The 144,179-nt window shown below is 43.0% G+C and overlaps 5 protein-coding genes across 9 annotated transcripts; 3 read left to right on the plus strand and 2 right to left on the minus strand.

Annotated features, from left to right (window-relative positions):
• Positions 1–295: 295 nt before the first annotated feature.
• vps52 (VPS52 subunit of GARP complex) lies at positions 296–26,847 on the minus strand. Its single transcript, XM_041226539.1, has 20 exons — positions 26,549–26,847; positions 20,724–20,811; positions 19,015–19,067; positions 15,882–15,957; positions 15,627–15,694; positions 15,358–15,533; positions 13,790–13,940; positions 13,526–13,626; positions 12,779–12,911; positions 12,557–12,614; positions 12,252–12,385; positions 11,551–11,706; positions 10,406–10,524; positions 9,965–10,088; positions 6,887–6,982; positions 2,425–2,532; positions 2,216–2,281; positions 1,997–2,108; positions 1,786–1,904; positions 296–694 (listed from the first exon to the last, which is right to left on the minus strand). Exons 1-20 carry the CDS (start codon positions 26,657–26,659, stop codon positions 548–550), a joined length of 2,196 nt encoding a protein of 731 aa, XP_041082473.1. The 5' UTR covers positions 26,660–26,847; the 3' UTR covers positions 296–547.
• A 1,190-nt stretch (positions 26,848–28,037) lies between these two features.
• Positions 28,038–34,283, plus strand: rps18 (ribosomal protein S18). The gene is made up of 6 exons (XM_041226565.1): positions 28,038–28,104; positions 29,346–29,444; positions 29,953–30,039; positions 30,807–30,908; positions 33,410–33,501; positions 34,146–34,283. Exons 1-6 carry the CDS (start codon positions 28,102–28,104, stop codon positions 34,219–34,221), a joined length of 459 nt encoding a protein of 152 aa, XP_041082499.1. The 5' UTR covers positions 28,038–28,101; the 3' UTR covers positions 34,222–34,283.
• Positions 34,284–36,505: 2,222 nt separating this feature from the next.
• On the minus strand, positions 36,506–51,380 carry LOC121299055 (E3 ubiquitin-protein ligase RING2-A-like). Of its 3 annotated transcripts, none has more exons than XM_041226550.1 (7): positions 51,110–51,380; positions 49,364–49,496; positions 45,576–45,736; positions 44,272–44,487; positions 42,044–42,334; positions 39,759–39,942; positions 36,506–38,952 (listed from the first exon to the last, which is right to left on the minus strand). In XM_041226550.1, the coding sequence occupies exons 2-7, from the start codon at positions 49,472–49,474 to the stop codon at positions 38,851–38,853; spliced, it is 1,065 nt and encodes a 354-aa protein (XP_041082484.1). In that variant the 5' UTR covers positions 49,475–49,496; positions 51,110–51,380; the 3' UTR covers positions 36,506–38,850. The 3 variants fall into 3 exon arrangements, with proteins under 3 accessions (XP_041082484.1, XP_041082486.1, XP_041082485.1); XM_041226552.1 differs by having other exon boundaries at positions 49,397–49,496; positions 51,110–51,379; XM_041226551.1 differs by lacking the exon at positions 51,110–51,380 and adding an exon at positions 49,832–50,137.
• Positions 51,381–60,982: 9,602 nt separating this feature from the next.
• On the plus strand, positions 60,983–101,861 carry LOC121299053 (zinc transporter Slc39a7-like). Of its 2 annotated transcripts, XM_041226547.1 has the most exons (10): positions 60,983–61,162; positions 61,269–61,372; positions 74,041–74,124; positions 83,722–84,163; positions 84,844–85,012; positions 88,627–88,710; positions 98,979–99,113; positions 100,458–100,580; positions 100,689–100,885; positions 101,113–101,861. In XM_041226547.1, the coding sequence occupies exons 4-10, from the start codon at positions 83,726–83,728 to the stop codon at positions 101,362–101,364; spliced, it is 1,398 nt and encodes a 465-aa protein (XP_041082481.1). In that variant the 5' UTR covers positions 60,983–61,162; positions 61,269–61,372; positions 74,041–74,124; positions 83,722–83,725; the 3' UTR covers positions 101,365–101,861. The 2 variants fall into 2 exon arrangements, with proteins under 2 accessions (XP_041082481.1, XP_041082479.1); XM_041226545.1 differs by lacking the exons at positions 60,983–61,162; positions 61,269–61,372; positions 74,041–74,124 and adding an exon at positions 78,166–78,295.
• Positions 101,862–108,543: 6,682 nt separating this feature from the next.
• Positions 108,544–139,313, plus strand: LOC121299054 (retinoic acid receptor RXR-beta-A-like). 2 transcript variants are annotated; one of them, XM_041226548.1, is made up of 11 exons: positions 108,545–109,020; positions 117,427–117,629; positions 118,335–118,488; positions 128,288–128,467; positions 129,419–129,442; positions 130,285–130,448; positions 131,324–131,453; positions 134,147–134,279; positions 135,005–135,096; positions 135,838–135,943; positions 136,418–139,313. In XM_041226548.1, the coding sequence occupies exons 1-11, from the start codon at positions 109,005–109,007 to the stop codon at positions 136,563–136,565; spliced, it is 1,350 nt and encodes a 449-aa protein (XP_041082482.1). In that variant the 5' UTR covers positions 108,545–109,004; the 3' UTR covers positions 136,566–139,313. The 2 variants fall into 2 exon arrangements, with proteins under 2 accessions (XP_041082483.1, XP_041082482.1); XM_041226549.1 differs by lacking the exon at positions 129,419–129,442 and having other exon boundaries at positions 108,544–109,020.
• Positions 139,314–144,179: the final 4,866 nt, after the last annotated feature.

Raw genomic sequence — 144,179 nt, forward strand, 5'->3', positions numbered from 1 at the left:
TGATCTCTGCAACCTGTGCTAAAGAATGTCTAAGCAAGTTCCATCACAATCGATTCTCAGTTTCACCCATTCCAGATTTTAATAAGAGCTTGATTACCCACAGTGTATAGGTAAGAAGCTCAGGAGTGTCTTATTAAACTCATAGCAAAACCAGGACGTGCTGAAGAAGGTCCTTTTCAAGTTTCATCACAAATCGGACAACCGGTCCTCCAGACAAGTAAAAATGTGAGCGAGACACAAAGCGACATACAATTCCAACTTGAACTCAATGTTAAGTAAAAAAGCGAGACAGAAATTCCAACACACAAGGTAGGTTTTAATAAAGCAGATGCATTACAGCACTATGAGGACTGTGTGCTAACAGTGGGGTGATGGGAGCTGTAGTCTCTTGTCTATGTAGTGGGCCTGGTCAGGACTGTGTGGTAACAGTGGGGTGATGGGAGTTGTAGTTTCATCTGTACAGTGGGTCTGGTCTGAGAAATGTGTGGTAACAGTGGGGTGATGGAAGCTGTAGTCTCTCGTCTGTACAGTGGGTCTTGTCCAGTTCTCAGAAGTTGGGCTTGTGCTTCTTCACCTCGACCATAAGATGGTGAATGTTGATGAGCTCAGAGCGCACTGACAGGCTCTTGAAGGCAGGCTGGGACAGGACTTTGTGGAAGCGATGGTAGTACTGGATCAACTGGGTGAGAGCCCCCTGTATAGAGAGAGAGGGAGAGGTTCTGTGAAAATAATGGTAGTGTAGGATTAATAGGACTCAGCATCTGTATAGACAGCTGACCTAGTCTCTATGATAACCAGAGTTATCCAACAGCTGCAATATTGCTAGAAAAGACCCAATAATTCATAAATGTGCATATAGGGAGCTGTGCTAGTCCAGGAGAGCTGCCCAGTACAGGCTCACAGGTAGAAAGCTGGCTCAGTACAGGCTCACAGGTGGAAAGCTGGCTCAGTACAGGCTCAGAGGAGAGCTGGCTCAGTACAGGCTCACCAGAGAGCACACACAACCTACCCAAACAGGTGACTACCAAAACAGTTTTTCTCTACCATCTCTGTAATCAGGGTCTCCTGAAGGACTGGGGCATCATACGAAGGAGTGGACAAATATTCTCACGGAGCAGCTCATGCTGTGCCTGGCTCCAGTAAAACACCTGCACCTGGTCTGGGGCGTGCCTCCTCCTCACTCACCTGAAGTATTCATTGTTATATTAAACACCTGCACCTGGTCTGGGGTGTGCCTCCTCCTCGCTCACCTGAAGTATTCATTGTTATATTAAACACCTGCACCTGGTCTGGGGTGTGCCTCCTCCTCGCTCACCTGAAGTATTCATTGTTATATTAAACACCTGCATCTGGTCTGGGGTGTGCCTCCTCCTCGCTCACCTGAAGTATTCATTGTTATATTAAACACCTGCACCTGGTCTGGGGTGTGCCTCCTCCTCGCTCACCTGAAGTATTCATTGTTATATTAAACACCTGCACCTGGTCTGGGGTGTGCCTCCTCCTCACTCACCTGAAGTATTCATTGTTATATTAAACACCTGCACCTGGTCTGGGGAGAGCCTCCTTGCTTGCCTGAAGCCTTAATATTTGTAAATAACCACTTTCCTGGCATTTTACCTCAACTGTTGAACTCACAGACATTTTTATTTTGAGTACCTGAGTGTTCCCTACCACCACGCCGGTCACAAGTGCTAACTGAATGAAACCATTACACACGTGAATTAATTAATCGATTGGGGAGGAAAGAGTGGAGCCGGGATAGTTTGGGAGAGGAGGTTAGCTGACCTGTATGATTCCCGTCCCGTTCTTGAAGTTGGTGAAGGATCTCATCACATCCTGACTCAGGTTCTCTACAGACTGCTTCCAGGAGCCAGCAAAGCCACGGACTAACTGATTCACTCGAGCTGAAAGAGAGAGAGAGAGAGAGAGAAACATATTGATTACACGTTTGTTGGCTGGGCATTTATATGTTGTGCCTGGCTGGGTATTTATTTACCCTCGTCATTCCGGAGGCGCTCCAGCTGTCCCTTCTCGATCAGCGCCTCGCTCTCCTTCACAAACCCGATCATCCCTCCGAACGGAGCGCTCAAGATCTCCTCGATGAACTCCTGAGAGAGAGAGAGAGACTGAGACACACAGAGACCTACGCAACCTGTAACACACACAGACACAATCCAAACAGGCGCCATTATTTTAACATGTAAGCCCCACCCACCTGAGTCCTGGCCAATAGGAGCTGCTGGAATCCTTCTACCTCTTTACTGCCATCAGCAGCACGTTCCTGAGTGAAGGAGGGAGTGAGGGACAGAGGGGTTAACTGGCGTTTCCTCTAGTTATAGCTACTAGCTAACAAGTGTTCTTTTAAGGACCTGGATTTGAAGGATTGTAACAGTAATAATAATTGCAGGTCTGTCCTGGTCTCACCATGAGCACACTCAGCATCATGTCATAGTTGTTGATCAGGAAAACAAGCTGTTCTTTGCGGGAGGGAAACTCTGCAGCCATCCGCAGAACAAAGTTCTCCACCTCTACCTAAACAAAGAGACAGAGAGAGAGCATAAGTCAGTGCACACACACACACAGCACGATATACACTATACCAACACAGCACTATATACACGGTACCAAAACACACACAGCACTATATACACGGTACCAAAACACACACAGCACTATATACACGGTACCAAAACACACACAGCACTATATACATTGTACCAAAACACACACAGCACTATATACACCCCACCCACACACAGCACTATATACACCCACTGCACCACCACACACACAGCGCTATATACACCCACTGCACAACCACAGCACTATATACACCCACTGCACCACCACACACACAGCACTATATACACCCACTGCACCACCACACATACACACACACAGCACTATATACACCCACTGCACCACCACACACACAGCACTATATACACCCACTGCACCACCACACACACAGCACTATATACACCCACCGCACCACCACACACACACAGCACTATATACACCCACAGCACTACCATACACACACACGCACCACCACACACACAGCACTATATACACCCACTGCACCACCCACACACACAGCACTATATACACCCACTGCACCACCACACACACAGCACTATATACACCCACTGCACCTCCACACACACAGCACTATATACACCCACTGCACCACCACACACACACAGCACTATATACACCCACCGCACCACCACACACACACAGCACTATATACACCCACCGCACCACCACACACACACAGCACTATATACACCCACTGCACCACCACACACACACAGCACTATATACACCCACTGCACCACACACACACACACAGCACTATATACACCCACTGCACCACACACACACACACAGCACTATATACACCCACTGCACCACCACACACACACACAGCACTATATACACCCACTGCACCACCACACACACAGCACTATATACACCCACAGCACTATATACACCCACTGCACCACCACACACACAGCACTATATACACCCACCGCACCACCACCACACACACAGCACTATATACACCCACTGCACCACCACACACACACAGCACTATATACACCCACTGCACCACCACACACACAGCACTATATACACCCACTGCACCACCACACACACAGCACTATATACACCCACTGCACCACCACACACACAGCACTATATACACCCACTGCACCACTACACACACACAGCACTATATACACCCACTGCACCACCACACACACACAGCACTATATACACCCACTGCACCACCACACACACAGCACTATATACACCCACTGCACCACCACACACACACAGCACTATATACACCCACTGCACCACCACACACACACAGCACTATATACACCCACTGCACCACCACACACACAGCACTATATACACCCACTGCACCACCACACACACAGCACTATATACACCCACTGCACCACCACACACACAGCACTATATACACCCACTGCACCACCCACACACACAGCACTATATACACCCACTGCACCACCACACACACACAGCACTATATACACCCACTGCACCACCACACACACAGCGCTATATACACCCACTGCACCACCACACACACACAGCACTATATACACCCACTGCACCACCACACACACAGCACTATATACACCCACTGCACCACCACACACACACAGCACTATATACACCCACTGCACCACCACACACACAGCACTATATACACCCACTGCACCACCACACACACAGCACTATATACACCCACTGCACCACCACACACACACAGCACTATATACACCCACTGCACCACCACACACACAGCACTATATACACCCACTGCACCACCACACACACACAGCACTATATACACCCACTGCACCACCACACACACACAGCACTATATACACCCACTGCACCACCACACACACACAGCACTATATACACCCACTGCACCCACCACACACACAGCACTATATACACCCACTGCACCACCACACATACACAGCACTATATACACCCACTGCACCTCCACACACACAGCGCTATATACACCCACTGCACCCACACACACACAGCACTATATACACCCACTGCACCACCACACACACAGCACTATATACACCCACTGCACCACCACACACACACAGCACTATATACACCCACTGCACCACTACACACACACACAGCACTATATACACCCACTGCACCACACACACACACACAGCACTATATACACCCACCGCACCACACACACACACAGCACTATATACACCCACTGCACCACCACACACACACAGCACTATATACACCCACTGCACCACACACACACACAGCACTATATACACCCACTGCACCACCACACATACACAGCACTATATACACCCACTGCACCTCCACACACACAGCACTATATACACCCACTGCACCACCACACACACACAGCACTATATACACCCACTGCACCACCACACACACAGCACTATATACACCCACTGCACCACCACACACACAGCACTATATACACCCACTGCACCACCCACACACACAGCACTATATACACCCACTGCACCACCACACACACACAGCACTATATACACCCACTGCACCACCACACACACAGCACTATATACACCCACTGCACCACCACACACACACAGCACTATATACACCCACTGCACCACCACACACACAGCACTATATACACCCACTGCACCACCACACACACAGCACTATATACACCCACTGCACCACACACACACACAGCACTATATACACCCACTGCACCACCACACACACACACAGCACTATATACACCCACTGCACCACCACACACACAGCACTATATACACCCACTGCACCACCCACACACACAGCACTATATACACCCACTGCACCACCACCACACACACAGCACTATATACACCCACTGCACCACCACACACACAGCACTATATACACCCACTGCACCACCACACACACACAGCACTATATACACCCACTGCACCACCACACACACAGCACTATATACACCCACTGCACCACCACACACACACAGCACTATATACACCCACTGCACCACCACACACACACACAGCACTATATACACCCACTGCACCACCACACACACACAGCACTATATACACCCACTGCACCACCACACACACAGCACTATATACACCCACTGCACCACCACCACACACACAGCACTATATACACCCACTGCACCACCACACACACACAGCACTATATACACCCACTGCACCACCACACACACAGCACTATATACACCCACTGCACCACCACACACACACAGCACTATATACACCCACTGCACCACCACACACACAGCACTATACACACCCACCGCACCACACACACACACACACAGCACTATATACACCCACTGCAAGATCCACCACCACACACACACACACAGCACTATATACACCCACCGCACCACCACACACACACAGCACTATATACACCCACTGCACCACACACCACACACACAGCACTATATACACCCACTGCACCACCACACACACACAGCACTATATACACCCACTGCACCACCACACACACAGCACTATATACACCCACTGCACCACCACACACACACAGCACTATATACACCCACTGCACCACCACACACACAGCACTATATACACCCACTGCACCACCACACACACACAGCACTATATACACCCACTGCACCACCACACACACAGCACTATATACACCCACTGCACCACCACACACACAGCACTATATACACCCACTGCACCACCACACACACAGCACTATATACACCCACTGCACCACCACACACACAGCACTATATACACCCACTGCACCACCACACACACAGCACTATATACACCCACTGCACCACCACACACACACACAGCACTATATACACCCACTGCACCACCACACACACAGCACTATACACACCCACTGCACCACCACACACACAGCACTACACACACCCACTGCACCACTACACACACACAGCACTATATACACCCACTGCACCACCACACACACAGCACTATATACACCCACTGCACCACCACACACACAGCACTATATACACCCACTGCACCACCACACACACAGCACTATATACACACACACCACTACACATATACTGTTCACAACACCTACACACACAGACACACACAGAAAACAAGTCAATTCACACTGCACTGCAAAACAGACACTGTACCAAACACTACCGTCACTGCATTGCAAATATACCAACACAGTCACTGCATAAAAACAGAGCCTCTGTTTCAGACAATCTGCGTATATAAGTGTGTGTGTGTATACATGTGAGTGTGTGTGTATACGTGTGTACCTGTAGTTGCCCCAGCAGGGTGTGTGTTTTCTCGCTCGGGAAGGTCTGGTTGATGCTCACGATAGCCGATGAAAACTCTGCATACCTCCTGGTGATCTGAGGAGGGAAACAGACTTTATCAGTCACAGGTCAAAGTGCAGGATGCTGTTATTGTACCTGCAGAGTTTCCAGAACACTGAAAACATGAACCTGCAGCTGGAATGGTGTACAAGACATTAGCAGCAGAAGAGGCAGGTTAGCAGATCAGGGCCTACATTTAACAATCGTGTGATCGCAAGTATTCCCTTTACTGCAACAGGAGCTATGGGATTTATCAACACAGAGGCTTGTGCGAGAATGTTCACAGACTCACACTCTGGACCATGCATACGATCATTTCCTTGTGGTGGAATGATGGTACTGCAAGGTAAGATCAAACTTCTATTAAAATTAGCTAAAGAACCGGAATCAGAGCATTAGGGTTATGCTGTTGATGCAAGTATTGCTAACATTTCAAGTTTGTCACATATAATTCTTTCATAAATTATTGCCGTTTTATACCAAATACGCTATTACTAATCAATGTTATTAATATGTAGGCAGTAGTGTGATATAAATGCTGCTTACCACCACAATTATTACTTAATAAGCAGGTGGTCATGTTTTTGTGCCTCTCTTGTTTCAGCTGTGCACTGGTAATTACAGCAGACATTGTTATGATGATAAGTTGGAGCAGGTGTGTAGGCTATTAATAAATAATCTTTATTTTTGTATAATTCACATACGGCAATACGTCAAAACATAAAATGGATGGAAGACCTTGCTAATATTGCTTTTCGAGGAGATAGAGTGTTTCAGGATCAATATGACTTCTTTGCGCGAACAGAAGAACGAACGTTTTGCGAGACAACTCTTTCCAAAGACAGTCCTAATGGAATTGTGTGAGATGGTGGGTCCTTTCCAAAGACAGTCCTAATGGAATTGTGTGAGATGGTGGGTCCTTTCCAAACACAGTCCTAATGGAATTGTGTGAGATGGTGGGTCCTTTCCAAACACAGTCCTAATGGAATTGTGTGAGATGGTGGGTCCTTTCCAAAGAGTCCTAATGGAATTGTGTGAGATGTTGGATCCTTTCCAAAGGGTCCTTTTCAAAGACAGTCCTAATGGAATTGTGTGAGATGTTGGGTCCTTTTCAAAGATAGTCCTAATGGAATTGTGCGAGATGTTGGATCCTTTCCAAAGGGTCCTTTCCAAATGCAGTCCTAATGGAATTGTGCGAGATGTTGGGTCCTTTTCAAAGATAGTCCTAATGGAATTGTGTGAGATGTTGGGTCCTACTCGGTTGCACAGGCTGTTGGAACTATTACTATTCCTGCAGCCTGACTTTGAGCCTTTGAGCGCAGCTGTCACACCATTGTAAAAACTGCTTGCTGCACATACTCAACAGCTTAACCACAAGAGACTCTCAGAATAGCATGGGCCTGCCATGCTTTAACCACATCTGGGCATGCGGACTACACAGAGACCGGCTAGAATATACTGCTACTGTGTAAGAATGGGATACGGTCACAACAAAAGATAAACCAGATTTGAAACAGACTTATCTGTCATGAGCAAAAGAAGCTTCTCCAACCTAGAACATCGGCATCTATGGTAAAGGTACCACTGGTTCCATCTGGGGAAAATCTGACGAAGTCACAAGCTAACCCAGCTGCAGTCTACTACAGTGGGGAAGTGTGACTGTCAGCCTGAGCAAGCAGGGAATGAAAGAGAGTCTGCATCCGTGTTTCAGAAATACACAAGCAAGGCACCGCAGGGAAGGAGAGACTGTGTCAGTGTATCAGAAATACACAAGCAAGACACCACAGGGAAGGAGAGAGATTTTCTATTTGACTTTTATCATTTGTTTTACCTGCCCAAATATTCCTTTCATTCTGATGATGACCCGATTACATCTCCGGTCGCTCTCAGTCTATAAACCGATGCTGCCCCTTCGAGGTTTCGAAACTGTCCATCCCTACCTATTACGGAAGAATCTTCAGCGTTATTCGAGCTGTATCCCATTGTCACTGCAGGGGTCATCAACGGTCTACAATAGTAGCATTTCATCTATCTACCGTGGCAATAATTAACAAAAGGCAGATCCTCATCCTCTGCAATAATGCAGCTTATGCAAAAACTCACTTGGGTTTCAGTGCTGGGTAATTTCAAAATGAAAGCATTCTATGCCCCAGGCTGACTCATTATCTCAATTTCATTTTCAGAAATGCGCTGTTTCCAGAAAGGCCTCGTCATATACTGAACCAACCACCTACTTCAGAGACACACGGTTATGATTCAGCATTCAACCTAATGCCCAATTATTTATTTATTTATTGCATTTATAAGCACTTTTTATACAAAAGTATCGCAAAGCACTGTACTGTAACCAGAGCTCGCTCTCTCTCTCTCGTTTTTTCAAGGATGGCACAGACATACATTTATATTACATGTAACATATACAAATGCCACACTTTGGTTTCCCGAAGCACCCAAGCATCCTAGAATATAGGGTGGCAATTGTTTATCAGATTCTGTAGTCAATCATACTTTCATTTTAGTTGCCTACTGAAAGTTATTATAGAATGTATTATTTTTTGCTTTCCTCAACACAGTTTCTCTCTCCACAATACGCCGTTCTTACTCGCAGTTCATTTTCCCCCTTTTAACCTCACTACCTCAGATACAAATGTTGCTGCAGGGTATTCAAAGATCTGCTCCCAACCTTTCATCTTCCAAACTGCCTGTCATGAAGGAAAGTTCCCGAGTCCCTCGTCAACACTCTGCAATCCGGACGCTTCTCCCATACAAGGAAAGTTCCGGAATCCCTTGTTCAATATGCGAACAACTTTAATGACATTCAGATTTATTAACACTGATTACTTACGAGTATGAATGTTTTACGCAAGATTAAGAAATATAAATTTAATCAATTTTTTTTTGTGTATGAATAAATCTAGCCGTTTAAATCATACACAAACTATAAATATAGGCCAAGGTCTGTACAGGGGTACTCAGTGCTGTGTTGTGCTCTGTACTGGTCTATACTGGTTTACTCACGTAGTGTGGTCGTGTGTCCAGTGTTCCCAGTCTCTGTGGGTCAGTGTTTTGTATGCTCTGGATGTTCAGCTCCAGAATCAGTTCGAATCGTGGCCACAGGATTTCTAGTACAGTCTCCCAGTACCTGCAGTGGAGATGAGACCATCACACCAGTTCACACTCTAATACACACACACACACACACACACACACACAGACAGACAGACGTGACACAGTGACACTAGCTCAGCTTTTATAGGTTTTCCTACCTTGTGGGGATTTTCTTGACACTAAGACTAAAAATGAACCCACACACAGACTCATACAGACACACACACACACACATGTAGACAGACGCATACAGACAGATACAGACGCTCGCACTCACAGACGCATACAGACAGATACAGATGCTCACAAACACAGGTGCACACAGACACAGACACACACACACAGACTCACTTGTCTATTGCAGGTATATTTCTCTTAGCAGTGATTGCTTTGAACCTCAGTATAATGTGAATGCACAAGAACACAGCGATGCTGTCATAGCAATCTGACACGTAGGTAGAGATGTGCTTCTGTAATACAGAGTGAGACAGAGAGAAACTGAGAACGACGAGACACCACCAATGCCTTCATCAGTGAAACTAGAAGAGAAGCATATAATCCTTTGGCTAGTGTCTTCATCAGTGTTACTGCACGATTATCAAGCACGATGACTGCTATGTACTGTGTCTCTCTTGCCGTTTACACTAGCCACTTTTAGCCAGCTTAGCTCTAAGGACAGATTTTTTTTGGTAATGAAAACACAGCCATCCTAATTCCATCTGTCCCAGAAGTGACCTGCTCCAGAGGGGGGCTCTGAGACAGAAGTGAACGCAGCGGTCCCCAAGCTGGCTCACAGAGTCTCATTGGTAAGCACACTCCTCTGAAGCTGCGGACATGAGAGTCTATTAGGGGCAGTTTCACTCATGCACAGGACTGTGGACATTTATCTTGAGTCTGTCTGATAATATGACATGACAGAACCAACGAAATCAAACACTTGAGTTCATTTTTGCTATGCTATGTATTAGTTCCATACTGTATTACACCCAATGTTAATTTAAATGTGTCCTGCATAATTCAATAATCATACATGACAAACATGTTAAGGTAAAAAAAATAAAAATCTTAAATTACAATATTAAAGAAATGCGTCCTTCTATCATTTCCGAACCGCGGTTTCACCTCCAACACTGCCTGAGCCTATCATATCCAAACATACAGGAATGCAGGAATGCTCACACATATATTGTCACAGTTTACATTTGGGTGAATTCTTATTTACCGACTACACCTTTAAACAAACAAACAAAAAAACCTGAGCTTTAGAAGCAAAACAGTACTCTTTCCAAATTTGCATCAAATAGAAATAAAACTGCTGGTTGTTTAGAGGTAAATGCACATATTCTTCATTTAATTCTCTTAACTAAAATACTATTTATACAGATATGAGGTCTGAAGTCACGCACTTTCATTCAGGGGCTATGCATGCACGCATACAGGCTCACAGTCAGCTTCGAGTGCTGCTCTAGTGTGAAGGGGGTGCTCCGGTTTCTTACCAGGAACATGGTGAGTGTTTTGCCCATGATGATGTTGAATAGGTCCTGTGCTGAGTTTCCCGTCACCATGAAGAAATCGCAGAGGAACAGGAACTCCCGGCAGCTGTTATCCAGCAGGGCATAGTGCTGACTGCGAAACAGGGTCTCGAACGGGTACTGAGAGAGAGAGAAAGGGAGAGGAGGGTGTGAGATGGAGAGAGGCTAGTGCTGACTGGGGAACAGGGTCTCGAACAGGTACTGAGAGAGAGAGAAAGGGAGAGGAGGGTGTGAGATGGAGAGAGGCTAGTGCTGACTGCGGAACAGGGTCTCGAACGGGTACTGAGAGAGAGAGAAAGGGAGAGGAGGGTGTGAGATGGAGAGAGGCTAGTGCTGACTGCGAAACAGGGTCTCGAACGGGTACTGAGAGAGAGAGAAAGGGAGAGGAGGGTGTGAGATGGAGAGAGGCTAGTGCTGACTGCGGAACAGGGTCTCGAACGGGTACTGAGTGAGGGGGATCGGGGGGAGAGAGAGGGAGAGCGAAAGGTATAAGATGGACAGGCTAGTACCGACTGTGAAACAGGGCCTCAAATGGGTAATGAGAGAAAGACAGAGAGAGGAGAGACAGACAGATGGGAAGTGTGAGAGGGAGAGAGGCTAGTGCAGACTGCAAAACAGATCAAGGTGAAAAGGGGTAAGGAAGAGAGACACAGTCTCTGTCTCACCCTGGCATCACTCTTCTGCGCTGCGTGTGGTACCAGTATGGGTGCCTCAAGCTCTACAGAGCCAATGACAGCTCCCCTGTTCCCGAGGGTGAAGATTGTGTTCCTGTTCTTCAGAGACGGTTTCGAGAAGAAGCGTGAGGCACACTCACCGTTAAGGAAAACACACATACACTCACCGTCAAGAAAAACACATTCACACTCATGCTCATATGCACAATCACCATCAACTGGAAACAATCAAACACATGCACAGTCACATACACACACAGGAAAACACTGGTTCCGTTTGATGTATTAAAGGATATCTTTCTTGGCGGTGTCCTCCACTCCCATCAGGTCATCTTTATCAGCCACCTCCTCGTACTGCAAACAGACACAGTGACAGACAGGCAGGTGAGAGAGAGACAGTTACCATCTTTACAGTCAATGTCTGGTTTCTTGCTGAAGCCACATCTGCTGAAATAGGACAGGGGAGAGGGGTTGCAGAGGGATGCAGGGGTATGTGTGTGTATTGGGTGTGGGCTCACCTGCACCTTCATCAGTCTGCCAGTGTATGATTTGAAGTAGGAGAAGTAGATCTTACTCATGCTGTCCACATACTCGTCCCGGACCTCTTTCGCTACGTGGCGTTCATTAGCTAACAGGAACTGGTAGAAAAACCTAGAGAGAGAGCGAGAATAAGAGACTCATGGCTCAAATAACTTAAATACCAACTAGCTATCTCCTGTATTTGAGCAGTGCGCTCTCTCCCCTGTATTTCAGCAGTACGCTCTGTACTTGTATTTGAGCAGTATGTTCTCTCTCCTGTATTTGAGCAGTGTGTTCTCTCCCCTGTATTTGAGCAGTGTGTTCTCTCCCCTGGATTTGAGCAGTGTGTTCTCTCCCCTGGATTTGAGCAGTGTGTTCTCACCCCTGGATTTGAGCAGTGTGTTCTCACCCCTGGATTTGAGCAGTGTGTTCTCTCCCCTGGATTTGAGCAGTGTGTTCTCTCCCCTGGATTTGAGCAGTGTGTTCTCTCCCCTGGATTTGAGCAGTGTGTTCTCTCCCTTGTATTTGAGCAGTGTGTTCTCTCCCCTGGATTTGAGCAGTGTGTTCTCTCCCCTGGATTTGAGCAGTGTGTTCTCTCCCCTGGATTTGAGCAGTGTGTTCTCTCCCCTGGATTTGAGCAGTGTGTTCTCTCCCCTGTTCTCTCCCCTGGATTTGAGCAGTGTGTTCTCTCCCCTGTATTTGAGTAGTGTGTTCTCTCCCCTGTATTTGAGCAGTGTGTTCTGTACCTGTATTTGAGCAGTGCGTTCTGAGGTATCTGGTAGTTAGTCATGGGTTTCCTAAAGGAGTAGATCTTCTGCAGGATGAACTCGCGGATCTTGGACACCGCCTGGAGACAGAGACAACAACAACAACAACAAAAACGATAAGCATCAACCACAGAAGAGAGACTGGAAGACAAGGTGAGTGCAGGGAGGAAGGAAAAGTCTCACTTTCTCAGTCTCAGAGTATGTCTCTGTCTCAGGGTGTGTTTCTGTCTCTCAGTGTCTCACCTTGATCTTGAGCCTGTCCAGGATGTCCTGCACGTCCTGACAGGCGAGTGTCTCTCTAAAGGACTGCTCCTTCACATAGTTGATCTTGTTGTTGAGCTCATGCAGCTGCTCCACAAAATCCTGCTCCACCACCGGTGTGTCCATAATTACACTGAAAAACAAAGACACCGCAGTGAGGAGAGAGGATGATACTGAAACACAGAGACACTGCACAGTGAGGAGAGAGCAGGATACTGAAACACAGAGAACCGCACAGTGAGGACAGAACACGACACTGAAACAGAGACACCGCACAGTGAGGAGAGAGGATGATACTGAAACAGAGACACCACACAGTGAGGAGAGAGGACGACACTGAAACACAGAGACACCGCACAGTGAGGAGAGAGAACGACACAAACACAGAGACACCGCACAGTGAGGAGAGAGGATTATATGAAACACAAAGACATTGCACAGTGAGGAGAGAGGATGATACTGAAACACAGAGACACCGCACAGTGAGGACAGAGCACGACACTGAAACAGAGACACCGCACAGTAAGGAGAGAGGATGATACTGAAACTCAGAGACACCGCACAGTTAGAAGAGAGGATGACACTGAAACACAGAGACACTGCACAGCGAGGAGAGAGGATTATATGAAACACAAAGACATCGCACAGTGAGGAGAGAGGATGACACTGAAACACAGAGACACCGCACAGCGAGGAGAGAGGATGACACTGAAACACAGAGACACCGCACAGCGAGGAGAGAGGATTACATGAAACACAAAGACATCGCACAGTGAGGAGAGAGGATGACACTGAAACACAGAGACACCGCACAGCGAGGAGAGAGGACGACACTGAAACACAGAGACACCGCACAGAGAGGAGAGAGGACGACACTGAAACACAGAGACACCGCACAGTGAGGAGAGAGGACGACACTGAAACACAGAGACACCGCACAGTGAGGAGAGAGGACGACACTGAAACACAGAGACACCGCACAGTGAGGAGAGAGGATGATACTGAAACACAGAGACACCGCACAGTGAGGAGAGAGGATGATACTGAAACACAGAGACACCACACAGTGAGGAGAGAGGACGACACTGAAACACAGACACCACACAGCGAGGATAGAGAATTATATGAAACACAGAGACATCGCACAGTGAGGAGAGAGGACGACACTGAAACACAGAGACACCACACAGTCAGGAGAGGATGATACTGAAACTCAAGAGACACCGCACAGTGAGGAGAGAGGACGACACTGAAACACAGTGACACCGCACAGTGAGGTCGAGAGGATGATACTGAAACACAGACACACCGCACACTGAGGAGAGAGGATTATATGAAACATAGAGACACCGCACAGTGGAGAGAGGATGATACTGAAACACAGAGACACCGCACAGCGAGGAGAGAGGATGACACTGAAACACAGTGTCTCAGTGTGTGTTTGCCTCATTGAGTATGTCTATGTCTCAGTGTGCCTGTGTCTCTCTCTCCCTCTCTCAGTGTGGCTCACTGGTTAGTGTCCCAGATAAGGAGGCGGTCATGGCTCTCACCCGATCATAGTGCTGGGCACCACCAGCTCATCCACCAGCTGGCTGAGCTCGCTGCGCACGGACTGCCGGTTCTTCAGCTTGATGTTCATGGCGACAGACTGCTCCTGCAGGGTCTGGATCTCACAGGAGATCGATGAGAGGTCCGTCTGGAAGGAGCTCAGCATCTGCTCCATGCGCTGAGAGAGGAGAGAGGGAAAGGAGGTGAGAGATACAGGAGAGAGGGAGGAGTAGGGAGGGTGTGGGGGAGAGAGTAATAGTGTGATTCTTACCTCCAGTATAGAGTCGCAGGCAGTTATCTGGTTATGTAGGGATGCAATATTTTGGCTCTCCTTGATGTCTGGCACACACAGATTTAAGGACAAGGTGTTAATTCAAAAGGGTGATGAAGGTACTAAAACACTTGTCTGCTTTACCCAGTTTCTTCTAGTTTCAACACTGATGAAACCACTAGCCCAAAATTTGCCTACTTTGCCTCAATAACAGAATGATGAAGGCGCTAACGTTTCACTGGTTTGAAAAGATACAGTCTTTGATGGAAGCCTGCTCAATGTGCTGCAGTTCTGTTTCAACCTGCTTCGAGTACTGCCTCAGGTCAACACCCTAAAACAGACAATGAGGGGGCGACAGAGAGTACAGAGAGAAAGGGTTAAACTCAAGGGTCCCTGACTGGTTCACCTGGTAGAAGTACAGCAGCATGGTGTGCAGGGTGAGTTATACGCGCATGTTTGCGTCCTGGCTGTGCAAAGTGGCCGGTCTTCGCTGGGGACTCCGAAGGGAACGTTGCATTGGCTTCGTCGCTCCCATGGGTTAGGGAGGCAAAACGGGCATGGACTGCTTCTCCTCATCGCGCTACAGCGGACCCTACTGGCCAGGCGCCCACTGAGTTCAAAGGCAGACACCTGTAAGGCTGGCCTTTGTCTTCCAGAGGTCGGTAACTTGCTGACATTCGCCTCTGAACCTGAATGGTCTCCTGAGCTGTGTGGGGAATTGCTGCGGTGAGGGGGAGAGCAACTGGGCATTCCAAATTGGGAGAAAACTGGTGGAAAATAATAATTGGGCACACTAAATTTATATAAAAAAAAAAATGTAAAAAAACACACTAAAAAAAAAACACACACACATTCAGTCCTGTTCCATTTGACACTACAGTATTATTCCTTCTTGGTGTTCATTTACTACATCCTTTAGAGTGTTTAGTTTCATTACAGCTTTAGAGTTCAGACAGACAGTGCCCCACAATCCTCTTTAGTTTGACAATACAACAAAACAATTTTCTTGATGTCTTGTCATTGTTAACTAAGTTCTGCTTTTTGCTTATTTAAAAGCCGCCTTTATATTATTAAAATGTTCCTAATATTTCAACCTGTTTAACAGCCTATTTTGTGTGTGCTTAGATTGTTTAATAACTATTCAAGCAAATAACTGCTTCTGAACAGAACTGAAGCCTCTGCAGCACTGATAGTTTATCCAAACTGATCACAGGGTTTGGAACCCTATGCCAATGAATGACTGAGGGACTCCGCTTGTCAATGAAGATCATACTGGTGCTGCACGAACCAATTATTCGTATTCAGCTCTCCTCAGAAATCAGCATTGCTGTCAATTGGGCTGATTTACCATTCCAAGAGAAACAAGCGAAGAAACAGCTGCTTGGATGTGTGAGGATTGCTGCTTGTCTTGAAGTCTTTCCACACCAATCGCATCTGGAGTATTTTGACGCCGTCAAGTTGCTTTCACACCAAAGGCGTCAACACATGATTTCCTTAAAGTACAGAATTACATTTTCATATCTTTCAGCACCAAGTACTGTAACAGCAGCACCATTTCATGATAACTGAATACAGTAAACTGTCGCGTATCCACCCTATCCGTTTACTTCATCATGATCAGTCTCTTCAGCAATGTTAGTTCATTATTGATCAGAGAAGATTGTAGATCCTACCAACGTTTTCATACAGTGTGTTGTATGTGCTCTGCGCGCTGCCATTGCTGGTAGTGTCAAGCGAGCTGTTCAGTGTGCAACAGCATAGTGCAGGGGCAGCTGATTTGCAAGACACTGTGGGAATGGACCTGGGAGTACTCCATAAATAATGTGTGTTTGTAAACTGTGTTATTCTCCGCGTGTTTTGGAGCTTGCGTGACAGAGCTGAGAGACATGTGCGAGTGCACGTCTGAGAGAGTGCATGTTGGACCAATGAGTGAAGGGCTTGGGTGCGTGTGGACATAACAGTGTGGGAGAATTGAGAGAGAGAGTTAAGAGAGGAGGATGAGTTTGCGAGTGAGGAGAGGAATGAAAGCCATTGTTCACTAAAAGCTACCCCCCTCCCAAAAAAAAAAAAAAAAAAAAAAAAACAGTGGCTTCCTACTGCTTTGAACCTTAGCTGTTGTCTGTCTCATTATATCCTGTAACCCCGCAGCTCAGTCCTACAATATGTAAATAAATCATGTTCGCCTGCGGGGGGCGTATCAACTTCAACCTCCATCTTGATCTCCTGCCTGTCACTCAGCAGCGAATGCACGCTCCCAGACGGCTACTCGGGCACAAGCACTAGTACCCTGTAAACAAGGGACTTAGGGGAGCTCCCTAATAAAAGCTGAATCTCAAAACATTAATAATACAGTAATTGTTACAGCTGTGTACAATGGTATTTAAAAACAGGATTAATTTATCCTCCTTTTTGCCCTTACTCTGGTCCCATCGCAGTCGGAAGCACGAAGGATTACTGTAATAAAGTTCTATGTATTATGTAAAAAATATAAAAAACTGGAATGTGTTATAAATACTTAGTATACAGCATTTCATTAGTATTTGAGTGGCGCACTGTAGAGCAGTCTTTCTTTACCGTACTCCTTTGCTGTTGAAGGGCAAGGTCTTTCCTATTTTACACTCAATAATTAATACTTACATTTTATTATTTTTATCTTTTTTGGCACAACGCAGGGTACCTAGGTGTAACTTTCTAACATGTATTCCCTTGGTCCCACCCCAAGTCGTCTCTTGAAAATAAGTGCACATTTTCTCCAAAACTAAACATTGCTCAACAAAATAAATGTGGTCGGGTGAACATCTTTTGGAAAACTGTAGACAAACAAGAGGTTTATCTGCTTTCTATTCTTTTTGCCTGTCTTTCTACCTTTCTGCTCTCTGGTTTGTTTATTTTTTTAATGGGGCAGTTCCGTAGCCCACTCAGAAACAACCATCTTGTTCTTTTTATTGAGAAAATACACACAATTTAATTTTGCCATAATGGTGTATATTTTTCATAAATATATTGGTTAAATATGTACAATGTACAACGGATGCCCACAGAGAAATAGGAACAGTTTATTTCCGACGCCGTCTGTTTTATGCTACGCGGCCGGTATGAAAGCCTCCACAAGATGTTACGCAGGACGTGACGCTTTGACGCAACGAGCTTGGTGTGAAATGACTGCTCGTCTCTGTGGAGAATAGCACTCCACACACATCCAAGCACTTGCTTCTTCACTGCTTTCACTTGGAATGGTACAGATCAACACCAATGACCCTCATCTGACTGTCAGCACCTAGTTTCTGTGGACAGCTCCATCACAATGATCCAATAACCAGTTTGTTCAGGTCTAGTTTACACACAGCGCAGCACAGTAGGAAAGCAGAGAGCAGAGTTCCTCACTTACTGTCTTCAAAGCTTCCTTGACCAGTTCATCTTCCAGATTTGCTTGGATGTGAACTACAAAACACAAACACACACAATGTTTACTGTTTTTGCAGACCGGTATATCATATGACACACATGCTCCCAGAGGCTAAAGACCGCAGATTTTTTTTAATACAAGCCCTGCATTACAGCACACACACACACACACACAAAGGTTTGTTTATAGAGTTCTTTGTATTGACTCCCATACAGTGTAGATTTCTTATTCTAAACTCCAGAACGCACTGGGGATCAATGCAATAATGAAAGTTACAGTGTCTATGGTACTTATAAGTAGACTTACTACTTTTCGATTTTAAAATCGGTAAAGCTCGTTAAATAACGAATTCCCCCCCAAAAAAAGTTTTTGACTGAAATAAATTTATATCAGCTAAACGTCAGTAAAACCACTTGCTATTTTTTTTCTTTTCTTACCAAAAATAATAATTTAGAAATCATCTCTAGTTTGTGTAGTTCTTATACTTGCTGTCTGTCCCGTCTCCGTTCCACTGGCTAGATGTCACTGTCAGTCAACTCAGTGGTCCCTTAATAGGCTACTGCAGTTTCACTGTCAAGTCATTTCATCCTGTTCTAACAGATCTCGTTGACTGAAGCAGAGCTAGAATGCTCTCACTCGTTTAAATGACTGTCAATCATCAAGACCTGCACCCTGTGCACTTTCGTTTGCCAACTACAGCGCCTACTTTGAAATGAGTGGGCTATGGTGTAGGTAAGCTTATGCTATAGGTATACAGTGACATTTACTAGTTTGATTTGAAAATGCGGTGCAAGAGAAAAAACACTTAATGAACGTTGTGCACAATATCCTGACCGACGGCTGAAGAGTCGGTCGAAACGGGCTCGTCTTCCTTGCCTTCTAGTGACTCTGAGTCCAGCTGTGCTGAAGCAGGAGAGGGGCGAAACACAGACTGTGAATAATAAGTTAGTTCAGCTATCTAATGTTTTGTCCCGTGCACATTACTTTTACTTATAAATTCATACTATAAAAGTACGTGTAATACGCTATATATATATATATATGCTGCATTTTCAACGGTTTATTTGAGACAATTTTTAAAATATGTAGGATGTTTAACTATACAAGATATAGCTCAGCTGTGACCAAAAGTTATTTCAATTACAATGTTCGTAACCATGGTTTTGTTGCATGTGAAATATCATAAGGCGTTTCGCTTTTTTTAAAGCATAAAAGGTCTATTTCACCCATTCTCTGCTTGAACTGAAAAATAAAAAAGGTAAATTCTTTAAAAAATAAATGGTACTCAGGTAGGTTTTGTTACAGGGGCCATGGCACTCAGAAGGTAGGTTTTGTCATGTTTTCCTACCTTTCCTGACCCCTATAAGCACAATAAATAACACATACTGACAATTTACGAAATCTTTTTTTCACTCTAATGAAACTGCATCATTCCTTGGTGTCTGTATATTATTAGCTTACTATAACTGTGCGCTATACTTCAGTTACCAGGTCTTGTTGTTTGTCCAGTTTGTTCATGTTCCCTAAAGATTTCTCCCTCTGAGAGCTTGAGAAAAGTGCATAGCAGATATTTTTTTCAATACTTCAAATCTGATATTGAACTTTATATACAGTACATAACAAATATATGATCAGCATAATTAATAATAACTTTATTAAATAAATTATATAAAAGAAATCCCATCTCTTACTGTCAACCTCGTCCAAAATAAACTCATCTGAGGTAAGATCCAAGTCCCTCAAATTCAGGCCGGGGACCCCCTCCGCTTCCAGCTTACCCTAAAAAAGAAAATAAAAACCTGCCTCGATATGCAGCAATGACATCACACTGTCTCAAGTTCAGCACCTGACAGCACGGGGAGTGCTGCCGGTTTTCCAGCCAAATCTGGTTTGTTTTGACAGAATCTAGTGGGTAAATATCGTCTTTGCAGTTTGGCTACTTTTATTGTGCATGTTTTTTACTATTTCTTTTGATTTACGAGGTCATCACCAGCGCTGAACTTCAAAAACATGTGGAATGTGGCTGGAGCCAGGAACTGAATAAACAATTAAATGATTAAGGCTCCAGTGATAACAGATTGATTAGGATTGATGTCAGTGTTCTGTGTTCTTTATGAGTGTTTTGTATAGACCTTTTGTTTTGGCCCTTGTGCCTTTTGTTTTGTTAAGGTGTTTTTGTTTGTGTCCGTTTAGCATTTTTGTTATATTTTTTTTTTATTAAAAGTATGCATTAGTGTTTAAACCTGAATCTTCTTTGTGTCTGAGTCTCCTTCCTCGTGGTAACAAGTTGCCAGTGACACTGTCCTGTCACAGTATTGGATAGGTTAGAAGGGTTTTTACCAAACCTAAATTTGACCTTTTGCATAAAATATATTTTGTACTGGGGTGGGTTGCCATCTCTTCCTAAACAAAAAAGACCCCACTGTGATCCTAGAAACTCCCAGCTGGGAGCACAAGCTAGCGTTATTGTTTTAAAAAAACAAAACTGTTCTGGTTTAGACAATAAGTCTGGATGGTTCTTCAAAGGGATTATCCCACTTGTGGATTAAAGATATATGTTGACATTAACATATCTAGTGGTATTTTTGAACCTAACAGACAATGACCCAATCACTGATATGTGTTCTGAAGCCTTTGGTTATCGGGTGTAGCTACGCAATTGGAGAATTTGTAAAAGCGACCTGTTTTTTGAATGTTTGAAAAAGGACTGTTTGTGATACAGACATGAGTGCTATCTCCATTCTCCATACATTTGCGCTTAACATCAGCTTTGCACAAACTGAGCTCTGCTGGCTATTCTGCACACCAACAAGCCACAAGGATGACAGACCTTTGACAGCTCCAGCCTGCCATCTGACATGTTGAGAGCAGCAAATGCTTGTGTCCAATTTCCAACTAAAAGGATGCTTCATGCTTGTACCATGCTGGACATTTCTAGCAACTATCAAAAAAGATCAACTCCAGGAATTCATTTATTTGAGGAAATCACCAAGAATAGGAAAACTACACCTCATTCTTTAGACTTTGCAAAATCTTTGGAACCACGAGGAGGGAATAACTTTGTTACAAGCCAGTTTTAAACCTATTTCTAAATGCAAATTTGGTAACTATATGACGATTTATTGAATTTCTTGGTGCACAGAACTTTTGTAACATTGAAATACACAAAAGTAATTTTACTTTTAAGCTGATTTGTATGATTTTTATTTCTGGTTGTAAAGCACGGTTAAGATATGACACCTATTAAGTTAATAGGGAATATTGTTTAAAATATTATACAATGAACAAAAAAAGGATATATTAATTTAGTATTTTGATTGAATTTATATTGATTGATAAAAAAAAGTTACATAATATTTTCTTTTGAGATACTATAATTAATTTACATACTAACCCATGCAGTTAATATCTGCTACAATTTCTTCAATGCAGGTGCTGGTCTTTGGCTGTTTAAAATCACATATTGGCTGCTTTTTTGCTGGTTGCTTCCACAATGTGGTGGGGTGTTACAAAACAAAAAAAAAACCTGGTAGCGCTGAGCATAATGCAGTTTTATTAAAGAGGCTGTGTCTGTGTGTCTAGCAGCCTGGAGTAAAAATGTCAGTGCTGTGTTACTATATTATCCTCCATAGCTGTATTAAAGAAAAGTGCAGAATGTACAAGGCTCACAATGCGGCAATGCACCTCAAAATAAATGTAGATATACTAACACAGGGCTCACAATGCGGCAATGCACCTCAAAATGAATGTAGATATACTAACACAGGGCTCACAATGCGGCAATGCACCTCAAAATGAATGTAGATATACTAACACAGGGCTCACAATGCGGCAATGCACCTCAAAATGAATGTAGATATACTAACACAGGGCTCACAATGCGGCAATGCACCTCAAAATGAATGTAGATATACTAACACAGGGCTCACAATGCGGCAATGCACCTCAAAATGAATGTAGATATACTAACACAGGGTTCACAATGCGGCAATGCACCTCAAAATGAATGTAGATATACTAACACAGAGCTCACAATGCGACAATGCACCTCAAAATGAATGTCTATTCATGGCCATTATGGCTGCAGTGCCCTTTCCGCTACAGCAACTAGAGAGGCGCCTGTATTAGGAAATGTTTGGTTCCAAACAATAACATGATTGTGTGGTTAGGTGACCAAACACGTGCGAGTAGTGTTGTTTACAAAATGTGCTTAAAATTAAACATTACATTCATGAAATTTAGAACAAGAACAACGAAAATGTAAAATACGCTTACGTTTTCTTTGTGAACTCCAATAAACCAATGATGTCTTTCGCCACTCAGATCTTAGAGTACGTAAATAAAGTTTGGAGTTAACACGAACAGATTTGTATCGTTTGTTACATCATCTTTAACAGATATATTTGATTACACTGTTGATCTTCAGGAGGGTGATTTAATTGCAAAGCAGCTTACCCAGTTACATGACAAGCTGGTAATATCGCTAGACTTCAGCCAAAGAAGCAGGCATGGTAATTTAAGATGTTACCATATTGAAAACAGCGCGGGTTTGTACTAAAGTAGGGTCAGCTGCTGCAGGCAAAACTGAGTATTTCTCAAACTGCCCATTTCAAGAACGGGGACAGCAGAATGCATATATTTTGGACTGTAATTAGGAAGTGTACTCCTGAGGAAAAAAAAAACTTAAGGTATTAAAAATGAAATGTACTAGAGCTTATTTGATTGCAGAAAAAAAAAAAAAAAAAACTGACATTCACCATTAGCTTAGATTGTGGTAACGAAAAAATAGTTGGGAAATATCGCAAACATATGACATTGTGTTTAAGCGGTATATTTAATATCGTAGATTAACAGAGCAAAATCACTGAAACATATTTTTTTTAGTGAAACAATAAATGGTTAACAAAAAAAAAAACAAAAAAACAAAAAAAAAAAAAAAAAAAAAAAAAAAAAAAAAAAAAAAACCAAAACAAAAAAAAAAAAAAAAAAAAAAAAAAAAAAAACAAAAAAAAAAAAAAAAAAAAACAAAAAAAAAAAAAAAAAAAAAAAAAAAAACAAAAAAAAAAAAAAAAAAAAAAAAAAAAAAAAAAAAAAAAAAAAAAAAAAAAAAAAAAAAAAAAAAAAAAAAAAAAAAAAACACAAAAAAAAAAAAAAAAACAAAAAAAAAAAAAAAACATGAAAAAAAAAAAAAAAAAAAAAAAAAAAAAAAAAAAAAAAAAAAAAAACACAAAAAAAAAAAAAACAAAAAAAAAAAAAAAAAAAAAAAAAAAAAAAAAAAAAAAAAAAAACAAAAATAAAAAAATAAGAGCTGTCTGTGTCACATGCTCTCAGACCAGGACCCCACTAACTAACACTGAGCATGCGAGCTGCAGCACTGTCTTCCCATATCACAGCTCTACACAATTAGAGGTGCCGTCACCAATTCTATAGACAAGACTTGCAAAATATCTGAGATACACAATGCTGAGTTCATTGCAGTCATCTACATAGATTACCTGTTCAACAGAATGAGGCAACAAACAATGAGTACAGTAGTCTTCGCTTACAGAAACACCTCCTAAGAGAACACATCAACTAAGAGAACACTCTTGTGCTGAAACAGATTTTTCCCATTGTAAACATTCTGCCTAAAGGAACAGGAACTTCGCTTAAAAGAACATCATCTTGGCACCGATAGCGATTTGGTCTCAACGGATACAGTTCTGGTTTGTAACCTATTAACTCATCATCAAACTTAAATTCAAATGGATTCAGTCTTTTCAAATGTCGACTTGTCAAAGAGAGTGTCCTGAGGCATGCTGATTGGTTTATTAAATCTTTCTAGAATAGCCTTCATATCATTTCCTTGTTTTGTATTCTGATTTCCTTGAGTGCACCTCATCGCTACAAACATGTAAACAAAGGGCTAAACACACCACTGTATCTATTGCTACAAAAAGTTGGAAATTGTTCAAGCTCCTGAAAAAAACCTGAATCCAACAAGTCGCCGAGCAATTTGGGTTTCCCGTTCTGGCGAGTTGCTATACCATTCTGTTAAATATTGTGCATGTCTTGAATATTGCTCCTGTACATGCATTCGTAATTAATCTACAGCTGCTGCTGCATTTTTTAACGTGTGTAGGGGTGCTGTGTTAATTTAGTTTGACAGTTAGTTTATTAACGTTAGTTTGGCTCTTACTTTATTATTATACTTTATTAACAGGAGCATGTCTATTGCTTTTCTCTTACTTTTTCTGTTCATTTCATATGTTGATGCACATGCATCATAACAATCCATATTTATTTACTGACTGATTCATATTGTGTCTGGTGGTCAACCCCGAGTCTTGGAACTCTCTCCCAGCTTTAGTACGTGTAGCTCCCACAGTCGCTCGCTTTAAATCCACTCTCTTTTGTTCTCTCTTGCTTTCAATGCCTGATATCTGCTGTTAGCTGTTGTCTACATTGCTATTTCAGGTTATGACACACTCATCTAAAATATCTAGAATTCACATCCTAGCCTTGTATTTAATGCATCATGCCTGTATTTAATGTACTTGCACTATTTTTTGCTGTTTGTATTTAATGTATTATGCATTGTTCCTCACTATCTAATCTACTGATTAGCTTGCTTCCCAAGGGGTGTTCTCTTAGTCGGAGTCTACTGTACTAACATAAGTTACTGTTTTAGTATCACTTTAGTGTCTTAACAAGTAGTTGTATTTTAAGCAGTTCAATATGGTAGCAACCAACCTGCTCCTATGGTGGCACCAGTCATTTGATTTGGCCTAGTAGCCATTGACCCCTTGGCTGCTGTTTGACAAATAAAACAAATTTAAAACAGCATTTTCTAAATCAATAAACAGTTGTTGTTCAGTTAAATTGTGTTTCATTCTGTGGTCAATAATTACCATTATATGTGAATCCTAAGCAAAATTACACAGCAGCCTACACTTTGGCCTTGAGAGGTTTAGTGGCCTGGTGCCTATACAAATGCATTTGGCCCTTTTTGTTGCCAGTCTAGAGCCCAGCTACAATTGAAATGGGAAACGTTTTGCTTGCTTTGTAGATGTGGACCTTTCAAATGGGCAATATTTATATTATCATGTCTATATTATTATCGTTTTGATTACGAATGTTTTTATTTTAAAGAACTGTTTTACGTGAACTCTATGAGGTAGCGGCGTAACCCTGCCAAGACTTTGAAAAAAATAAAAATAAAATAAAAAATGATATATATATAAGTAAACAACTTTGTACAATCACTTAATTAACCATTCCTAACACAGACATTAACCGCACACACCCTATCCTACCCGTCAAAGCATTCATTTACATTTCTGACAGACATGAATGGCATTACAGTTTCAGAACTATTATTCCCGAAACCCAATACACGCACCGACAGGGCTGTTGCAATGTTATTAAAATCTTGTTTTAACGTATATTGAAAAGGAGGAATGCTAGGTGCTTGCACAGTTGTACTGAATACATGTCTAGCTAGCAGATAAAGATATCATGTACCAGGCAGACGTACCTCTTCGTGTAAAGATGCCATGGGGCCTGTGACTCCTGCGACAGTGTTTTCATTATTAGTATCATTTGGACAAGAAGCAAGACCCACTGCCGCCGCCATTGTTGTCAACATCCGGGTACCACCTGAGGCTGCCAGAGCAGAGATGACGATTCTCACCTTCACCCCTCCCTCGCCTCGGCTTGTTCGCTCTTTCTATCGTTTTATCTTACAGCTTATTTTTCGTGACAACATGCAAGATACATAAAATTGAATTGTTTTTAACAATTCTCGAGGCGGTGGCGAACTGTTCCCTAATGCTAATCTGGAAAAGACAGCCGAGAAGACTACTATTCCCAGTGGGCTTTGCGGCACCACGTGCCTCCAGTAATCACGCGTGTGCACGTTATTCATATTGAAACATGTTAACCTTGTGAACATCGTGTGTGTGTGTGTGTGTGTGTGTGTGTTCATGTAAAAACAAAACTTTTGGCCAAGGTGCAGTTTTACAATAAAATATATCAAACCCAGCACAGCTCAGCTCAGTACTGTGCTAGTACAATATATCAAACCCAGCACAGTTCAGTACTGTGCCAGTACAATATATCAAACCCAGCACAGTTCAGTACTGTGCCAGTACAATATATCAAACCCAGCACATCATATCAGTGTGTGCCAGTACAATATATCAAACCCAGCACAGTTCAGTACTGTGCCAGTACAATATATCAAACCCAGCACAGTTCAGAGTACTGTGCCAGTACAATATATCAAAAGCACAGTTCATTTGTATTGTTCATCTGTGCCAGTACAATATCAAACCCAGCACACAGTTCAACCCACAAAAGTTCAGTACTGTGCCAGTACAATATATGGCCAAGGTGCAGTTTTACAATAAAATATATCAAACCCAGCACAGCTCAGCTCAGTACTGTGCTAGTACAATATATCAAACCCAGCACAGTTCAGTTCAGTGTGTGCCAGTACAATATATCAAACCCAGCACAGTTCAGTACTGTGCCAGTACAATATATCAAACCCAGCACAGTTCAGTACTGTGCCAGTACAATATATCAAACCCAGCACAGTTCAGTTCAGTGTGTGCCAGTACAATATATCAAACCCAGCACAGTTCAGTACTGTGCCAGTACAATATATCAAACCCAGCACAGTTCAGTTCAGTGTGTGCCAGTACAATATATCATTCAGTTGATACTGTACTCTATTTTCTGTTGAGCATGTTCTTAAAGCATTTCACAATTTCTCGATTAACTGTTTTTTGAAAGAAGGAAAATACATGTTTTATTAAGATTGTCCAGCCCAACATAGGTGGTATAACTATCCAGCTAATTCTACTAACTACTCGTCAATGCTAGAATGAATAACACAAAGAACAGTTAACCGTTTAATGCATATAATATCTTATGTTGTTTTTAAAAAAAGGGGAATATAATGGATTATTCTTTTTTTTCTTCCCCAGTCGGACAAGTTTTGAACGGAAGTCGTCCCCTCTCGTAGGTGATATAGTCTCGCGAGAACGTCCTCACTTCCTCTTTCGGACGGGACAGGCAGGAAAGATGGTGAGGATTTGATCGCCGGTGAAAAAAGCTACTGAAATGAATCTGAAAACATCTCTGTTAAAACTGGCCGGGGCGCCACAGAAAACTGCAAACGGGCCCCCGAAGGGATACACGTAATGGACTGGCCTGTTATTGAGAGAACAAGATGATGTGCGGGGAGCTGTTTGGCTTTCCTGTTTAAGTGCACCCGCGCTGTGCGTTTCAAGTGAAATGAACGTCATTTGTATCTCTGCAAATTAACGAACTTCTTTTAATTACACGTAGTGATTAGCGCTGTGTTGGACGCTAATGGCTTGTTTAATAAAGACAGTGTCACATTTCGGCACTTTAAAAGGCCGCAAAGTTCTTACGCCATGAGTCTGTACAGAGCACTATCTGCACCTCAATCGCGAGTGATGTGTTTCACTTTTAAATCTGGTGTTGTGTTGCATTTATAGCTAAGTGTTTATTTTTGGTAACTGTGTCTGTACTACTGTGTTATCGCTTCCTCAATGTGTATAATGTAGCTTTTCGTTTATCCCTCATGAGATGTCCTGTTCCCTTAGTTATGTTAGTATAATGCGTGTACAGACTGCGGCATTTCGATATCTTGTGTTTAAAACGAGATGCATGTGACTATTTTTTGATTTAATGTGGCCACCAATTTACGAGGGAAGATGCGAGGCCACGACTCTTGAGGTGATTCTGAGCTCCTGTATTTGTACCGGTCAATTCGCATTTGATAGTCGTGTTGCACGACTCGTTAATGTTCGACGTTGTAAACTGAGTGCCTAGTGTGTTTATTTAATGTATGGCGTGTGAAGTTTAAATATCCAAGTATAACAACGTGGAACAGATTCGGAATTGTGTGCTGTGAAGCTGTCCTGTACCCGGAATGCGTGTGTTTAGTTCTGCAGTGTACATGGCCGGAAAGATTAACTTTTAACTTTCCCTAGGCTAATCATTCAGCGTCTTCATCTTGGAACAAATGGAATCAAATTGAGAGGTTCTTTAGGGTTATTAGAGTTTTAATTCTGAAGTGTGTCAGTAGATTGAGTCAGATTTCAGTGATTGGTTCAGGTCTCCCATTGGGAGCTCCAGCTCCACACACTGAAGACTCACTGGAACATCAAGGAGGGCTCTGACTGCCCTGTTATGAGTTTAAAAGGATGACCAGGACTGAGATGCTCAAACTAGTTTCATATTGTACTGTGTTGCTCTGTTTGCAGTTCTCTGTCAGTAACCCTCCTTTCTCTCTGCAGTCTCTTGTAATCCCAGAGAAGTTCCAGCACATTCTCCGTGTTCTCAACACCAACATCGATGGGCGACGCAAAATCGCCTTCGCCATCACTGCCATCAAGGTAGTGAAACACAGTGCTGTGCGGTTTGGCACCTCTGTAAAATGCCCTCATGGTGTCTGTGTGCTGAGTGCATTCTTCCAGAGTTTATTTTCATTAGTTACAGAGTAACAGTGTCCTGTTAAGATGTACAGATTGTTTGATGCCATCATTGTTACTGTTGTATTTATCTATGCGTTGCTATGTGTGGTTGCTGCTAATGCATTCTAAGGACCTGTCACTGTTGTAGTTAAAGGTTGAGTATTTGGGTATTCAGAACTTTTATTCTTGGTATATTGGAATATCTTATTATTTGAAATTCCAATATATAAATAAATTTTGCATATTGCACTTGCACTGAGGTTATTTGTTAATTTAATCACTTTATTTTTGCAGTAATCTGGGGTCAGAAAGCAATTTGCATTGGAGTAGAAAAATATATACAATGACTACATTGGGGTTGAAGGGCAGTTGTCGATGAAGTTGTGTGGTTTCAGTATTTAACTCTGAGTTTTTCTCCTCTCTCATTCAGGGTGTTGGAAGGCGTTACGCTCATGTGGTGCTGAGGAAGGCCGATATTGACCTGAGCAAGCGAGCTGGAGAACTGAGTGAAGATGAGGTGAGACAGGGAGGGGAGATGACAGCTGAGGGAGGATGAAGATAGACAGGGAGGGAGGGAGGGCAAATTCTAGTCTAGGCATTGTAATTCTGAAGTGTCAGTAAATTGGATTTCAGAGATTAGTGCAAGACTCCCATTGGGAGCTGTTCCTGCTGTTCCTGTGAGCGTGGAGTGCCCATTGTTTGTAGAATTAGCTGGACAATTGTAGTATGTTTTGGGGTCATGGAATGCAGGGCTCTAGATTAATGGCAGCCATGCAGCAATTGTTGCAATGCCCCTCCAAATGTACTGTGTTCCTTCAAATTTAAAACAGCCTCGAATTTAAGACACAGCCCAAATTTCCCACCCTCAATTTGAGGGAAAAATAAAAACAGATAAAGATACAGCCTCAGTTCAAACAGAAAATGGCTGCCTGTATGTCATGGATAATTTGAGATTGGGCAGTAAGGTTTTTTTTAGCCTTTTTTTTTTGGCAGGTAGTCACGTTGCTATTTGTGTACTTGGGTAGTCACATTTTTTGTTGCCTATTTTAATACCCGCATCACTATACTCTTAAAATACAGAACATTTGAGAAGAAAATGGTTTAAAAAGTACATCTTAAATTCTAAGAGATATGGAGTGTGTGGATAGATTTAGATAGATAGAAAGAAAACAGCACCACTAAAAGATTGTTTGCCGACATAATCTTCATCGGAGCACTGTGCTAAATGTGTTTTATCAGGTTTACCGGCAGTACAGCCTCTCACTCCCTCTTTCATGTGTGCAGGTTGAGCGTGTGATCACGATCATGCAGAACCCCAGGCAGTACAAGATCCCAGACTGGTTCCTCAACAGACAGAAGGACGTGAAGGATGGCAAATACAGCCAGGTAAACCAACCCTGCCAAATGTCAATAGATGCAAAAGTCCATTTTCTTTAATTTACCTGCCCTCAGTCCAAATGGAGAGTACAGGGTGTGTAATTCATCTCGCACGACACCCGGGATAAGATTTCTCTGAGGGATGAGAAGTTTTCCTGTTATGCTATATATATATATATATATATATATATATATATATATATATATATATATATATATATATATATATATATATATATATAATCTATCTATCTATCTCTAGAAAGAATCTATCTATCATCAAGCTGTTTGGTTATGCTGATAGTTATTACGTTTTGAGGAAGTCTGGTGAGGTGTACAATGAAAACACCGTACCTACTGTCAAGCATGGAGGTGGTAATCCTTCTATGGGGCTGTTTTTCCTCTAATGGCACAGGAAATTTAGTTCCAATACTTGGTAAAATGGATTCCATAGCATACCAAAGGTACTGGCCAATCATCTGAAACCCTTGATTTAAAGCGCAACTAGGCGGAAAGTCTGCACCTTTACTGAAACTAAACTGCTGGAAAGCAGTAAACTGAACAGGATGGTAGGACACTGTCTTTCTGACATGAGAGTCTACTTCAGAATGGTTAAAGAGTAAAGTCAAGGTTCTGGAATGGCCCAGTCAAAGTCCCGATCTAAATCCGATTGAGTGTCTTTGGTATGAGTTGAAGAAGGCTGTGCACAAGAGAAGTCCTCAGAATTTGAATGAAGTGGAACAATTTTGCATTGGTCAGAAATCACTAAAGAATCATGCCAAACGTTCATTGACTAATATCATAATTGTATAAAAGGTTGTTATTGCTAAAGGTGCCTCAACTAGCTATTCCATTTTAATTTTCCTTGGCAAGGTATGAATACTTTTGAATTGGCATTTTTGGAGTTTTGCAAAAAAAATTGCTGATTTGTTTCTTGTAACCTTTTTTCCTCATACACAAAAGCAAAACTTTTGCTATTTTATTTTTCCTATAACTTCGGTTCGTGAAATTTCTAGAAATTCTTTTAAGTTTAGATTGGTTTAGTCAAAAGTTTACATACAAGTGTGTGTATATATGTATACATACGTTAACGTCATTACAATGAACTCCCATGGCGCCTGGGGAAATGCAGGGTGTTCATTATAATAGGGCTTGGCAATTTGCCACATCAGAATAATGAACCACCATCCAATTTGAATTCAGTGTCAATATGTAGTACGTTTTGTGGTCATTCCACGTTTTTCAACTATAAACTATGTTTAAAAGAAAGCAGGAAAGGAAAGAATGTACACGTGCATGCTGATACAGTAATTACACGTCCTTTCTATTGAAATGTATCCAGCGTAGATTTATATATTTCATTCTTTTCTCAATGCACTGGTTTGCAATTGCCTCCTGATGCCTGTTGCACAGTTACAGTTTGTGTGAAGGTGGTGGACAGGCAATGATAGTGTACGTCATGCATGACATGCACTACAGTGGGGTATCTTTGAATTAGCCAGCCATAGGGTTTGTTTTCACTGGGAGAATAACACTTTCACACTGGAGGAAGTGCAGTGTCAGTCCACATGGGGGTGGTTGTACCTGGGTGGATCCTGCAAGTGATCACTTTGGTTCTTGCTGTGGGGATCATTAAACGTGGGATCGTTATAGTGAAGTTTATATATAGAAGCTTTTTGTAACTCTGTTCCATGTTCAGCCAAACTTTACTAGGCTCCTACTGTAGACTAAAGCAATGTGAGTTAGTCATAGTCATTTTAATTTAAGTGTGTTTGTTACTGTGTTTGAGAATTAAAGGGATATATGTGTTGAAGTATGTAGTTTTGGTTTGGTTTTATAGTTTAGTTTAGAGTTGTGTATTTAAGTATTTGTGTAAGTGCTAGACTTTTCAGAAACTTGCATGGCTCTCTAGAAATCTACCTGGAGTGTTGTTTTAGCAACAGAACCCCTATGTGTCCAACAGGCAAACTGTAATAGGAAGCTGCTTGCACCTCAGACAAATCTTATTGTCCCGGGCGTTGGCCGACATGAATTCAACACTCCTGATGTTTTGTAAACTTCAACAAGTATTGCAATAGTACATGTCCAGAGACTCTTATTTTTAATTTCAGTGAAAGAGAACACTGCCCGCAATCAGGAGTTATACTGACAGCAGATCAAAATAGATGCTGAATGTTTTACTGGAAAAGAGGACCCCTATTCTCAGTATTATGCTGAATGAAATGGTCACTGGATTTTTTTTAAAGCAAGAACATTTGTACTAATGTTGAAGTGTAAACCATAAAAGATTTGTTTTTTATATTGCATTGGAATATGCACACACTGAAGCCGGGTAAGACCATAGCACTAACCCTCACCCATTGTATGCAATGCTGTTACATAAAGTCTGAGCCTGTACTCTGGGTTCTGGACTTGAAGTTCAATGACTGACTAGAAATATCTTCAATAAATGTATAAAGTTTATAGTTGTGGATGATGGGTTGAGTTTGATCTCTCTCTTTCTCTCTCAGGTACTGGCCAACGGTCTGGATAACAAGCTGCGTGAGGATCTGGAGAGACTGAAGAAGATCAGGGCTCACAGGGGCCTGCGCCACTTCTGGGGGTAAGAGACCAATATGCCCCATTGCACACAATGTCTTTCATACAGTAGCTGTTTGGAGTCATATGTACTATGAGCTACCAAGCTGAGTAGTGCTGCTGCTGCTCCTTGGTATAGCAGCTTAACTAAGGATTACACTTCATGAAGCGTACAGACCTTCGTCTTGAATTGTATCCTGTTTAGATCATAAATATTTGTCAAGTGCAACATCTGATATTCTTTTATTTGTGTTTCCAAGTAGTTTCCTTTTATTAAAGGGCAGGGTACGGTTTGGGTAAACGTCACAAAGACTCCCATTGACAGTGACTACAGTCGGTCCTCAAGCAGAATGACTGATTTCGGTGTGATGTCAGACACAGAAGCTGCACATAACTTACTATGACAAATAGGACCCTTTTAATTCTCATAGCTCTAGCTAGTGGAGTTACCTATAAGTAAATCACACAAGGATCTCACAAAACTCTCACACTGTGGTATTAGATTAGAAAATGAAGATGTGTGAAGATTATTATTATTATTATTGTTTTAAAATAAGCAATTCCAGGTTATTCAGTTAAGAATACAATCAGTCAGTGCTTCAAAGAAATTGACTTCCCTTCGCATTACCCTCTCTCTCCCTCACTTTCTCACTCCCTCTCTCTCCACAGCCTGCGTGTGCGTGGTCAGCACACCAAGACCACTGGCAGGAGAGGCCGCACTGTCGGTGTGTCCAAGAAGAAGTAATCCTCTCTCCCTCCTGCCCACGATACCTTTTCAATAAAGTCTAGGAAAAAAAAGAACTTAGTTTTTTTTTTCTTTAATGCACAAACATGCCTGTCACACTCAGTCTGCATGGTAAACACGGTAACTGCCTGGATCCTCAATCTTTTTAATCAGTCTCTCTCCTATAAACTTGCCAGTCCCTTGGCTTTCATTGGAGAAAACAAGAAACTGACACAGAATCTGGATCTGTACATGGAAATGCCTTTTCATTTTTTATTGTATTTTCTGAAAGGCACAAAATCCTGCGTAATACAAAAACACAATTCTGGTGCACTTCTAGTTGTGTGCTTCCAGTTTTTCAAAGTAACCGTGTGCTTTTGACCCGATCAGGCTGAGCACTGAGCTTTGTGTAATTTGGAGGAGTCGGGTGTTGAAGCCAATATTTTGGGTGATTCGTCATGGTTTTTTTTTTGGTTGGGGTTCCCCCCCCCCCCCATTCATCAGTAATGCAGAGAATACCGGTGGTGTCAGGGTGCAGCAGTCAAAACATTGGTTTGGTTTTTTTGTTTCCTATACCTTGGTTTTAGAAGTTTCAAGTTAAAGTTGAGGTGTGTACTAGACTTTCCACAAAAAATATCAAAACCATCATGTATAAGTTGAAAAATAAACACTGCAGGGTATTCAGTAACCCTTTTAAATGTATTATAATTCTATACTTCATAATTAGTTTTCTTTTTTTGCATCATGATTATTCACAGCTCCGTAAACAAAGGAATGCAGTCACTTTGACATTTCATTTCAGGGCGATCTGGAACGGGAGGTTCTCGTGGTAAAATCGAACACTAACCCCTCTGATTTAGTTTAAAAAAATGCAATTGTTTAATTGATTTAAAAAATAATGTGTTTCTTGTAAAGGATGTAAGTTTCACTTATGAAGTATACGCTTGTCAGGGTGTAAGTGGTGTAGAATGTCCAAGCGGAGGGTGTATTTGCAAAACTGGACTCTTAAGCATTCCAATGCTATTATAAAAGACACATTGAAAGTCTAAAGTTACATTGTTAAAAGCTGTTTTTTTTTTTTTTTTTACTGTAAAGGGATTTAATGAAACAAAATGCTTTTAAACTCAGGTGCTGTAAAAAATGAATGGAGCCACTTTTTATTGAGTCAGTTTTGTATTGGGTGATAAGCAGTGTTGTAGTGGTAAATAATGAAGTGCAAGCCTGTTTGGAGTTGAACAGATACATTGTTATTGTCTCTCAGCCCCCCATACAGTCCTTTCCCTCTCAGGTACTGTTCATGTGAACAGTTCTGTGAGCATCCTTTCATGGGCTAGGATGAAGGCTACTAGCACCGCCTTGCAGGTCCAGTCAAGGCATTCATATCAAGTGATGCACATTTTCCAGACACATTCATATTAAGTGATGCATATCCTCTAGACACAGGCATTCATATCAACAGTGATGCACATCCTCCAGAGAGGCATTCATATCAACAGTGATGCACATCCTCCAGAGAGCATTCATATCAACAGTGATGCACATCCTCCAGAGAGACATTCATATCAACAGTGATGCACATCCTCCATATCCAGATGCACATCCTCCAGGCATTCATATCAACAGTGATGCACATCCTCCAGAGGCATGCATATCAACAGTGATGCACATCCTCCAGAGAGACATTCATATCAACAGTGATGCACATCCTCCAGAAACAGGCATGCATATCAACAGTGATGCACATCCTCCAGAGAGGCATTCATATCAACAGTGATGCACATCCTCCAGAAAGAGGCATTCATATCAACAGTGATGCACATCCTCCAGAAACAGGCATTCATATCAACAGTGATGCACATCCTCCAGAGGCATGCATATCAACAGTGATGCACATCCTCCAGACAGGCATTCATATCAACAGTGATGCACATCCTCCAGAAACAGGCATGCATATCAACAGTGATGCACATCCTCCAGAGGCATGCATATCAACAGTGATGCACATCCTCCAGAGGCATTCATATCAACAGTGATGCACATCCTCCAGCATTCATATCAACAGGCATTCATATCAACAGTGATGCACATCCTCCAGAAACAGGCCATATCAACAGTGATGCACATCCTCCAGCATTCATATCAACAGGCATTCATATCAACAGTGATGCACATCCTCCAGAAACAGGCATGCATATCAACAGTGATGCACATCCTCCAGAGGCATGCATATCAACAGTGATGCACATCCTCCAGAAACAGGCATGCATATCAACAGTGATGCACATCCTCCAGACACAGGCATTTATATCTAAATATTACGCAAATCTGTGGCATTTAATATACTTAAAAAATGTAAAAACGACAGTAACTGTCAAGGTCTCAAACAGTTACTACCAAAGATTATCAAACCACCAATAAAAAACAGGACCGTATTCACAGAAGTGTGGAGTGAAAAATGATTTGTGTTTAGTGTTAAACATTCTCACCACCCCACTCTAACAACAGTGCTGAAATCCACTCTTACCTCGTATTGGCTTTATTAACATTATCACTGACCCCCATTACAGGTTCTTTCACCCAGGTTTTTAAATCAGTATTTCCCTTTAAAAGAATGCCAACCAAAGCACCTTTAAAATCTCGATTTTTCAGCTTTGTTAACACTAAACCCAGGTTCTTAGTGTGACGGCCACCGCTCCCCTCTTTAAAGGAGTGGTAACTAGGGCTTTTTTATAAATCTATTTCATTACCACTAACCAGCACCGGCAACACCATCACTGCGACCCTTTAAAGCAGTGCTAACCAAGCCTCTGTGCTTTTTTTTTACTTTAACATGATATTACAATGCAGTATGTAACTAAAATGGCTGCAGCTTTTAGTGCTGTGGGTTTCATTGGAGCCGGATCGCAGGATTGATTGAACTACAGCACTGACTACATAGGGGAAGTGTCTGGAGACTTCCCAGCCTGAGGGAAACACCAGCAATGGTCAGAACTAGTGTGGGCTGGTCAGGGCTGCTGGTGAGTGCTGGAGTCTGCTGGTCAGGGCTGCTGGTGAGTGCTGGAGTCTGCTGGTCAGTGCTGGTTCATTCGTGCTGGTTGAAGAGCTGGTTAAGCTGGTCCAAAGAAAATAAATCTATTAAATCCCCCCCCACTGTAAAGTTATAAACTGTTTTGTGCTAAACTTCCAAATTAATCCATTTGTTGTAAACCCAGTAAGGGGCCAGTACACGTTTTTTCTCCTCAATTTCCAACGATGCAGGAATTTACAGCAGTGCAACATTAGAACGTTCAGCTCAACTGAATTCCAGCAACACATACAAATAACACAATCAACACATACAACAATAAAATCAACACGGTTGCTTTCCTTTTTCTTTTTTTTAAGAAGAAAATAAAATACAAAGCTGCAACTGCAATGCGATTTGGTTTGAAAGACAGGTTTGGTAGTTTTTATACAGTATTTCTGCACCAATTTTTCAATGAGAAAGATTATTTGTTTTTCATTGTTTCCACATACATACATAGTGCGATTCATAATTCGTGCAACATTGTTCTGCATTGATTTCATTCTACCTGAATGTTTGTTGAACAAGTCCCTGCTGGCCGTGTCTGTAAACATTTTCCTTTGAATACCACCCTTCACGTACCCTCCAGTATCCACAATGCTCCCACAACGTTGTGCCAATTATGAATCGCAGATTTACATTTGCAGATAGATCTCAAGCACTTGCATTTTTTGTTGCTGAAAATTAACTTTAGTGTTAATTTAACTCACAAGTAAAACCTGGTTTAAACTGCTCTGCAACTGGAGTTTTGATTAATATTATTAAGTTCACAGAATGAATTAAAACCTGGACTGGCTCAAACTGCTTTGCAATGGGAGTCTAATTATTAACCATAATAGTAACTTATTTACCATGTAATACCCATTGATGCTGCACGAACACACACATAAAAGCCTCCCTCAAAAGGGTATATTTGCATGGCACAGGTATGTGATGTAGGTTTTTTTTTTTTTTTTTTAAACAAAGGATGTTGCCTAGATACATAGCAATATTATTTTTCCATATAAAAAGGTAATAATTAACAAGGTAAAGCCTGCATTGCCTTAAATCTAGTTTCAATTAAAACGTGTAATGGAATAGAAGTCCAGTTAACCCAACAGTAAATGGAACTGCTAAGAAATTATATTCTTCAATCCAACCCTGGAGTGACTTGAGACTCAAATTCTCTTTCACATCATGAAAACACGGCCATCACTGTAACAGTCTGTATATTTCTAGAAACAGGTCCAATTCATTTGTGAAAGGGGAGAAGAATTAAACATATATTTAACAAAAAAACACACTCACACAAAAACAGAACAGTAGTTGTGGTCAAAGAGTCTGAACAGGAACACAAAACTTGAAAATCCTTCCGCTGGGTTTTTAAACGCAGTCTTTCTCCTGAGTTTTGCATTCCTGTGTTTCCGTTTCATCTTGAGTGCGTCAGTGAGTAGTGAGTGCTTGCCCGAGTTTTGCATGCCTGCGTTTCCGTTTCATTCTGAGTGTGTCAGTGAGTGAGTGCTTGCGTACGAGCGAGAAAGGAAGGTAAACAAGCGAGAGGGAAGCAGGGAGGGAGGAAGGGAAGGGGGGGTGCACCCCTCTGCCCATCACTTCTGCTCTTTAGTGTGGGCGTAGTACAGTTCGAGGGGCTTGCTTACTTTCCAGTATTTTTCGTTTACAAGTTCCAGCGTCAGCGATCCATTCAGTGTCTGTGAAGACAAAAGACAAAAGACAAGAGTTTGACACTTTATATAACTACTGCACACCTGAATACAGGTCTGATGAGGAGAGGGTTCGACTCATTACACAACTACTGCACACCTGTATACTGGTCTGGGAACGATAACTCCTTTCAGTACCGGGATGGAAATACGACTCATATTGCAGTATTCTGTTTGCTAAACATGTTGGTTTTGTGGCATTTTGACTGTACCCTCAGCCAAAAGACAACCATTTTGCCCTTACATTCTTTTAAAACTTTTCCAGTCTTAAATGTTTTAGCTGACCTCTAAATCAAAAGAGCCACACTGCAGAGCTGTGGAGCCCCTGTCCTCCACCAGCACCTCTCAGACTGGGGTTCAAGGACCCCTGGGAGTCTGCAGGAACTTCTGGAAACTTCTCTATTTTATGTACAAGAAAAGGACCACACAGAAAGCATATACATTAGAGCCAAAGTTTTTCTTTCTTGTTTATGATTTTGCCTTTTTCTCAGTGTGTGTGTGTGTGTCTCAGTGTGTGTGACTCAGTGTGTGTATGTCTCAGTGTGTGTGTGTGTGTGTGTGTGTGTGTGATTGTGTTTGTGTGACTCAGTGTGTGTGTGTGTGTGTCTCAATGTGTGTGACTCAGTGTGTATGTCTCAGTGTGTGTGTGTGTGAGATTGTGTTTGTGTGACTCAGTGTGTATGTGTCTCAGTGTGTGTGTCTGAGTGTGTGTGTGTGTGTGTGTGTGTGTGTGTGATTGCGTGTGTCTCAGGGCGTGTCCCATGCCCGCCCTGCATATTTCGGGTGAAACGTACAGTGAACTGGCCTCCGGAGGTGGTGATGTAGATGGTGTACTGCTTCTCGCTCACTTCCTCCAGGCTGACGGCCCCGCCCCCTGCGCTGCTCTCCAGCGCCCTCTGCTGCTCTTCCAGGGCAATGCGCAGGGCCAGGTACTTGGACAGGTGGTCAACTGTGGCATTTGCTGTGGTCTTCACATACCTGCAAGTGAGCGAGGAGAACGCAGAAGTAGTCACATACTAGAGAGACAGGGGTCATTATAAACAACCCTGTAAATATATGGTTAATAAATTCAAAGTTTAAACCTGGTGGCTAATCCGATGCTTATCCTTTAAACCGACGTGCACATTTTAATAACTGTATTTACATTCGATTTTAATTTTGTATTAATTTATACTGATTTTCACACACAGTATTCATTCAGTTATAGTGTGTTAAAATGCATCACAGTGCTAGAAATATACTAAACTAAATGAACTTTTTTATTAATTGTAAACACATTCTTTTTTAAACAATAATCAAAGCAAGAGGTGCACAAAAAAATATGTTTTTAACCCTTTAAATCCTTAACAGGTTTAACAGGAACATAAGCTTACCCACTGACTGGAAATAAAACAATAAATACATCTGCTGTCTGATCAGTTGATTGTTTTATCTGATTGTACCTATTCCCCTATCATCAGCTTTAAAAAACAACCACACATTGTAAGTGATGCATTGCTTAGATATGGGGGGCTCTGTGTTGAAAAGGTGGGGACACACTGGGTATCTGATTAGAAATGAGGGACTCTGTGTTGAAAAGGTCAGGACACACTGGGGTATCTGATTAGAAATGAGGGACTCTGTGTTGAAAAGGTCAGGACACACTGGGGTATCTGATTAGAAATGAGGGACTCTGTGTTGAAAAGGTCAGGACACACTGGGTATCTGATTAGTTGGTCGGTTCCTCATTATAAGGATGGAAATAACATTCCTATTGCATAGCAGTTTCACCCATTCCAGGTTTTACTACGAGGTTGATTAGCCACAGTGTGTTTAGGTTACAAGCTCAGGAGTGTCTTATTAACCCTTCTGCTCCGGTGAACATTCTACCTGCTTGAGGTCTGACTGACGTTACGTGACTTTCGGCTTGTGTATCAGGACAAACATCCACCGAAAGAATACCACATTATACACAGGCGTAATTTACACAGGGGACATGTGATGAGGAAATGTCACATTGCAGGAGAACTAAACTTTATTTCACAATAATTTATTTAGTCCGTATAGAAGTCAATGGGAAGAAAATGGGATTGGATCCGGGATTACTGGAGTCGGATCATGAGACAGTGTTTTACTACCAGGATCTGAATCAGGCTCCACTGATTCGTAATGTTGATCTGATCCTAGAGCTGCACACACCTTAACTAGGGACCTGACCAATGAGAAGTGAACACGTGGCACGTAGTTTAAAGAGCCCGGCTGACAAATGTAAAATAATAATAATAATAATAATAAATAAAAAATACTTTTTAAAAACACACAGCAATACAGTACGAGCATCATTTTAATACCAAAACTGTATTTCTCTCAAGTATTTCAATTGTGGTGAAACCTCAGCGCTTCTAGAAATATATTTAAAGGGCAGTTCTCATTCCTCTCATTAATTCTGCATTGTACCACACTAGCTCTTGCAGCGCTGAGCAGGGGTTGGTTGTAAAGGGATCTGATCCTGGATCCAGGCTCTGATCTGAGGGGAGCTTCAGTGCTCTCTGAAGACTAAAGTAATGGCTCAGAAGTGACTGAATAATACAGCTATTTGCCACTCATCACTCATGACAACATGGTGCCAACAATGTGCTGTTTTGAATGACTGCTGCAGGAATGTCTTTGGGTCTTTTAATTAGACACCAAGGGATGATTGGAGAGTCATCCGTGATGTTTATCCTATAAATATTTCATTACATTTAATTTTAATGAACACTGTGGATGATTTCTGGTAAGGTTTCTGTCTATCTAACTTTAGTTTAGAAAGTATATAAAACCATAGCTGATTGGTTGTTGCAGCCTTTGGAGAGGTCAGTCATTTGGCAAGTAATCAATGGTTGTTTAAAAAGGTTTAAAATGGGCGTCTAACATCACCATTACTTCATTGTTTATATATGAACAATTTCTAGCGACGCCGTAGCGGAAGGGTTAAACCGATAGTAAAACCAGGAATGGCTCTGCAATGGGAGTCTTACTTCCATCCCTGCACTATACCCCCATCGACTGGTACCCGATTTGCTGATCGCTATGTCTCGCTGATCGGTTCTCCCCTCACCTGGTCTGCGAGTACTGATCCTTGTCCACGAGCAGGGGGTGTGGCCTGAAGACCAGCTCGATCTCTGAGCTGGAAGATTCGTGGGGGCTGGTCACGCCCCCCTCGTGTGACTGATCGAGGTCAGGGCAGGACTCGTCGGAGGCCTTGGAGCGCTTGCGACTGGGCCCCGCCTCCTGAGTGGCGCTGTGGGCGGAGCCGTGGCTCAGATGGGAGCGGCTGTCACAGTTGTCCTCCGCGCCGCTGAACGTGGTGTTGTCAGACTCCTGCTGGTGCTTCCGCACGCGCTGTGCTCTGAAACACGAGACGGCTCATCAGTACCGTAGTTGTAAGGCTTACAAAACACTGCCTTCACAAAGGGTGCACAGGAAAACACTGCCTTCACACAGCATGCACAGACAAAACACTGCCTCACACAGGGTGCACAAACAAAACACTGCCTTCACGCAGCGTGCACAGGAAAACACTGCCTTCACACAGCGTGCACAGACAAAACACTGCCTTCACACAGCGTGCACAGACAAAACACTGCCTCACACAGGGTGCACAAACAAAACACTGCCTTCACACAGCGTGCACAGACAAAACACTGCCTTCACACAGCGTGCACAGACAAAACACTGCCTTCACACAGCGTGCACAGACAAAACACTGCCTTCACACAGCGTGCACAGACAAAACACTGCCTTCACACAGCGTGCACGTGCACAAAACACTGCCTTCACACAGCGTGCACAGACAAAACACTGCCTTCACACAGCGTGCACAGACAAAACACTGCCTTCACACAGCGTGCACAGACAAAACACTGCCTTCACACAGCTTGCACAGGAAAACACTGCCTTCGTGCACAGACAAAACACTGCCTTCACACAGCGTGCACAGACAAAACACTGCCTTCACACAGCATGCACAGACAAAACACTTCACACCTTCACACAGCGTCACACAGCACAGACAAAAAAACAGCATACAGACAAAACACTGCCTTCACACAGCATACAGACAAAACACTGCCTTCACACAGCATACATACAAAACACTGCCTTCACACAGCATACATACAAAACACTGCCTTCACACAGCATACATACAAAACACTGCCTTCACACAGCGTGCACAGACAAAACAATGCCTTCACACAGCGTGCACAGACAAAACACTGCCTTCACACAGCGTGCACAGACAAAACACTGCCTTCACACAGCGTGCACAGACAAAACACTGCCTTCACACAGCGTGCACAGACAAAGCACTGCCTTCACACAGCATGCACAGAAAAAACACTGCCTTCACACAGCGCGCAAGGAAAACACTGCCTTCACACAGCATGCACAGACAAAACACTGCCTTCACACAGCGTGCACAGACAAAACAATGCCTTCACACAGCGTGCACAGACAAAACACTGCCTTCACACAGCATGCACAGAAAAAACACTGCCTTCACACAGCGCGCAAGGAAAACACTGCCTTCACACAGCGTGCACAGACAAAACACTGCCTTCACACAGCGTGCACAGACAAAACACTGCCTTCACACAGCGTGCACAGACAAAACAATGCCTTCACACAGCGTGCACAGACAAAACACTGCCTTCACACAGCGTGCACAGACAAAACACTTCCTTCACACAGCGTGCACAGACAAAACAATGCCTTCACACAGCATGCACAGACAAAACACTGCCTTCACACAGCGTGCACAGACAAAACACTGCCTTCACACAGCATACAGACAAAACACTGCCTTCACACAGCATACAGACAAAACACTGCCTTCACACAGCATACAGACAAAACACTGCCTTCACACAGCATGCACAGACAAAACACTGCCTTCACACAGCATACAGACAAAACACTGCCTTCACACAGCATGCACAGACAAAACACTGCCTTCACACAGCGTGCACAGACAAAACACTGCCTTCACACAGCATACAGACAAAACACTGCCTTCACACAGCATACAGACAAAACAATGCCTTCACACAGCGTGCACAGACAAAACACTGCCTTCACACAGCGTGCACACAATACAACGCCTTTACACAGTGGGCACAGGGGCACTCAGTAGGACACTGGCTTTACAAGACTCAGTCAGGCAAAACAAACATGCACTAATGTAAACGCCCGTCCTCTATGCTGCAGCCCAGCTCAGACACGGAGTGCAGTGCTGTGTGTTGCACTGTATTGAACTGTACTGTATTGCACTGCACTGTGCTGTACCTGTGCATGGCCTGCATCTTGAGCCCCTCCTCGATGCTGGAGCTCAGGGCCTGCTGGTTGTGCAGCCGGCTCAGCCTGGCCAGCACCCTGTCCTGATGTGCCTCGTACTCGTCCCGGCTCGGGTAGATCTTGGAGATGAGGGCGTCGAAGTTCGGGTCAGGGCGTAGTGAGCGCTTCGAGACAAGCTTCTTACGACACGTTGGACACTCCTTGTTACTATGTGGTCAGAAATTAAACAGTATGACAGGCGTCACCATACCCAGGTCTATTTTACTGTATTTGTCCTTTTTTGTACAGGATAAGCAATTATAGTCACATGCATACAGTAAATTCAGTATAGCTTGCTGTTTTACAGTGGGATCCTGTGTAAAAGCTATACTGACTGAGCTCTCCTCCACAGTAGGCAGGTGCTGACACTCCAGGGAGACTGGGAAGCACCATCGATATACTGAATAATCAAAGGGTACTTACACAGGATGTGTGATCTACGCATTATTGGATCCTCGGCTAATGCACTATCGTTGCACTATCGTCATTGTTGGTATAACTTGTTGTAATCTTAACTTGCTGCATCCTTGTTCATATTTTATTTTAGTAATATTATTTGCACTTACATTAAACTATACTGTATTATATATTAAGTTTGCACTGTAACCATGTCCTACCCTTTTGTAACACCTATCAATTGCCTTGGATAAAGGCGCCTGCCAAATAAATAAATAAATAATAAATTATATGCAAACAACACATACCTCTATTACAATACATCATGTAAAGAAAGTATCACGATTCATCTATACATAATGAATCATTACACCTCTAACAGTTATGTGTTAAATAGACAAGGAGAGTGGACAGTGAGGCTGCCCTGCATTGTGCTGTTTCTGAGTTGCTGCATTGTGTTGTGTTCCTCTGTATTGCATTGCACCGTATTGATTTTCATTGTGTTGTGTTCCTCTGTATTGCATTGCATTGTACTGCGCAGTATTGTGTTGTGTTGCATTGTATTGATTTTCATTATGTTGCGTTGCATTGTATTGTATTGTGTCGTGTTGCATTGTGTTTATTTTCATCGTGTTGTGTTCCTCTGTATTGCATTGTATTGTCGTGTTGCATTGCATTGATTTTCATCGTGTTGTGTTTCTCTGTATTGCATTGCATTGTCGTGTTGCATTGTATTGATTTTCATTGTGTTGTGTTTCTCTGTATTGCGTTGCATTGTCGTGTTGCATTGTATTGCTTTTCATTGTGTTGTGTTTCTCTGCATTGTCTTGCACTGTGTGGGGTTGCATTGCATTTCTTACCCGCTGCGCAGTGCGGTGACGATGCAGTCGGAGCAGAAGCGGTGCAGGCACTCCTTGGTGGTCATCGTGTTCTTCAGCATGTCCAGGCAGATGGGGCACATGAGCTCGCTGTGCAGGCTGCGCGGGGACACCGCGATCTCAGTGCCGTCCATGATCGCCTCCTGCAGGACACACAACAGGGTCCACTTACTCATTCATTACTTCATTCAGTCTTTCTTTTTATTTTTCCTTCAAGTTCTCAATCTTTCTTTCAATCCATTTCAATATTTTCTGTCTATCTCTCAATCATAACTTTTTTTTTTACTTAACTTTTACAGTTAAGACAGTTAAATACCATCACATAAATGTTCATTGATGCCATAAAACTGTTTTTAAAATTCAAAACTTTAGCCCTGAAAAATCAGATCCACCAATTACAAAAATCACACAAGAAATGAAAGCACCACAGACACCTGCAGCACAGCTTATTAGACACTGTGCAGAAAGGGAGAATACGCGACTCTTTAACACATCAGAGTAGGCTAGTAGCTACAAAGAGCCAATTAAAAATAATACAAATAAAGCTGAATTCCAGCAGTGGCTTACCTTGACAGGGTAGTCAACCCCTAAGGAACTTTAAAGAGCAGAAAAATACTGAAAGAAACTAGTTCAATGACAAACGTTTCAACTAGAAGTCTTTTTCAACGACTAGTCTTCATTCTGAAATATTAGCTGTTAAAGGTATCCCATTTCTTTTAGTGTTTCTGAATTCAGCCCTATTAAGTGCTTAATACATAGCTTTGGACAACTTTACAGAAAGACTGCAATCTAGGATAACTCATTAAACAGCTTCAGTGTCTCCACGGGCTGAGCCACACAGATTAGTGTATTAGAGCAGTTCACTGCATGTCTGCACTTATCTTTCTTAGAGCTCATGTTTCCCAACAAACACAGTGGTACAGAAGCACAGTAAACTGCACCATACCAGGACAGACATGTCCACATTTTAAAGCAATTGCAGCTAACAAAACAATTCTGTAACTGTTCTCCATCCATTCATTACACAGGCCTCACATGTGCTCTTTGACAGAAGCACCTGCTACAGCAAACATGCATTTTCATTTTAAAATGTGCTAGCTGGTGCCCCCCTAGGAAGCCATGCTTTTTGAGGTTCTTGTACTTACTCGGTCATTTAATGTGAACAGTGAAATTGAAGCCACCCCTTTACTGGCTTCTTTCGTGTCAACAACCAATCAGCCACTTCCTCTACTGACGGACACGCTTTTCAACCACTAACACGCTTTGACCCTGAGGAAAAATGACCCAGGAAGTACAAGTGCAAACAGATAACCTAAGAGGAGGGCATAGAAACTGAGAGCATGTGTGTGCTGTAACACGGGCTTCTTCAAAACTGCACACTGGAGACCTGTGTAGCTCGTGGAAGTGCAACACAGCTACAAAGTATGGGATTACTATTTTAGCTACAATTACTTGAAAAAGTGACATAAGAAATAAGACTCCTACTGCATATGGAAATAAGACTCCTATTGCATAGCACTTTCACCCATTCCAGGTTTTACTATGAGCCAGATTAGCCTTAGTGTCTAGGTAAAGCTCAGATGTGTCCTACTAAACTCACAGTAAAACCAGGAATTGATCAAACTGCTATGTAATGGGAGTCTTATTTCCATCCATGGCCAGTTTTGATGATACGAAGATGAGCATTGGCCAGTGTTTATCAAAGCAGCTCTTCTCTTCTCCACTCCACTCCATTATACAGCATGTCTGGGATAGCAAATTGAAACAGACAGCATTCCCACAGCTTCAAAAATCTTTTAAAAGAGTAAGGAGCTTCAAATGAATAGATTTAACAGTTCCCTTTTTATTGTATAGGTTTAACGATCATTAAGTATTAATAAATCATGATACTTTCTTTACATGATATATCGTATTGTAGGTATCATTATAAGACCACAATAGCAACAAAACAGCTCACTGTTGAACCAAGGAGAGGAGGCCATGCGGCCCATCTTGCTCATTTGGTTGTTAGTAGCTTACTGAGCCCAGGACCTCATCAAGCAGCTTCTTGAAGGATCCCAGAGTGTCAGCTTCTACAACATTACTGGGGAGTTGGTTCCAGACCCTCACAATACTCTGTGTAAAAAAGTGCCTCCTATTTTCTGTTCTGAATGTTCCTTTATCTAATCTCTATTTGTGACCCCTGGTCCTTATTTCTTTTTTTAGGTTGAAAAAAGTCCCTTGGGTTGACATTGTCAATACCTTTTAGAATTTTGAATGCTTGAATCAGATCACTACGTAGTAGTCTTTGTTCAATTCTTTTAGCCTGTCTGCATATGACATGCCTTTTAAACCCAGAATAATTCTGGTCACTCTTCTTTGCACTCTTTCTAGAGCAGCAATATCATTTTTGTATTGAGGTGACCAGAACTGAACACAATATTCTAAATGAGCTCTTACTAATGCATTGTAAAGTTTTAACATTACTTCCCTTGATTTACCCCCACCCCCCCATTAATATGCACTGGACTTGCCTGTTCTCAGCACCAAGTTACTCGATCATCGGCTAATGCACAATCCTTCCACTACTATTATGTCAATGTAGATATAATTTGTTGCATCCTATTTCATATTATATTTTAGTAGTATTATTTGCATTTACTGTAAACTATACTGTGTTTGAATATTTATCTTGCATTATAACCTTGTACAGTACTGCCCTGTAACACCTGGATAAAGACATCTGCAAATAAATAATAATAATAATAATAATAATATCAGTCCAAGTACACTAAGAAGATTCTACTGCTGCCTTTGTTCTGCCTCCCCACTGCTAATGAGGCCAGAGGTTGCTTTAACTTTGTAAAAAGTCCCAGGATGTGAATACTGAAGAGAAATACAAAGTGAACTGAAACAAGAAGAATACATTAGTTAAATGAACTGGGATATTTCACCCCTGTACCAACAGAGTTACAGATAAGCCACTGCAGGGATGGAAATAAGACTCCTATTGCATAGCAGTTTAACCATTTCAGGTTTTAATGCCTGTTTGATTAGACACATTTTATAGGTACGTAGGGCTGTCGGATAAGCCTCTGAATAGCAATCAATTAATTGGGCACATAAAATACAATCGTTCAATAAAATATTGATAATTGCACTCCGTGCCGCTCTTCGCCCGGAGACGTGATTATTTAAAATTCGCTGCTGCTCAGTACAACAAAACGTAATATAGCGTTGCTTTCTGTTTACATCGTCGAATACACAGAGGGCGTGTACTTGCAAAGCACTCTCATAACTGATTCGCTGATAGTCAGGATGGGACCAGCAAATCAGATGGAAAAAAAGAACACACCCACTGCTTGTCTTTGGCAGAAATAAATAGTGAGGCAAGGCGTTCGGTTCGGTTTCGTTGATGAATTTAAATAATGTTATGAACTACATGTTACAAAAGTGCAATTATTGATTCTACTATAAAATACGTACCTTGATGAATGTAATGAGGAATGGAATCAATTAAAAAAAATAGACTTTTGATTTAATCGAAGCAGCACCAAGCTCAGACGGTCTTATAAACATAGTAAAACCTGGAATGGATCAATCTGCTATGCAATGGGAGTCCTATTTCCATCCCTGCAATACAGTTTGTGAATAACCCTGGTTGCAAAGTGCATTGGTGGGGTAATCGGCTTGTTCTGACAAACAGTGGCCAGCCCCACGTGCATCACTGACGTAAACCCACAGCTGCAGTCTGGCCCAGCTGAGCAGCTTGTTCCTTCCTTGGTACACACCTGTGCAGTGGGCTTGTCAGCAGTAATACAAACCTGGGGCGTCCTGTGGAGCTCGTACAGACTGAGCTCCCACGTTTTACTGGGGTTCTGAGCGCTGGCTGGGGTGGCCATGTTCAACAGCGGGGCGATCCTCCTTAACAGACAAACAAGAACAGGAGTCAGAAACATCCACCCCCCCCCCATCGCCACAGCTGTCAATTCAAATCAGAGCCATCAGCATGACGAAAAAGTTGATGACTGTGACTGAAACAATATTACAGAACTTATAGAAGAAATGGCAAGGAATAGGTCAGTGACTGGATGTGGTATTTAAGACCTTCATAAAGTAAGCAAGTGGGGTGTCTTTAACAATATAAAGAAATCATTTCAAACTGGTTAACAGGCTAGCAAGCTCTGGCAAAGTTAGCTCAGTTTTACAGGGTGCAGATCTAATTTATTTTAGCGTTTTGTTTAAGGACTTTGTGATACCTGCAAGCTGGGCGTCTTCATTAATAGTATCAGAATTCTTTCAGAATCCTGGAGACGCTGCTGTACATTTCTGTACATTTCTGTTGGAATACTTGAATAATACAGAATACAGAATAATTTAATACCACCTAATTTACCAAAATGGAAATAATTTATTATGGACGCGAGAAAACACATTAACAATATACTGTGCAGCGTCAACCTAGAAATCAGTCTGTGTGAACCATGTTTTTATTCCATTATGAACCTACACAAAGGGGAAATACACAGACATAATGTTTTTTGTGTAAAAGAGAAAAGATAAGTACATGATCTGAAATGAAATAAACTGAAGCACAATCTATCAAATGTATCATTGTATTGCAGACTTAATAAAGGTGCAAATGCAATGAAAGGGAAACATAACGTTTCTGTTTTGCAAAACAAATAATACTAAATGTACTATTTAAGAAAACGGTCTATATACAGTTCTGGCAATGCCTAAATCAGATTGGTAGATTTGACCCGAATTGAAGTCAAAGTAGATGCTATAGTCACAGGTGAAAGTAACTTTCATTTCTTCCCGGTGTGCTGCTATTATTCAGGTATAGAATAATCTAGCTAGAAAAAATAAATCAATTTTTTTTTTCTTGCATTTTTATATTTTATTATTTGTGCTTTTTTTTTATATATATATACACACACACACATACACACGTGTGTGTGTGATCTATAGCAATGTATATACAGTAGTAGCAGTACCAGTAGTGTCTGGACTTCAGTATCTGTTGCTCATGCTGAATAAAAACTATTTTTCGACGTTTTCTTTTTTCTTTCATTTTTTTAAATTGTTTCGTTAATTTGTAAATGCCGTTAACAACAACATCAATGTATTTAGATTAAAGTAAGACCTTGGAAACACCAATTCACCCATGCAATACATTTCACCGTACCCCAAACCAGCAAGACTTTAAAATCCACTGATAATACAGACTGACATACAGGTGAGGTTTTACTTCGAGTCTGTGAAGCGACGCGATATTTTATTCGACAGGATTAGTATTAGAATGAGTTCTGCGCTGAGGATGCGCTTTGGAAACAGGTGCTATTTGACCTTGATTACGCGTCTATCACCTCAGCGAGCATGTGTCCAGGGATCAGACTGGCTCGCATTCAAATATTATCAAAAATAATACTTTTCTAATAACTGTATATTTGTATACCGGCGCTAGCTAATTCGCAAGGTAAACCGACCTCCGCTAAACTTTATTCGACACGGAAAACGCAGTCAATACTTACAGTTGTAGATATAATTATATGAATATTAATATTTAATATCTGATTTCTGTCAACGTGTTTGGAAACACGGTCCCTCTCGTAATCCCGCTGTCCGTTTAATGACTGCTTGCGCTGCTTCGCTTTTCCGTATTTGGCTTTAAATCCGTTTGCTTGTGATCGTTTTGTTTTTTTTTTTTGTTTTTTTATTGTTATAATTTTTTTTAGTAGTTCAAGATAAACAAACACTGAATTTCTCGGGCGGCCATTATCCAGCAGGATATGTCGACGTCACTTCCTGTAAATACAAGCCAAGAGGAAAAAAATGCTGCGCCAGACTAGGCGTGATGGCACCACCTGGCGGGCAGTTTGAGGATAGCATATTGCTGCTGGTACTGACGCTGTGGGAAAACCATTGAACGCAGGGCTATGAAACCTTTCAAGGGGAGGCACCAGACAGCATTATACACGCATAGCGGGCGCTCTAGGCTACTTTAGTACAGTGGAGCCGTACATGCTTAGCTAAATAAAACTTTTAAACAGTGATGAGCAGGAATTTGGAGTGGTTCATTAAAACAAGCTGATTTTCACTGAGTCAAGGGCAGAGCAGACAGTAAGCGAGAAGTAATTGAGAAGTCATTCGTGGGTGGCCACTCTGACTTCTCAACTGTGGGTTGGATGTAATTTGTAACCATCAGCACCCTGTATTGTATTTTGTATAGTATATGATATTCTATATGCTGTTCGTATACAGTAGAAGTACATGCACAATATGACCAAGAGGTGTCACTGTGCAGCTAATTAAATCAACTGCCTTTGAGAACAGCTTCCTTGAGCCATGGAGTAAATCCACTTACAGCGTGGTCTTATCAAACCATTGCATTGAATTACAGCATGGCCTTATCAGATCAAACCATTGCATTGAATTACAGCGTGGCCTTATCAGATCAAACCATTGCATTGAATTACAGCATGGCCTTATCAGATCAAACCATTGCATTGAATTACAGCGTGGCTTTATCAAATCAAACCATTGCATTGAATTACATAGTGGCTTTATCAAATCAAACCATTGCATTGAATTACAGCATGGCCTTATCAGATCAAACCATTGCATTGAATTACAGCGTGGCCTTATCAGATCAAACCATTGCATTGAATTACAGCGTGGCTTTATCAGATCAAACCATTGCATTGAATTACAGCGTGGCCTTATCAAATCAAACCATTGCATTGAATTACAGCGTGGCCTTATCAAATCAAACCATTGCATTGAATTACATTATCATCAAACCATTGCATTGAATTACATAGTGGCTTTATCAAATCAAACCATTGCATTGAATTACATAGTGGCTTTATCAAATCAAACCATTGCATTGAATTACATAGTGGCTTTATCAAATCAAACCATTGCATTGAATTACATAGTGGCTTTATCAAATCAAACCATTGCATTGAATTACAGCATGGCCTTATCAGATCAAACCACTGCATTGAATTACAGCGTGGCCTTATCAAATCAAACCATTGCATTGAATTACAGCGTGGCTTTATCAAATCAAACCATTGCATTGAATTACAGCGTGGCTTTATCAAACCATTGCATTGAATTTTGCATCATAATCTTATTATATATGAATGGATATGAAATGTAGTTATAAAATATGTATTTCAATGAATTTATATTTATTAATGATATAGTGCATTAAGTTCTGAGCTATATAACTCAAATTATTATTATTATTATTATTATTATTAATAATAATAATAATAATAATAATAATAATAATAATAATAATAATAATAATAATAATAATAATAATAATAATAATAAAAACCTGCCCACCAAGTCTAATTCCATAAAAAGTAGACCCCCCTCTCTCCAGTAAACAAGAGGAAATACAGACACTGAAATGCCATTGTAACTGTAGTTCAGCATCACTACATTTTACTGGAACAGTTTAAGACCAATAGACTTTAAACTATAACTGCAGTTTAATATCAGTAGACTGTACTAGAATTGCATTGTAACTGCAGTTTGAGATCACTAGACTAGACTGTACTAGAATTGCATTGTAACTGCAGTTTGTGATCACTAGACTAGACTGTATTGAATTACATTGTAACTGCAGTTTGAGATCACTAGACTAGACTGTACTAGAATTGCATTGTAACTGCAGTTTGAGATCACTAGACTAGACTGTACTAGAATTGCATTGTAACTGCAGTTTGAGCTCACTACACTAGACTGTACTAGATTTACATTGTAACTGCAGTTTCAGATCACTATATGGACGAGGAGGGGGGGATTAAAATTCTGTTCCCACATTTTAAGATTCCTGCCGCTGCCCCCCCCCCCCTGCCCCTTTAAACAAGGTTCAAAGATCAAACATCAAAATACCAAAGTTCCACCTCTGTCCCAAGTCGAGTCAAGTGGAATAATTGTTTTTGTTTTGTGAAATTCCGGTATGGAGAGTGAATTCGATTTCCCAGTCTGCAGGACAGGCAGTGAAAGTTCATTTTCCCAGACCTCCCCTATAGCCAGCTCCCTCCTCCCTCTCCCCCTAAACGTTACTATCCTGCAGTAGAAAGAGCTGGCGAGTTCAGCAGTGTCTCCCCAGCAGGGAGGGTATTGATCAGCTTTGATTGATTACTGGCCCAGAGTAAACGCTCTCAATGCTGTGAGCCGGAGGTGGCAGGTGGCTCTATTCAAGGCAGTTCTGGGAATGGACAGGGGGAGAGAAGGAGAGAAGGGGTCAGTAGTTGACCAGGGCATTAATGCCCCTTCATTCTAAGAGCTCCAGATTCCATTTGGAAATGTGGGACACCTGCATACCAGTACATGTCATACAGTATATATTTTTTGTCCCTTAAAAGTTTGTATTTATCAACTGTACACTGCATTGTATTAAAACCACAGAGAGACAGACATACAGAGTCTCCCTAATGCAGTTACAAGTTAGTGTCTGTTAGTTTCAGAATGTAGTAAACTAATACAGTTGTATTAAAGCTGCAGACTGCATCCCACAGTCCTGTTCAGCACAACACTTCTATAGAATTCCTTCATGGTGTCTGTGTTAGTTTACTACATTCTGAAAAGAGTTTAGTTTCAGTAGAGCTGCAGGCAGACTGATAATCAGACTGATAGTCAGACAGACAGACTGACAGTCAAACAGACAGACAGACTGATAGACAGACAGACAGACTGATAGTCAAACAGACAGACTGATAGTCAAACAGACAGACTGATAGACAGACAGACTTAGTTAGACTGATAGTCAGACAGACAGTGCCCCACAATCCTGTTCAGTTTGACACTCCGTTATATAGTTCCTTGTAAAACTGAGTAAACTGTTGCACAGTGTAGTTATACTGCAGATCTTTCCACAAGATGGTTACAGTTATTACTAGTTATATAGCTAATGCAGTAGTCAACAGTAAATAATAAATGCATATTTTGAAATATAAGGTTGCATTAAAATACTGCTTGAACAAAATACTTCAGTATGTCTTGTGCAGTATGTAACATATAAAAGGTTCTCAAAGTGAAAGCACAGCACAGTGTAATACAGCACGGCACAGTGTAATAAAGCACAGCACAGTGTAATAAAGCAGTGTAATAAAGCACAGCGCAGTGTAATAAAGCAGTGTAATAAGGCATAGTGTAATAAAGCACAGCACAGTTAATAAAACACAGTACAGTGTAATAAACGCACAGTAAAGCATCAGCAAGAATTGGTAAAGCACATTACAAAATCAAGGCAAACCGGGATAAACTATGTAAATGTATCGTATCACAAGTGGAAAACATGGGGGGGAATGAAAAGTCACCTTCAAATCTACCGTGCTACACTTTCATAAAAGAAGTACTGCAGGTAATATACCCCCCAGTGGTCAGAGCATAGTTTGTATTCACTAAGGTGGTGTTCAAAGTGGTGCCTGTATGTTAGAGAGCTCCTCAGACTGGAGTGCTCCGGAAATGACAGCTAACCCATTCAGAATTCATGGGAAACATTATTTATACCAGTAACCAGGTGATACAGTGACAACCCAAGCAAACAAAATACCATAGCAACGTCCAAAAACACTGCAGTGTACTTGTATAAGGTTGCATTTGCCTTGACAATCCTGTTGTTGATTTCATCATCAATGTGAACAGCACGGGACAGGGTGCTGCCAAGATAGGTGAAATTGTTCACCATAGACAGCTTCTGATCCTTCACAAGGATGGTTGGTTTCACGCACGGCTTTCCAGGAGAAAGTTGGTACATAACTTCCGTCTTTTTTGTGCTGAAAGTAAAGCAGTTGTCACAGGCTGATGAGAAGTGGTCCATGCTAAGCTGCAGTCAGCATGTGAGTCAACAGCTAGTGCACAATCGTCTGCAAACAGGAAGTCATGAACAGTGACTTCGGACACTTTTGTTTTTGCTTGCAACCTTCGCAGGTTCAACAGGCCTCCGTCAAACAGGTAAATGAGGCTAATCCCAATGTTGTCATTGCAGAATGCATCATGCAGCATAGCAGAGAACATCATACTGAAGAGGGATGGTGCTAAGACACAACCCTGCTTATCTCCATTCATGACTGGGAACTGGTCGGACGACTCAAGATGGTCCTGCACACTATCCATCATGCCATCGTGGAATTGACGCACCATTGTGATGAATTTATCTGGACACCCATATTTTGCCATGGTCTTCAAGAGGCCCTCACGGCTGACCGTGTCAAAAGTCTTTGTCAGGTCAACAAAGGTCAAGTACAGGTCGAAGTTTTGTTCTTGACATTTTTCTTGGCGTTGGCGGACTGCAAACACCATGTCGGTGGTTACAGTTAAAAAGCAGAGAGATTCAGTCATACTGGCTCTCCGGCAGCAGGTCTTGGTCTAGGTGTTCTATTAGCCGATTCAGGAGAATTCTTGCAATTGACAGCAGCGAAATGCCCCTATGATTATCACATGCTTGACGATTGCCTTTCCTCTTGTAAAGGTGGATGATTGAGGCTTCCTTAAACTCCTGAGGGACAGCTTCATGTGTCCACGTTGACTGGAACAGTGAGATTATTAACCAGACTTGGCCCTCTAGCCTTGTAGAATTCTGCTGGTATGGCGTCAAGTCCCAGAGCTTTCCCAGTTGCAAGGAGACTGGTGGCTTTTTTGGTTTCTTCCTGGGAGGGTGGGTTGGCAAGAGATGTGTTAATCTCTATTTGAGGCAGCCTACTGATAGCTGAGTCGTTTATGGATGAAGGTTGATTAAGGATATCGTTGAAGTGTTCGGCCCATCTTGCAAGGATTTGGTCTTTTTGTGTGATCAGTGTAGTTCCATCCGCACTCAGAAGAGATGAAGTTCCTGAAGCTTGAGGACCATAGACTGACTTGAGTGCATTGTAGAATTTCCTTGTGTTGTTGCTGTCAGCATATGACTGAATCACCTCTCCTTTTTTACTGTAATACACTAGTGTACTATAGTCTACTGCAGTATATACTATAGTATAATACACTAGTGTACTATAGTCTACTGCAGTATATACTATAGTGTAACACTCCAGTGTTTTTGGAGTGCACCGCTCATATAAATAAACGATTATAGCAACTACTGTGCAGGTCCAGAAAGTAACAGGAAATAAAGAATCAGATTAAAAAGGAGTCACTGGAGTGAATCTCATGAAATATTGTTCTGCCATCCTAAACTGGGCATCCATTCAAACCCACGAAGGAGCTTGTGTTTCAGTAGGTTCAAAACCGGCACACCCTTCTCTCTCTCCCTCCACAGCTTGTTTGCATGTGTCTAAGTGTCCAGTGGCTCCACTATTCATGTTGAGAGTCCAGTTCTCTCGCATACTGTGCTGTGTCAGGGGGTCTGTCATACAAAGACTGCAAGAGACACTTCCCTCTCACCTTGATTAGAGGTAGCCACTGAATACTTAGAAACGTTATAAGTCACTCAATCTAAATAAACAAGAGTTTAAAAGCTAATATGAACACATTGAATCTGTTTCTGAGGATTTTGCTGTGGTTTAAACATGTAGAATTCCTTGTCAGTGACATTCTGAGTGTGAGATCCACACTCTCAGTGAAACCATCAGTCTAGTTGTTGCTAATTGGTTCAAATGGAGGATTTATAATATAATAATAAAATATCTTTGATCTTAAATCAGACGGTTTCTTGTAATGACAGCTTCAAGCCCGTCACATGCAGGGCATTATGGGCCACTCTGAAAAGGAGTATCAGTTTTACAGGGCGTTGTTATCAGTTTGGTTAAAGGCACTACAATAAATGCTAAATAAATAAAATAAATATTTCTATTACACACAGTGTGTCCAGTCTCACTGCTCTGTGCCACTGCTGTTCATGTTTCTATGGATTACTGCTTTGTAATCCTTATTCAAGGGCTAAATTAAACTGGGGAGGGAGCAAGAGGAGGGTCACAATTAGCCTTATTAGCTCCCCCTCTTCCACCCTCCCCAGTCTGTTCACATGCTTTGTCCCCAAAACTGGCCATCTGCCACCACTGACCACTGGTGTCTCCATGGTGATGACATCCGTGAGAGCCAGCGTGGGAAAGTTGCTGCGGCAGGGTTGGGAGGTCAGGGGTTGGGGGTCGCAGGCAGTCAGAAGGACGATGGGTGATAGATTACTCTGGGGTCCTGAGGGGACAGTTGTTTAAACAGGGGGCGCCTCTCTCTCACACCTCTCCCTCCCGCCCTTCACAGGACAAACATTGACGTTTAACACATTGAGTTTAAAAAGCCCCGAGGCACTGCAATGGTTGTGTCTCATACTGAGGGGTGATTCAAGCTTGCTGCACTTAGCTGCTTGTTTACCATGGGTACTGCAGTAATGCAGAGGGCTGCAACCTGTGGCTCTTCTCTTTGATGAAATATTTACAGTGCCTCTCTCTCTCTGGCGATGTTCTTTATCCCCTGACCTTCATTCCCGAGCCTGCTGAGAGAGGAGCCAGACCTCCTGCACTGTGCACACAGAGAGATGATGCCATGCACTCCTATGTGCATCCCTCTCCTCCAAAACTGCCACTAATATCTAGGAGAGCCCTGGCAGTGAGACTGAGGTTGCAGTTACGCACGTTCCCCAAGACTTCCGGTTTCCGCCCACCGTCGAGTCGACCCGTCTGTGGGGAAGTGTACTACCAACCTTACCCGGTGCCCGTTCTGATCGGGAGGGGGATTTACAGCATCGATTCTTTCTCTCTTTATCACAGGCTGGCAGACAGAATAGAGGGCTTTCTGTTCCAGATCCAAGAGGAAAAACTGCAGGTCTTTCTGGGGGACAGGAGAGAGGGAGCAGTAAGAGCTGCAGAGTGTGTAGCGCCCTGTCACAGGGTCAGAGATCATAATAGAGTAGCCAGGTTCACACATATAAGTGTCTTTTTCATGTCTGTTCTTTTGTGTTAATACACTGTATCTTTGGCAATACTTGTTGAACTTGTCATGCCAATAAAGTATCTGAAGTTGAACTTGAGTTTGAACTCCCTACACTGTACACAGGGAGAGAGAGAGAGAGAGAGAGAGAGAGAGAGAGAGAGAGAGAGAGAGAGAGAGAGAGAGAGAGAGAGAGAGAGACTGATACACACAGACACAAACACACACAGAGAAACACGCACAGGTACACACTGACATACACAGATGCACGCACTGACACACACACACACACACACACACACACACACACACACACTCACACAACACAGATACACACACAGACACAGACACATACAGAGAGAAAGACACAGAGAGACACAGGGAGAGAGACAGACCACACACACTGATACACTGGGAGACATGCACACACACATAAATAGAGACACACTGAGACACAGACACACATACACATTTACACAGAGACACACATACTTATACAATCACAGACAAAAGTTTTTGGGCAATTACAAAAACCACAAAAAAGTGATTTCTATCATTTCTAATAGTTCTCTTGAAAGAAAAGATATAAATTAAAGTAGAGATTCAGCTTTATAATAAAACAATTGTTACATAATATGCACACAATTAAAAATAACATGGAAAAACTACTTTGACAAAAATATTTGGGCAATCAACATATTTGATATGAAATCAATTCATTGCTAATTATTGACAATTATCATGATTGAAAACCAACACCTGATGATAATTGTAGAGTGAATAAATACATCTGAATACACTGCTGAAAAATACATTTGAAATTTGTGATTCAAAGAAGCAACGAAAATGGTTAAAACTAACACACACACTCTAAAACTAACTCTCTCTCTCTCTCTCTCTCTCTCCTCTCTCTCTCTCTCTCTCTCTCTCTCTCTCTCTCTCTCTCTGTCTCGCACAAACACGCACACACACACACACTGACAGTGTCCTGCAATTCTATTCAGTTTGACACTGGGCAGCTGTTAATAATACAGATAGCTCTATAAATAAACTGAACACACAGGGCCATCCAACAAGGTGCCAGAGATTCACACCTGCAAAGAGATCACTGTGCTGCACCTCTCACTGACATATAGTGAACTGACAAGCGCTTCAGCTAGTGCCTTCACAGTGTTACTGAAACTAGAAGAAACTGAGTCAAGCAGACAAGCTTTTGGGCTCTAGTGCCTTCATCGGGGTTATGTAAAGTACTTAGTAGACACTGTGATATATTGCTATAATATCAATGTATGTAAGACTGCCTCTTAGGATATAACACACTGGTGTGATTATAAAGGCAGTATTAGTCAGAGCAGCTCTGTGTGAAAGCTCTATTGGCTGGGCCAAAACATCTCCCAGCTGTCAGAAACATGAACAGCGCTGCTGCTGTGAGCTCTGTGAGCAGAGCTATTGTACTGCACAGTGAATAGAGACAGTGGGGCTCGCGCTCCGAGTACCAGCAGACTCACAGCACTTTCTTTAAAGACACACACACTGGAGAGCAGGGATTCTGGAGCTTCAAGCTGCCCTGTCCTGGACTGGCCTGGAGGGAGCCCCTTTCTCTCAGGGGGTGAGGGAGGGAGGGAGTCGAGTCACCCTTTCTCTCAGGGGGTGAAGGAGGGAGGGAGACCCTTTCTCTCAGGGGGCGAGGGAGGGGGGGAGATCACCCTTTCTCTCAGGGGTGAGGGAGGGAGCCCCCTTTCTCTCAGTAAGTGAGGGAGAGAGCCCCTTTATCTCAGGGGATGAAGGAGAGAGCCCCCTGAGAGAAAGGGGGTGAGGGAGCGAGCCTCCTTTCTCTCAGGGGGTGAAGGAGGGAGGGAGCCCCTTTCTCTCAGGGGGTGAAGGAGGGAGGGAGCCCCTTTCTCTCAGAGGGTGATGGGGGGAGGGAGCCCCTTTCTCTCAGGGGGTGAGGGAGGGAGCCCCTTTCTCTCAGGGGGTGAGGGAGGGAGCTCTTTTCTCTCAGGGGGTGAGGGAGGGAGGGAGCAGCAATGCAGTCTCCAGTCTAAAATACCTCTAACTCCTGACCCCCCAATTTCTAAACCTCCCTCATACTCTCGCCAACTCTCTCACTCCCTCTCTCTCCAACTCTCTCCCTCCCTCTTACTCTCTCCAACTCTTTCCCTCCTTCTCCCTCTCTCCAACTCTCTTTCCCTCCCTCTCACTCTCCAACTCTCTCCCTCACTCTCTCTCCTTTCATGAATCCCTCCCCCCATTTTACCTTTTCTTTATCTCTGCTCTCTCTCTAAACTTCTCCCTCCCTCTTTATTTCCCTCCTTCCCTCACTCAGTGCGCTGTTCTGGGGTTTCCAAAGAAACTCAGAGTGAAAGGAAAACATTTCTGCAGAACAATGAGCTCAGAGAGACGGGGGGAGAAAGGAGGGAAGGAGTAAGAGAGGGAGAAGGAGAGGTCAGGGGGAGAGAGAGGGAGAAAGAGGGGGAATAGGGAGAAACTCATATTAAAGAAAGACATAGAATATTATATTTCATTAGAGTAAAGATTACATGATAGGTCTGTAGTATAGGAGAGGGAGGAGAGAGGATGACAGAGGTCTGCTCTGACCTTGAGGGGGGAAATACTGCTGCCAGAGTTTTAACAAGAGCAAAGAAGAATGAACATTGCCCCTGTGTTAGCAGCCTTGTGCTGGTTTCCTGTACGCCCAGGTTAGGAGTGATTTTAAGGTTCTGCTTTTATTTTATAAAGCTTTAATTGCCTTGCTCCCCTACATCTAAAAGATTTGTTGAGCCCTGTACCCGATTGCTCTCTTAGATCACAGGAAGGCTTGCTCAGTATTCCACGGACACACAGAAGGCACAGCATTCAGCTTTAGAGCCGACAACTTGTGGAATGATCTGGCACAATTTGGAAGGGAGGTACCATCTCTGGCTGCTTTTAAATTAAGATTAAAAAAATATGTTTTATAATTTAGCAAATGTATTTTAAAGAGAAAACTTTATCAACCTGTTTTTTTTTACTACTTTTTTTTTTTATTTGATTTATGTTTATGCTATTTATTTTTTATCACTGCTTTATGAAGTGTTATTTAAATGATTTTACTGCTTTGCCAAGTGTAATCTAAGGGGTGTTTGCATTCTGTCATCTCATCTTTAACTTGGTTTGTGTGTTGTTCATTTTTGTTATTTTCTATCTGTATAGCACTTTGAGGCGATTTATTGTGAAAGGCGCTATATTAGAAATAAGGATTGATTGAAAAATCAGGTTATATCTTACACAGCGTCGTACCTATATTTGTAATCATGTATAGTTAATAAGCATAGATCATTTTGGAGTGATGCCATTTTCTATTTGAAACAACCTATTGATGAACAATTTGTAGAGGGCTGTATCTCATCAATATCAGGGTCTAGTGCTATAAATTATAAATACATTTCAGAGGGCTGTATCTCATCAATATCAGGGTTTAGTGCTATATATTATAAATACATTTCAGAGGGCTGTATCTTATCAATATCAGGGTCTAGTGCTATATATTATAAAGACATTTCAGAGGGCTGTATCTCATCAATATCAGGGTCTAGTGCTATATATTATAAAGACATTTCAGGTGGCTTTATCGCTTCATTATCAGGGTCTGCTATAGCTGTTCAGTTTAGTATAATTCAATTATCACTGCTGCAAAATGAACAAAACTGTGTGTGTGTGTAGGAGAGTGAGGGAGTGAGACTCGGGAGAGAGACAGGGGGCGAAAGAGAGTTAGAAAGAGGGGGAGAAGATGAAAGACGGGACGGGATGCCAGTTTAGAAAGAGAGAGAGAGAGCAGAAAGACGGAGGATGACAAGAGGACACGCGCTCATGATATCGGAGTCGCTAAACTGAAGACAAGGAGAAACGTGTTTTCCCTCTTACTGGCTTCAAAGAACAGTTGAAGATAGACGTAAGATTTTACAATAGAAAATCAACCGAAACATCGATGGTTATTTTTTCAAATGTATTTTGGATACTTTGTTTTTAGTTACGGAATATTAACAGAGAGAGAGAGAGAGAGAGAGAGAGAGAGAGAGAGAGAGAGAGAGAGAGAGAGAGAGAGAGAGAGAGAGAGAGAGAGAGAGAGAGAGGAAAAGAGGCGTGGTGCTCGATAATGAGAAGAGAAAAGTGATATTCAATTGCATTTTTCAAAAAAATAATCATATGGATATAACACAATAGTCGGGTCAGATAGGCTGCTACCTCCCAGAACCGCGACACAAGACTTTTTTTTAAAAGAAGTATTTACATTTTCCCCCAACGAACCATTCGCCAAATGGATAATTCCACCTGTCTGCCCTCCAACCCAACGAACTAAAGAAGGAACCGGCCGCAGAAAGTCTGCTAACTCGGGCAGAACTGGATACATTACACTCCTATAACGCGACTCAAAGAGGAAGAGACTTGATCCACCACACAGCATCGGAGGAGTTGGGTAATTGGGAGTGAAAATAATTAACAATTTACATTTCGTTTTTAATATATTTTTGTCATATTTTTGTTTTAAATGTTAATGATAAACAGTGCTAGTATACATTTGACTTTTTTTTTTTCTTCCTGGCGAGTAAAATAAATAACCCCCGTCTATTATTAAATAATTAAAGTATTTATTTTCAAGCTTTTAAAAAAAAAACAAAAAAAAAAACGAAAAATGTTTATTCTAGTCGCTATAACCTGAGACAGTGGTTCTCAACCCTGTGTCTGTTGGATTTCATTCCAACTGAGCACTCAATTACTTAACTAGACCCTTAAATGAACTTAATTTGCTTAATTAGACATTTTTTCAGCTGCAGATTTGAAGTTAGCTATAACAGTTTAATTCTGCAACTGTTTAAGAGCTGAAAACAATTAAAAAGATCTTGTTAAGCAAATGATCAGTTTAAGGGGCTATAGTAATTGAGAGCTCGGTTGTAATGAAAACCAGCAGCAGAGTGTGTTCCTAGGACCAGGGTTGAGAAGCACTGGACTATGAGATATAATGTATTTAGTTAATTATATTAATTACGGTATTTTTATACATTTAAATAATATTTAAAAAATCTGTTTTGGTTTTGCAGTGGTTCAAGTTTTAACAAAAAATGAATAATTCAATTCTAACAATTTCAAGCAATAAATCAACGACTAACATCATCATACTGCTAAGAAATAGCCCAACTTACAAAACCTTTCCGGTCTTATTGTACTGCTCCCAGCTTCCATCCACTGATATTGACACACACACTCAGCACACAGTCCTGTGATTATGATTGCAGTGTTACAGTCACTGATACTGACACACTCACTCTGCACACAGTCCTGTGATTATGATTGCAGTGTGTTACACAGTCACTGATACTGACACACTCACTCAGCACACAGTCCTGTGATTATGATTGCAGTGTGTTACACAGTCACTGATACTGACACACTCACTCAGCACACAGTCCTGTGATTATGATTGCAGTGTGTTACACAGTCACTGATACTGACACACTCACTCAGCACACAGTCCTGTGATTATGATTGCAGTGTGTTACACAGTCACTGATACTGACACACTCACTCAGCACACAGTCCTGTGATTATGATTGCAGTGTGTTACACAGTCACTGATACTGACACACTCACTCAGCACACAGTCCTGTGATTACGATTGCAGTGTGTTACACAGTCACTGATACTGACACACTCACTCAGCACACAGTCCTAATCATATAATTTTGTTGCAATAAGTACAGTGTAGTTAATGTACTATTATTAGTCCTCGGATTGGATTGTAAATCTTTTTTTTTTGGTTATCTTCTCTAATGATCATATTTTTTTTAAAATAATGCATGTTAATACATACTACATTGTAAAGACATGGTGTGTCACGACAAAGCATGATAATGCATGGTGATGCACAGCAAGGGGAGCATGACAAAGCATGATAATGCATGGTACAGCACAGAGGAGCAGAGTACTGCACAGCGGAACAGGGTACAGCATGATAAAGCATGGTAATGCATGGTATAGCACTGTGGAGCAGGGTACAGCACAGAGGAGGAGGGTACAGCACAGTGGAGCAGGGTACAGCACAGGGGTGCGGGGTACAGCATAGTAGTGTCTGGAGGACAGTGTTCAATGCTGGCAGCAGGGGTCTTCCTCAGTTTAATTGAAGCAGCCCGAGTGGAACTCTAGCTCCTGATTGTCCAAACGCAATTCTTGTGAATTTTACTAAACAAAAACCGAGAATTGTGCATGGACATCTTGAGCTGCTGTTTTCAGCGCATCGAGGACAGAGACCGACGAAACACTGCCAGACACATTGATACATCATACCAGGTGAGTGCTGAGGATTCACTATAGCGTATTAGTCTTAGGGGCAACTAGGCTAGAATTACATTGTAACTGCAGTTTAAGATCACTAGACTATACTGTACTATAATTATATGATAACTTCAGTTTAAGATTACTATACTGTAATAGAATTATATTTTAACTGCAGTTTAAGATTGTTATACTAGACTGCACTAGAATTACATTGTAACTGCAGTTTAAGAAAATAAAGCATGGTACATCACAGGGAGCATGGTTAAGTATAGGTGCATGGGAAGCCTGGTAATGCATGTTGATGCACAGTAAAGCACAGGGGAGCAGGGCAGATATGATATAGCACAAAGGATTGCATGAAAAGCAAATAATGATAATGCATGTAACACATGGTACAGCACTGGCAAGCAGGGTACAGCACAGGGTAGCAAGGTACAGCATGATAAAGCATGGAATGCACGGTACAGCACAGATGAGCAGGGCAATGCTTGGTACAGAACTGGCAAGCGGGATACAACACAGGGGAGCAGGGTACAGTATGATAAAGCATGGAATGCACGGTAAAGCACAGGGGAGCAGGGTACAGCACGGGAGCAGCGTACAGCATGATAAAGCATGGAATGCACGGTACAGCACAGAGGTACAAGGCAATGCTTGATACAGCCCCAGTGGAGCATGGGATGTTAGAGTGTGTGTGTGTTCCATTGACTTATAGAAAGGGAGATGAGAGAGAAGGAGAGAGGGAGGAGGAAAAGTCCCTCCATTGAAATGGTAATGTTAAAACTCCTCAATGCCAGAGTCAGTGACCAGATGCAATGCTGCCTTTCTGCAGCAGAGCTAATCACCAGCAAGCCCACTCCACACTGCTGCTCTTGGGAGGTATACCGGCTCTGACTGCACCCCTTCAGTGGGAGTTACACAGAGACACAGCAACACAGAAACAGACACACAGCAACACAGACACAGCAACACAGACACACAGCAACACAGACACTCATACGCAGACACACACACACAGACACACAGCAACACAGACACACACACACAGAGACACAGCAACACAGAAACAGACGCACAGCGACACAGACACATACAGACACACACACACACATAGAGACACACAGACACAGAGCCACACAGCCACAGACACAGTGCCACACACAGGCACACACATACAGACAGACACACACACAGGCTGATTTTTCAAAGCCTTCTACTTTATTTTATATATATAATTTTTTTTTTTAATTGGAGAAAAACACATTTAAGGCAGTTTAAGTACACTAGTTAGGATGTTTATGTCTCAATTTATAACTTGGTGTTGTGTTTTTTAACCTTTTCAAAAAAGGGTTTGTCATTTAATTAATGTAACGTACGTTTACTTTTTAAATAACTTTTTTAAAAGGCTCTTACTGAGATCTATTGTAATGATACAAACATTGGCAGCCCTGAACACAGCCCTCAATACAACCGTGTCAGCCTGGTCTCACAGCCCTCAATACAGCCGTGTCAGCCTGGTATCACAGACCATTAAAAATGACAGTTTCTTAGTCTTTTTTACTGCCTCCTTACTGTTCTGTAGACATATGTGGTGTAGGCTAGATTAGGCAAAGTTCAATGTTAGGAAACGCCACTGTCATCTAGTGCACAGCTAGTGTATTACTAGAAAATACTTGATCCAAAGTAGCAGATCACTAGATGGTGCTGCCTCTTACGTCTATAAAGGAATGTTGGATGATCTAGCCTGTGTAACGTGTCTGACAGGCAACTGAAGAGCAGCGCCTGTAATTAATACCACATGGCTTACATGTCTCCGAAACCATTTAATAATTATAATTAATTATCCATTCTTATTATTCTTATTATTAAGAAGAAGAAGAAGAAGAATTCATTTTTTTTATTATTATGACTGATGTTTCATCTTGTTCTTTACATGGAAAATAACTATAATAAAGTAAATGTGTTTCAATATATGTGTGTGAATTTTGTTAAAGACTATCTATCTACCTATCTATCTATCTATCTATCTGTGTACCACACCAGTGCAGGAATACATGCTATAGTAAGGCTGCCCCACTGCCCTCTCCTTCCCCCTCCCTCCATTCTCTTTCTCATAGATCCATCAAACAGAAGTAACACACTTTTTCAGCACAAATCTCAGTCCTAATCCTCTCCACTGCATTGAAACTCAGAGTCAGGTGTTGGGATGCTAGACCCTCCTGAAGTCTGATAGTCTAATCTCTGTCCTTTGAAGTAGTTGCCAGTTCATTACACATTCACAATCATATTGAAATATTGAAAGGTGTCATCTTATAGTCAGATCAGTAAGAGTGACTGTTCCCAAATGATCTTCAGTGGCAATGCAAACAGACAGGCAGTGGCCCTGCAATGCCAATACAATGGTTCTGTATTATACAGATGAGGCAATGGTAGCACAACTGTAGTGCAGCTACAATGGGAGGAGGCTGCCATTGGTAGAATGGGACCACAATATGTTACTGCCTCTGCACCCTTCTGTGGTATAGCCTCCAGGTCAAGGCTGGTCTGTGACCTTTGAAATATTTAAGTGCTTCTGCTCACTTTTAATTAATATCAAAACAAGCAAAACACAGGAACAATAAAAAGTGTGAACAGAACCCTAGAAATCCAAAACTCTTCTTTAAATTAATCACACTCAATCTTTGGTGATCCCGGTGTATAAACTCTTCTCAGCACTCCACTCTCACTCTCCCCAGCACTCCACCTCAGGAGGTGAGTGAGAGTAAGGAAGAGAGTGAGAGAAGCAAGGAGAAGAGTGAGAGTGGCGAGGAGGTGAGTGAGTAGTGAGGAGGTGAGTGAGAGTAGCGAGGAAGTGAGTGAATAAGGAAGAGAGTGAGAGTGGTAAGGAGGTGAGTGAGTAGTGAGGAGGTGAGTGAGAGTAGCGAGGAGGTGAGTGAATAAGGAAGAGAGTGAGAATGGTAAGGAGGTGAGTGAGTAGTGAGGAGGTGAGTGAGAGTAGCGAGGAGGTGAGTGAATAAGGAGGAGAGTGAGAGTGGTAAGGAGGAGAGTGAGAGTGGCGAGGAGGTGAGTAAGTAGATAGGAGGAGCGTGAGAGTATTGAGGAGGAGCATAAGAGAAGTGAGGAGGTCAGCGGGGAACAGAAAGAACAGGGGGGTCATACCGGAGATTGTAATAATGAAAGTATGATAATTGAGGAAGACACTACTTGAAATGATGAAGAGGGTTTTAAAATGCCCGAAAATAAAATAATAAAGCGAAGCGAGAAAGTTGCATGTGCTGTTAAGAGATATTACAGAGACAGTAGGGTGCGTCTGGTGGAGTAGAAGGACTGAAAGGGAGCTCCTGACTATTTTACAATAATAATCTTTTATAAATCCTTCACAATTATTATTACAGAACTCTATTTCTGACAAATCGGGACACAAAACAGATAGCAGGGTTAAGGAGGCTTAGCTGTGCCAATAAGGAAAGACGAGGAAAGCTCAGAGTACAAGGGTGATGAGGAGGGGTCTAAGACTCTTCACAGTGCTCTGAGCCCTCTGTCAGGCAGCCTGCAGAGAAGAGATACGATACAGAGAACATCAAAAGTTTTTTAATAGGATGGTCAAGAGAGGGGTGAGTGTGCAGGATGTGGCCTCTGATCCGAATCTGTTTGTAAGTACTGCTCGGTCCATTTGATTTAACTGAGATCTGTAAACTCAATAACCCTGAGTGATACAGAGTAAAAAAATTGATAACTAAAGTTTGCAGACAGTTTCAAGTAGAGAAATTATAACGGCTGAAAAAAAAGTTTCCTGTCTTTCTTACTGCTCTATTTCTGTCCTATTTCATGGTGTTTCTTCTTAATTTATCTTGATGGATAATTTTGTAATAGGGACTTTTAACATAAATGGGGCTAAAGACAAGCACAAACACTCATGTGTGTTTGAAATACTAACACACAGAGAGTGCAGTTTTTTTGCAGTTCACATGATGTGTTTTCATTTCTAGGAGGGGAATTTTAACTGCACTTTAAATGACTCTGTTGACAGGAATCGCACAGAGCCACACCCCCAGTCTACCAGTGAACTTGCTTCTATTGTGAATTGTTATGATCTAGCTGATGTGTGGAGAGACAAGTGACCCAATGACAGGCACGTGGGTGTACGTGGGTTCCAGCTAGCGGCGCTGTTTATTCATGCGCCAGGTCAGACCATTTTTATATGTTTAATCGTCATTTTAACCGTGTGAAGAATTGTGTTACTGTGCCTAGTCGGTCGTCTGATTGTGGGATTGTTTTAGTCATTTCTTTAAGGTCACATAGTCCATACCGACATTTAAATACCAGACTTTTACAGCTCACCCACTTTAAAAAAGTGGAGGGCTAACAGACACACTTTCCACTCCTGGAGGCAGTGGTGGGATTTTGAGAAGATGCAGATAAAACAGCTTTGTCAACAATACACTAAAGATGTTCTTTAAGTCTAGCGAGGTGGAGGCTGAGGTTATAGCGCTGCTTACAGCTCTAGAGTCCCAAGGTAATGCCCAGTCCATTGAAAAGCTCAAATTTAAGAGGAAGATCTTGCAGGAATTGTTGGACACCAGGGTGCAGGGTGCAGGGTGCACTGGCGTGCTCACGTTACCAGCACATAAATGACACTGACACTCCCTCACAGTAATTCTTCAACTTGGAGAAAAGGGCAGCTGAGAGTAAGCAGATCCCCTGTCTGAGGACAGATTCAGGGGAGGAATTGCAGCAGTCTGAGCTTTGGATTTTTCTTCTAAACTGTACACTGCGGTGCATGTCTCACAGGATAGTGAGACACAGTTGTTTTTTCAGGAGCTCCCTGAGGGGGACAAAGGGACCCTTAATTGTCCCCTAACGCAACAAGAACTGTCTTCCACCCTGGAGGGGCTTCATACCGGCAAGACTTCAAGTATTGGTGGCTTGCCTGTGTTTTTTAAAGTGTTTTGGCCCAAGTTGTATGAAGACCTCCTGCAGGTGCTGCAGGAGAGTGTAAAGTGAGGGGGAGCTGTGCCTAAGCTGCAGGCGTACTGTCCTCACACTGCTACCCAAGAAATAGGATCTCTGTTACAATAAGAACAGGAGGCCAGTCAGCCTCTTGTGCACTGATTATAAGATCTGTTCTAAAGCAGTGGCTACAGGCTGAGGACTGTGATCGGGGAAGCTATCTTGTATAAAATTTAGAAACATTTTTATATTGCAAATTCGACTTTTTTTAGCAAAATGTTTAGTGTATTACAGTAAAGAGAAATGTATTTGAATTCTCCATTCCCGGTGCACAGGGTATGTCAGGGTTGCTCACTGTCAGGAATTCTCTATTCTTTAGCTATTGAGCCTTTGGTACATAGGCTAAGGACACAATTGAGCAGAATATCAGTGCCAAATTGCCAATTGGAGCCAGTGAGAGTGACAGCATATGCTGATGACATCACTGTCTGATGTGACGATCCTGTGCCGTTTGCAAGAGGCTTTTGACAGAGTGTCCTCTGCATGCATTAACTGGGCTAAAAATATTGCATGGTCTGTATGTATGACTGCTTCATGATGCTTCCTTTTTCCTATCAGTTCAAAGAGAGTATTGCGGAAAGCAACCCTACTTTTATGAGTGGAGACATGCACATGCTGGCTCCATTTCCTGCAACGCAGTCCATCTGGCGTGATTTTTAGGTTCATATTTCACACTTCCACCTTTGGTTGAGTTCTTTTGATTGTGGCGGGTGAGCAAAGGACAGGAAGATATTTCTGGCAGGTTGTGGTTTTATATATTTTATATATACTATTTTATATAAACAAAGTACTCTTAATTGGTGATTTGATTGTCATAAATGGTAGTAAAGCTTTCATAAGTGGGATTCAGAATAGGCGAGTGCGCAGCAGTTTATTTCAAACTTTCAAACCTTAACAACAAGACACCTAAAGAGCAACTCCGTATTAAAGAGAGACCTGAACTAATCCTTGAGTACGACTGAACTAGAACTGGATTCCTTATTTAGAAAAATGAAACCCACAACTTGCACATTCGATCCTATTCCTACTATGCTTTTAAAAGAGAGACTGTATATCCAAAAACAAATATAACTGTTTTAAATACTGTCAACGGTTCTCTTTTATCAGGTGTTGTGCCACTCATTTAAGACTGCAGTAGTAAAACCCTTTCTAAAGAAGCCCACCCTTGATCCCATTGTTCTTAATAACTACAGGCCTCTTTCCAATCTCCATTTTCTATCCAAACTGTTAGGAAGAGTAGTGGCTGGCCAACTCAATAGATTTCTTGATGCACAGAATATTTCTGAGAAATTTCAGTCTGGTTTCAAGTCTTATCATAGTACTAAGACAGCACTAATTCGAGTAGTAAATGACGTTCTTCTGTCTTCTAACTTGGGCTTTCGGTCCTTGTTTTACTTGATTTAAGTGCAGCTTTTGACACCATTGATCACTCTATTTTAATTGGTGGGATTGTCATGTACTGTCTTGTCCTGGTTCTGGTCTTATCTCTCAAACAGATTTCCGTTCATAAAAATTGAAGAGGAGACCTCTTTTTTATTAGAGTTACTTGTGGTGTCCCTCGAGGTTCAATTCTTGGCTCAATTTTCTTTTCTTTTTATATGTTACCCTTGGGTGATATTATTCGTAGATATGGCATTAGTTTTCACTGTTATTCTGATGATACTCAGCTTTACCTGTCCCTCAAACAGGGCTATGTATCTGCTGTTAACATTTTGAATATCTGCTTTGCTGACATCAAGAACTGGATGTTCATTAATTTATAATGTTAATGTTAAATTCAGACAAAACAGAAGTGATGATACTGGGACCTCAGAAAAATCATAAAAATCAACATTTGGTTGATGTTTTATTTGATATATATTGCAAGACTGAGAGGTATTTTCTGCAGGCAGGATGCTGAGAGATTAATGCATGCTTTATCCTCTAGGATTGATTATTGCAATGGTCTTTTCATTGGGACTAGACTCAACATTATTTCTCACCTTCAACTTGTACAACATGCTGCTGCTAGAATTGTAACTTGGGTCATGAGGCGAGAGCATGTCACCCCCGTGCTGGCATCCTTGCATTGGCTCTGTTAGTTTTAGAATAGATTTTAAGGTGTTGCTGTTAACTTAGAAGGCTTTAAATGTACTTGCTCCTACATAACTTAAAAATCTTCTGGGATCCTATGTCCCTAACTGCCCGCTCTGATCACTGGATGCTGAGTTACTATTTGTACCTACTATTCAGAAAGAAAAAAAAACTTCAGGTGGTAGATCTTTTAGTTATATGGCACCTAAATCGTGGAACAACCTGCCTATCACAATTAGAGAAGCCCGTTCAGCCGATGCCATTAAATCTAGACTAAAAACCAATTTTCAAAGCCTGGCATTCTCATCTACATGAGCTGATATTCTCTTGTCTCCATGTTGTTCCCACTGCTGCTCTTTTTAAAACTAGATTAAAAACACATTTTTATAATATAGCTTATCTATCCAAATGTTTTACCCTTTTTAATTTTTTTTTTTAAACATATTTTACTGTTTTGTTTTCATTCTTTTTTTTACTGCTTATTGTTGTTTTTGTAATATGTTTTGTTTTAATCTTGTACTGCTCTTTGTGGCAACCTGTCGTGAAAGGCGCTATATAAAAATACAATTGATTGATTGATTGATTGATTGATTTAATTCTTACAGGAGGCTTATTCTGTGACTTAGTCCAGCAATGTGCTTCTGATACAATTCACTGACATACACAATCAATATCCAGTACTGCATATTTATAGCGAGCATGCACTTGCTATGAAACTGAGGCCACAGGACTGGTCACACCTATACATTTCCAGTCTTCAGGAACAGAGATCTCAGCTAAAAAATGAATTACTGAATTCATCTGTCAACAGGTAAGGGACAATATCAGCAGGTCTGTCATGTCTGACAATGAGTTTGACAGTGTCAGACTCGAAGCAAAATCAATTACAGCCAGACGCCAAGGTGATCCACCTCGTAAATGTCAGTGTTGACTGGAATCGACACAGGATTATAGTTAAGAACAGAGTTCCTATCAGAATATTGTATAATATGTCCATATTCTCCCACGGTGCTCTGCTGATATAGATAAGTTGATAACAGATAAACCCTTCATCCATGCCCTCCCTCACAATGTAAGCAGTTATTACACTCGCCCATTGTGTCTCCATTGATCCATTCCTGAGAATGAAAGCATTGGTATTGTTCAGGCCTGCATTAGAACACATTATTGTACATTGCTCAATTTATGTGTCACCAAGTCTGGGAGCTGGAGTGGATGAACATAAGGAGCACCCAACAAGGAAACTTCTAGTGTCCTCTAGGGGGTGAAGTAACTTAAAAAAAATGATGGTGAGTAAGTAGATTCAAGAAAATGCACAGAGTCCTTTTCTTCAATCAGTTGCCAGGTTTATTGAAATATGCAGGGAGTCTGGTCCCAGGTACAGGACAAACAGAATACTCATCATTACAATGTTTGCATGACATTAAATACCCTTCTGTGTAGATGGTCCACCTCCTCTTTCTCTGACACTTAACCAATAGCAAAGGTACTTTAATTTATTGTGTCTGTGTGTGTAGTCTAATGTGACAACCTCTGAACTCAGTGCATTCTTCACACTCCTGGAGACAAAAGGTCCATAAATCTGCCTTTTGTTATCTTCTTGAGACCCCTTTGATCCCAGTGGCATTATCTCTTTCGATCTCTCTGAAGTCTTTAGAGCCTGGCCCCTTCTGGTCCACAGCATTGTTGTCTCGTTAGCTTGCAGTCAATGTTGGGCAAGAAGCTTGTAGACGCAACGTCTCTATCAATTGTTAGCAGTACATGCAATTTGAACCAAACAGTCTGCTATCTGCAATATTAGTCTCCTTTCAAAAAACAACATTAGCATAGCTCTTCCAGTCCACATGCGTAGCAAACTGCTAATCAATTCTTGATCCATGTTTTCCAACAGGGGGCGAGACAAATCACTGAGTTTATAGGAAAGATGTCTTACAGGTGAATGTCTTTTATCAATTTCAGCAGAGCCATCTTCCAGGGCTGCTACCATAGCTGAGTCAGGGGCAGGAATGACATTCATAATCTTTTGGTCTGTGCCTTTTTCTGCCTGATTTTCCCTTCTGACCTATGAGATTTGTTCTCAGCTTAGACAAGCAATGAGTATACTTGTATCCTTGTGATGCAATGTTACACACCTTTTCTACTGCAATTATATGGTAACCAGTCCTTTGTTCTCTACAAACAGGAGGTGAAAGGCTGCGAGTTGGTGGAGAAGACTGTGCGTGGAACCAGGGTGGAAAAACCAAAGCAACAAACTACAGTGCCTATAGTAAGTATTCACCCCCCCCCTTGCACATTTTCACAGTTTGTTGTGTTACTTTAAATGGGATTTTTTCCCTTTGTTTTACACAACCTACTCAACACTTTGAAGAGGCAAGAGAATTTTTATTGCGAAACAACAGTTAATGAAAAATAAAAAAACTGAAATGTCTTGGTTAGATAAGTATTCACTTTTACAGCTGTGAGTCTTTTGGGGTAAGTCTCTACCAGGTTTTCACATCTGGATTGTGCAATATTTGCCCATTCTTCTTGGAAAAATTGTTCAAGCTCTGTCAAGTTGGATGGGGATCGTTGGTGGACAGCAATCTTCAAGTCTTGCCACAGATTCTCAATTGGATTCAAGTCCGGGCTTTGACTGGGCCACTCTAGGACATTCACTTTCTTGTTTTTAAGCCACTCCAGTGTCACTTTGGTTGTGTTCTTGGGGTCATTGTCCTGATGAAAGGTGAATCTCTGTCCCAGTCTTATGTCTTTTGCAGACTGAAGCAGGTTTTCCTCAAGGATTTGCTTGTATTCAGCTCCATCCATTTTGCCCTCTACCCTGACAAGCTTCCCAGGCCCTGCCGATGAAAAGCATCCCCATAGCACGATGCTGTCACCACCATGCTTCACAGTTACCTGGGTGATGTGGTGTGTTGGGTTTGCATTTAGGCCAGATAGTTCAATTTTTGTTTCATCGGATCACAGAATGTTTTGCCACATCTTTTCAGAGTCTCCCACATGCCTTTTTGTAAATTCCAGGCAGGATTTTACATGGGCTTTTTTCAGAAATGGCTTCCTTCTTGCCACTCTTCTATACAGATTTGTGGAGTACCTGAGCTATTGTTGACACATGGACAGTTTCTCCCATCTCAGCCATGGAACGCTGTAGGTCTTTCAGAGTTGTCATTGGCCTCTTGGTGGCTTCTCTGACCAATGCCCTTCTTACCCGGCTGCTCACTTTGGGAGGACGGCCTGCTCTAAGCAGATTCTGGGTGGTGCTGTATATCTTCCACTTCTTAATGATCGACTTGACTGTGCTGCAAGGGATATTCAATGCCTTTGAAATCTTATTATACCCCTCCCCTGATCTGTGCCTTTCCACAACTTTATCCCAGAGTTGTTTTGAAAGGTCCTTTGTCTTCATGGTAGTGTCTTTGCTTTGAATGCACTACCCAACTGTGGGACCTTACAGAGACAGGTGTATTTAATCTGAAATCATGTGAACCACTTTTATTGCACCCAGATGGAATCCATTTAACTTATTGTGTGAATTCTGAAGGCAATTGGTTGCATCTGAGCTTTTTTAGCAGTGTCACAGCAAAGCGGGTGAATACTTAACTAATAAAGACTTTTCAGGTTTTGATTTTTAATTGATTTGTCGCGCCCCCCCCCCCCATTTTTTCACACATTGAAAGTGTTGAGTAGGTTGTGTAAATCAAAGAAAAAAAAAATCCAATTTAAATGCATCAAGATTTCAGGTTGTAACACAACAAACAGTGAAAACATCTAAGGGGGGTGAATACTTCCTATAGGCGCTGTAGTAGTGATCACCAAGTGTACTGGGATCCTAGTGTTTAACAAAGGGAAATCAGTTCAGGGGATTCAATCCCACAGGAGTATACGGGGGTTCCTGGAGGTGTGGGACCCTCAAACAGGATGTGTCAGTGCAGGGGGTTCCTGCAGGAGCAGGACCCTCATACAAGATGTATCAGAGCAGGGGGTTCCTGCAGGAGCAGGACCCTAATACAGGATGTGTCAGCGCAGGGGGTTCCAGCAGGAGCGGGACCCTCATACAGGATGTGTCAGTGCAGGGGGTTCCTGGAGGAGCGGGCCCTTCATACAGGATGTATCAGAGCAGGGGGTTCCTGCAGGAGCGGGACCCTCAGTTTAGTGGAGGTAGCGCTTGACCACTTTATTTAATTAGCTTTGTAATAGTGTTTTGTTTTCCCTTTTTAAAATGTATTTTTTGTTGCACTCTGTGTAAGTCCTTCCGCATGAAGACTACCATTGCTGCTACCCCAGTGGTGGCCAACTGAAATTGCAACCTGAGTTGCAAAACCTTGCAAAGACTGTAAATAAAACCTGTAAGCCTGCACCAGCGTTTCAACTGCAATTCTTGTGTGTCTCCAATCTGTCCTGTCAGCAGATAACCAGCATCCCCTATTACACCCCTGTTACAGTCTGTAGCAGCACATTCAGGAAATGGAATGTGCTGTGGGTGACATGTAGGGCGGGACTGCGTTCTCATAAACTATTCTCCCTAACAAACTGGCTCTCAGTGGGACTGGTTCCACCTTTCCATCCAAAGAAAGCACAAAAGCTGATTTGACCCCACATGAAGGAACTGAAGCACAGAGTGTTACGAAGCAAAGCTTCAGGTGGTTCACTGATCCACTAGGTCAAGTGACCCATAAACAGTGTTTAGCAGGAGCTGATACAAGTGAAACTCATTTTACCCAATACCTACTCTTTTTGTCAGCGGTGCTCATGTGTGGTGTTTTTTTTTTTTAAATCAAGATGCTGCTTTTTGTTTTATTATTTCATAAACTTGTATGTATTTTTTCAAATGAACAACAAACAAAAAATCGTTAAGTATGTACAAACAAAGCTCTTTATGTATATTATTTGTAAAAAAAATCCTCCGATCTATTATACTGTAAGGATGTAGAGTTCACGGTTTCTTTAAAAATGGAAACGGTACGGATTCAAACCCACTATTTCCCACCTCTCTACTTCATAGCTGGAGCTACAAGAATCTGCTTGTAAGCATGAATCAAAACACCGAAACCATCTTACACACGGAGTACGGCTGCTGACGTCTCATCAAACTATGTGTCTTATTTCAGGCAACAAGAGCTTGACTTCGATTGGAACAACAGTTTTATATTTCTAGTATGATTATTTAAGGTTTTATTGGTTAATCGTCTGTGTGGTTGATTTGTAAAATAAATATTCCAGGCAATTTCAAAAAAAGCAACTGCCGAGCTCTGTCTTTAGAAAAAGCACTGAAACGACTGTTTAAATTATAGATGCCCAATTAACCGAGAACATTTAAAATGAAATTGCTTGATATTGTACGTCAGAAGTGTATGGAATGTCATTATATAACACATTGCCTTCTCTGAGCATTTGTGCAAATGCCTTCAGTCTGGAGATGGGCAGTCTTTACTCTCAATGTACTGCGTTGTGCAGATCTACCAAGAGATGGCACTAAAGAGCATGAAGCGCTTCATGTTCTTCGGCTCAGTGAATCTTTTTGCGAACCAAATGATTCTGAGGGTTCAGTGGTTCAGGAGGCTTCACACTACTAATATTACTGCCTTCAATTTTAATTCAAAGCTCAACCACACAAAGCAACAAACTCGGTACATCAATCAAACTCATTATAGCAATCAAACTCAGTATATCAATCAAACTCAGTACATCAATCAAACTCATTATAGCAATCAAACTCAGTACATCAATCAAACTCTATATCAATCAAACTCAGCACATCAATCAAACTCTATATCAATCAAACTCAGTATATCAATCGAACTCATATCTATCAAACTCATTATATCAATCAAACTCTACATCAACCAAACTCAATATATCAATCAAACGCAGGAGTATTAACACAGAACAGTTACAGGTTAAAAATAATGAAAAATAAATTGAAAAAGCGACTTACTTTTTAATATTGTCATGCATTGAAATCTGCCGTTCAGGACAAAGCAAACTGAAAGTGAAGAATATTGACGCCACCTAGCAACACACAAATAAAAAACAGCTTTATTTAATAAAAAAATATGCTTTAAATAATAATAATAATAATAATAAAATAATATAATAATATATATAATAATAAATCAGCGTCATTTTTGTGAGGGCACATGTAAAGCGCGTCCATTAATTGAACTTCCGGCCGCCCCATCCGCCTCACAAAAAAAAAAAAAAAAAAAAAAAAAAAAAAAACCCCTTCTCCAGAACTCTCGCGATATTTGAACTTTGTCTTCGAATCGGAAAATGAACCGAGCTAAACCACGCGAGAGTTGCTTTGTTGCTCTGCCACGTCTGTGTTGTGCCGCAAAAAGCAAAGTGAGTTGAAGGAAAGATTAAGAAACGATCACTTAGCCGACATTACCAGAGAGGAGACGAGGACGGTTTGCCATCGCGACGGAAGCAGGACGAACTTGGTAAGTTATTGCATTTAAATGTGACGATGCATTTTTGTAATTTACCCAAAACAAAAGTAGCTTATATTATATATCGCGTTTCCTGTCTCCCAATACTTGAATGAATGAGAGGTAATAGATACAGTCAATTAAAAACGCAGGTATGTTTAACCGACTGCAGCTAGTGTAAGGAAAATGTTTTGTAATGCGTCACTCTAGTTTTTAATTTAATAATACATTAGCTCGCTGAATGAACTTTTGTTTTCATCTACATTTAAAACATGCTCCGTACCTCTGTAAGTAACGTAGTAATGAGTAACTCGTACACAGAGTAAAATGCCTTTTTTACACAGTTACAGTTACACAGGGTTTTTAGAGGCGGCGGGTTTGTAATGCATTTTGAAAATATTACAAAGAGATTTTAAACACTGTACATTTTATCCGTGTAAAATAACACGTCGCCGAATAATCCAAACAATATTCATTACATCCATTGACTTTAACAGCTGGAATGTTTGGTCAGATAGTGCAGTCAGTAGCTTACTCCTACAGTATCACGACATGTCTGATGTCTGGCTTACCCCTACAGTATCACGACATGTCGGGTGTCTGGCTTACTCCTACAGTATCACGACATGTCTGATGTCTGGCTTACCCCTACAGTATCACGACATGTCGGATGTCTTTGTTCTAATTCCCTGCCCATTTGTGACATTTGAAATTTGCAATCAGACTCGGTGTATCAGTGAACCAATTTCCCCCCATTTACACAATACCCGTATTGGAAAGTGGGAGATGCAATGAATGCCCCGATATCTGTTGCATAGATAGGATTTACGGACCTAGGATTCAAAACTAATTCAGGTGTTGCTGTAGTTAACTAAAATATTATGCGTCACTAAGAAGGCTTTCAAGGCAGTCCTCATTGCTAGACATGCTGTAAATGTGCCTTGTGGATTTCTGGAGCTTGTGTGTGGCTGAAAGCTCCTACAATCTTGTCCCATAATAATAGTAATACATAATGTAGTACAGAATTTCTCTAAAAATATTTTCTGTAAATCAAGAGGAGCCATACAAAACCTACATGTTATCTATCTACTGTATTCAATGCAGTGTGTGGATGGTGGAGGAGTCAAGTGTGAGGTGGGATTTACGGTAAAAGGCATGAACTATTGGCTATTGCAGTAGGCTATCACTGTCAGAAGGCAGGGTTTGTATTTTTAAAAGATTGTGAGAACACTATGTGAATGTACTAAGGAGCTCGCTACAGGGGACATACAATCCCCCATTTTTAGCCAAAGCCCCGTGTTTGAAAAATATTTCCACCCATGTTTCCCCCCCATGCAACATTCCCCGCCCCCCATGGCTTCCCCCTACAAATGGGGGGTTTCCCCCAATCTGGCAACCCTGTTCATGCAGCTGCCTTTTGATGTTAGTAAGACACTCTAGTAAGGCTCAAATAGCAGTGGTGGCACCATGTTTTATAGAAATGTAAAGTTGTGTGTCATCAGCATCGCAGTGACTTTGTACACTGTGTTTACAAAGGATCTCACCCAGTGGTAGCATACTCAAGTAAGAAAAAATGGGACCAGAGTTAGAGCCCTCGTGGAACCACAAGTAACAGTAGATAATCCTGATAGACTCCCCTAAAGAAACTGTTGGTTAGCTAGAAACAACTTCTACCCATTTTTAGAGCAGCTGCAGTCAACCCACCCAGCTTTTAAGACGATCAATTAAGATGACATGATCCACTGTGCCATCTAGCCCCCCCCTATAGGAACCACGACCACCAGAGGAAGGTGAAAGGCTGGTCTAGTGCATTAACAGTAACCCACTAGCGCCACCTAGCCCCCCAGATTGGAGTCCAGGCCTCCAGGGGAAGGTGAAATGCTGGTTTAGTGCATTTACATTAACCAACTGCTCAACCTACCCTCCAGAATGGAACCAGGCTTCCAGAGCCAGGTGAAAGACAAAAGTTGATTTGCAGACAGGTTGCTTTCCCCCAGGCGATCTCTCCAGTTTGTTTTGCATGATCATAGCTGAACTAGTCCACGCTCGTTCTTGTATCTGTGTTCTGTTTACAGTGAACAGTAGAACCTTTACTCCCTTGTTTCCAGCATCCTCAGCAGAGGGCTGGGTGACTCTACTGATTGTCTGGAACCCTTTTTATTATTCAGTTTAAGTTTTTTTTTTAAACACATGGCTTTTGAGTCACAGGTGGCTCTTAGTGGTGCAAAATATATCTTGAGTTAGAGGAGACATAGCCTATTCAAATGTAAAACAGTTAATCATTAAGTCGTTTTAGATACTGTGATGTATTTAAAAAAAAAAAATTGTGATATTTAGTTGCTTTTGTGCATTTTCATTTGCAAGTGAACAGTGACATTAGGGCCTTAACGAGCACTATATGCTGCAATTTTGAATACTGACTTTGGATACTGTTTTAATTCTGGAGCTTGCATTGCCTTTCATGTTTTACACGTTCTATGCATTGGTAAACTTTTTCATTTCATTCTGCTATTGGGTCGTTAATGAGGAATTTTACATACCGCTACAGTACGTACCAGATTTAAAAGTATGTACTGCATTACAGTCCAAGTCCCCTCTTTTGGGAAGTCATATTTTCAGAATCATATCATTCTGAATTAAAATACTACTTCACTTAAATATAGTACTGTACCAACAAAACCAATATAGTACATCTAAATGGAAGCCTACTTATTTTAAAACAGTCATTTCAGCTATGTATGTTTGACAATGTATCTTTTTTGCGTTCCATGAAAAACAAGGCAAGGGTTGGAACGGGCCAAAATGAAATAATCAGATACGCGTCACACGCGTTTAACCATTTAAGTCAAAATTTGGATTTGTGAGTGCTGATTGTAGTTTAGACAGGAATTTGCTACAGTATATTCAGCTTTTCTAAATTGCAGTTCCAACCACATTTACTACAGTGAACTCCAGAGTGTGTTGGTAATAGCCCATTCACTCCACTGTGCATCTTCCCAGTTCATTCACTCCAGCTCTAGTAATAGAGAGTGCTGCTGTGCACTGTGTATCTGCTCAGTTCATTCACTCCAGCTCTAGTGATAGAGAGTGCTGCTGTGCACTGTGTATCTGCTCAGTTCATTCACTCCAGCTCTAGTGATAGAGAGTGCTGCTGTGCACTGTGTATCTGCTCAGTTCATTCACTCCAGCTCTAGTGATAGAGAGTGCTGCTGTGCACTGTGTATCTGCTCAGTTCATTCACTCCAGCTCTAGTGATAGAGAGTGCTGCTGTGCACTGTGTATCTGCTCAGTTCATTCACCCCAGCTCTGTGTTTGTACATTAGGAGGTGTCTTCTGAAAAGGGAACCTGATGTTTGCTTTGTTGCTTTCACCAGGATGTTCTATCCTGGACACACATTTGTGATACAGCACACAATTCAGTAAGACTGTATCGTAAACAGTCCGGCGCAAGCAAATATAACATAGCACCGCTGCAAAAGGGTTGGCCTTGTTAATTAACTAGACCAGCCTTTCATCTTTTATATATTTTATTTTTGTATGAACACAGTTAACAAAATGTATATACATAACAGAAATGTTCACGTTAAAGTGTTTTTTTTTTATGTAAAGTATGTACAAAGTTACATACAACATATATAAAAGAAACAAACACTTTTTATAAACAGTAAAACATCCAGTTGTAGTCAAAAGTGTACATACCCCAGTGGACGTTTATAATTTCTAGAAAACAAAGAATTTTATGAAAAACGTTTGTTACAAAAGTTTTGCTTTTGTGGGTGAGGGGTAAAAAAAGTTACAAGAAATAGATGTCTGCAATTCAGCTCTTTTTTTTTTTTTTTTTTTTGCAAATCGTCTACAAGGTGCTAGAAATTTCAATATGATGATGCAGAACCTAATCTAAAAAATGCTGGATTGTAGGTGATCATTCTTAGACAGTATGAAAGGGTTAGGCATTCATTGCCAATCAGTCAATATGGGAAAACATAAAGAGCTATCTGAGACCTTTGGCAGAAAATTATTTATTGTCATAAAGTTGGAGAAGGATACAAGAAGATTTCCAAGCATTTCAGAATCCCAATTTCATCTGTTGTTTCTATTATCAAGAAGTACAAGACTCATGGTACTGTCACAATGCTCCCTCGGCCTGGAAGAAAGAAGTAAAAGAATTGTAAGGAAGATTAATAACAATCTGAGATTGACTGCTAAAGATATTAAAAGTGAACTGGCTGCAAGTCGGACTGGGGTTTCCATTTCAATTGTAGGTCGAGTATTGCATGGTGAAGGTCTCAATGGTCGCAGGCCAAGGAAAAAGCCACTCTTAGGAAAACATCACAAGGACAATCGCTTAAAGTTTGCAGAACGGCATTTGAATAATGGATATGAGTTCTGGGCAAAGCTTTTGTGGCATGATGAAACAAAAATCGATCTATTTGGTCATGCTTGTAGTCGTTACGTTTGGAGAAAGTGGTGAGGCGTACAAAGAAAAGAACACCAGACCTACTGTCAAGCATGGAGGTGGTAATATCCTTCTATGGGACTGTTTTTCCTCTAATGGCACAAGACATGTAGTTCTAATACATGGTAACATGGATTCCATAGCATACCAAAAGATATTGGCCAATCATTTGAAACTCACTGTTAAAAAACTTGGTTTAAAGTGCAACTAGACGTTCCAACATGACAACGATCCAAAGCACACATCAAAATCTACTTCAGAATGGTTAAAGAAGGATAAAGTTAAGGTTCTGGAATGGCCCAGTCAAAGTCCCGACCTAAATCTGATTTGAGAATCTTTGGTATGAGTTGAAGAAGGCTGTGCACAAGAGAAGTCCTCGGAATTTGAATGAACTGGAACAATTTTGCATTGGAGAATTGGTAAAAAAAAAATCACTAACGAATTAAGCCAAAAGCTCCTTGACAAATTCCTAATCGTTAAGAGATTATTATTGCTGAAATGGTGGTGCCTCAGCTAGCTATTGACTTTCGCCAGCATCTGCTAATATGCCATTAAGAGACTCGGGGCCATGTTTACTATTATCATGATGGTGGGTATTTGTTTAATGCATTATACCTTTATATTCGTTCCATCAAAAGTTCTCAATTATAGATACAGTATTTAAATGTATAATTCCCATGATCAGCTGGTTTATGTATTTGTCGCTTAATGGCAATTTAGACTTCCATCTGAAATCTCTTCTCAGATGTCATTTGCACCCAGCACACACTCGCATGTGTTGCTGTACTTGATTCGATGAATTACTACAAATATTTAATGAAACAAAAAAAAAATCGCTTGGGAGCATATTTGAAATTTTTCCAAGTAAAGAAATAAATGTTTTGTTTTAAAACAGTACTGTGTGTAAGTTGTCCTCTTTACAACCCATAATAATAATAATAATAATAATGACAGAGTGTCTCGTCTCCCCCCCCCCCCATAGGAAAATGTCTGCCGCTACCTCTCGCAAGACTTGGAGCCTGTGTTTGGCCACGCTGGTGGTGTGCGCTGCGATGGTGCAGCTGACATGTGCTCACGGCCACGCTCACTCCCACGGGGGCCACGACCACGGCCACTCCCACGGGGGCCACGACCACGGCCACGCTCACTCCCACGGGGGCCACGGCCACGCTCACTCCCACGGGGGCCACGACCACGGCCACGCTCACTCCCACGGGGGCCACGGGCACGACTGTGGCCACGCGCACCACGGAGGGGCTAGCAAGTGGAGTGCCGAGGCCAACCTGCCTCTGTACGAGGAGGCAGAGGCAGAGGCAGAGGCAGCCTCGCAGCACGGCCACTCACACGGAGCCAAGAGCCAAGAGGAGCACATCAGTGCAGCACCGCCGAGGGAGAAACCAAACACCTTCGAACTGTGGACACAGGTAGGTGTGTGTCTGTGTCTGCAAACACATTGTATTGCTAAGTATTCTGGGTATGAGTGCTTACCTAAACTCAACTGTTGACTCTGCGACGGGGAGAAAAAGCTTTTGACAAAGTCCTGCATAAAAGATTAATTCTCAAACTGAACACAGTAGGGATTCAGGGAAACACATGGATTAGGGAGTGATTAACATGAAGAAAACAGAAAGTGCTGATTAGAGGAGAAGCCTCAGAATGGAGCGAGGTAACCAGTGGAGTACCACAGGGATCAGTATTAGGTTCTCTGCTATTCCTAATCTACATTAACGACTTAGATTTTGGTATAGCAAGCAAACTTGTTATATTTGCAGATGACACAAAAATAGGAGGAGTGGCAAACACTGTTGCAGCAGCAAAGGTCATTCAAAGTGATCTAGACAGCATCCAGACACATGGCAAATGACATTTAATATAGAAAAGTGTAAGGTACTGCACATAGGCAATAAAAATGTGCATTATAAATACCATAAGGGAGAAATCTGTGAAAAAAATCGGAGTTTACGTCATCTGTGAAAAAAATCGGAGTGTACCTACTACTATATATATATATATATATATATATATGGGTTTTTTGGTTTTTATTTTTTTGGTTTGACTGTAATAATAACCCTAATAAACCCCCTGGTGCCCCCTCTCTCCCCAGGCTGTGGGCGCGACCCTGCTGATCAGTGCAGCCCCCTTCCTCATCCTCTTCCTCATCCCAGTGGAGTCCAATACCTCCCAGCACCAGAGCCTGCTCAAAGTGCTGCTGAGCTTCGCCTCCGGGGGGTTGCTGGGGGACGCCTTCCTGCACCTCATCCCGCATGCACTGCGTGAGTACTGCAACCCTCACCCCCCAGGCACTGTGTGAGTACTGCAACCCTCACCCCCCAGGCACTGTGTGAGTACTGCACCCCTCACCCCCCAGGCACTGTGAGTACTGCACCCCTCACCCCCCATGCACTGCGTGAGTACTGCACCCCTCACCCCCCAGGCACTGTGTGAGTACTGCACCCTTCACCCCCCCAGGCACTGTGTGAGTACTGCACCCCTCACCCCCCAGGCACTGTGTGAGTACTGCACCCCTCACCCCCCATGCACTGTGTGAGTACTGCACCCCTCACCCCCCGTGCACTGTGTGAGTACTGCACCCCTCACCCCCCAGGCACTGTGTGAGTACTGCACCCCTCACCCCCCATGCACTGTGTGAGTACTGCACCCCTCACCCCCCAGGCACTGTGTGAGTACTGCACCCCTCACCCCCCAGGCACTGTGTGAGTACTGCACCCCTCACCCCCCATGCACTGTGTGAGTACTGCACCCCTCACCCCCCAGGCACTGTGTGAGTACTGCACCCCTCACCCCCCCATGCACTGCGTGAGTACTGCACCCCTCACCCCCCCGTGCACTGTGTGAGTACTGCACCCTTCACCCCCCCGTGCACTGTGTGAGTACTGCACCCCTCACCCCCCAGGCACTGTGTGAGTACTGCACCCCTCACCCCCCAGGCACTGTGTGAGTACTGCACCCCTCACCCCCCAGGCACTGTGTGAGTACTGCACCCCTCACCCCCCATGCACTGTGTGAGTACTGCACCCCTCACCCCCCGTGCACTGTGTGAGTACTGCACCCCTCACCCCCCGTGCACTGTGTGAGTACTGCACCCCTCACCCCCCATGCACTGTGTGAGTACTGCACCCCTCACCCCCCATGCACTGTGTGAGTACTGCACCCCTCACCCCCCGTGCACTGTGTGAGTACTGCACCCCTCACCCCCCCATGCACTGTGTGAGTACTGCACCCCTCACCCCCCATGCACTGCGTGAGTACTGCACCCCTCACCCCCTCAGGAACTGCACCCTTCACCCCCCCATGCACTGCGCGAGTACTGCACCCTTCACCCCCCCAGGCACTGTGTGAGTACTGCACCCTTCACCCGCCCAGGCACTGTGTGAGTACTGCACCCCTCACCCCCCAGGCACTGTGTGAGTACTGCACCCCTCACCCCCCATGCACTGTGTGAGTACTGCACCCCTCACCCCCCGTGCACTGTGTGAGTACTGCACCCCTCACCCCCCAGGCACTGTGTGAGTACTGCACCCCTCACCCCCCATGCACTGTGTGAGTACTGCACCCCTCACCCCCCAGGCAGTGAGTACTGCACCCTTCACCCCCCCATGCACTGTGTGAGTACTGCACCCCTCACCCCCCCAGGCACTGTGTGAGTACTGCACCCCTCACCCCCCCAGGCACTGTGTGAGTACTGCACCCCTCACCCCCCAGGCACTGTGTGAGTACTGCACCCCTCACCCCCCAGGCACTGTGTGAGTACTGCACCCCTCACCCCCCGTGCACTGTGTGAGTACTGCACCCCTCACCCCCCAGGCACTGTGTGAGTACTGCACCCCTCACCCCCCGTGCACTGTGTGAGTACTGCACCCCTCACCCCCCATGCACTGTGTGAGTACTGCACCCCTCACCCCCCCCATGCACTGTGTGAGTACTGCACCCCTCACCCCCCATGCACTGTGTGAGTACTGCACCCCTCACCCCCCAGGCACTGTGTGAGTACTGCACCCCTCACCCCCCATGCACTGTGTGAGTACTGCACCCCTCACCCCCCATGCACTGTGTGAGTACTGCACCCCTCACCCCCCCATGCACTGTGTGAGTACTGCACCCCTCACCCCCCATGCACTGCGTGAGTACTGCACCCCTCACCCCCTCAGGAACTGCACCCTTCACCCCCCCATGCACTGCGCGAGTACTGCACCCTTCACCCCCCCAGGCACTGTGTGAGTACTGCACCCCTCACCCCCCAGGCACTGTGTGAGTACTGCACCCCTCACCCCCCATGCACTGTGTGAGTACTGCACCCCTCACCCCCCATGCACTGTGTGAGTACTGCACCCCTCACCCCCCGTGCACTGTGTGAGTACTGCACCCCTCACCCCCCGTGCACTGTGTGAGTACTGCACCCTTCACCCCCCCATGCACTGCGTGAGTACTGCACCCCTCACCCCCCCAGGCACTGTGTGAGTACTGCACCCCTCACCCCCCCAGGCACTGTGTGAGTACTGCACCCCTCACCCCCCAGGCACTGTGTGAGTACTGCACCCCTCACCCCCCATGCACTGTGTGAGTACTGCACCCCTCACCCCCCAGGCACTGTGTGAGTACTGCACCCCTCACCCCCCAGGCACTGTGTGAGTACTGCACCCCTCACCATCCAGGCACTGCACCCTTCACCCCCCCATGCACTGCGCGAGTACTGCACCCTTCACCCCCCCATGCACTGCGCGAGTACTGCGCCCCTCACCCCCCATGCACTGCGTGAGTACTGCACCCCTCACCCTCCAGGCACTGCTTGAGTACTGCACCCCTCACCCCCGCAGGCACTGCATGAGTACTGCACCCCTCACCCCCGCAGGCACTGCATGAGTACTGCACCCCTCACCCCCGCAGGCACTGCATGAGTACTGCACCCCTCACCCCTGCAGGCACTGCATGAGTACTGCACCCCTCACCCCCGCAGGCACTGCATGAGTACTGCACCCCTCACCCCTGCAGGCACTGCATGAGTACTGCACCCCTCACCCCTGCAGGCACTGCATGAGTACTGCACCCCTCACCCCTGCAGGCACTGCATGAGTACTGCACCCCTCACCCCTGCAGGCACTGCATGAGTACTGCACCCCTCACCCCTGCAGGCACTGCATGAGTACTGCACCCCTCACCCCTGCAGGCACTGCATGAGTACTGCACCCCTCACCCCTGCAGGCACTGCATGAGTACTGCACCCCTCACCCCTGCAGGCACTGCATGAGTACTGCACCCCTCACCCCTGCAGGCACTGCATGAGTACTGCACCCCTCACCCCTGCAGGCACTGCATGAGTACTGCACCCCTCACCCCCCCAGGCACTGCATGAGTACTGCACCCGTCACCCCCCAGGCACTGCATGAGTACTGCACCCGTCACCCCCCAGGCACTGCATGAGTACTGCACCCCTCACCCCCCCAGGCACTGCATGAGTACTGCACCCCTCACCCCCCAGGCACTGCATGAGTACTGCACCCCTCACCCCCCCAGGCACTGCATGAGTAATGCACCCCTCACCCCCCCAGGCACTGCATGAGTACTGCACCCCTCGCCTCCCAGGCACTGCACCCCTCACTCTCCAGGCACTGCATGAGTACTGCACCCCTCACCCCCCAGGCACTGCGTGAGTACTGCACCCCTCACCCCCCAGGCACTGCGTGAGTACTGCACCCCTCACCCCCCAGGCACTGCGTGAGTACTGCACCCATCACCCCCCAGGCACGGTGTGAGTACTGCACCCTTCACCCCCCAGGCACTGAACCCCTCAGTGTGAAAGTAGTGATAGTTGTGACTGTATTGAAACAAATTTGGAAATCTGATTGTCTCTCTCCTCCTCTCCCTGCAGAGCCTCACTCTCACCATGAGGAGGAAGGACACGCCCACTCGCACACTGAGTCACATGACCATGACCATGGCCACTCCCACTCAGGTACGATCCAGCTATAAATCATCAATTTTTAAAACCATAATTTTGAAAGTAAAATCTAAAACGTAAACCCTGTTTTACCAGCCTGTACCCCGATCTGATACACCCTGAGAAGCCGCGGCATAAGTCTTTGCAGTCCAGTTATTCAGCGCTTGTCAGGCGTGTCGTGTCCAATTTATTTTCACACACTCTGTTTATTTTACATGCACTGTTTAAAATATGTTTTCAGAGTAAAACAGGTTTAAAAGGCATTGAATCGCAAAAGTACACTCAGTACAGTATCTACAGCCAAGCCCCACCCCTTGTTCGCAGTATTTTTCACATACCTCTTTATAGACGTGCATACTGAAATTCTCTCCTGATCACTTGTTTTATCACCAAACTCCTCAATAATGCAATTCGTCATTATTTTATTACTATAACATCTCAAAAAGGTCTGCAAATGTCCGTGCTATTCTTTGAGCGCTAGATGCAGAAGCAGCTACCTCCTTTGTTATGTTAGTGTCTCTCTAGTGCATTGGGCTATGAGATACGGCCCTTTTTTTCGGTTTCATTCGGCTCCTAACGGTCTCACTTGGCCATTGAAAGGTTTTCTCTGCTTATTTCCAGAAACATGCGTTTTACATCTTTTTGATCTGTCAGACAGGGTCCGACATCGGACTGGAAAGGGAAAATTGTAATGTCGGACCTGGTCTGACATAGGAACGCAAATGGTTAATTTTACAAAAGAACATAAGAGTTTGAGAACGAGAAAAGGCCCATCAAGGCTCGTCCCTTGTTAGCACACTGTTCTCCCATACTGGGGGGGAACTCATTTTAAAACACAGAATCTGTTTATTTTTTATGTTCCCAGTGTTTTAGATGCTGCTACTTCACCTGGCAGGCTATTCCATGCATTTATAAATCCTCTTGTATAAAAAAGTGCTTCCTACCTTATGTTCTAAACTCACTTTCTCAGCTTCCACTTGTACCCTCTTGTTCTTCTCTCTGTGCCAAACTTGTATTGTCTTGAGTTAACTTTATCTGTACCATTTATCAAATCTCATAAAGTGCATTGCAATAATCAATTCTAGATGAAACAAAGGCATGGATTAGTCTTTCAGCATCAGATACAGAAATACGTTTAGATGTATTTCTCAAATGATAAAATGATACTTTGGTTCTATCAGAATTCAACATTCAGCAGGTCTGAGCATCCAGAGGTAAGCAGCTAATAGCAGCCCAGCGGGAGTATTTCCTGGCTTAAACCTTCTCAGACTGTGAAAAGTCAACCATTTTGAAAGCCGACTGACATGACTTTAGAGCATGTTTCAGACCAAATATCTACTTGAAGTATACAGTATTATACATTTGTAAAAAGTGGCTGCTCAGTGGATTACTAAGTAGTAATTCTGTTCTTTGATCAAGTATACCCACACTGACCTAGTTTGAATGTGACAAGTTAAAAAAATCCACTTGAAAATTGTCTTGTTTTGTAAGTGTAATTTACTGATCTCCTACTTAAAATATGTAAAGTTGTACTTACAAACCTTAGGAAAAGGAATCTGAAATCATTTTTTTTAAAATCATGTATGGTCTCGATTTTACACAGTTGTTTGACAAGTGTGTGTTTTTACCTTTTTTGAGAAGTGATTGGTTTTAGCTTATGTGAGTTAGTGTATATATATCTATATATCCATATATGTGATACCTTTTTCAAAGAGGAGTGTCTGTAGAACCTTTGATGGCGTGGTCTACGGTAATCTTGAGTAAACACTGCAACTATAGATACTGAAATGTTGCAGCGTGTCCAAAAACTCAACTTTATTGATTAGGAGCTTTAGTGAAATACAATTTGATTGGCTTGTCATGCCTGAAGTATTCACACAGATGTTTCGCTACAGTAAATGTTTTGTTTGTTTTATAAACATTCTGGGTGATTTGGTGTGCTGTCTGGTAATTCTTTGTGGTTGTCAAATCGCTCAGCAGAAAAAAATGAATAAAATAGCAATATTGCTCTTGAACTACAGACCGGATTAAGTGCTGTTTGTTTGAATGGCTGAAGTCTGACAAAGATTTTTATGCTAATTTGAAAACAAATAAAATGCTTTTCACAGCGCTGTGTGCAATTGTGTCATCAGATGAATTTGTCTGAAATTATAATGGCTGTCTGCAAAGGGTTAAAGGCAAATATAGGTGAGTATCATCAGCGTGGCAATGGAGGTTCACTCCATGTCTTCGGATAATGTCACCTAAAGGTAGCATAACGAAAATAACAAAGGATCTGAATGGAGCCCTGTGGAACACTGTAAACAACTTCAGAGATGTCATTATTTTTACCTGTTTTCATAGCTCATTCAGTCCTGGGATCAGTCTGGTTCTCTGTACCTTTTGAGTGCAATGATTTTTATAGTGAGGTGACCAAAACTGCACCTGTATCCTAGGTGGGGTCTAACTAGGGCACTGTATAATCTTACATGCCTCTCTAGACTTGTATTCCATGCTTTTTGCAATGTAGCCTAACAATCTCTTTGCTTTGTAATTGCCTCCCCACATTGGTGAGACTTTTAATGATGACTCTGTGCTGCAAAGTGGTTTGCAGTATGTGTAGAGGTGAAGCAGTGCTCAGTAATAACAAACACAACACCGTTCACGATCCAAACAGCTGTTTTTTCAGCTGAATTTCTGGTGGCAACTATAAATAATAGTGACTCGAGTTCAGTCCAGAAATAATAAACACGAATTGAATACACTTAACACAAACAAGATCACAAGTCCAGAGTGAGTGCTGTTAGTGTAGGCGGTGAAATACAGTTATTGTGCACAGTGGTGAAGTGAAGTCTGCGTTTGGAAACTGGGTCCTAGCAACAGCTTCTGGATAGTTTACCCATCTAATAATGACAAACAAAACAATTACAAGACTTGACAAAACAAAACACAAACACTCCTGCTTAGTACAGCTGTTTTTTCTCTGTTGGTATCCATAACACAAGGAACAGATTGCTTGGCCGCACACCCTGATATACCTTCGGTCCCGCCGCCTTCAGTAGCGAGTGCAATCGCGTATCCTCCAATCCATGACTGACATCGCCTACCGCATTAAGGCGATGACTTCTGGCATTGTGACCCCGCCCCCTTTCTGGATGGCTGACTTCCAACTGACCTTGGAATGAATTGCCAAACCATCCAGACCGGTGCACACTGTTCCTATTGTACAGCACCCTCACAGGTCAGGAGGGGGATTGTTGACTAGGATTAATTCGCTGTGTCACACTCCACTGTAACCCCGAGATCCTTTTCAAAGTCCTTGGCCCCTATTTCCATCCTTTTCCTTTTATACCTATAGCATGGCTTATTACACCCAATATCCAGTACTTTACATTTCTTAACAGTAAAATTAATTTGCCACAAGTTTGCTTAGTTTCAGAGCAGGTCTCAATCCCTTTGCATTAGCTGGGCTGTGGATTCAGAGTCCACTAATCCCCCAAGTTTGGTGTTATTTAACAATCCTGCAATATGTATCTTGGTCCAAGTCATTTATATAAATGAGGAACAGTGAGAGTCCAAGTACAGACCCTTGTGGTACCGCACTAAGTACAATCCCCCAATCTGAGCAAGCTCTCTTTCAGTTCCTCTGGCAGTGCGCTCAGTGAAGCTCTCTTTCAGTTCCTCTGGCAGTGCGCTCAGTGAAGCTCTCTTTCAGTTCCTCTGGCAGTGCGCTCAGTGAAGCTCTCTTTCAGTTCCTCTGGCAGTGCGCTCAGTGAAGCTCTCTTTCAGTTCCTCTGGCAGTGCGCTCAGTGAAGCTCTCTTTCAGTTCCTCTGGCAGTGCGCTCAGTGAAGCTCTCTTTCAGTTCCTCTGGCAGTGAGCTCAGTGAAGCTCTCTTTCAGTTCCTCTGGCAGTGAGCTCAGTGAAGCTCTCTTTCAGTTCCTCTGGCAGTGCGCTCAGTGAAGCTCTCTTTCAGTTCCTCTGGCAGTGAGCTCAGTGAAGCTCTCTTTCAGTTCCTCTGGCAGTGAGCTCAGTGAAGCTCTCTTTCAGTTCCTCTGGCAGTGAGCTCAGTGAAGCTCTCTTTCAGTTCCTCTGGCAGTGCGCTCAGTGAAGCTCTCTTTCAGTTCCTCTGGCAGTGAGCTCAGTGAAGCTCTCTTTCAGTTCCTCTGGCAGTGAGCTCAGTGAAGCTCTCTTTCAGTTCCTCTGGCAGTGCGCTCAGTGAAGCTCTCTTTCAGTTCCTCTGGCAGTGCGCTCAGTGAAGCTCTCTTTCAGTTCCTCTGGCAGTGCGCTCAGTGAAGCTCTCTTTCAGTTCCTCTGGCAGTGAGCTCAGTGAAGCTCTCTTTCAGTTCCTCTGGCAGTGCGCTCAGTGAAGCTCTCTTTCAGTTCCTCTGGCAGTGAGCTCAGTGAAGCTCTCTTTCAGTTCCTCTGGCAGTGAGCTCAGTGAAGCTCTCTTTCAGTTCCTCTGGCAGTGAGCTCAGTGAAGCTCTCTTTCAGTTCCTCTGGCAGTGAGCTCAGTGAAGCTCTCTTTCAGTTCCTCTGGCAGTGAGCTCAGTGAAGCTCTCTTTCAGTTCCTCTGGCAGTGAGCTCAGTGAAGCTCTCTTTCAGTTCCTCTGGCAGTGAGCTCAGTGAAGCTCTCTTTCAGTTCCTCTGGCAGTGCGCTCAGTGAAGCTCTCTTTCAGTTCCTCTGGCAGTGAGCTCAGTGAAGCTCTCTTTCAGTTCCTCTGGCAGTGAGCTCAGTGAAGCTCTCTTTCAGTTCCTCTGGCAGTGCGCTCAGTGAAGCTCTCTTTCAGTTCCTCTGGCAGTGAGCTCAGTGAAGCTCTCTTTCAGTTCCTCTGGCAGTGCGCTCAGTGAAGCTCTCTTTCAGTTCCTCTGGCAGTGAGCTCAGTGAAGCTCTCTTTCAGTTCCTCTGGCAGTGCGCTCAGTGAAGCTCTCTTTCAGTTCCTCTGGCAGTGCGCTCAGTGAAGCTCTCTTTCAGTTCCTCTGGCAGTGCGCTCAGTGAAGCTCTCTTTCAGTTCCTCTGGCAGTGCGCTCAGTGAAGCTCTCTTTCAGTTCCTCTGGCAGTGAGCTCAGTGAAGCTCTCTTTCAGTTCCTCTGGCAGTGAGCTCAGTGAAGCTCTCTTTCAGTTCCTCTGGCAGTGAGCTCAGTGAAGCTCTCTTTCAGTTCCTCTGGCAGTGCGCTCAGTGAAGCTCTCTTTCAGTTCCTCTGGCAGTGCGCTCAGTGAAGCTCTCTTTCAGTTCCTCTGGCAGTGCGCTCAGTGAAGCTCTCTTTCAGTTCCTCTGGCAGTGAGCTCAGTGAAGCTCTCTTTCAGTTCCTCTGGCAGTGCGCTCAGTGAAGCTCTCTTTCAGTTCCTCTGGCAGTGCGCTCAGTGAAGCTCTCTTTCAGTTCCTCTGGCAGTGAGCTCAGTGAAGCTCTCTTTCAGTTCCTCTGGCAGTGAGCTCAGTGAAGCTCTCTTTCAGTTCCTCTGGCAGTGAGCTCAGTGAAGCTCTCTTTCAGTTCCTCTGGCAGTGCGCTCAGTGAAGCTCTCTTTCAGTTCCTCTGGCAGTGCGCTCAGTGAAGCTCTCTTTCAGTTCCTCTGGCAGTGCGCTCAGTGGTTTCGTGATTTTGTAGTACAGCAAGTCACTTAATGAAAAATCTCTCACCCGTATTTTAAATTTGGCTGAGTGTATAGATTGTATAGACTGTGTTTTTAGTGTTATAGGCTGTGACAGGATGGCCGGGTGGATAGAGATGCAGTAACTGCAGGTTTCAGTGTGGTTTGTGGGAGGATGACTGGCTAAAACAAAACACATCTCGCAGAGCAAAATAAAGGTTGGAACAAAACAATTAGGTACCACAAAATTAACAAAAAGAACCCTTGCCAAGCTGTGCTATCGTGGTGAAGTTGCAAACAAACGTTCAGGAGCATGTATCTCTCCCAGGCAGTCCCAAACAATGGAGCTCCTGCCTCTTAAATACCATGTGGCCAGTGTTGATTGACAATTAATAATTCAGTCAAACCTGACTACATTCTGCACATGTATTTGGCAGAGCTAGGAATTAACCCTGTCCCTGCAAACCACCACCACCACCACAAGCACACTAAAATCAAGCAGGGCTGTGTTTATTTATAAACTATACATCATTTACACATACAGGGCTTCTGCCCTGCCACACAGGACTATACCATTAGTATTAACATGTTGAGTTGATCTAATAAACCATGCAGGCCCGATAACAAACAAACACAGCAGCTGTGCACGTTCCTGATCCTTTACAAACTGTACCAGCAATAACAAACACAGCAGCTGTGCACGTTCCTGATCCTTTACAAACTGTACCAGCAATAACAAACACAGCAGCTGTGCACGTTCCTGATCCTTTACAAACTGTACCAGCAATAACAAACACAGCAGCTGTGCACGTTCCTGATCCTTTACAAACTGTACCAGCAATAACAAACACAGCAGCTGTGCACGTTCCTGATCCTTTACAAACTGTACCAGCAATAACAAACACAGCAGCTGTGCACGTTCCTGATCCTTTACAAACTGTACCAGCAATAACAAACACAGCAGCTGTGCACGTTCCTGATCCTTTACAAACTGTACCAGCAATAACAAACACAGCAGCTGTGCACGTTCCTGATCCTTTACAAACTGTACCAGCAATAACAAACACAGCAGCTGTGCACGTTCCTGATCCTTTACAAACTGTACCAGCAATAACAAACACAGCAGCTGTGCACGTTCCTGATCCTTTACAAACTGTACCAGCAATAACAAACACAGCAGCTGTGCACGTTCCTGATCCTTTACAAACTGTACCAGCAATAACAAACACAGCAGCTGTGCACGTTCCTGATCCTTTACAAACTGTACCAGCAATAACAAACACAGCAGCTGTGCACGTTCCTGATCCTTTACAAACTGTACCAGCAATAACAAACACAGCAGCTGTGCACGTTCCTGATCCTTTACAAACTGTACCAGCAATAACAAACACAGCAGCTGTGCACGTTCCTGATCCTTTACAAACTGTACCAGCAATAACAAACACAGCAGCTGTGCACGTTCCTGATCCTTTACAAACTGTACCAGCAATAACAAACACAGCAGCTGTGCACGTTCCTGATACCAGCAATAACAAACACAGCAGCTGTGCACGTTCCTGATCCTTTACAAACTGTACCAGCAATAACAAACACAGCAGCTGTGCACGTTCCTGATCCTTTACAAACTGTACCAGCAATAACAAACACAGCAGCTGTGCACGTTCCTGATCCTTTACAAACTGTACCAGCAATAACAAACACAGCAGCTGTGCACGTTCCTGAGCTGTGCCGTTCCTGATCCCTGTACCAGCAATAACAAACACAGCAGCTGTGCACGTTCCTGATCCTTTACAAACTGTACCAGCAATAACAAACACAGCAGCTGTGCACGTTCCTGATCCTTTACAAACTGTACCAGCAATAACAAACACAGCAGCTGTGCACGTTCCTGATCCTTTACAAACTGTACCAGCAATAACAAACACAGCAGCTGTGCACGTTCCTGATCCTTTACAAACTGTACCAGCAATAACAAACACAGCAGCTGTGCACGTTCCTGATCCTTTACAAACTGTACCAGCAATAACAAACACAGCAGCTGTGCACGTTCCTGATCCTTTACAAACTGTACCAGCAATAACAAACACAGCAGCTGTGCACGTTCCTGATCCTTTACAAACTGTACCAGCAATAACAAACACAGCAGCTGTGCACGTTCCTGATCCTTTACAAACTGTACCAGCAATAACAAACACAGCAGCTGTGCACGTTCCTGATCCTTTACAAACTGTACCAGCAATAACAAACACAGCAGCTGTGCACGTTCCTGATCCTTTACAAACTGTACCAGCAATAACAAACACAGCAGCTGTGCACGTTCCTGATCCTTTACAAACTGTACCAGCAATAACAAACACAGCAGCTGTGCACGTTCCTGATCCTTTACAAACTGTACCAGCAATAACAAACACAGCAGCTGTGCACGTTCCTGATCCTTTACAAACTGTACCAGCAATAACAAACACAGCAGCTGTGCACGTTCCTGATCCTTTACAAACTGTACCAGCAATAACAAACACAGCAGCTGTGCACGTTCCTGATCCTTTACAAACTGTACCAGCAATAACAAACACAGCAGCTGTGCACGTTCCTGATCCTTTACAAACTGTACCAGCAATAACAAACACAGCAGCTGTGCACGTTCCTGATCCTTTACAAACTGTACCAGCAATAACAAACACAGCAGCTGTGCACGTTCCTGATCCTTTACAAACTGTACCAGCAATAACAAACACAGCAGCTGTGCACGTTCCTGATCCTTTACAAACTGTACCAGCAATAACAAACACAGCAGCTGTGCACGTTCCTGATCCTTTACAAACTGTACCAGCAATAACAAACACAGCAGCTGTGCACGTTCCTGATCCTTTACAAACTGTACCAGCAATAACAAACACAGCAGCTGTGCACGTTCCTGATCCTTTACAAACTGTACCAGCAATAACAAACACAGCAGCTGTGCACGTTCCTGATCCTTTACAAACTGTACCAGCAATAACAAACACAGCAGCTGTGCACGTTCCTGATCCTTTACAAACTGTACCAGCAATAACAAACACAGCAGCTGTGCACGTTCCTGATCCTTTACAAACTGTACCAGCAATAACAAACACAGCAGCTGTGCACGTTCCTGATCCTTTACAACCTGTACCAGCAATAACAAACACAGCAGCTGTGCACGTTCCTGATCCTTTACAAACTGTACCAGCAATAACAAACACAGCAGCTGTGCACGTTCCTGATCCTTTACAAACTGTACCAGCAATAACAAACACAGCAGCTGTGCACGTTCCTGATCCTTTACAAACTGTACCAGCAATAACAAACACAGCAGCTGTGCACGTTCCTGATCCTTTACAAACTGTACCAGCAATAACAAACACAGCAGCTGTGCACGTTCCTGATCCTTTACAAACTGTACCAGCAATAACAAACACAGCAGCTGTGCACGTTCCTGATCCTTTACAAACTGTACCAGCAATAACAAACACAGCAGCTGTGCACGTTCCTGATCCTTTACAAACTGTACCAGCAATAACAAACACAGCAGCTGTGCACGTTCCTGATCCTTTACAAACTGTACCAGCAATAACAAACACAGCAGCTGTGCACGTTCCTGATCCTTTACAAACTGTACCAGCAATAACAAACACAGCAGCTGTGCACGTTCCTGATCCTTTACAAACTGTACCAGCAATAACAAACACAGCAGCTGTGCACGTTCCTGATCCTTTACAAACTGTACCAGCAATAACAAACACAGCAGCTGTGCACGTTCCTGATCCTTTACAAACTGTACCAGCAATAACAAACACAGCAGCTGTGCACGTTCCTGATCCTTTACAAACTGTACCAGCAATAACAAACACAGCAGCTGTGCACGTTCCTGATCCTTTACAAACTGTACCAGCAATAACAAACACAGCAGCTGTGCACGTTCCTGATCCTTTACAAACTGTACCAGCAATAACAAACACAGCAGCTGTGCACGTTCCTGATCCTTTACAAACTGTACCAGCAATAACAAACACAGCAGCTGTGCACGTTCCTGATCCTTTACAAACTGTACCAGCAATAACAAACACAGCAGCTGTGCACGTTCCTGATCCTTTACAAACTGTACCAGCAATAACAAACACAGCAGCTGTGCACGTTCCTGATCCTTTACAAACTGTACCAGCAATAACAAACACAGCAGCTGTGCACGTTCCTGATCCTTTACAAACTGTACCAGCAATAACAAACACAGCAGCTGTGCACGTTCCTGATCCTTTACAAACTGTACCAGCAATAACAAACACAGCAGCTGTGCACGTTCCTGATCCTTTACAAACTACCCAACAGTAATGATAGACAAAATGACTACAGAAATTATTATTTAAAGAAAACTTCTCTCCCCAAAGGACCACATGAAATACAGCCCTTCACTTCTACCACATGCACACAGTGTGGTACATCACTGACAACCCCCTGATCGCCGCACCCAGTTGTTTTTAGGGGTGATCCCGGGATCGCCAGGCAGGGGTCACTGATGCAATTGGGGGAGTTCCAGCTGAGGCTCATCAGGGTGTTGGCTGGTGAAGCCAGCCTGTTGTTTAAGATGTTTTATGTAGACCCCAATATTGATGTGGTACAAATTCTAATGCTAACTAGTTTTGGATGTGCATATGTGTGAAAATAGATAATAATTGAACACTCTTCCCCCTCTCTGTGCAGGTGGTGATCATTCTCACTTGATGTCGGTGGGTCTGTGGGTGCTCGCTGGCATCGTGGCTTTCCTGGTGGTCGAGAAGTTTGTGAGACACATCAAGGGGGGCCACTCCCACTCCCACTCCCACTCCCACGCACATGGTAAGCCATCCTCCAGTGTGGCTTAAAGGACTTTTAAACAGTTCTCTGCCATGCACATTCATCATTATACAGATCAAATGTGCAGTTTTTAAAGAAACGCATGTGTGAACAAGCTGGCTGGTTGAACAAATGAACAGGTTGAACAAAACGCTGAACAAAACCAATTGCGCATTGGCCAAAATAGACAGACAGTGGACAAACCCCAAACGAGTAGCAATTGCTATTATAGAGTTATGATTTTATTTTCTTTCTCCTCCTCTCTCCCGTTCTCCACTGCGAACACACCAACCCCGAATGAGTGAAACACTGCATCTTTTATGCAGCTGTACTGAGACTCAATTCCTAATCAGTCGTTCAATTGAAATCTTGTTACATTTGCATGTGAACTAATTGTGCTCCCTGTGCTTCCATACTAATACCTTCTATAATCTGCACGTAGAGTGATTGCGCAATCGCCGTGCCTAAATACAAATAAACATTTTAAATCACTAGTGATAACACACACTCTGTGCACCAATACATACACACATACATATGTAATAATATGTAATCTCTTCATTTTTTTTTAGCACCTTTCATAATGAACCACTATCACAGAGGTAGGCTGTGATCTGACAACATAAAATACAAAATACGCACAGGGCAGGGCCGCCCCGCCACAGCATGTCATAGCAAATGTGCTTTCAATTTAAAACATGATATCTGATACAACACCAGGCTACAAAAATCTGTTTGCAAGCATTTCTTTCAGTTAGCATTGCACTTCCTGGGTCGTTTCACCGTTTGTCAATCTTACACGTTGATGTATTTTGTTTGCAATAATAGTAAGCAAGTTATACCAGTGTAAAATAAAAGTAAACGAGTAACACTGAAAGTAAACTCTACCAAAATGAAAGTAAATACTGTATATACACCTTTAGATCACAGTGGCTTGCTGCAGTATCTTTAATTCTCAATGCATTCACAGACACAAGGGATGTTTACGCGAAATGCAGTTGGATAAAAAGGTCACGACAAACTCCCCACCTCCCCCCCATGACCTGTAAAACAAACATTCCACAGCATCGACATGGTCTACACAGCATGCATACTGAAAGAAACCCCCTAGACAGAACGGAAAACCTGGACGTGCGCAGCCATGGAGCTGAAGGGGTTAAATAAGGGACAGTGAAAACCTTATCTGTAATTTCAATATGATGAGTTCACATATCCGATGGCACCTGAAACCAAATAAATCAGATATGAGACTCGACTGTACTTTATTCATTTAGCTTTCAGGTCAGTTTCAGGGCGCTACAGATCAAGAACCCTTGTATAACCACGCCCCAACCCTTGTCTTTGCAGAGGCTCCCCCAAAAGTGGAGGAGAAACAGGGGAGTGGTGACGAGAAGGAGGGATTGAGACAGAGGAAGAAAGCATCTGCGGAAGAGAAAGAGACAGTCTCAAAGACAGTGGAGAAGAAATCGGGTGAGAATCAATAAATTGATGAAGGCACTAGCTGAAATGCTTGTCGGTTTGATTTGGTCTCTCTTAGTCCCACCTGAGTAACAGAGCTGGGGTTTGCCTCGGTTTCAGATATCAAGGTTTCGGGGTACCTGAACCTGGCCGCTGATTTCACTCACAACTTCACGGATGGCCTGGCGATCGGCGCCTCGTTCCTCGTGAGCCCCGCGGTAGGGGCGGTTACCACGGTGACCATCCTGCTGCACGAGATTCCGCACGAGATCGGAGACTTCGCTATCCTGGTGCAGAGTGGCTGCAGCAAGAGGAAGGTGAGAGATACTGTACCTGAGAGAGAGAGTGTGTGTGTGTGTGTGTGCGTGCGTTTGTGTGTTCATGCCTGTGTGCTGTGTGATTTCCTGTCTGTGTGTTTGTGTTAATTGCCAGCTCCTGGCAGCAGGGGGCACTGTATTAATCCCCAGGTGATGTCTCACCAGCTCCTGATAGCAGTGTGTGTCTATATTGTATTGACCCCCCCCCCTGTCTCCCTGTCCCCCAGGCGATGTCTCTCCAGCTCCTGACAGCAGTGGGCGCTGTGGCGGGGACGGTCTGCTCTCTGCTGGCGGAGGGGGTAGGGGAGGCGGCCACGGCGTGGATCCTGCCGTTCACCGCGGGAGGGTTCATCTACATCGCCACCGTCTCTGTCATCCCCGAGCTGCTGCACGACTCCAAACCAGTGCAGTCCTTACTGGAGATACTGGCCTTGCTCTTCGGGGTGGCCATGATGGTCCTCATCGCAGAGTACGAGTGAGAGCGCCACCTAGCGCACGGGACAAAATCAGAAGGGCAACGCTTCGTTCTGAGTGGCATAAGCAAGTATTTAGTTGCTATGCAATTGCACATGTGTGGTTCACTTCCATGTTAACAGACCGTCAATAGAAATGACATTGGACTGCCTGTGTGTGTTACACTGCTATTGCAATGCTGAGCTCATATTCCTTATGGGTGTTGAGCTGTGTTTACTGTATTGGTCGTTTCCTGCTGCACATATGGAACAGCTTTGTAAACCAAGCTTATTGTAGTTTTGGAGTCATGCTGTTATTGTGTCATTTTTGGTTGGTTACATTCCCCAATGGCATGTCTGTTGACTCTGCATTAACAGGGAACTGAGCTTCAATATGAGGATCAATGCTTATCAATTAAGTAAAGCCTTACCAGATATTACACTCTTATAATTGAGCTTCAGTATGAGGGTCGTGCTTTTCAGTTTCTTATTTATGCCACTCAAAGAAAGTGCTACCATCTGGGGGGGGGGGGGGGGGGGGGGGGGGGGGGGTGGGGGGGGGGGGGGGGGGGGGGGGCTTTTAAAGGGGTGTGTAGGGGTTAGTACACAAATACATGTTTTCAATTGTAAACTGTCGCACATGTAACTAAAGACAATGAAACAAACTTTTAGCTAATGTCAAATAGTGGGGGGGTTGATGCACAAATACAGAGGAGTGAGTGAGGGGGTTGACATACAAATACAAATGTTTTCAATCACAAACTCTCGAATCTAATTTTAAAAAGTTAGCCAGACAAATGTTTTGGCTAGTGCTGTCATCTTTTAAGTGCAAGAGAGATACTGAAGTGTCTGTTTCTTCTTGTGTGTGTGTGTGTGTGTGTTACAAGTGAATAGGTGGTGGGTGGGATTTCTCTTTTTGATGAGAGATGTCATCTCGTGCAGTTTGGGCGAGAGGACAGCAAAGCAACGCTTGTTTGTGAGTGGCTATTCCATACTGTGGGTAGTTCATCCAGAACTGCAGAGAACACATTACACTGGGAAGGTATTAGTTTGAACTTAAATGTACTTGATTTTAAAGGCATGCTAACCAATGCTGTTCAATCCATTCTCTTCTCTCTAATTAGCCTTATTAACATTGCCACCGGTTACCCTTTTATTGTGCTGTTTTGGTTTTTCACTTTTTATAAGCAGCTATTTCAAACGCAGCGCTGTGAATAAACTGCTGCATCCTGGTACTTTTGCTTCTGGTCTGACTGAGGCGAGAGCATTGGAGAAGGTTGAGCTTCAGTACATGGACTGATCAGCTACCAGGAAGCAGCAGCAGCCTTTCAGCTGGAGCATTGTCAAACATACAGATCTTCAACACAGGGACGGGGAGAGCAGACACACAGGTCTTCAACACAGGGACGGGGAGAGCAGACACACAGATCTTCAACACAGGGATGGGGGGAGCAGACACACAGATCTTCAACACGGACAGGGAGAGCAGACACACAGATCTTCAACACAGGGACAGGGGGAGCAGACACACAGATCTTCAGCACGGGGAAATGGGGAGCAGTGATAATGTTGCTAGTGTGAACAAGGGTAAGAAAATAGATTTGTAACCCTTGGCTGGCACTGTTAAAATGGGGACCAGCAGTCTTATTGCTGGTGCTGGAAAATGATCAATTTCAGTCTCACCTCTGTGTGTTGGTGATTTGCTGTGTAAACTGGTTGAATGTGGTATCTGTTTTTTTCTGTGTGATCCTCTTATTACAAACTCCCAAGCTGTCAGTCTCTTATTTTGTATTAAAAATAGATGCTGTGTATTTTTTTTCTGTTTTTATTAGTTTTTTTGACTCTTTCTCTCCAGACTGTAAAATTGTGACTCCTAAAAATAAATTACTTTCAAATAAAAAAGTTCCCTGGTCAAACATTTGAGCACAGAGAAAAGTTCAAAGTAAAAAGGGGACCTCAATAGTCCCTAGAATCCCTGCGTCTTCCCTGTCCAGCACGTCCTTTCGTTTGTTTTATATGGGTCTCGAATGTACAGTTTCAAAAGAAACACAGTTATAGCAAACGTACAACGTAGGAACAATTACATAATACATATCGTTTGAGTTTTGTTTAACTTGATTAGTTTCAATGAAAATATTTTGTAAGTGTAAAGGTCGAGGAATTACTATGAACACACACAAAACATAGACAAGAGGTTGTAATCAATAGCAGCAGTGTATTGAAAGATAAAAGTTTGCAAAACTACACTTTAACACATCACAGCTCACAGCTCTCCCTCTACAGGAACTGCAGCTTAAACCAGGAAACTGATCCCACACACACACAAGCTGCTAACTGCTAACAGCTTGCCTAATTTTAATACAGTCCCTGAGCTGAAATACACTGTACCCTAAAGATCACCTAGCCGTATGCAAAAGTTTGTGCACACCTGGAAAAAATGTATGTTAATCTTTCAGTGAACAGAAGTTGACCTGAGCTCTACATGGTACAAAGTTAAACATGACACCTTTCTGCAAATTTTAATACAGGATTACCACTTATTTGCATTTATTACAGATTCAAAATAATAAACAAAAGTTGACATGGCGCATGCAAAAGTTTGGGCACCCTGTCACTTAGTACTTGCTAACACCTCCTTTAGCAGATAAAACTGCTTCCAAACGTTTCCTGTAGCCAGCTAAGAGTCTTGGATCATTGTCTTGCTGAAATATCCAACCTTTTTTCAGCCTGACTGACTTTAGCACATTGGCTTCTAGGATTTGTTGATATTTAGTTTAATCCATTCTTCCTTCCACCCGCACAATATTTCTGGTTCCACTGGCTGCCACACAACCCCAAAGCATAATAGAGCCACCCCCATGCTTAACAGTTGGCAAGGTGTTCTTTTCTTGAAATGCTTCACCCTTTTTTCTCCAAACGCACCTTCTTTGTTTGTGGCCAAACAGTTCAATTTTTGTTTCATCAGTCCAATGCACATTGTTCCAAAAAGCTTCAGGCTTGTCAAAGTTTTCTGTTGCATACTTTAGATGCTGACTTTTGTGATGAGGTCGTAGAAAAGGCTTCCTTCTGACAACTCTCCCATGCAGATCCTTGTTGTGTAAGGTACGCTGTACTGCAGACCTGTGAACAACTACTCCAGTGTCAGCTAAACGGTTCTGAAGGTCCTTTGCACTAACCTGTGGGTTCTGTTATGCAGATCTGATCAGTTTTCAGGCAAGTCTGTGATATTTTTCTTGGTCTTCCAGATCTTGCCTTGACTTGAACCATTCCATTTAACTTCAATTTCTTGACAATGTTTCTGACAGTTGAAATTGCTAGCTGGAAGCATTTAGAGAGTTTTTTTTTTTATAGCCACCTCCTGTTTTGTGAAAGTCAATTATCTTCATTTTCAAGTCCTCAGACATCTGCTTAGAGGAGCCCATGGTTGTTGAAACCAGGCTGAACAACCATCACAGTCTGACAGATTAGAAGGTATGAAGTTACTTCAGAGTAATTGTTCAACACTGGAATTGACTTCACCTGACTAATTGAAGCCCTAACAAGTGAATCAACCTTTCTGGGCCTTAGTAATCATCTTTTAAAGAAGTAATTAAGAATGGTCCAAAAGAGTGCCCAAACTTTTGCTTGTACCATGTTCACTTTTGTTTATTATTTTGACTCTGTAATAAATGCAAATAAATAGACAACCTTATCTTCCTAACTTTGTAGTTACTGATTTGAACTCTTGTTCTCAGCATTCAGCTATTTGTAATTCTCTTTTTTGCACAGTAAGTATTGTCCATTGGGATCAGTCTGCAAGCTTCTTGGGTCTCCTTTCCTGTAACACTATTCCAAGCTCGTGGTGGAATTGCAAGAGACACGGATAGATGGAAGTATAGGCGCAGTGCTAATAATTGCGGACAGGCAATTATTTTGCACTACACCCTATGTAAGCTTAAGAGCAATGCAAATTACTCAACACACACAAATAATGATCTGCAATCATGATAACGAGGGTCTCAATGAGCGCATCAATCTATTTCACAGCCGCACTTGGATAGTTTGGAGTACAAAGGGCAGTAGTTGCTGTATGATATTTGTGGAGCACAAAAATAAAAAAAAAAAAAAAAAAAAAAAAAAAAATGTCAGAGGAAGGGCAGCAAAGTCCTCTTGGCGCACAAAAAAAGAAAAACGTTTTCTGAACCGACAGTCCTCGCAGCTGAGGTTACTCAGCATGAAATGGACTTGTTTGGAAAAGCTTCAGCCAACATCAGTTATGCTAGTATCCTTAGGAAATGATATGTATTGGCCCTACCCTTTTCAGCATGACATCCAGACATTTGCCAAGCACTCTGGAAAAGGTCGACTGAGCTACCCCTCCAGACATTCCAACTGTGGTCTGAAAGGAACCAGAAGCTAAGTAGTGCAGAGAACACAGCACTTTCACATGTGCAGGGATAGCGGTCCCTAGATAGATGCTGGGGTCTAGCTTAACCTTCAATTTAGCTATTAGGTCTAGGATTAATCATAAATCAATCTTTATTTGACATCGCACCCTTCACAATAAATTGCCTCAAGGCGCTTCACAGGTACAACAGTAGTAATTATTGATACTGTACAAGCAATAGCAAACATTAAAACGTAATACAAAAATCAATGACAATGCAATACAATACAGGGTAAAAACATTACTTAACATGTAAACGATGGATTATAAAAGTGTGTCTTCTGTCGTGTTTTAAAACCTGTAACAGTTGGTGCCTCCCTTACAGAAACAGGCAGCTGATTCTATAATTGGGGGGCTCTAAAGTCAAATGCTGTACCGCCTGTGTTCTTTTTTGAAACCTTGGGGACTGTAAGCAATCTGGCGTCTTGGGATCGCAGTGGTCATCTTGGTATATATGGGATTAAAATATTTCAATATGAAGGAGCCAAATCATTTAATGGTTTGAAAGTAACAAACATGACCTTAAAATCGACGCTAGTTATTTTTCTAATATGAGGTTCAAATGAGAGATCTGGGTGAAAAATGACACCCAGATTTCTCATTTCAGACCTCAATTTAAATGAGAAGCTGCACAGCAATTATCTGCATAGCAATGAAAATTGACCTCACCCAAAGGCAGAGAGAGAGGGAGAACAAAATTGGCCCAATAACCTTGTGGGACGCCACATTTAACTGCTTATAAAGCAGAAATTTTATCAGTTCTAACATACTGAAACCTATTTGAAAGATTTAAACCATGACAAGACATTGTCCGACAGTCCAACAAGATTCTCAAGAGATCCAATCAGAATTGAATGGTCAACGGTATCAAAAGCTGCACTAAAATCCAAAAGAATAAGAACAGAAGGTGAACCCTTGTCGGAAGACATCAGCACATCGTTTACTCCGATAAGGGCAGTTTCAGTGCAACGGCCAGACGGAAGCCTGATTGTAATTTTCATATAAATGATGTACTGCAAGGAAGATGTTCAGTTGTTTAGCCATTGCTCTCTACAGAACTTTGGATAAAATGGGGAGATTTGAGATAGGGTTGGTTTTTTAAGTAATGTTTTTGTTGCAGCGACCTTAAAGGAGTTGGGAACAATACCAGATGACAGGGAACCATTTATAATAATTAAGACTGTGGTATATATCCTAGAAAATACTTATGTACACAATTTAGTGGGAATAGGATTTACAGCATATGTAGTGGATTTTGTCCCATCAACTAAGTCAGTCATCAGATCAGGCTGGTTAATAGAAGCAAAGATTGCATCTCTTTTAGTTTTATCAGTATTGCAGAATGTCTCATTTAGGTTGTTCTGTAATCTGATTTCTTATATTAGTAATTGTATTGTTAAAGTGGACTTCTGTTTGTTGGTTAGTCTAGTGTCCCCCCAGCTGTACTCTTCACATTTCAATTCAGGTAAGAAGACAGGACCATGAGCCGTGATGTTACCCTGCCATTTCACGATGGGTCCTATCGATGTGTTCAGTACCAATGTGTTACTCCTTCATCCTGTTGGTAAAGGAATTTTACTTACTATTAGAACAGGTGGGGATTAGCTGGACACAGGAGACAGAAAGTTTCTTTGAAACACCTCTGGGGTGCAATGATTTATTTATTTCAAGTTGAGGACACTCAGATTGAACATCATGCAGAAAATAAAATTTACCTACGCAATTATTTCATACACACTCATGTAGATTAGATCAAAACTACTACCTCCCACCTATATCCAAACCCATCCCTCCCGTCTAGACCCTCACTCATCCCTCCTGTCTACACCCTCACCCATCCCTCCCCTACATCCTCACCATCTCTTCCCCCTATACCATCACCCATCCCTCCCCTTACACCCTCACCCATCTCTCTACCTATAGCCTCACCCATCCCTCCCCCTACATCCATCCCTCCCACCTAGTCTCACCCATCCCTTCCCCCTACATCCTCACCCATCCCTCCCATATAACCTCACCCATCTCCTTTCCACCTACATCCTCACGAATCCCTCTATCTACATGCTCACCCATTGCTCCCTCCTGCATCCTCAACAATCACTCCCCTACGACCTCACCCATCCCTCCCCACCTACATCCTCACCCATCCCTGCCCCTAAATCCTCACCCATCCCTCCCCACGTACATCACCACCCATCCCTCCCCCTACATTCTCACCAATCGTATATCCTAACCTATCCCTCCACCCTACATCCTTACACATCCCTCCCCATCTACACCCTTACCCATCTTTCCACCTACATCCTCAGCCATCCCTCCCTCCTACATCCACACCTATCCTTCCCCACCAATCCCTCCGCACTTCGACTTTGAAGACATTAGGTTGTGCAGATCGACCACTAGGTGGCACTAAAGAGCACGAAGCGCTTCATGTGATTCGGATCAGTGAACCTTTAGGCGAACCAACAGTTTAAGGGTTTCACAAGGCTTCATTTTCCCCATCACTACACTTTTTTATTTTGAAATAGCGAATACCATTAACAACTGCTAGAATTATCAGGGAATAACAATTACAATAATAAAAACCGAATTGTGTTTGTTTTCTGGGGCGCTTACGTTGTTTCCTGTTGGGATGTGTACACTGTTTGATAGGAAACTGCGTTTCCACCTGGTCGCCATTCTGGATCCGAGCTGTATGCTCGATGCGGACTCCACTGAGCCAAAATGGCTTCAGTTTCACAGCCTCCGCAAACAGCGGCGGTTTCCTGCGCATAGGAACTCGGTGAAGAAAGACTAAATAAACAGGCCTTACCTGATTCCTGTATATCCCATTCGCCGACAACGCGTTATAAATCATATTTACCTCGCTTTAAAACAATTGTAAACTATTTTATATGTGAGAAAAGCGTTGGAAACGGGCAAACCTTTTGCTTAGATCATACTTTATTATTGTAAATAATATCTTTAATTTCTGTTTTACGGAGTGGGTTTGCCGGGAACGGGGTACGTCTATCTAAGCGAGATCGAGCTAGAGAGAACGAGTGTTAGTTGGGCCGGTTCGGCCGGGGACGTTTTTTGCAGCGGAGATTTGAGTCGAGTTTTTAATTTGAAACAGTTTTATTTTACCTTATTGTCGTGCCACGCAAATCCTCGGGCAGGCGGATAAGTGTTTAGAGGCGGCTGGCTTTTCAGGCGCCTGTTCAGAGGCCCGAGTTGTTTCACCCGGCGGTCTGGAAACGGGATGGGCGACAGCCGAGGTAAGATTAAAATAAGTGTAACTGCAGATGGTGAGAGTGGAGACGTGTGAAGAAATGGGGTTTACTTACTGTGTTTGAAAATGGAGTAGCATTACATTACTGTGGTCCTGAATATACGTGGTGTATTATTATTATTATTATTATTATTATTATTATTATTATTATACACATGGAGACACCATCAGTGCTTGCACGGGTGGTTGTTCTTGCGTAAATCTATTCTTTAATCAAAGCGGGGTTTCAACATAAAACGAGATGCGCATCCGACCAGACTGTACCCGAGATTACATTATTAAAGGGTTTTAATATGGTAAAAGTCTGTTAGTCTAGTGAGGCAGTTGTTTTTCCACGATACATACAGTATAACATGTCTTGTTTAGTACAGTAACGCTAACTGTACGTCTTACATATGCAGAAAAATACACGCTTTATTTTTTTGCAGTATTTGATACAGACCAATGTAAGATATATCCTTTTAAATTGGGCAATTGGAGTTCATCTTATTGTGTGTGTATGTATGTATGTGCATGTATATGCGTGTCAATGTTTTGTTTAAATTATTCAGCAAAACAAAAACTTATGGGTTTTAAGAGTGTAGATTGAGTCTTGGGTAAAACAAATAACTAACATTCTGACAGAGATCTGTGTAGATAAAAAAAAAAACAAAAAAAAAACAAAAAACAAAAAAACAACATTTTTTTTATATTGACAAAGTATTTTACATTTTGAAATAGTTTATTTTTTAATATGTGTTTGCATGCATTCTGGTGGTACTTGTCATGTTTGGTGTTGGTGGAAGTTGCTGGTAGATTATCGGTGTCAAAATACGTCAATGTGACCTATATACAGGCTGCGCACATGCAAAGATGCGAGTCAGACAAGCAGACAGGCGCCTCCACAGAACTGCAGTCCAGTACACTCGATATCTTGGGCTGTGTGGGAGCTACATGTAGGACAGACCAACCGACACCCCGAGGAGCCACAGCTGGGTTTTATTACAGCTTCGGGGAACCCCCTGATTGCATCAGTGACGTCTGCCTGGCGATCCCGGGATCACCCGTAAACACGCGGGTGCAGCGATCAGGGGGTTCTCCGCTGTGTAACACTGGAATGAAACCCAGCTGTGACTAATCAGGGGAAAGTTAATATTTTTAAAAGCTTTAAAAAAAAAAAAAAAAAAAAAAGAGGTTAAAGGTTTTTGGGTAAAAGTTTTTATTTTACACAAGGAAACACGTGACCTGGATTTTTTTAGTTGTCATGTTTTTTTTATTTATTTATTTTTCTTCGCAGTTCTATGTAAAATCTAATTCATCACGACTTCGGTAGTTTAGCCTTTCAGGGGCAGCAGCAGCAGAAAGTTTATCGCCATTCCCCTCCATGGAAGGTAATTTTTCTAGCTATAGGAAGACAAGACAAGAACAGGCATGCTCCAGCACTACCTGTGTATCACTCTGAACCCAGTAGAATAGAACAGGCATGCTCCAGCACTACCTGTGTGTCACTCTGAACCCAGTAGAATAGAACAGGCATGCTCCAGCACTACCTGTGTGTCACTCTGAACCCAGTAGAATAGAACAGGCATGCTCCAGCACTACCTGTGTGTCACTCTGAACCCAGTAGAATAGAACAGGCATGCTCCAGCACTACCTGTGTGTCACTCTGAGCCCAGTAGAATAGAACAGGCATGCTCCAGCACTACCTGTGTGTCACTCTGAGCCCAGTAGAATAGAACAGGCATGCTCCAGCACTACCTGTGTGTCACTCTGAGCCCAGTAGAATAGAACAGGCATGCTCCAGCACTACCTGTGTGTCACTCTGAGCCCAGTAGAATAGAACAGGCATGCTCCAGCACTACCTGTGTGTCACTCTGAGCCCAGTAGAATAGAACAGGCATGCTCCAGCACTACCTGTGTGTCACTCTGAGCCCAGTAGAATAGAACAGGCATGCTCCAGCACTACCTGTGTGTCACTCTGAGCCCAATAGAATAGAACAGGCATGCTCCAGCACTACCAGTGTGTCACTCTGAGCCCAATAGAATAGAACAGGCATGCTCCAGCACTACCAGTGTGTGTGAACAGAACAGGCTCTCCAGCACTACCAGTGTGTCACTCTGAGCCCAATAGAATAGAACAGGCACGCTCCAGCACTACCAGTGTGTCACTCTGAGCCCTGAGCCCAGTAGAATAGAACAGGCATGCTCCAGCACTACCTGTGTGTCACTCTGAACCCAGTAGAATAGAACAGGCATGCTCCAGCACTACCTGTGTGTCACTCTGAGCCCAGTAGAATAGAACAGGCATGCTCCAGCACTACCTGTGTGTCACTCTGAGCCCAGTAGAATAGAACAGGCATGCTCCAGCACTACCTGTGTGTCACTCTGAACCCACCATTGATTTTGCAAAATCGTACAGCATTGTTTTTTTAAGTATTTTAATACTACAGATATATGAAAACCGGGATCGTTTTTATGTAAACAAATAGGTTAGTCAAATTTATGACTTGGAATATTAATGGCTGTAATAACCCTATTAAGAGAAAGAGTTTTATCTTGTCTGAAAACAAAACGGGTGGATATTGCTTTCTTGCAAGAAACTGTATTGAAGTACAGTAATCCGTCACCAACCACGGGGGTTACGTTCTTGACAACCCCTGCGGTTGGCAAAACTGTAGTTGGTAAATACTAGATCTTATGGGAAATCGAGGTTTAGGTTCTCCACGTCCGCGGTTACACTTATCAAAGCCTATCTAAGTAAAATTTTCCTTCACTAAACACAAATGAAAAACACAGTAACATAAAAACAATGCAAATACTATAACATACTGGGTAATGTAACATGTAAAAAGTAATACAATTCTAACATAATAAAAAGTAGTGTTTTATTTACCTAGAATCCTTAGAGTTGAAGACCAGGGTGTTGTTGACACACGATGGCGCAGAAGCACATGCAGATGCTTCTCATGTTTCCGTGCAAAACCGTGTATACACAAATCTATATGCCACGGTTGGCAAATTGGTATACAAATGGAAAACTGCGTATACATGAATACTGCGGTTGGCAAATATGTGGTTGGTGAGGGATTACTGTATTTAAATTAAAAAGGGACTGGGTGGGGCAGGTACTTCACAACTCATTCAATAGCAAAAAAAATTATGTAGTAATTTTAGTATGTAAATTTAATATCGCTATGCTAAAACAATATACAGGGGCTCTCAAAAGTATTCACCACCCTTGGACTTTTCCACATTTAATTGTGTTACAACATGGAATCAAAATTGATTTAATTAGGAGTTTTTGCCACTGATCAACACAACAAGTCCATAATGTCAAAGTGAAAAATAAAATCTACAAATTGTTCTAAATTAATTACAAATATAAAACAGAAAATAATTGATTGCATAAGTATTCACCCCCTTTGCTATGACACACCTAAATAAGCTCTGGTGCAACCAGTTGTCTTTAGAAGTCACATAATTAGTTGAATGGAGTCCACCTGTGTGCAATTAAGGTGTTTCACATGAGTTCAGGTTAAATACACCTGTCTCTGGGAGGTCCCACAGTTGGTTAGTACATTTCCTAACAAAAACTACATCATGAAGTCGAAGGAACATTCAAAGCAAATCTGGAATAAGGTTCTTCAAAAGCACCAATCAGGGGTAGGATATAAGAACATTTCCAAGGCATTGAATATCCCCCGGTGCCCAGTCCATTATTAAGAAATGGAGAGAATATGGCACAACTGTGAGACCAAAATTTGGCACAAGCCTAACACCGCACATCATCCTGAGAACACCATCCCTACCATGAAGCATGGTGGTGGCAGCATCATACTATGGGGATGCTTTTCTGCATCAGGGCCTGAAAAGCTTGTGAAGATAGAGGGCAAAATGGATGCAGCAAAGTACAGAGAAATCCTGGAGGAAAGCCTGCTGAAGTCTGGAAGAGACCTGGGACTTGGGAGAAGACTCATCTTAAAGCAGGACAATGACCCCAAACATACAGCCAGAGCCACACTGGAGTGGCTTAAAAACAAAAAAGTCAATGTCCTGGAGTGGGCCAGTTAAAAACCGGACCTCAATCCAATTGAGAATACGTGGAAAGAGTTGAAAATTGCTCTTCAGAAAAGATCCTCATCCAACTTGATGGAGCTTGAACAATTTTGCAAAGAAGAATGGGCAGAAATTGCAGTGTCCAGATGTGCAAAGCTGGTAGAGACTTATCCAAATAGACCCATGGCTGTAATTGTTGCCAAAGGTGCCTCTACCAAATATTGACTCAAGGGGGGGAATACTTATGCAATCAATTATTTTCTGTTTTGTATTTGTAATTAGTTTAGAATAATTTGTAGATTTTATTTTTCACTTTGACATTATGGACTTTGCGTGTTAATCAGTGGCAAAAACTCCTAATTAAATCCATTTTGATTCCATGTTGTAACACAATAAAATGTGGAAAAGTCCAAGGGGGTGAATACTTTTGAGAGCCACTGTAAGGACAATGAAGGTCGTATTATATGAGTGGAAATTTATTTTAATGGCAAAAAAAGTGTAATGTATATGCACTAAACAATGGAGATCCAGACTTTTTTCATAATATGAATAAGATTATTGGAAATATTCCCAGATGGACAAACAATACTGGCAGGCAATTTTAATCAGGTTCAGGACATGATGCTCGACAAAACAAGATCCAGTCTAAACCTAAACCCAATCCGTAGAGACAGAGCTGTGATCCATATATTGGCAATAGACCTGGGCTTGTTATACATTTGGCGATTAGTTAATCCTCATGAAAGAGAATACACCTTTCATTCTTACCGTCATAATTCTCACTCCAGGATTGACTATTTCTTAGTAGCTCATGATAGATTAACCCTTTACGGTCCTATTTTGGATCAGGTCTGACATTACATTTTTCCCTTTCCAGTCCAACACTATCAAAAAGACGTACAGCACAGGTCTCTAGTTGTTTTTCTCTGGAAAAAGCCGATAAAACCTTTCAATGGCAGAGTGAGACAGATAGGAGCCGAATGAAGACAAAAAAAAGGGTGTATCTCATAGCCCCATGCATCACATAGGTAACAGACCTACACAAAGGAAATAGCTGCTTCTGCATCCAGGAGAGGATTCATTAGTATGCATGTCTGTAAAGAGGTATGTGCAAATTGAACGAGGGGTGGAGCTTGGCTGGAGATACAGTACTGAGTGTCCTTTTGCGATTCAATGCCTTTTAAACCTGTTTTACTCCAAAAAATATTTTAAACAGTGTGTGTAAAATAAACAGCGTGTGTGAAAATAAATTGGACCCGACATGCCTGCCAAAGTACTGAATAAATGGACTACAAAGGGTTAACTCTGTTGTAAAATGCAAGATAGACCCTATTGCTCTGACGGATCATAGCCCAGCAGACCTGTGTTGCTCTTAATGTAGACATAGCTCAAAAATAGGTGGAGACTGAATACCATGCTATTCAAGAAGAATCCTGTAATAAAGACCTAGCACAGGACCTGAAGTTTTTTTTTTTTTAAATCAATATTGGCTACTGTCTGGGAGGCCTCTAAAGCCTATGTTAGAGTCAAGGTCATAGCGATCGCCTCAAAGAAACAAGGGAGACAGGAGTACAGGGTGGGAAAATTCGAATTCCAAATTCAGGAGCTGGAGAAAGCACTTGCAAGGAAGTACACAGATGATATGTATAAACAAATATGTGATCTGAAATTACAACTTAGTGATATTTTAATAAAAAAAGCAACGTGTGCCCTGTTTAGGCTCACAGTGCCACACAGCAAAGGCCACCAAGGTGTAGGAGAGACCTGGCTCTCCCTAACGTAGAACTGTATAATACAGCATTTTAAGTAGTCATGTTAGCTCGACACTGGTGCAGCACTGGAGGGCACTTATAAGGTTCAAATAGAAAAGTCACTCACTCCTCCTTTTTGCCCCATTGATGTTTTATTGCAATGAGCCCCCAAAAAAGAGTGGGGTTGACAGTGCTAACCCAATTTTAAAACACAAGAGATACGGACAAAGGCACGTACAGTGTTCAGTCTCTTTCAGTTTAAACAGGCTACCTCACCCATTGGTGGAACCCTGTATTTCGCATAGGAAAGACTTTTTTTTTTTTTTTTTTAAAGTTTTTATAATGGAATATGACTGTTGGGTGACCTATACAAAGATGGGGTGTTTGTTATACCAGGAGTTGATAACTAAGTATAACTTGATTGGTAGGGAACAGTTTGGAAGATATTTGCAACTCGGAGACTGTATCGCTGCTGTCTTGGGTCTGCATCTCCAGCACAAAAAGCAATCTGTGATTTGAGCAGTGTTTTACAGAATTGGTAGGAGAATCTCATGCAGCTATGACACATTTAATAACCTGTGTAGTGGTGATTGTGGAAACCTCTAAACTATCTGGCAGAGATTTAACTCCTAATTGATGACGAGACGTGGTTAAACATTTTTTCAAATTCTGGGGCTAGTAGTAGGGAGGTGAGGAGAGAATTTCTACAATACAAATACTACATCGATATCACTGGACCCCTACAAGGCTCCACAGAGAAGGTATACTGAGTACTAATGTGTGCTGGCAATGCAGGGGGAGGCTGGCACATTCTTACATGCTGCATGGGAATGCCCAGTGGTCTTGCCATTCTGGAGTAAAGTTATAAATAGCTTGGGGGCATGGCTGGGGGAGTCTCTGCCAGCTTCACCCAGACGGGGGTGGGGAGAGATTTTAAACATTTTTATGTTGTGTGCCACATACACAGCAGGGCAATGTTTCTGCCTGGCCTTTTAGTTGACTACATTTGGCAGGGGGCAACATTTTTTCCGTTCTTTGATTGATATGTGTTACCCACTTACTGAACTGCTCTCTTACATGGAAGTGGTAGAAATAATTAAAACAAATAAAAATACAAACTTTTCGGTTTTGGCCTGAAAAGTGCTTTACTCACCCCCAAGTAAACTCCCCCCCCCCCCCCCCCCCCCCCCCAATGTGAACTGAAGGGCCAGGCTGAAGCATTGCCCCGCTGTGTATGTGGCACACAAGATAACATTCTTCATTTGTCATTCAGAACAAGTAGTTCTTTTTTGTGTATTTATTATCAGTTTTAATTATAAAGACAGACGTCCTCATCACAAACACCCAGTCCAGCAGTTCTAAAGGATGGCTATTTATTTTATATGTCTGGTTTGGGAACTTTCTTGGGTCGTGTTTTCATTTATTTATGGAAACCATTCGCTCATGCCAGTTAGAGCAAAGAGCTTTGAGACTGGGAATCTTAATTGACTGCGTGCTGCGTTTCAATACGGTTCAGTCACCAGGGGAGGTCGAGGTTTCAATTAAATGTGAGCTTTCTGGTTCTCGTCTTCAGTTACTTGGCAGAGTCTTGCACTATGTGAATGTCTCTCTGAATGACACCTGTTCTGTTGGGTGTGATCCAGGATCCCAAGTGTCTGTCTCTCTCTTTCAAAACTACTGACCTGAATCCGTGTTATAGAGTGGGAAAATAGAAGAAACTGAGTCAAGCAGACAAGCGTTTGGGCTCTAGTGCCTTCAAGAAGACAAGACTTGTACTTCAGCTTGATTTTTGCCTAAGGTGGTATCAGTTTCTTCTAGCTTAAGATAGAACCATTGCTTTGCCACTGTAGTGTCACTGTCTGTCTATGTTGCCATTGAAAATCATTTGGGAAGGATATAGTTTGGCATGCTGTGGCACTATTCTACCAACGGCAGCCTCACCCCATTGTAGCCACCTCTATACTTGTGCTCATCAATAACCGTGATGAAGGCACTGGCTGAAACGCTTGTCTGCTTGACTCAGTCTCTTCTAGTTTATATCTTGTATCTTGTTTGTTGGTGTCTGCATTGTTTCTGTGTCTTCAGAAACCTTTCCAGATGCTCTCAGGCAGTCGACAGAAGGAAGCGGGTTTACACAGTTTAAGGTTAAGCTTTACCTGTTTGTGTAGTAAGTTGTGGAAACCATCTTGGATTGCTCAGTCTGTTCTGAGGACCGGGGCCTGTCACATGCTCTGCATCTTGGGTTGCCCAGTCTGTGATGAGGACTTTATTATGACTTGGAAGTTTGAAAATGTTTTCTTGTTTATGAATGATGGGAAGGCCGCACTGTGATGACGTTGGCATCCAGTGCCCGTTGGGTATTTTCTCCAGTCTTGCCGGAATATTTCGTTTGCACTACAGAGTGTACTGGTCCTCTTGTCTGCTCGTTGCGGAATATTTGTGCTAGTGTAAACGCACCTGTTGATTTCAGGTGTACAGGCCAATTAATTCAACCCCTCAGTGCTGAAAGAGTTAACCACCCACCCCCTCCTCTGAATGTCTCTCGCAGACTCCAAGTGTTTGTAACTCTCCCTCGTTGAATATGTGTCTCTCTCTCTCTCTCGCAGACTCTAGAAGTCCAGACAGTTCTTCGGTCAGCTCTCCTGCAGCCCAGCGCAGCCCCCCCCTTCCCCCCGCTGCCATGACCTCATCACTGAACTCTCCAATCAGCAGCCTGGGGTCTCCCTTCTCTGTCATCAGCTCCTCCATGGGCTCCCCCAGCCTGCCAAGCACCCCCTCTATTGGCTACGGACCCATCAGCAGCCCCCAGGTAACCAGTAGAGTCCTGTACCTCCAACTCCCGAAAGCATCCCCTCCATCCACAGCCCTTGAAAAGGCATGTACCCAGATCCAAGTAAATACACCCTCACTGTACCCCTAAAACAAGTCCTATACTCAACAGTACAGCACTGTGGGGCACAGGCCTGTGAGCATTAACAATGAAGGTACCAGTGTAAATAAGCCGTCCGCCAGTCTCTCTTTGAATGTCGTCGACCACAACTTGAGTTTCAATGAGCTTGTACATGCAGGACTGTGTTTCAATCAAGCCTTAAATTGGTTACTCTCCTCTTCCAACCTGTTCAGTTCACTAATTTGGGATCTAGGTGAAATGAAGACCTGGGAGAGTTCTTGGGAAGCTCTGCTGTGCTCTCTGTCTGTTTGTAACCCTGAGTCGCTTACGGTGGATCTCCACCTGTCTCTGCAGATCAACGCCACAAGAAAACATACAGACTAACTAGAGCAGCCTTCTTTGCGGTCCAGAGATAGGAATATGACTCCCAATGCCTAGCGGTCTGATATAGTGAAACCAGAAATAGGAGCTTAATTGGACACACTGTGACTGATGAAGCGTGTAATAAAACCTGGAATGGGTGAAACTGCTATGCAGTAGGAGTCTGACTTCCATCTGGGCAGTCTTATCTACCCAACTGTATATGTAGTGAACTGAACCTGTGCTCTCTGTGTGTCTCCGCAGATTAACTCCACAGTGAGCGTGTCGGGGCTCCACGCTGTCAGCAGCTCGGACGACGTCAAGCCCCCGTTCGGACTCAAGGGCATGCCAGCGCACAGCCCGGGACCCATGATGTCACAGAAACGACTCTGCGCGATCTGTGGGGACAGGTCCTCGGGTAAGGACACAGGGGGACAGGGAGAGAGGGACGGACACGGACACAAACGGCTTTGTGGACGAGTCTTCAGTCCTGTTTCTTTCTGTAGGTGAGCACTGCGGCACACGCAGCTGTCTCTGTCTGTATGAAACCCCTCTGTCTCTCTTTCTCTCTCTGTATTAAACCCCTCTGTCTGTTTCTCTGTCTGTATGAAACCCCTGTCTCTCTTTCTCTGTCTGTATTAAACCCCTGGTCTCTGTCTCTCAATTTTAAATTCAATTTAAAAAAGGCTTGTGGCGAAGTGGTTTGCAGTGTGCAGGTGTAAAGGTGATGCAGTGCTCAGTCATAACAAACACAACACAGTTCACTGTGAAAAACAACTCTATTTGTGCTGGGTTGCTTGTTTGGCAACCTTAAATAATAATACCTGGCTACACAACGATGTGTATAGCGCAGGTAAACCACGGGGTTCAGTCCCCAAATAATAATACTAATAATGACACACACTTTATACACACACGATCACAAGTCCAACAGTGAGTGCTCCTAGTACAAAGTGTTTGTTTAATACAATAATTGGTGACAACAGTAGTGCGGGTTTGATGCTGGCTTAGCGAGACAGCTCCCAAATATTATTGTCTGGAGTAACAAATAACAACAGTTAAACAGACAGATAAGACAACAATATACACTCACAGTACTTTGTTTATATGTCCTTTACAGGTCTTTCTGTAACCATAACACATATACCCTCAGTCACGCCCCATTCAGTAGCGAGTGCAATCACGTATCCTCCAATCCATGACTGACACAGCCTATTGCATTAAGGCAATGACTTCTGGTATTGTGACTCCGCCCTCTTTCTGGATGGCCGGCTTCCAGCTGACCCTGGATTGAATTGCCAAACCATCCAGTCCGGTGCACACTGTTCATATTACACAGCGCCCTCACAGGTCGGAAGAGAGATTGTTGACTAGGATTAATTCGCTCACTGTCGCGTGGCTATATTGGCATGACAAAATAAAATTGTTTTGCCAAAGCACTTAAACAAAAATGTCAATAGACACAATAGAACATAAGAGATTCTAGAACGAGAAAAGGCCATTCGGCCCACCTATGCTCCTTGTCCTTGATGCAAGTGTGGTCTGTTAACACTCAGGAGAGTTAAAACAGAAAAACCTTAACCAAGCTAGTAGGGGAAATGAAACCTCTGGGAATCCGTGGCTAAACGGACCGCCCTTCCTCCAGACAGCTAGCTAAAGGTCTTGTTATGATCACAGAGAGGGTTTTACAGTATTGTTCATGAGCATCTATTCTTGAAGTATCCGATAGTCTCTGCTTCAACAACTGCTTCAATCCAAACAGATAACCCCCCCCCCCCTTTCCCTCCCTCATTACTATCTGCACCCCTTTCCATATTTACAGTATCAATCATGAACAATAATGTCTGGTCCCAGGGCTGTTTCTCAGGTTGTGGCAGACAGCTCCACACTGGACAGCAAGCTCTGCTGCCTGCTGCTCTTCTCCTAACAGGACTCCTATTTTCTCTGTTTTGCTTGATTGGCCAATTAGGGGAAGAACGTGTCCCTGGTTTGTTTGTATTGGGGGCAGTGTAACAGAAAGGGCCTCTCTGCCTTTACCTCTCCCATATCACAGTGACAGCACAGCCTCTTTTCTTTAGCTATCCAGGATTTTTTATGCCGGCCAGGCTATGGTCAGTGAGACCTGTACTTGATCAGGTTCAGCCTTTGTTTTGTATTTTTGACCCTGACAAGATATTCTTTTTATTCAACTTTTTTTTTTTTTTGGGCGGATAGCATTCTAGTCTCAAGTGATTTAATTTCATTTTTCCAATGGTGTTTCTGTTAGTTTTCCAAGCTTGAATTGTTTTTTCTTATTTTTGAGGCTGGGAGTTTTATGCTGGAGTTGTTCTGAAGCTCTCTGGTGTTAATGTGGCTCAATTGGCTTCAGTACCAGTTGGCTGAGGGGATTCTCTTCTGGGGACAGTGTGGAGCTCCTCGGTGCTGTGTGGAGGTGGGACAGTGTGGCGCTCTGCAGTGCTGTGTGGTGGTGGGACAGTGTGGAGCTCCTCGGTGCTGTGTGGCGGTGGGACTGTGGGTCAGCCTGCTGTTGTAGATGGACCAGTAATTCATCGCTCGTTTCTGTATGGAGTGGAGTAAGGGGACCTGGCCCAGTTCAGCCCTGCAGGCGCTGCTGGCTGCTCTCCTGTGAACCTGCAGGAGGTTTTTGCAGAATTCTTAATGGAACTGTTCTGTTGGGCTTTGATCCCGTTTGTTATACTCAGGGTTCATAAGGGGACCCCAGACTTCAGTACTAAATTGGCTGAATAATGCTGTCAACGTTTTAACCGTTTGCAGTCCATTTATTCAGCACTTTTTATGTTACACACGCTTTTAAAATATGCTTTTTTCAGAGTAAAACAGGTTTAAAAAGCATCGAATCAGAACAGGACACTCAGTACTGTATCTCCAGTCAAGCCCCTGCCCTTTGTTCGCTGTATTTTTCACATACCTCTTTATAGACGTGCATACTGATAAATCCTCTCGATCACTCATTTTATCACCAAATTCCTCAATAATGCGATCCAAGTCATTATTTTATTACTATAACATTTCCAAAAAGCTCTGCAAATGTCTGTGATAGTCGTAGAGCGCTGGATGCAGAAGCAGCTACCTCCTTTGTTATGTCTGTTATCTCTGTAGTGGATGGGGCTATAAGATACGCCTTTTTTTCGGTTTCATCCGGCTCCTATCGGTCTCACTCGGCCATTGAAAGGTTTTCTTGGCTTTTTCCGGAGAAAGACCTGTGCTTTACGTCTTTATGATGATGTCAGACAGGGTCCGACATTGGATGGGAAAGGAAAAATGTAATGTTGGACCTGGTCTGACATAGGACCGCAAAGGATTAATCTTGTTTTTATTGGTGGTTTAATTTTGTAAAGCCTTTATTTATTTTTTTTTTTTAATAGGATAAACAATCCATGTGTGCCTTGTCTTTTAATGCATTTATAGCCAGGTTAAAACTCCCTGATGCACTGATTTTCAAACCCAGGTAATTGTAACTGGTGCTGTGCTCTAAGGTGGTGGTGCCCAGAGTGAAGCGGTACCTGTTTCCCTGAGATCTGGCGTTCTTCTGGAGACTGCCAGGGCCCAGGTGTGACTTTACATAAGTCATAAGAACATAAGAAAGTTTACAAACGAGAGGAGGCCATTCGGATCTTGCTCGTTTGGTTGTTAGTAGCTTATTGATCCCAAAATCTCATCAAGCAGCTTCTTGACACCCAGGGTGTCAGCTTCAACAACATTACTGGGGAGTTGATTCCAGACCCTCAATTCTCTGTGTAAAAAAGTGTCTCCTATTTGTTCTGAATGCCCCTTTTTCTAAACTCCATTTGTGACCCCTGGTCCTGTTTCTTTTTTCACTGAAAAGTCCCTTAGGACCTGTCAAAAGAATTTTGAATGCTTGAATTTCGCCACGTAGTCTTCTTTGTTCAAGTGAACAGATTTAATTCTTTTAGCCTGTCTGCATATGACATGCCTTTTAAGCCCGGAATAATTCTGGTCGCTCTTCTTTGCACTCTTTCTAGAGCAGCAATATCTTTTTTATATAGGTGACCAGAATGAACACAATACAAGGTCTTACATGTGTGCATTGTCTTAAATTAAACACTTTGCATTTATAGCCAGGTTAAGCCTTTTTTATAGCCCATTGATGCACTGATTTTCAACAAAAACTCCAGGTCTTTTTCATAGATTCCTTAACTATGTGCTGTGTACTCTTTATTTCCTGTGGTGTACCTTGCCTTTTCTCTATTAAATGTCATTTGCCATGTATCTGCCCAGTTTGAATCTTGTCTAGATCATTTTTGAATGACCTTTGCTGCTGCAACAGTGTGTGCCACTCCTCTTTTGTGTCGTCTGAAAATTTAATCATGCTTACTATACCAGGTTTTGTAGATCATAGCAGAGGACTAATACAGGGCCCAGGTGTACCACAGTACTGAGGTTGTTTCCTCTAATCAGTACTTTCTGTTTTCTACATGTTAACCACTCCCTAATCTGCATGTGTTTCCTTGAATCCCAACTGCGTTCAGTTTGAGAATTAATCTTTTGTGCGGGACTTTGTCAAAAGCTTTCTGGAAATCAAAATAAACCATGTCATATGCTTTGCAATTATCCATTATCGATGTTGCATCCTCAAAAAAATCAAGCAAGTTAGTTAGGCACGATCTCCCTTTCCCTAAAACCATGTTGACTGTCTCCCAGTACCCTGTTACCATATAGGTAATTTTCCATTTTGGATCTTATTATAGTTTCCATAAGTTTGCATATAATAGAAGTCAGGCTTACTGGTCTGTTGTTACCTGGTTCAGTTTTGTTTCCCTTTTTGTGGATCGGTATTACGTTTGCAATTTTCCAGTCTGTCGGTACCACCCCTGTGTCAAGAGACTGCTGCATGATCTTGGTTAGGTGCGGGTTGGTGGTTTTGTAAATGTACTTCTTTCATTTTTTTGAGCAGGAATTTAATCTCTGTTGTGTGTAAAGTGAGATCAGGGACTGCAGACTCCAGCATTGTAGCCAACTCATTTATGTAGATGTTGAACAGTGTTGGGCTCAGACTGCAGCCCTGTCTCACTCCACAACCCTGTGTGAAGAATTCTGTTCTTTTGTTACTAATTTTCACACCACACTTATTTTCTGAATACATTGACTTTACGATGTCATATACTTTACCCCCCTACACCACATTGGAGATGCTTAAAGAATAGACCTTCTGGCCAAATTGAATCAAATGAATAAAGTAGGTGAATATTTTCCTTTATTAGTTTGGTGCACGTGTTTGTCTATTAGGGTGTAAATATGGTCAGAGGTGTGGTGGTTTGGTAGGATGCCAATCTGACTCTTACTCAGTACGCTGTGCTTGGTAAGAAAGGCCAGAATTTGGGCATTAATGATACTGCAGAACACCTTCCCCAGATTCCTGCTCACACAGATACCTCTGTAGTTATTGGGGGTCAAATTTTCTCAACTTTTATATATGGGTGTTATAAGCATAGGTGAAAGTTGTTTGTCTGTAGACAAAATTCAGTCAAAATGGCCTTTCCCAGGTCTGGACTTATGTGATAGAATATTAATCTTAGTTAAATGTATTGTGGCACATTTATGACATGGGAGCGCTGCTATTTACGACAGAGATTTGAGCAACATGGCTTGATCCAGAACCTATATGTTCTTCCGTTTGTCCATTCAGTTCTGCTTTGTGCTTCGGTATTGCCAGTGTTGTTTGGGTGCTGGGTCATGCCATCTAGTCAGAGTGGAGATGTGTGTGTGAGCCTTCTACATCTGTGTGTGACTGAATGCTGCTGCTGGACAGGTGGTAGATCACTTTGGCTGTGCTTTGAGATTGCAGGCGTCAAGAGTAGAGAAGAACTAGCGGTTAACCAGAGGGATCATTTTGTTATTGTAATTTAAAATGCGGTTGAAAGCGAGGGTTTGCGTTTAAATGAAGGGGAAAAAAAAGTAAAGAAGAGGTGGGTTTGGCTTGAGGAAAAGGACTCAGCCGGCAGGGTGTTATGCAGTTGGGGCAGAAAGATCGAAGCTGGAGTGTGTTTCTGTATCGTTTGTAACAAGACGATCTTGTATGGCAGGGACGGAAAAATGGTCTTGATAAAACCACGCCAACTGTCACCAAAAACCTATTTAAAAAAAAAAAATAAAAATAAAAAAAAAGTCAGTCCGGCACAGAACACCACTGTACCAGGGGGCTGGAGTTGTTTTTGGGAAGCTGTCTATTGCAAACCGTTGCAGAGCTGATAAATATATACAGTACTGTGCAAAAGTTTGAGGTAGGTGTGAATTAATAGTTTATATTTATCTATTAACAAAATGCAAAGTGAGTGAACAGAGGAAAAATCTACATCAAATCAATATTTGGTGTGAACACCCTTTTGCCTTCAAAACAGCATCAATTCTTCTAGGTACACTTGCACACAGTTTTTGAAGGAACTCGGCAGGTAGGTTGGCCCAAACATCTTGGAGAACTAACCACAGTTCTTCTGTGGATTTAGGCAGCCTCAGTTGCTTCTCTCTCTTCATGTAATCCCAGACAGACTCTGATGTTGAGATCAGGGCTCTGTGGGGGCCATACCATCACTTCCAGGACTCCTTGTTCTTCTTTACGCTGAATGACTTTTGCTGTATGTTTGGGGTCGTTGTCATGCTTCAGAATAAATTTGGGGCCAATCAGATGCCTCCCTGATGGTATTGCATGATGGATATGTATCTGCCTGTACTTCGCAGCATTGAGGAGACCATTAATTCTGACTAAATCCCCAACTCCATTTGCAGAAGTGCAGCCCCAAACTTGCAAGGAACCTCCACCATGCTTCACTGTTGCCTGCAGACACTCATTCTTGTACCACTAACCAGGCCTTCGGTGAACAAACCGCCTTCTGCTACAGCCAAATATTTCAAATTTTGACTCATCAATCCAGAGCACCTGCTGCCATTTTTCTGCACCCCAGTTCCTGTGTTTTCGTGCATAGTTGAGTTGCTTGGCCTTGTTTCCACGTCGGAGGTATGGCTTTTTGGCCGCAAGTCTTCCATGAAGGCCACTTCTGACCAGACTTCTCCGGACAGTAGATGGGTGTATCTGGGTCCCACTGTTTTCTGCCAATTCTGAGCTGATTGCATTGCTGGACATCTTCCGATTGTGAAGGGAAGTAAGCATGATGTGTCTTTCATCTGCTGCAGTAAGTTTCCTTGGCCGACCACTGCATCTACGGTCCTCAACGTTGCCCGTTTCTTTGTGCTTCTTCAAAAGAGCTTGGACAGCACATCTGGAAACCCCTGTCTGCCTTGAAATTTCTGCCTGGGAGAGACCTTGCTGATGCAGTATAACTACCTTGTGTCTTGTTGCTGTGCTCAGTCTTGCCATGGTGTATGACTTTTGACAGTAAACTGTCTTCAGCAACCTCACCTTGTTAGCTGAGTTTGGCTGTTCCTCACCCAGTTTTATTCCTCCTACACAGCTGTTTCTGTTTCAGTTATTGATTGTGTTTCAACCTACATATTTAATTGATGATCATTAGCACCTGTTTGGTATAATTGTTTAATCATACACCTGACTATATGCCTACAAAATCCCTGACTTTGTGCAAGTGTACCTAGAAGAATTGATGCTGTTTTGAAGGCAAAGGGTGGTCACACCAAATATGGATTTGATTTAGATTTCTTCTGTTCACTCACTGTGCATTTAGTTAATTGATAAATATAATCTATTAACATGTCTATTTTTGAAAGCATTCTTACTTTACAGCATTTTTTCACACCTGCCTAAAATGTTTGCACAGCACTGTATATATTTTAAAGTATAGCCTACTAATCTAAGTGTAGTAATAATAATAATAATAATAATAATAATAATAATAATAATAAAAAACTGAAACAAAAAACTATTGGTCTTACCATCACCCCCAAAAGCAGAGTGACTCTGTGCAGGAGGAGAAAACCACATCCAAACCGCAAGCATCCAGCTCAGTGGAGAGACAGCTCAAACAGACAACACTGTCATTTTTAAAGTTCAAGCCCAGTCCATAAGCTCAGTGAAAGAAAAAGAAAATGGACACACTGTTATGGATTGCAAATTACAATGATCTGATTAAAAGTGTATGTGGCAAGTGAATAAACACATTTTCTCTCTCATTGCCAACACTGTTCTAACCTTTATTGGTCTAAAACTACATTCAACCATTTTCATCTATACTAGGATGTACTTTTTGTGCTATAAATGGTTAATTCAGTGAGATATATGCTATAGATGCACATTGAAAACGCAACAGTCTTATGTTTTGATCAGTAGCTCACTGCGCACATGCATAATGTTATTTACATTTTAAATAGTGAGCAGATAGGTTTGTTGATTGTTTCAGTAGTATTGTTCCTTGGGATAACAAAATACTGAGCTCAAGTCATGTGATTTCCTAAAAACACCAGGTGCTCAGTGTTTGGTATTTGAGTTGAGTTAAAATTGCCAAAATGAGTTGATTTATGAATCTGTATAAATAGCCATTTTAAAAGACATGATTTTAATTAACACAAGAACAGCAAAAGATACTACCATGCCCCGCTTGAGTAATTGAAGGCAGTCTGTCTGTGAGAGAAGTTGCCTGGAGAATTAGGTGTTCTGCTTCAAGAATCAGCAGACTAGTCCAGAAAAACCAGGAAACCTGCTCTGAGGGACAGGCCACGTCCTGGATGGCAGAGGGTCACCTGCCCAGGACAGTCGCATTCAACTGATCCATCTGCGTAATTGTTTTCAGACCGCAGCACGAGAAATTCCAGGAAGAAATAACCCGCGCATCAGCAGAATGACTGCAGCTCGCCGTCTGCATGAAAATGAAATGCATGCTCGGAGGCCGTTCAGGGATAACATGTTGACAGCTGAGAGACGAAATCGCTGTCTTCTGTGGACCGGAGAACATCTGAGGTGGCGGCAGAGAGAGTGCTGGAGTGTTTTATTCACCTGTGAATGCCGTTTTGTGTTTAACAGACCTGACGGAAGACAGTGTGTGTGGAGACGTTGTAGTGAGCGTTATGCTGACACTTGCATTGCTCAAGCCAACCAGTGGGGTGGTGGAAGTGTGCAGATTGAGGGCAGCCTTGCTGCTCAGTGATAGGTTGACAAAGTTTCCCGCGGCTGTGTTAAAATAGCCCAACTGGACGTGGCAACACTGCTCCTCAGGGCCTTGTTGACCTGCCTCAGCTCCCCCACCTCAGCTCCCAGCTCCATGAGTGAAGCTGTGGACTTGGTTCTCAGCTTCCTCCCCTCGTCTCTTGGCTGCTGTACAAGGTTGAGCTCCTTAAACTCTGCAAATTTTACCTCCAGCACGGATAGGCATTCCTTCATGTGCTTCACTGTGCTGGCAGTCTGGAGCTGTGCTCATTGATAAGGGGGGCTGTTCACTCGGGAGCTGGGGTAGTGTGGTATTTGCAGATGAGGGCTGCTGCTTTGAGTCTGCTCCATCTTTGAGTGTCTTCTCCTTCTCAGCCAGTTCTTTTAGAGCCTGGAAATTCTTCTCAAGTAATTCCAGGCTGGCCTCACTGCCCTGGATCATAATAGTGCCATTATGATGCACATTGATGGAGAGCATTGTGCTGTCCAGGGTCAGTGTCTGCTCCTATACACTACTGCCTCCCATTGCAGATCCCCCTCTCCTCTGTTCTTGACATTGCTGTATGTTGTGCACAGAGCTGTGTTCCAGGCAGTAGGGTGCTCTGTGTGGAAAAGCAGATTGATTTTGGCTGCAGTCTGCAGTCAGTGTCTCTGGAGATTTCCTCAGCAGTCTGCTCTTATAAAGCATCTTGACCTCCTCAGGGTATTAAGTTCCACAGATGGCCTGGCCCAGATCTGCCTTCAATGCTGCGTTGCTGCATGTATCCATTCCCTCTATTCAAATGTCAGCAATCCAGCTGCTACTCTGATTTAAATATCAACTGCTTAGCTGGTTTTGTTTTAGTTGATTTATTATATTTAAAAAGACTTTTCTTTTGTCTACCTCTACAGCTTTCTTTCTTTCTCTTCTTCAGGCTGTCCAGCACTCTCAAGCTATTTTTCATCGTTTCTTCTGTTTTTATCTCTCTTGAAGGTCTTTTCTCTGCTGTAGAGGTTCTGTTTTTGTTCTCACTGATTTTTATATTCTCAGTGTATTATTAATGAATAATACATTTAAAGTTTTAATAAAGAGTTAAACTTTCTGATCTCTCTCTCTCTCTTTCTCTCTCTCTCTCTCTCTCTCCAGGTAAGCACTATGGTGTGTACAGCTGCGAAGGCTGTAAGGGTTTCTTCAAGCGCACAGTACGGAAGGACCTCACCTACACCTGCAGAGATAACAAGGACTGCCTGGTGGACAAGCGGCAGAGGAACCGGTGCCAGTACTGCCGCTACCAGAAATGCCTGGCCATGGGCATGAAGAGGGAAGGTGAGGGAGGCTGCAGGACTTACACACGTCTGGGAGTGACACTTCTATTGCACAGCAGCACTGACACACGGCTGGGAGTGACACTTCTATTGCACAGCAGCACTGACACACGGCTGGGAGTGACACTTCTGTTGCACAGCAGCACTGACACACGGCTGGGCGTGACACTTCTGTTGCACAGCAGCACTGACACACGGCTGGGCGTGACACTTCTGTTGCACAGCAGCACTGACACACGGCTGGGAGTGACACTTCTATTGCACAGCAGCACTGACACACGGCTGGGAGTGACACATCTATTGCACAGCAGCACTGACACAGGGCTTGGAGTGACTCCTGTTGCACAGCAGCACTGACACAGGGCTGGGAGTGACACTCATATTGCACAGCAGCACTGACACAGGGCTGGGAGTGACTCCTGTTGCACAGCAGCACTGACACAGGGCTGGGAGTGACTCCTGTTGCACAGCAGCACTGACACAGGGCTTGGAGTGACTCCTGTTGCACAGCAGCACTGACACAGGGCTTGGAGTGACTCCTGTTGCACAGCAGCACTGACACAGGGCTGGGAGTGACACTCATATTGCACAGCAGCACTGACAGAAGGCTGGGAGTGACACTTATTGCACAGCAGCACTGACAGAAGGCTGGGAGTGACACTTATTGCACAGCAGTGCTGACACAGGGCTGGGAGTGATTCCTGTTGCACAGCAGCTTCACTGTGCTGAAACCAATGCAATGATTAGATAGTGGGGAGAGAGAGAGAGCGAGAGAAAGAAGCTTGCATTATATCAACCCTTTCTTTCTCTCCCCTCTTTGTAGTTTAATGATCGAGAGAGAAGGCTATGTCAACCCCCTTTTTCTCTCCCCTCTCTGTGTAGTTTAATGATGGAGAGAGTGAGAGAAGACTGTATTAATGCCCTTTCTCCTTCTCTCTGTCTCCCCCTCTAGTTGTCCAAGATGAACGACAACGCAGTAAGCAGAAAAAGGGAGTTGGGGGAAGCTCTGTGTGTGTGTGTGTGTGAGGGAGAGAGAGAGTGAATGTGTTTCTGAAAGTTTGTGTGTGCGTGAAAAAGCTTGTATTCAATCAAGGGCAAACCTGTAAAAATTCAAAGCAAGTGTTTATTTACATTTTATTAAGTTATAATACCAATGGATTCAAGTTGTGAAAATGTGTTAGAATTTATGTATTTTTTTACTAGTTTTACAATGGAAGAGCGTTTTGACTATCTAGTAGAACCCACTAGAAAGTCTTTTCAAACAGTAAACACTGGTAAAGCTGCCCTGTCGTGTGTGCGGGGGGTGGTTTCTTGAGTTTGAGATGTAATTCTATTATGTTGAAGTGGTTTGTCTGGAATGGTTTCACTATGTGTACGAGGTCATATATATTGTGCTACAGGGTTGTAATACAATGGTTTTAAGTGTGAACACAGTACACCATATGTCCCATTAACACTATGTAATTTTTTCATTATTGTTGACCCCCCCCCCCCCAACCCCCACCCCCCAAAAAAAAAAAATCTGGAAACCCGATATACGTGTGTGTGTGACAAAACCTACCTAACCTTGTGTTAATGTTTTAAAGGCTTAATTTGAACAAAGCAAACGTTGAAAGCATTTATTTTTGCCCCAACTTTTCATTATTGTTGATCTTCCCTCCCTCCCCCAGGCCCCTCTGTTTTCCTTTAGAATAGGAAATCTGCACTATATGGGAGTCTATGCAGTCTTTATAAACCCGATATACGTGTGTGTGTGAGCGAATGGGGTAGGTATGTGTGACGCTGCACTAACTAGATGTTGTCTCTGTCTCTGTGCAGCTGTGCAGGAGGAGAGGCAGCGCAATAAGGAGAAGGAGGGAGAGGTGGAGTCCACCAGCGGGGTGAACGAGGAGATGCCAGTGGAGAAGATCCTGGACGCAGAGATGGCCGTGGAGCAGAAAACAGAGCTGCATGCTGACGGCACAGCCGGCATGGCAAACTCTGTGAGTAACACTGACACACACACACACACACACTGCAAACTGTGAGTAACACTGACACACACACACACTGTAAACTGTGAGTAACACTGACACACACACACACACTGCAAACTCTGTGAGTAACACTGACACACACACACACTGCAAACTGTGAGTAACACTGACACACACACACACTGCAAACTGTAACACTGACACACACACACACTGCAAACTCTGTGAGTGACACACACACTGACACACACACACTGCAAACTCTGTGAGTAACACTGACACACACACACTGCAAACTCTGTGAGTAACACTGACACACACACACTGCAAACTCTGTGAGTAACACTGACACACACACACTGCAAACTGTAACACTGACACACACACACACTGCAAACTCTGTGAGTAACACTGACACACACACACTGCAAACTCTGGGAGTAACACTGACACACACACACTGCAAACTCTGGGAGTAACACTGACACACACACACTGCAAACTCTGTGAGTGACACTGACACACGCACACACTGCAAACTCTGGGAGTAACACTGACACACACACACACACTGCAAACTCTGGGAGTAACACTGACACACACACACACACACTGCAAACTGGGAGTACACTGCTGACACACACACACTGCAAACTCTGGGAGTAACACTGACACACACACACACTGCAAACTGTGAGTAACACTGACACACACACACTGCAAACTGTGTGAGTGACACTAACACAAACACACTGCAAACTGTGTGAGTGACACTGACACACACACACTGCAAACTAACACTGACACACTGCAAACTTTGTAAGTAACACTGACACACACACTGACACAGGTAACCCTCACCTCTTCTCTCTTTCTCTCAGCCCAATGACCCCGTCACTAATATCTGCCAAGCGGCTGACAAGCAGCTCTTCACACTGGTGGAGTGGGCCAAGAGAATCCCTCACTTCTCGGAGCTTCCGCTGGACGACCAGGTCATCCTCCTCAGAGCAGGTGAGTGAGTGCGAGTGTGTGTCCGTCCCTCCCTCACTTCTCTGAGGGGTATGAATTTCCTCCCCCCTGTCTCTCATCACTGTTCTCACAGCTTACACTTTCTCTCTCTGTCAGCTTACACTTACCACTCACACTCTCCCCACTTCTCTCCTCTCTTCTCCACTCTTGCGCTCCCCCTCCTCAAGTTCAGGTACCATATTGGCATGGCAAGTTCAATAAGTATTGCCAAAGCTACAATGCATTAACACAAAAGAACAGACATGAAATTAACAATGATAGTCGGGCTCGTCTATTATGTGTCTTTGGCCCTTTGACAGGACTTTATAGAATTAGATACTCTGCCAGTGTGTATTCTCTGTTGTAAAACTGTAGCAATGGCATTTGTTTTGATATTTAATTGTTTTCTCCAGTAGAGGGTGTAGTTTTCTACCAGGGCACAGCCTATGTTTTTTTCAGTGCCAGCTCTGGAGGAGAGGGATGCATGCAGTACTGCAAAGATGGTTCAAGTGCACTGCCTGAGGCTGGTTCCAGTGCTGGGAAGTGGAGGGAGTTTGAGCTGCTTTCTGAATTGAGTTCCTCTCTTCTGTAAGGGGATCAGCAGAGTATCTCTCCCCAGCTCTGCTCTGCAGCCATTGTTGGGGGACACTGTGTGTGTGTGTGTGCACAGGATCTCTTTACAGAACAGGTGGTGTGTGATTTCTGTGGGGTTTTTATCCCACTTTGAGTAATCTGCACTTATGGTTGTACCCCAGAATTCACTCCCAGAGAGCTGGGTTGGCTGAATTATGCTGTCAAACAGCTTGAGTAATAATGCTGTAGGGTGATTAAATGCAGCCAGTGTTTTTATGGTTAATTAAATGCAGCCAGTGTTTTAATGGTCTAGTGTGCTCTGAGAGCTTTCTCTCTGATTAAATGCAGCCAGTGTTTTAATGGTCTAGTGTGCTCTGAGAGCTTTCTCTCTGATTAAATGCAGCCAGTGTTTTTAATGGTCTTGTGTGCTGTGAGAGCTTTCTCTGTGATTAAATGCAGCCAGTGTTTTTAATGGTCTTGTGTGCTGTGAGAGCTTTCTCTGTGATTAAATGCAGCCAGTGTTTTTAATGGTCTAGTGTGCTCTGAGAGCTTTCTCTTTTAGTGCTTTGATTGGCAGATTGATGGACACCTGTTCAAACAGACCAGGCAGATCAGATTTAAATGTTGGAGTGTGGGGCTGAGGCTACAGCGCTGTCTCACTTCACTCCTCTCTTCTGCTAAAGGGACCAGTCAGCTTGCCATTAAGCTTTACTTTACACTGTACTGCTGAGTACATAGATTGAATTTGACTAGCAGTTTGAGGTACAGTCTAAGGTGATAGAGAATCAAATGCTTATTTCTCTTTTTTTTTTTTTTTTAAATGCTGTCTTTTGGAGCTTCAACAACATTACTGGGGAGTTGATTCCAGACCCTCACAATTCACTTATTTATAATCCTTGGGTCGACACTTTTTTAGAATTTTGAATGCTTGAATTAGGTCGCCACGTATTCTTCCTTCTGTCAATACCTTTTAGCCCGGAAGAATTTCTGCATGCTTGCACTCATTAGGAATTATGCTACTCTGTGATTTGTGATGCTACAGAATAGTTTGCTGAGGTTACACCCCACACAGACCCCTGTGTGGATTTGAGAGCTCCACACAGACCCCTGTGTGGATTTGAGAGCTCCACACAGACCCCTGTGTGGATTTGAGAGCTCCACACAGACCCCTGTGTGGATTTGAGAGCTCCACACAGACCCCTGTGTGGATTTGAGAGCTCCACACAGACCCCTGTGTGGATTTGAGAGCTCCACACAGACCCCTGTGTGGATTTGTGGATTGAGTGTCTCCTCTCTTGTAGATGGGGGTGATGAGCCCCTCTCCCCATTCCTCAACACAAGAACTGCCACGTTATACTCGTACCTAAAACCGCTGCCAGCAGTCATTATGACATTACATTTTACACAATATCAGTATTAAAATGAAAGACAAACTATCGGATACAACTCAAAAGTTTTATTCCGGCACGTCATATCAAACGTCTGCTCAGCCAAAACAATATTTAAATGAACAATTAAATATAAAAGGGTTTATTTTCTGACTTGCCACATATAAAGCTCTACTTTATATGTGGTAATAAAATAAAAAATTCAAAAGAAACTAGTGTGTAAACAGGTATACAAAGCTGTAAAAACAAAATTATTTTGTAATTTTAAAGTGAAAGTAACACGTTTTCTCTTACATGTGTTAGTCTGTGCAGCACTGAATCCAGGTTGAGCTGCAGCAGCCTGCTGCTTTGCAGTTTTCTGCTATAAACGGACAACCGCATAACTTTCAGACACGCAGAGTAATTTAAATTTTAAAACCTCAAACTGTCAAAATGACTGCCGTGGTGGTTCTAGTGGTCCAGACAGCAGGACGAGGTTAAACAGCCTCACAGAACTGCCTGCAGAGTACAGTAGCTGTGCTTCAAAATGTCATTGAGGATCTGATCAGGGCCACTTGCTTTTCTGGGTTTTAATTTGCAAATGCATTGTCTCTCTAATGCGGTCTCCCATCCTCTCACACTCTTCTCCTCTCATACTCCCTCCCTTCTGTCTCACATTCGTTTCCTCTCCTCTTGCTCTCTTCTCTCACACTATCTCTGCCCTCGTGCTCTCCTCACACTCTCCTCTCCTCTCAGGCTGGAACGAGTTGCTCATTGCCTCGTTCTCTCATCGCTCCATCACTGTGAAGGACGGTATCTTGCTGGCGACTGGTTTGCACGTGCATCGGAACAGCGCGCACAGCGCTGGAGTGGGGGCCATCTTTGACAGGTGAGCAGGGAACCAGTACCAGCCACTGCAGGGGCTGTATGTTGAGATGCAGAATGGTGCTCAGACTCACTCCCTGTATGTAATACTGTCTGTACAGGACCATCTCCATTAATACTGTCTGTACAGCGCCATCTGTGTTAATACTGTCTGTACAATACAAGACCATCTTGGACAGGTAAGTAGATACCTGAAGTGCTGTCAGTACAGGTCTCAGGAGCACCTCGGTGCTGAAATACAGGTGTTCAGTGTGGGGTCCTCACCGACAGGGAGTCACTCACAAAAACCAGCCACAGTCAAACTGTTAATGCATGACCATGTAATACAAGTGCATACAGAACTCAATTAGGACAATCACCCTGTTCATTCAGAACTCAATCAGAACTGTCACCCTGTTCATTCAGAACTCAGTCAGAACCGTTACCCTGTTCATACAGAACTCGGTCAGAACCGTCGCCCTGTTCATACAGAATTCAATCGGGAGACACGCCGTCATTGATACAGGTTTAATACAAAATACACATCTACAGTGTGGGGGCGCATCTTCCACAGGTTTACAGCCACTGTTGCCATACTGTTTAAAAGGTTGATTGTGGCTGGAACCTTTTAGAAATACAAAACTGCCCTAGAAATCTCCAGCACTGCCAATAGTGAGGCTGTGTGGGAAAGGTAACCCGTGACCATCAGCAGCCTCTATTGTACTGACCTGAATCTGTGTCTCTGTGCAGGGTGCTGACTGAGCTCGTCTCAAAGATGAGAGACATGCAGATGGACAAGACGGAGCTAGGCTGCCTGCGAGCCATCATACTGTTCAACCCAGGTGAGAGGGACAGGGAGAGACTGTGTAAACAGAGGACATTCTCAGGAGTGGTGTGGTTATTCCACGAATGAAGGCGGCCTAAAAACCCACAAGCCCCTGGAAGGAAGGGTTGTCCCTGTGTGCGTGGTTGTGAAGGGTTGTCTCCACTCTTTATGAACTCTGTTATATTGTAATGGAGTGAAATCCCCCATTACTTCATAACTGCAATCACTATTTTTAAACATGACCTTTGGTTGCGAGAATACATCAATGTAACTTGAAGCCAAATACATATGAAAATACTTAGCAGTGCAGGAGTGCAGGTCCTGTGTGTCTGGGAGGAACTGGAACCAGGGAAGAGGAAAGAAACAGTCTGTGTGCGAATCGCAGACACACAGCAGAGCCAGCTGAGAGCACTGACCAGAGCAGCATCTCTACCTTAAGAGCTCATTAGTGTATATTTGTTGTATTTGCTTTAAAGCTCTGTCCTGAGCTCTAGTTAGTGAGCCCTGTGCTCCTGTAAAGCTGCAGAAAGATGGTTGTGTGTAAAACAGAGCTGGTGTGAGACTGGTGTATCAAGACATGCATTCAACAAGCTGGCACTTTCCTGTAGCAGTGTCCAGCTTCTTTATTTAGCTCATGTTTTTTGCCTTGGTATTTTATTTTCTGTCTTAATTGGCCAACCACTGTAAAGTTACTCCATTGCTTCTGCCTGTTCCTGTTCATCACTGAAAATAAACACCAGCCATTTCGATTTGCAAGATGCGAAGGGGCTGTCTAACCCCAGTGAGGTGGAGCTGCTGAGAGAGAAGGTCTATGCCTCCCTGGAGTCCTACTGCAAGCAGAGATACCCAGACCAGCAGGGCAGGTGAGAGAGAGAGAGAGAGAGAGAGTGTGTGTGTTTGTGCACTCTCCATACTGCATCGCTGCAGGGGTGTATTTAAAATTGAAAATGTCTGAATCTTGGCTTCAGGGAATGTTCATCCCAAGAGTCTGAGGTCCCTGTTTGTTTAGCTGGCAGTTCCCTCTAAAAATTTTAGGACTGCTGTCTGGATTGTGAGACACAGAATTTGAGGTCTTGTAATAGAATAAGAGTTATTGCAAATATAAGGGAAACTAATTTGAACCAACTAAGTGGAGGCTGTAAAGCAATGCTAAAAACATAAAGAATTTTGCAGCAATCAACCTGGACTGACTTCAAGTCTAAACCATTGTCGTTCAGTTTCACACATTCAGTGTAAGAAAAATAACCCCTATGGAGTACTTGTTTTTATAGTAATGGGTCCAGTGCTTATGTCATCGAACTATTTTCTTCCCTTTCTCTTGTGGCCCCTCCTCCCAGGTTCGCTAAGCTCCTCCTCCGTCTGCCAGCGCTGCGCTCGATTGGTCTAAAATGCCTGGAGCACCTGTTTTTTTTCAAGCTGATTGGAGACACTCCCATCGACACCTTCCTCATGGAGATGCTGGAGGCACCACACCAGCTCACGTAGAGGAGAGTGAGAGAGACCGTCATTGAGGGCTGGACATGACGGAGCTCCAGCAATTAACCAAGACTAAAGGAGTTGCAACTCACAAAAAGATTCCTTAAACATGTTTTGCATCTCCATTACAGGGCTTGAAACTCCTGCACCCAGTCCTGAGGTTCAGAACTCCCCTCAATTAAGTCTATTGCTGAAATGATCAGGAGCTAGGAGTTTGAGCAAGGTTAGAAACTCACACTAGCCCTACTGTACCTATCCTAGGTTTCGGAACTCAATAAGTATATTAATATGATCAGTAGTTTGATGTTAAATTGTTCTAGTAAACCTACAAACTTTCAGATGAGACGTATTGATGCTGCGATGAGAATCGGTACATTGAGCAGATTTACCAGGGTCCTTGTTTCTCAACCTCCTGCACATACCTGCTCATTTCAGTGATATACCTGAGCAAGGGGAGCCCATTCGCTACATGACTCTCAGATGGACTGTTTTGAAACAAACATGTCACAGAAAACCTGTATTTCCATTTTAAAACATCTGCTACAACACCAGGTTAAAACAAGTTTGTTTGCGTGCCTTGGACTCGGGAAATCTCTTACACCTTGCACCTCCTCGATCAGTAGTGTCTTGGGGTTACTGGCTTGGGGGAGGATCATTGTCACCCTGCAGCTGACCAAGGAAGTGCAACACTATGCAAAAGCAGCAAGGCTTGTGCAAACACATTTCTTCACCCCACAGTAGTACCTGATGTTTTGCAATGAAAGTCCATGTTTACTGGAATGCATGTTTCTTCAGAGCTGCACGTTTCAGACTTGTAGAATGAATTAAAGTACAAAACAAGATTGATGGATTTGTTTTGTCAGCTCAAATAACTTTCAACACAAAAGATCAGCCAGAGACTTCAAGAGGAATATCAACAAGCAACCTTATTCTATAGAATGATTTTAACCAAAAATGGAATGGAAAGAGAGGGAGGAAAGAGGAGGGTCCTTGCTTGCAATGTGGAGTTAGAACAACTTCCCCATCATTTGTATTTACATTGTATTTTTTACAGCAAGCTTGCAAAATGGACCTGGCAACATTACCATTTTTTTAATGAAAGTAAAGATCAGAGTGGGATTGTTAACAATGTTATACACAGGCTTATTTTAAAGAAGAAACAAGATTAACAAGATGCAATGTTGGATGGATTGCCTGCAATGTTCAATTCAGTCCTGGTCTGAATGGCACTATCCATTGACAAGAAATAAAAATAACCCTGGTAATGGGGAGAGCGTTTCTGTGGCAGTATTATTAATGCAGAATAATCAAAGCTTTTCTCTGAGACAGGTGTTGCTTGCAATAACAGATGGAATTGCCCACCTTTTATATACAATAGTCATTTTATATTAAAGAAAGACTTAATGCGATGCAGAGACATTTTATAGAAGACTTGAAACAAAACCGAGAGACTAACAGTATGGAGCTGAGATTTAAACTTGCTGGAAACTCAAATGCTTGCAGTAAGCCTCATTGACAACCATGATTTACACATGGTTTTAGTTTTTTTTCTTAAACAATTACAGGAAAAGTATAAACTTCGCTTGAGAATATCCTTGATTTGGAGGAAGGATCACAGAGGAACCTGTGTTCTCAGTTAAGATTTTCACAATTAAACACTTGTTTTAGATTTTACCCCTGTAAGCAGTACTAAAAAGGTTGATTAAATAAACTGCAGTTTGGGGTGTACTTTGAGTTTCATTTTTATTCATCATGAACGATAGGAGGCCATTTAGCCCATCAGAGCTCGTCCAGTTCCTAGTAGTGGATTCATTTCAAAAGGATCCCAGAGATTCAGCATCAGTTACATGACTCAGTAACCCTTGGAAACCCATTCCACCCCCTTGCCACTCTATGATACAACGCATTCTCCTCCTAAGTGTTATCTACTAACCTATAAAGTCCTATGTGAAAAACACATTTGGAAATCAAAAGGAGTGACTTGATTAAAACCAGTCGTCTGTTCAACCATTTGAAAGAACTTGTTTGAATTATTAATTTCCTGTTCGGTACAGTGACTGCCCATGTGTGGTTTGTACCAGTATTGCTTTGAAAAGTCCACCTTTTATGTCAGTTTGAAATGTTTGGATCAAAACGGAAACTCGCATTGAAGCAATCCCTCTTTTAAAAATAACAAAGAAAAGGAATGAGAGAAAGTGAGAGACGGAATGAAACGCACTCCAGAAAGAAATGAAATTGGACGAGAAGTACTAAATACAATAAAATAAAAAGAAAGCAGTTTCTGGAAAGGAGAGAGAGAGGGAGAAGAGAGATCTTGTTAAACAAAATCTAACAAGGACAATGAATGAATTTAGAATCTATTGCAAAAGAAAACATGTAACTAATAAATACTAACTATAATGATGACTAATTCTTGCTTCTTCCTCGAATTCACTTGGACTCTGTGGCCTTCATTTTCATATCTTAATTTTAGGAGATGTTTGGAAATTGATTTTTAAGAAACCCGATAGGCATCTAACTGTACTGCTCCTTGTACTACTATGACTATTATTATTATTATTATTATCATGATTACTGCTGCTGCTTTCTGTGAATGGCCATTTTGGTGTCTTTTCTGTTTTTTTAGTTGTCTTGGTTTTATTGTTTTTGTTAATTCTCTTTTTCGTGGACTAGTGCATATTTGAATTGTAATTTTTTTTGGCTTGAATACCTGTAAGATTGTACCACCCAATTATAACATCACCTGCTTCCTGAAAACTCTGCACAGTATTTCTGTTTCTTTATTTCCTAATTTCAAATATTAATAATCTGGTAGAGAATGAGACTCCTGCCTGTTCTTCTGGGCTAATCTTCAGTTTTTGATGTCCCTCGAGATTAGTTCAAATTGTTAATAAACACAGCCTGGTCACTTGATTACGACATGTACCTAATATTGGGTTCGGCTTCGCTGACCACAACTTGACGTGGTCCAGACTGCACAAGGTGCTGGCAGGGTTGTGTTCACACAGCTTGACGTGGCCCAGACTGCACAAGGTGCTGGCAGGGTTCTGTTCACAGAGCTTGACGTGGTCCAGACTGCACAAGGTGCTGGCAGGGTTGTGTTCACACAGCTTGACGTGGCCCAGACTGCACAAGGTGCTGGCAGGGTTCTGTTCACAGAGCTTGACGTGGTCCAGACTGCACAAGGTGCTGGCAGGGTTCTGTTCACACAGCTTGACGTGGCCCAGACTGCACAAGGTGCTGGCAGGGTTCTGTTCACAGAGCTTGACGTGGTCCAGACTGCACAAGGTGCTGGCAGGGTTCTGTTTACACAGCTTGACGTGGCCCAGACTGCACAAGGTGCTGGCAGGGTTCTGTTCACAAAGCTCGACGTGGTCCAGACTGCACAAGGTGCTGGCAGGGTTCCGTTCACTTGGTAATGTTTCAGTCACTGCAGAGAGGCAGGCAGAAGATTCCAGTTCATCCCAGACATGCTCATCAGATTGAGGTAATTGCTGTGGCCGTGGGAGATGCTTGATAGGTTGACCACATGTTCTGTTCTTCATGGAATGCACTCATTGATGCTTGTTCCTGTTTCTTCAAACGTGACAACAGGCAGCCTGGCTTTAACATCTGTTGCTTTGACTTTGAGTTCAGGAGCTGCTCTTCCATTTTAGTTGCTGTTGTAGATATAGGCCAGATCTTTTTTTTTTTTTTTATAGCAGTAAATGCCAGAGCCATCTAGTGCACAGCTAGTATATTACCACCAGCAAAACAAAAGGAAACCGAAAGTGGCAGATCACTGGATGATCTGGCCTGGGTTGTATCTGTAGCAGCAGCTCCTGAACTCAGAGGAGAGCTTCCTGAGCACAGCCCTAGCAGAGAAATGCAGTTGCAATAAAGAGCCCCCTGAATGATAAAGGGATGGTAATAAATACAATTATAAGATACTTATTCCTTAAAAACAAAGACCCTGGCATGAAAGTGTTACTTTAGCAAAGTCTCATCAACAAAAGCAGAGCAGAAGCCTGAATTATTTTAAAGAATATACTGAAGTATAAATATGTATCATTTCTGTTATTTTAATGGAAATTGTCCTTTTGGTTGTGAGGTTACTGGAGTGCTCTTATAAACCAAGTCATGATTTAAAAAAAATAAAATAAAAAATGAATGTATACAATCTTTAAATACAAGCAATAAGGTGGTCTTTGCTTTCAGCAAATTAAGTGTTAAATGCATTAATTCACTGACCGCTTAGGTTTTCTATTATTATAAGAGAGTATTTTGGACTGCAACACCTCCGTGTGAATGGGGTTGGGTATAATGCCCATGTGAATGGGGTTGGGTATAATACCTGTGTGAATGGGGTTTGGTATAATGCCTGGGTGAATGGGGTTGGGTATAATGCCCGTGTGAATGGGGTTTGGTATAATGCCCGGGTGAATGGAGCTTGGTATAATGCCCGGGTGAACGGGGTTTGGTATAATGCCCGGGTGAATGGGGTTTGGTATAATACCTGTGTGAATGGGGTTGGGTATAATGCCCGGGTGAATGGAGCTTGATATAATGCCCGGGTGAATGGGGTTTGGTATAATACCCGTGTGAATGGAGCTTGGTATAATGCCTGAGGGGGTTTCAGCTCCGCCCCGCCTATATCTATATACAGACAGAGAGAGTTGAAAAGGTCACACTGTCACATGATTTGAATGGAATGAGGAATGCTGTTCAGTGCCTGGCAGTAAAGATTCTCCAGGGCAGCTCAAAGCCAGGCATAGGGAGGTTTGGGAATAATGAGGATAAGAACTCAATGTTAGCGTAGAAACAGAGTGAAGAGGGGAATTTGGAGAATAAGCAAATAACCGTCTGGAGCGACAGACTTAAAATACAAAACAAAATGGGGTAAATATGTCAGCCTTTTATGTACTGTATTATATATTGTTTAAGAGCATTTCAAAAATGTCACATTCTTACTGATGTATTTTTGTTGACTGAAATTCTAGTGCTGCCGTTTTGAACCCACAAATAATAATTAATGATAAAAATGAAGGTGAAATAAAATCCTTTATAAAATCTCTTATTTTACATGATTTAATGCATTAGTTTGCTTTTGATAGAATTAGTTTTATTCGGTCTCTGAGCACTGCCATCGTGTGGTCAAACACAGGCATCTTACTTATTTTAAGGACATTCTTATGTATAGAATCTCATATAGAGCCATGTGGTCATAATTCCTACTTAAATACGTTACAGGCATATTGTGAAATCAGGCATTACGTGAGATGCCTAATCCCTGGTCATTTGGTATTATTAACTCTGACATTTCTGCTGCTTTTCGTTGTATCCAATATGGTGTTTAAAATGATGTCATAAATGTTCCCACATTTTCCTGATCCCAAATTGAATTAACAAAGTGCTATGAATCCATGAATTCTATTTCCTAAAATTAAAAATCTTTGCCCAGCCTGAACATGAACTGGCACCTTCCAAGCTGTGTGACTCATTCTGCGCTGCCACCGGCAGTGCTTTAACTGGATGGGCCACTCGGGGACCCCTCCCAGTCATTTTCTTTTAATGGACACTTGAAACAACCAATGATAGCAGGGATCTTGATTTAGCTGTCCATTCAGAGAAACAGAGAATGTGTGATGATTTGTTAAACATTGTAATAACCAGCAATCTGGACTCCTATTTAAACACTCATAAACTATTGTTGTAGTCTCTGACACTGCCATTAAGCAGTGCTGCTTGTGAGCGTGGGTTTCCATATGTCAACATTTTAATCAGCTCGCAAAACCCAAAGATTCAGTGGGTATCCTCCAATCTCACGACCAAGCCAGCTTCCTTTTTCACCCAAGAACTTGACAGTGGATGTCAGAGAGCTACTGAACTCCAGAACATAAAGGCCAGCCCTGTAGGTGATCACTGAGTGGCTAGCCAGCAGGGTTCGCTGTAGAGCAATGAGAAGAAACAGTCCCTGTCGGTTTTACCTCCCTAACCCATGGGCGCGCCACAGCCAATGCAACGCTCCCTTCGGAGTCCCCAGCAAAGACCGACCACTTCGCCCTGCGCAGGACGTGAACCTGCACTGTCTGACTCGCCCTGCGTGAGCCTGCGCTGTCTGACTCGCCCTGCGCAGGACGTGAACCTGTACTGTCTGACTCACCCTGTTCACCACAGGGCTGCTTCTACTAGGGGAGCCACTTGGGTACCCCAGTGCCTGTCTGTGTGAGAGCTTTATCAATGTGGAGTAGTTTGTAGACTCTACATGTAAAGTCTCAGGTGCCAGTGCCAGTAAAATGCAAAAACTTTGCAGAGGGTGAATACTTCTACAAACCTGTGTGTGTGTGTGTGTAAAAATGTGTTTATTTAGCAAAGGACGTTTATCCAAGGTGACTTACAGAGACGAGGGTGTGTAAACTGTGCATCAGCTGCAGAGTCTCACCTAAAAGATTGAGCACAGGGAGATTAACCCCTTTCAAACTGATGCTCCAGTGGTGTGCCAAACTGAATTCAAGCACACAATATTTACTATGTCCCCACTAAGTACATGAGTAGCGTGGCATCTGAAACAATGAAATATGCCTTGATGCTCTTTCTAGTGCGCCTTGGTTTCATACGGTGCTCCAGCAGCGAACTGAACTAGGATTTGGGCTATTTATTCATAAACACAAGCCACTGTAATGACCTGCTTTGACTGTGCTGCGGCAAGGCCTTACTTCAGCAGCATTAACTCCTCTCATGCTGGCATCTCCACTCAGGTCAGTAATTCAGGTTGGTGATTATCTGGTTTAGCACACTAACTGAGGCTGGCAGGGGAGAGTGTAGTGTGCACAGGGAAAGACAGCAGCAGGGCTGGTAGGTGACGTAATCACACATGAAGCCCGATATAGGCTCCTTGTAAAGGGGCCGGCTCTTTTGTACAGCAGTATCGGTGCTAAGCTTCAGTGCGAGAGGTCCCGGGTTCGCACCTGCCCTTCGCCTGTATGTGGATTGCCCTGTGTGATGCGCCTGCCTGCGTTAACTGAGGTTCGCTATATGTACACCAATGATATGCTAAAGCGTATCATGTGCCCCACAATGCTACACTGATCACCGGTTACCACCAGAATCAATTATGACAGCACCACAGAGGTGCAACCAGCTTTGAGTATCACTTCTAATTAAGCATTTCATGAACATTTCATGTTGCCACCATCATGCTGAGAATAGCTGTCATCTTCTTCTCTTTCTCTCAAAGAATCTTCCAAATAGAGCTGTCTTGTATCACTTGAATCCATATCTAACGAGCTAGCTAGAACAGGGAATGCTATGTGATTGAGCGGGGACTCAACTGCCCAATATCGATAACAAACACATACATTCACACTCACTCTCTTCCTGGTTTTGTCATTCATTACGAATATTTATTTCGGCATGCCTCTGCAGCATCAGTTTGAAACAGGAGTAAGTAAGTGACTTGCTCAGGGTCACACAGCGGGTCAGCACTGGGCCCAGTGAGTGACTGGCCCGGATTTGAACCTGGGACCATGTCCTGGTTACAGTCGTGTGTGTGTGTGTGTGTGTGTGTGTGTGTGTGTGTGTGTGTGTGTGTGTGTGTGTGTGTGTGTCTGTGTGTGTGTGTGTATATATACACACAGTGTCTTG

Source organism: Polyodon spathula, chromosome 24 (genome assembly GCF_017654505.1).
Source record: "Polyodon spathula isolate WHYD16114869_AA chromosome 24, ASM1765450v1, whole genome shotgun sequence".
Lineage (NCBI taxonomy): Eukaryota > Metazoa > Chordata > Actinopteri > Acipenseriformes > Polyodontidae > Polyodon > Polyodon spathula.

Coding starts and splice junctions, on each gene's coding strand:
- vps52 (XM_041226539.1), bottom strand. CDS start 26,659: ATGTTGACAACAATGGCGGCGGCAGTGGGTCTTGCTTCTTGTCCAAAT. Junction 20,812..26,548: donor TGGCATCTTTACACGAAGAG/GTACGTCTGCCT, acceptor TTTCTTTTTTAG/GGTAAGCTGGAAGCGGAGGG. Junction 1,905..1,996: donor GCGCCTCCGGAATGACGAGG/GTAAATAAATAC, acceptor TCTCTCTTTCAG/CTCGAGTGAATCAGTTAGTC.
- rps18 (XM_041226565.1), top strand. Junction 29,445..29,952: donor TCGCCATCACTGCCATCAAG/GTAGTGAAACAC, acceptor TCTCTCATTCAG/GGTGTTGGAAGGCGTTACGC. Junction 33,502..34,145: donor GGCCTGCGCCACTTCTGGGG/GTAAGAGACCAA, acceptor CTCTCTCCACAG/CCTGCGTGTGCGTGGTCAGC.
- LOC121299055 (XM_041226550.1), bottom strand. CDS start 49,474: ATGGCCACCCCAGCCAGCGCTCAGAACCCCAGTAAAACGTGGGAGCTC. Junction 44,488..45,575: donor GTCACCGCACTGCGCAGCGG/GTAAGAAATGCA, acceptor CTGACCACATAG/TAACAAGGAGTGTCCAACGT. Junction 42,335..44,271: donor AAGATGCAGGCCATGCACAG/GTACAGCACAGT, acceptor CTCGTGTTTCAG/AGCACAGCGCGTGCGGAAGC.
- LOC121299053 (XM_041226547.1), top strand. CDS start 83,726: ATGTCTGCCGCTACCTCTCGCAAGACTTGGAGCCTGTGTTTGGCCACG. Junction 85,013..88,626: donor CCTCATCCCGCATGCACTGC/GTGAGTACTGCA, acceptor CTCTCCCTGCAG/AGCCTCACTCTCACCATGAG. Junction 100,581..100,688: donor GACAGTGGAGAAGAAATCGG/GTGAGAATCAAT, acceptor CCTCGGTTTCAG/ATATCAAGGTTTCGGGGTAC.
- LOC121299054 (XM_041226548.1), top strand. Junction 129,443..130,284: donor CCAAGATGAACGACAACGCA/GTAAGCAGAAAA, acceptor GTCTCTGTGCAG/CTGTGCAGGAGGAGAGGCAG. Junction 135,944..136,417: donor TACCCAGACCAGCAGGGCAG/GTGAGAGAGAGA, acceptor CCCTCCTCCCAG/GTTCGCTAAGCTCCTCCTCC.